Source organism: Thunnus thynnus, chromosome 18 (genome assembly GCF_963924715.1).
Source record: "Thunnus thynnus chromosome 18, fThuThy2.1, whole genome shotgun sequence".
Lineage (NCBI taxonomy): Eukaryota > Metazoa > Chordata > Actinopteri > Scombriformes > Scombridae > Thunnus > Thunnus thynnus.
Window position 1 is genome coordinate 20,876,498 of NC_089534.1, and position 116,842 is coordinate 20,993,339.

Sequence of the window (116,842 nt, forward strand, 5' to 3'; positions counted from 1 at the left end):
GGTAATAATTAAACTTTAGTAAATAAGAGAAAGGGAAGTACAGGCAACTGTGACAACACACTCAGCAGGACGTTATGGGGAATTTCCATTGACATTGATATTTTTCTTATGTTCCCAATTATTGTAAGCTCATAAGACATTTACAAACCCTCGTCATGTACATTTTCTCTACCAGAAATTGAATAAATTACAAGAATATGATGACTGATCAAAATTTCTTGCAAAAACTTTACAAGGTTGTGTTTTCCATTATCTATACAGCTAATTATAAAAAAAAATTGCTAAATTTAAAGCAGCATTAATTGATTTTTTTGGCACTTGCAGTGGTAGATCAAGCTGTAAATACCACATTGACTTATTATCACTGTGCAAAGTTGTTATGGCAAAGATGTTAGCAAACAGTTGCCTACATATTTACAGTAAACAAAGATCAACGTTAACATTTATTTCAAGTCGGGTTTCCGGCTATCTGATGAAATGTAAGTCAACTTTTAGCTCTGTTTTGGTCATCACCAACTTCTAAAGGAAATATCTAGCTACTAACTGCTCCACTATGTTCACCAGCTAATTGCTCACTGTGTAACATTATTCTAATGTACAATTGTTGGGCTAATAATAAAGTCTTCACCCACAACGCCACCATCAATAGCAGCTAGCTGGCTATTTGTGGTGTGCTTGTACATGGTTGATTTACCACATCTGATTAGCGTGCACAGCCAAGTGTCTAAGCTATGCAATGTGGTGAACTGTGAAAACTGCCTCCTGTTTCGGCTCAAACTCAACCAGCATCTTGATTTTCTGGGCAAACTCACTTGATGACACTTTTCAGAAGAAAACAGAATAACAGAATCTCCGGACGCAGCACATTGCTGTGAGATGAAATCTGTCGAGTGTGACCGTCTGTCATTATCTCTGACTAACTCACAGAGGAAAACATGAAGTGTCTCTATCACTTTCATAAGCCAGTGGCCCAGTTCCTGCTTAGAAATAACCGCTTCTGCCTCACTAGGGCCTCTCATACCACACAGTCCAACGCTTACCATAAAACTTTCCTACAATGACATGTTGTTTATGGCAATTCTGACGGATTAAATATAACCTATTACTGCATTTAGCTGCAGCACAGCAGAGCTTTTCTGTTTCCAGTGTCACACAACTACAGTATTACAATAAATCATGACTAAGACATGATGGTAACTGAGCAAATAATGGAGTATGAGTAAATTATTTAGCGGCCCTCATACATACGTGTCCCAAATATGCACTATTACTACTGCTTGTAATCATAACAGTTCACTGCCTACTTCTCCTGGTTAGAAATCCCTCAAACATCTTAACATAATGAAGAATTAACCGCCATTGCATGTGGAAAGCAAAAACATGAGTGTAATGGGATCAAGGCCTTTTCCACATCACGCATTTCATCCACATTTTGGTCATAATATCAACAATTAAATCACATGTCTAAGGTATTTGATCATATAGGATGGAATAGTTGGGACCCAAGGGAGATATTGGCCATCCTTGATATGAAAAAGGACTTCAAATGTAGATAAAAGTGAGGCTGAGCCATTGGATTCCCTCCGCAGAGAGGAAGGCTTGCATTTTGCAAGAATTTAACCAGGGGGATAAAAGAGCAAGACAGTCTGCCTGTTCCTCCCACCGAGGCAAAGCCTCAGACAGACACCAATGCAGGATGAGAGACTGAAGAGGAGCCTCATCCATCAAAGTACACAGGAGGACGGGAAGAGAGGAGAAGAGAAGAGATCAAGGTGCTGTGATCTTACGGCTAGACGGTGACTTGGAGGCATTCAGAAAACACTCACAGCCCAGCCCCCAACACGACATACTGCTCTAGCTTCAAACACACACACACGCACACTCACCAAAGATAGAAAACATGGCACCGACCCAGGGACTGCTATCTCAACAGGCTGCCTTATTTACTAACAGCTGCCTCTCACTCCCTGCTAAATGCTTAAATGTGTCATATAGAAAGCTGAAGAAGAGTGTGTGCATATGTTTATGTCTGAGGTGATGGAGATGGAACGTGCATAGGTTTAATTACACCTGCAAAATGGACCAAAGCTGTTGTATATGGTAGTGTAACTGCTATAAAGCTCACAGGATAATTAAACTACAACCAGCATGTTGACAGGCGATGTCAGCTGACCAAAACATAAGGTCAAAGTTTAACACTACACACTATTTTGCCACCTCACTAGTTTCATATCAGTTTATATTGCTGGTAAGCTTCCACCAATGCTAATTCTGGCATTATTTTCAGATGTCTACAATGATTTACTTCCTCCAGAGTCAAATTAAAGCTCATGAAATTGCAGTGAATATCCCTTCATATACTGGAAAGCCTTCTTTCCGTTTTCAGCTTGCACCCCGAGCCTTGACAAACACACTTAGGTGTTACCTTTGAGGATGATGGGGTCCTTGCCCTCCCTCCTCAGTGACTCCAGGACCACGTGCAGTGGCTGGGAGGATGTCAGCCGGTTGGGGTCCGTGGTGCTCTCATCATAAACCACAATCTCTTTGGAGAAGATGCCCTTAAAAGAGTCCTTGCCCTCGCGGCAGGAGATGAGGTCCAGCACAGTAATCTTGCCCTGCTGCAACCGCCGCCGGCTGATCTTGTCGGAGCAGTTGATGTGCACAGCCCCTCGGATGTGGCTCTTGTTGTACTCCATGAAGGGCCGGCAGTCAATGATGACCGGCACAGGCCCGATGGGGTGACCCATGGGGCAGCAGGCCATCCGCTTGGCCAGCTCATTGGGGTGGATGAGTCTCACGGTGGACAGGGCTTTAGGCGTGCCCGCAGTGAGACTGGAGGCGCTTAATGCTTCATGGTTGCTGACCATAGGTGTAGGGGGCCCAGCATAGCTGAGGTTGGGGCTGCTGGCGCTCACCTGGCTGTGGCTGAGGCTCTGGCTGTCCTTCTCATAGGTAGTCACAGAGCAGCAGCTGGCACTGCTGCATCCACACGACAACGAGCGCGTGGAGCCCTTGGATGAGGGCATATACGTTACAAGATTGGCCGTCGCCCGAATTTTCACCACGGTGGTGTTGATGACTGTCTTGTTGCTGCTGGTAGTGGCGATGGAGTCCAGGTAGCTGGTGTCCAGGCGCAGTTGGAGTTCCTGAGGTCGGATCGGCCTTGGCAGCGCCACCACAATTCTGTCGTCAAGAGGAGATGGAGGCATGGGGAGACCGAGGGCTGGACGCTTATGGAGAACTCAACAAGCCGCTCTGTGGGGACAGGGACAAGATAAGACATGAGGCGAGGAAGAAAATCTTTGCAGAAGTGAGTACAGTTCAATGAATTTTGCACCCACAGATTAAGATCAAGGCAGCAAATGAATGAGAGCACACAGGCTGGCCTCTTGTCTGTTTGATAAACATGCAAACTAGAAAACGGCTGCTGAAGCCAAATATTAGTAGTGTCAACACCTGCAGGGCAACACCCAAGTTGGTGGTAAAATGTAGGTGTGACACCGGCCACTAATAATAAAGAGTGAAATCATCACAGAGTCTCGTGAAACTGAATCACTGAGTGCAATTAATTTGAATCATCCTGCAGATACTGTACATGTGTGTGTGATATTGAATTTCCCATCCAAAATATTCACCCAAGTCTGGTGTCTGATCCAAAGCTTTTATAAGGAGAGAGTGACCAAAAAGAAAAAAAAAAAGAAAAGATAAAATACTGCATCAACGCTACGCCGCAGTTTGGTCTCTCCCCCAAATGGAAAGTCGGGATACAAAAAAAAAAATCAGCAGCTTAAGCATTTTGAAAGCATGTCATCCTGGCATATTATGTAAAGACTCCCGCCGAGTATTGCCTGTCCCTGCCATCCCCGTCCTTTAAGCACGGTGCAGAAATCATTCATGGCAAATCTTCATTGAAGAAACCGGCATGAGAACGTGCCGAGAATGTGATCAGGCTGTCAGGACGAGACGAACTGATCACAAGAGCTCAACACTGACGGAAAATTCAATTTCACACCACCGTCAGTTATAAAATTAAATAAAGAAATACGCGATGCTTGCATTTTTTTAAAGGGATGGATTATAACTTTGTCGCAACGGTGTGATATAATAAAGATACAAGCTGTAATAAAACACTTATAGCCGTAGAAATAATAATATAGGCTAGTAATAAGAAAACAACGCAAAATGGTTGCACCACTGTGATATTCCTCTTCATTAATTATAGAATCGCATGAAATGTCTATGACTGTGCATTTCAACCACAACTTGCGCCTTGGACACTCATCTCCCAAACTTGCCTTGTATTTCTGCTTACCGGTTGACTGTAGACGGATTTATTATCTCCGCTCGCTGACAGCGTCGCCTCCATTCAGTCCGTCCCGGTGTTGTGGATCGGCAACATTTTTTAGTACTTTTACCCAGCTCCCCAGAAATAATATTGAAGGAAGTCTGCCAGCCTACAGAAGTCGCGCTGCGGGATTGACGCGAGTCTGAGCCAATGCGCGGCTTCATTAATATTACATTTGATCCTTTTTGTACGGGGAGGTCCGGCCCTGTGATGGGAGGGGTTTGGCCGAGGCTGTCTGCCGGGGAGGAGAGGAGAGGAGAGGAGAGGCGAGGAGGAGGAAGAGGAGGAGGTGGAGGATTGTCGCTTGAACTGCCTTCAGCCCCGCGTATTGAGCAGGGATGATGTCACTGGCAGCCAATCAAAAGTCTCTCCAGGAGGCTCGAGGAAGAACACACGGTGCCTTCACGTGCTCGTAAACTTAATTGGAGTATTTAGTTACGTGGGAGCCAATTATACTTGATTTTGGCGAACCTCCCTACAAGAAAGGCCACAGAAAAAGGCAGGAAATGTGGAAATGAGATTTCAGAATTTCAACAGATTAGTAGAAAAAATGAAGCCATGCACTGACTCAAACTTTTACATAATGGGCAGACTGGCTGGTGATTGGGTAATGCTTCAGTTTTTGAATTTGTTTGATACCCATATTCAGTACTGCTTATGAAGGTAAACAATATGAATTCTTATGAAATTATTATTAGTTGGTACAGGTCAGTCTCTAACAATATAAATCACAAGACATAAGCTGAGCATCATAACAAATTTAAGACTTTTACGTTGAAGACGTTTTGACTAAAGCTCCGACAATTTGTCGATTAATTGGTTAGGTGCCAACTATTAAATTAATTTAATCATTAATGAATCATTTTTTCAGACAGACAGCTTCTCCTATGTGAGTATTTTCTGGTTTCTTTAGTCCTCTATGACAGTAATTTGAATTCTGGATTGTTGACTGTTGGTCAACAAAACACAACATTTGATTATGTCATTTTGGGGTTTGGGAAACAGTGATCAACATTTTTCACACTTTTCTGACATTTTAAAGACTAGATAACTTAATCAACTTAATTTAAACTTTATCAAGCAATAATGAAAAAATGTTGACATGTCACGGTAGGAAAATCACAAATGTAAATAGTAGAATTAATGATGGCTTAATTCCATTTAGCTGCTTAAGTTTCACGTTCCTGGTATTGGGCATGTTGGCCTGTTAATGTTATTAGTAACACCTGCGCTTTTTCTACTATGACAAATGAAAATCCTGCTATGAAAAAGGCATGAAAAGCATGCATAGCTTATCTCCATCGAGGATGCTGCAATAACCTGAAATTGTTTGTGTTTTTTATTGTGATATGCTTAGAAATGTTTCAGTGGCATCTTTATATAGATATTCATCACAGTCTGGACCAGTATCAAAAACTAATCCTTTGTTGCTTGACACATGAGCTAACCTTCCACCAAATTTAATTGAAATGTGTTTTTTGACACCCTGCTAACTAATAGAAAAAGAAACAAAAAAACAATTGGCACCAAATTTGTGAGCTCCTTGGAAGAGGTAATAAATAAATATCAGATGAAACAATAATACAAACATAATAAAAATGTCATTACTGTCTGAAGTTGGTCTACAAATCTGTGTTTCCTTGTGTTAAATGTTCTCTATTTTTAATGGCATTCGTTAGATGATAACTGCACCTTGATGAACAATCCAACCACTGCAAAAATTTCATATTCCTTCAGCTGCCTGATACTGCTTTTTGGGGGTTTTGTCTTGATTGATTGATTGAACTGTCTTCATTGACAAGATATATGACATATATATATATATAAATAAATAATATATGCACAGCCTCAACAGGAGGCATCATATCTTTGTATAGTATTTGTCAAAAGTATAAAACAAGAGCTTATTTCCATTGCGGTCCTTTCGATCAATCAATCACTCTTTAATTGGAAGGTCCTGACTCCAAACAGAGAGATGGCACCAACCATAAGCAGCAAATCTGGGCTTCAAACCAGCTTCAATACAGTGGGCGACATTACACCTCACTATGTCCATCTTTATATACAATCTATGGTCACAAGATTGTTTATTTTAGGATCACAAGTGAAAAAAGTTGTTTTCCCAGGTTACAGTTTCCACTTCAGTCACTTCAGGAGTGTACGTAGATCAATCCAGGCCACAGTGAGAGTACACATTATATGCTTCTATATTGAGAAAGTGTGATTTCTCAGTAATTTAAGTGTCATAAAAACGTTGTATTTTTCCTGCACTACATTCCTCTAAAATTTTTCCCGTGTTGTCATAATTATATATTTCCCACAGCCCTTGAAGGCAGTAGGACTCCAAATATTACCAAGACCTTTATGACAATACCATGAAACACACCTGATAATTCCAGTTTTTGTTATTATTACCAATGAATCTATTCTCAGTCCAAACTAGACTAAGTAAGGTGAAACTGTGCTCATGAATAAAATTACACAACTTAAAGGACTGGACATTTAAGGAAGCTGCGAGTGTGATTTAGTTTAATGTCATTTTATTCCATTTATGGTCTCTGAGTCACACATGTCTAACAGACCACAGAAGTTTGTGGCTTCATTTCCTCACTTACCGATACTGACCTTTCTATTAAAGGCTTTTGGAAATACATAAGAGCTGTTTAAAACAGTTCAATGACCAAATTCTAACTTGGAATAAGTTTCCATAACTATATAAGATATTAAAAAAACAAATAATCAAGATTAAGAGACTGTCTTGCTTGTGTAAGACAACAAAAGTGACCTGTATGTGATAGGGAGGCAACATTATTGGTGGTAATAAGTAGGTGTCTTTGGCAGGAGTGCGATTAAGCAAGTGCCAAGTTGGCTGACTGCACAGTCCCATATGACAGGACCCATGTTGCGGTGAAAGGGTCTCGCTGGCTTCAAACCCCAAATATAATCTGAGCTCTCTCTATTTGTCCTTATTGGCAACCTGAAACAATGCAGGGCATTTATTATTGCTTCTATAATTAGCGCTCTGTACAGTTATTTATAAATGGACACAGCTGATCACAGCCTATTCAGATTGGATTCCCAGCTTCTCCTCTTTCACTTTGTGATAAAGGGTAAGTGTACAAGCACCCCTTGCCTTACGCAGAGACGTAAATGTTTGGTGTTTTGTTTTTGTTTTTTTATTTGGGACCACAAAATGTGAATATTTTCAAAAAGAGCAAATGTTCCAGTCAGTTTATTTAATGATTACAGGTAACAGATAACAGGATAAGACGTTTCAATATTCTAAGATCACACCATTGTGATACATTATGTAATGGCCAAATGATTTAAAATGTCAGTCTATATTCATGTAAAATATAATAAAAATACAAAATTGATCCTTTTGAGGAACAGCAATAGCTCTCTGAGCTCTTTGGTGGTTTATATGTAAATAAAATTGACTTGACAAATAGCATTGTTGCTGTCACTGTGAAAACCATGTATCTCCAAATTTGGTGATTATCAATCTTTCAGATAAACTAAAGGATAAAATTTTCCTTGGGTTGAGAAAATCTAAATAATAATAATAAAAAGAAGCTGTTGGATTATCCATAAAAAAGCATTGATAACAAAGCTTGAAAACAAATCTTTCTTAGCTCAGGAAAAGTGGATGTTTTGGAGATACATGGTTTTCACAGGACAGTGATGACATGTAAGTTGTACAGATCTGCATAACACTGACATTGTGTTATATAACACTGTAACTGCTCAGAAACAGCAGTGAGCTGTGGGACATCACATTATAAATACCCAGTAAAACTCATTATTAGCTTCAGACATAGATAACTGTTATACAGTGGGAATGGTAGATTTGTACAGAAGCGCATTGCACTCACCAATGATAAAAAATCGGAAGCCTTATCTCATAATTATGATTTTGCAATCTCATAATTACGAGAAAAGATCTCAAAATTACAAGATACAGATGTCATAATTACGAAAAAAATCTCATAATAATGAAAAAAGATCTCAAAATTATGACTTACTGTCTCATAATTATGAGAAAAGATGTCATAATTTTGAGATCTTTTCTCATAATTATGAGATCCGTATCTTGTCTTCTGCCTTCTCCATATACTTCCACACTACTTTTTATAGAGATTTCTGATAATCATGTTGCTGTAATTGTGTAACCATTTCTAGTCTTTCGACTTGTTATACAGTCACTGCTTCTTGACATTGGTCCCATTGGCCTGCGGGATGTTTTTCTATAATGAAGTGTGCTGTTGAGATTACTATGTCCGATTCTGCTCATTGTGACTTGCTCTTCCCTGCTCCTACTACTGCTGTATTTCTCATCCATGAGCAATCAACCTCAGGATGTCTTCATTTTGACATTTTCATTGGTAAATGAGTGCTACAGAGTACTTGTTAATGAGAAGCAGACACTTGGAACAACTTTTAAGAGATCTACTTATTCAAACACTGGATGCAGCATGACCTCAGCAATTATGTACATTCAACCGGTTCTGCCTGTGTTACTTGTTTTATCAGGCCAAATGTTTGTCAAGCTGACAACATAATATTCTCCCTCACTAATGTCAAAATATGAGGCTGTTTTTCAGTACAGAGCAAAGGAGTGGCTGCATCACAGAAAACTTGAGGGGATACCAAGAACCAAGTTCACACAGTTGAAACTGTGAAACCGATTTTATCAGAGATTGAGTGTTTTGATCGGGACTTTGAAGTTATTGTGATGACATGTCAGCGATGGTGATCAGGAACAGTGAAGCAGAATTCAGATGCTAACAGTTTACCTGGAAGTCAGACTGGTTCCTAGAAGCATTCAGCGCTAATTCAATGTGAATGGAAGATTTCTGAACCAAAAAAGTCTTATTTAAACTCCATCTCCTAGAAATTACTAATTAGTTTTTCTAAATAACTTTATTTAGGACATGTAATTGCTGCCTCAATTCTGCTCACTGGCAGTGTTTTTTAAGAGAGGAGGAAGTGCTGTATTTCTGTGCAGCAAGCTAAGCATAGGGATCAGGTTGGGGTGGATGGTGGGCGTAAAAAGCACCTTTAACACCAGAAACCCAGGTTTACATACTGGGTTGAGTCCCACATGTGGTTAGGTTTAGGCAGCAAAAGCACTTTGGTTAAGGCTAGGGAAAGATTGTGGTTTCGGGTAAATGTTAATTAAGCAAAACTGCTAGCACTGCAACTAATGATTATTTTCATTATCAATTAATCTGTTGCTTATTTTCTCGATTAATCATTTATGGTCTATAAAATGTCAGAAAATTATGAAAAATGTTGATTGCTGTTTCCCAGAGTCCAAGATACAAACTAAAATGTGTTTTGTCCTGACCAACAGTCCACAATTGTCGCTTGAACTGCCTTCAGTGTATTATTATAGAGGACTAAAGAAACCAGAAAATGTTCACATGTAAGAAGCTGGAACCTGAGAATTTTAGCATCTTTTCTTTTTACTCAAAATGATTAATTGATTATCAAAATAGCTGGTGATTAATTTTCTGTTTGACTGATCAGCTAATTGTTGCAGGTCTGAAAATCATCGTGGCTCATGCCTCAAGTACTTTTGACTTTTTCAGTAATAAACCAAGAACACAATCTTTTAATTAATTCAGGCAGCATTACATTTATCTCAAAACCTGTTTTCTGTTGCAAAATAGGGGTATATTAACATAATTTCAATATGCTTTAAGACTTATGGCTAAATAAGAACTTATACAGTAGTTATTCTGTTGAACTATGAAATTGAGTAGCCAATTTCCCTTTAGGTCTTGTACAAGAAACTCTGTCAGTAATTTTTGGAGTTAAAAATTTACAGTATTTCCCTATTATTTTCTATTTCCTCTTTGTCCTGCTCAAGTTAACCATCTATGGTTTTACATCTACTCAAATATGGAGACATACCAAAATTACATTAATACCAGTAATTTCTCAATCCTGTTGACATTGGAAACTGCATGGGAGCAGGTGGTTGTTAAAACTATGCTGCTGATGTTACAAGCCCTTTGTCATTCTTTTTTAATGTTCATGAGGAAGAAAAACCTCTTTTTACTACCCTTTTCTCACTTTTGCAAGAATTGGATAGAGCTGACTATCTTCCCTCATAAATGTCAGCCCATGGAAAACATGACAGTGTGTGGCTTTGTGTATCTGTTTAGAGATCACACATGATATGAGATAATGTCAAACTTTGATGTTAAACACAGTCAAGTGGTTAGCCTTTTTTTTGTTGTTGTTGCTCTGCATGGAAAATGTGACTGATCATGGTGTGGTATTCGCTGGCCCAGAAGAGACCCAAACCACTTCCTGTCTTCAGCAAGGTGCAGGCTCAGTGTCACATTCAGAGCAACACAGGAAGATCTCAACCATATGTAACCATGGAAACCAGTTGTCATACATACATTCAGTTAGCTTAGACCCAGGAGACAGTAGGCTACTTGAATTACGAAGTAGCCCATTTACTAATTGCTGTTTCTAGTCTTAAAGGGAAATTTCGCCACGTTTTATGTAGATGTCCAGTCAGAGTTGATGGTAAATGTAGTCATTTGAAGTAATAAATTCATTAGTGCGTGCTATATTGACTGAGAAAGCTGAGTTTTCCTGCTGACGCCCAACCCCCAAACCCAATCTGGCTCGAACAAATACAGCTGAATATCTGAGTCAGCCAAAACACTGTAAAATGTATCCTCATCCATAATATCCTCAGCACTCATATTTTGGGCATTTTCGCTGTTTGAAACGTGGCTAGTTTGCAATACAAGAGAATAGAACAAGGACGTTTTGTTTTTAAGCAGCATCTAGAGCATGCCCCCTGGCTACCCAGACTTGAAATAGCCTGTGGTTCTTCTTTGCCCCCAACTACGTCACTGTACACGTCAAATGATGGCGCTGGTGCCAGAAGAACAACAGATTTTGCAGATGCACCCCAGAGACTCATCAGCAGCACATCGGCGACAACTGCAGGCTTTTTTTGCTCTATGTCTCTTATTTGGATAGCTAGAGATAAGGTTGGAAATCGGTGAAATGGTCAAAAGACTGCCCCCTCGCTACCAGTATTTCATCCAATCTGGCCATTAACTTAATTTCTCTTTGAATGCTGAGGATTTAAGAAAAGGAAAAATGTTGCTGTTGATGGTTTCTAAGAGGCAATGGCACAGATGGGCCTACTGCAGACATAACAGCTTGAAAAGCAACATGTCCAGCAAAGGCAAGGAGGGACACTGCCAGAGATTCAACAGCCTGTCGACCTATGCCCCTTTACTTTCTGCATATTTATCAGCTTCCAGTCCGTTAGTCTGTAACACAGTACAACACACAGCTTCAAACATCTCTACCCTCTTGAAACCTGATGGGCTGATTATCTCTCTTACTGTCATTTTAAAATCTATTTCATTAACTTCATTAGGCAATTTAATTGAATGAGCATGATCTTAACTGAGGAATGACAAAATACATTCTGCTTATCATTAACGTTTGGGATGTTACTGTCACCATACAAACTGTCTGAGCTTTGAGAGCCTAGTCTGTTGATGCATTATGGTGCCTCCCTCTGAAACACTGTCACATCGTGGCTGCTTTTGTTTATTTTTTTTTACTTTTTGGATGGAAAGTCAATTTCCTGTCTAAACTTTTGTACAAACTGACAGCATGTGACAGACATGAGTTTCAGACTTTTACATGAAATTTAGGTTTGAAACATCTAACCATAAAATACTAATATCTGAAGATCTGATAAGAACAGTGAATACACCCAACATGTAAATTGGCAAACACATCCACGATGGCATCTCTAGATAAAAGAGGTCGTTATTAGTCACCATGAAACCAACATATGAAATTAGGTTTTAAATGTTATGATGCTGAAGACGTGTCAGAAGTCCAAAAATGAAGTTATAACAACTTACAAATCTTTATTTTAAGCTCAAAATCGCTGATACGCAATTTTGAGCATAACATGAAGAGGACGCGTTCAGCTATTTTGGGTTACATAAAACACACTACAGGTGAAAGTCTGACAGCAAATTCATTTAACATTTATTTAACAAGGAAAGCTTTTTGTCAGGATTGTCGGGGCCAAGACCAGCACTTATAACACTGAATTACCAACAACCAGCGCAAACTTGACACAAAATACACAATAAAATCAAAATTAAACTTAAATTACAGAAACTTACATTTCAACTACTTACACTTTATCCTCATGTTACAATTTAAGTGCTTTCAGTGGTTACACGTCAACTGTCATTTTAGCTGCTTTCAATGCTGACACTTCAAACCCTTTGAACAACAACAAATAAACCCTCTGCACCTTTTCCACCTGCCGCCACTTCCACTGTTTACAGACACTTCACTCCAACTGCTTTCAGTGCTTACACTTCAGCTGACACTTTCAGCTCAGTTTATTACCTACACTTTCACTGACATCTCAACTCCTTGCAATGCTCCAACTTCCCTCAGTTCCTACACCTAATTAGACACTTCCACTGCATTTAGTGCTTACACTTAAACTGAAGCTTCAACTTCTTTCAGCACTGCCATTTTAACTTGTATAGTAGTCTTTTAGTATTTGTAGTTCGGCTGCCGTCACCACAGACGACAAAGATCCTGAGGCAGCCAATAAGAGCACCCCATGTGCCAAATGATGTCGGACATCAGTTTTTTATTCCTTAACGGTTTGACACCATGTTCAGGACTGTCAGGGGGAGATTAACAGAGACGGAAAAAACACAAATTACACCACAGCAGTATATAAAATCTTAGAGTGACTTAGAATGCCAGCATTTCTTTGTCCCAAAAAAAGAAAAAGATACTTCAACTTAAGACTATTTTTGGATGTTACAGTGTGGCTGCAGTATATTGTGTATTTGTCTGATCAAAGATTTATCCTTTCACATCTTTCAGTTTATACTCTTGAACAAACACTAATTTTTTCAGGGCTTTCACTTCAGCTGACACTTTCAGCTCAGTTTATTACCTACACTTTCACTGACATCTCAACTCCTTGCAACGCTCCAACTTCCCTCAGTTCCTACACCTAATTAGACACTTCCACTGCATTTAGTGCTTACACTTAAACTGAAGCTTCAACTTCTTTCAGCACTGCCATTTTAACTTGTATAGTAGTCTTTCAGTATTTGTAATTCAATGCCACTTCAACTACAACTTCAAATATTTCAATTGTTTCAACTGCAAATTTTCAGCAGCAAGCACACGTACATTTTTCCTTCTCTAGTTTTATTTGCATTTATTTAATCTTTTTTAACAGGAAAAGCCTGATTGAGATATAAACTGTCCTAGGCAAGACAGGCAGCATTAACATTGAGTTACAGACAAACCAAAACATACGCTACAAATCATAATTAATGAGAAATGACTGACGTTTCAACTGCCTTCACTGTTTATTCTTCACGTCACTGTTCAACTCCTTTCACTGATTATATTTCAGCTGTCATTTCAAACCTTTCAAGTCTTCACCTTCGAACAGCAACAACAAAAAAACGTCTTTACCTCGTCTGATCTCCACAGTGATTATATAATCAAGACTATTGTCTCTCATACAAATTATCTAAAAGTTCGCATCCTAAATGGCACTTTAAAACAACACATTTCGTAAGTCATCTTGTGATACCCACCTCCTCCAAAGAACATCTCAACTCTTAGGGGAGTTCCAACTGAAGGCTGAGAACTACTGACACTAGCTGATGATGTTGTCTGTGCAAGCAGGCCAGCGGCTGTGACAGATTACCAAGAGAGGTATGGTTTACACCTAACCATAACAGCTCCATCACTGAACTCATAACAACCTTGTGTTCTCTGAGTTGGGCTAGTCTGCTCAGTATTATTCATTCACAGTTGGCATGTCCCTGAGCCTGAGGAGGGGTGAATCATCCTCATGGTCACTTAGCAACTACCAAATATTGTTTAGTTTGCAATCAAAAAATTTAAACATTCGCTCTCACTTGCTCATGTATACGCTCACACTTATAGTGCATAAAGTCAGTGAAGAAGCGTCACTAATCTTGATATACTGTCGTGCTTGATATGTGCAGTGGCTGTGTGTGCACTTGCAATTTTGGTTTACCTCATGCTTTGATGAAATGTGAGATAATGATCTCTAGAATAGCAAATATTGTCATTCTGCCTGCAGTGGGAGCCCAATTTAATTCTGACCTTATCCCAGAATGGAAGCTTATCATACACATGGATGGATGTCCACGACTGAGGGTATTAGATGATGTCCCCTGATATTTATACCCATCGCCCACAGTGAGGGCCTGTTTATTACACATTTGCATCTTCGTAGAGGTTATAAACCAAACCTCACAGCCGTGACCTTCGAGTGGAGCAACTTATCAGAAATACCCACTGCCCGCAACCTCTGACACAAACACAGGGATAACATAATATAAATAACAATGACTCCCTCCGCATCCGTTGTTAATCACGTCTAAATAGCAACTGTTTCTAGGACAGGGGGTCACCTGCTGCATGGCTGTGTGGGAGTTTTAGCTCAGCATGGCTGTCCCAGAGGGGACTGAGGTTTAGCTTCTGCTGGCAGCTGTCTCTATGCAGTAGGAATGATGGCTTTACACTATCACTGCAATACTATTATTGTAAATTAATGAGGGGGTAACATATAGAATAGCGAATGCTGAAACACTAGTCCACCATTAATTGTTTCAGTGAAATGTTCTTTCTTTGCTGTATAAGAGTGAGTGTCTGTATTTAATGCTCTCTCCACAGTTGCTAATACTGCTCATACTAACTCCCCAATTTCCTAATATTATTTTACACAAGCTGTTACAGCTGTCAGAAATGTAAAACACTTCACTTCCTGTGTGACAGAGGAGGATTTTGCAAGAAGAAACTTACCAGACACCAGGTGTATGCAGATGTGCTGTGTTTCTCTGTGAATAGTAAATAGACACTTGAAGGCTTTGTACTGTCTGACCTTTTGTCCTAAGCACTGTTAATATATAGAAAAAGTATTTTGAGATTTTACAACCTTTTACAACTGCAAGGTGTGTCAATTTGAACTAGGCCAGAGCTGTATTTTCAGTCATAACAGGTTAAGAAAGTTTCCAAAAGCTTAAAGGGGACATATCATGCACATTTCCAGGTCTATATTTATATTCTGGAGCTCTACTGGAATATCTTTGCATGATTTACAGTTCAAAATCCTTATTTATCTTATACGGGCCCTTTACACAGCCCCTCAGTTCAGCCTTTGTCTGAAACAGGCCGTTTTAGCTCCTGTCTCTTTAAGGGCCCCCTCCCAATCAGCCCACCCTGTTCTGATTGGTTAGTTTCCAGAAGCTGCCCCTCAGCATGGAAACTTCTCAAATACATCCGTACATGATGAAGCCAGGATCAGAACAGCAACCAGCCATGGAACAACCTTAGCAACAAAAGCCACAGATTGGACGGCTGTTTGTGGACATGCACAAACAATCTGATGCCATTAAAATGCAAATGTAATAACAGTATAAAAATGACAGGAAATCATAAAAAGCTTGATATGTCCCCTTTAAAAGTCATACCAAGATGTGAATGTATGACAGACAATACATTTAGCATTGTATCCCAAAGCTCTGTTGTCTGGATGGGGAAGCAAACTATATATGTTTGATGATACATTCTCCTGCTGAATATGAAAATCTGCGTGTAGTAGAATTTCCCCTTTTATCAAACACTGACTAAAATAGTACATAATGATACCATCAGGCTGATATCAGTTACTATTGCTAAATGTGCTGGACCAGTATGACAAGTGTGAATAAGATTGTGTGAAGATGGAGTAAACCTGTGAATCTAAATGTCGTTGACAGTGATGGTTCAAAGTAGGTTTTCCTTACTTGGCTGAATTAAATTCTGGTGTTGAGTAAGTATGATGTTATGGAAAAAGGAAGTGATGAGCAAGACATGACGAAAGTGACAAACTAACGCAATGTAAGAGCAAAATACAACTTGAAAAGTGTAAGTGAGCACTTCAATCACCAACATCAAATCTTTTACGTCTCTTGTCCCTTTGGTTTGTTTTGGTATGAAGCAACACAGGTTGGTAAATTGTGAGTGTTATTTCCATTCAGTGTTTGGAGTAGAAAGTGTAGGTTTGCCTACATGGTAGCTTTAAACTGAAAACCATCAAATTTACATATCAACATCAGTTCACATGTCAGCATGTGAAAACAGTCATACTTTATATAGTGTACATAGTGGATCTGGAGGCTTTCCAAAGTATTAAATAGTAACCCTTGGGTTTGAAGACCACAAATTTTTAATGAAATGGAAAGTCTGTGTTTGAAAGATGTGGACATTTACCAGGCAGAGAGGATCAAAAAGATACATGGGCATTCATCAGATTGGAAAGAGCTATTGAAAAGATGAATTGAAACTCCAAAAGTTGCATTATGGGAAGTGTAGTGTCCATTTTTTTAAATTTATCCATTTTTTTTCCCTTAAAGGGGACGTATCAAATACATTTCCATGGTCTATATTTCTGTGTTGGGGCTCTGTTGGAATGTCTCTATTGGCATGATTTACAATTTTAAAAATTCCTTATTTATCTTATACTGGCCCTTTATGTAGCCATTTTGGAATTTTGGAACTTTGGCCATGTTTAACAAGGACATCAAACATTATAACAGTATATAAATGACGAAAGCATGATATGTCCCCTTTAACCCACAGGCAAATGTAGGATATCTTGGCCTCAGCTGAATTAATTTTGTTATTACTTTTTTAAATCTGTCTCTAGCAGTTTCCTCAACTTTATGAAGATGAATTGTTAAATTACCCCTTTAACTAATATATCTTTATTATGAAATTGGCCCAGCCTTTATTAAACATGAAAGTTCATTCTTGACCTTAAAAGATAGTAGTTTAGTAATAGTATAATCTTGACTCAAAGTCTACTTACTAGCTTGTCTGCGGGGCTTTCAAACACATCACTCGATCTTCATTAGCAAGTGGTGTTTGCTCTGTTGTCATTAACACAACGTTGTAAAATTACAGCCATGTTGTAGAATCACTATCATTTCACATTATTTTAAAACACAGACCTGACACTTGGTGGCATTAAAGGATTTACTTGTAATATTCCATTTTTAAAGTATTTCTACTAACACAGCCTTGTAAAAATGCATTCATGTTGTATTATCACTGGCATTTGTCCTAATTATAACAGAAAGCCTTGCATTTTTTTTTCATTATGAATTTAAAGCTCTCGAGAAAAGTTAGTGAGTAGAGTCAAGGTTATTTTGTCATTATCACGTTTACATAGTGTAGGACTGGGAACAAAAACTTAAACAGTTACTCATTCTCATGATAGAAAGGATCAACGGCAACGGTCTATGTTGTAAACTGTATGTGTTAATCATGACAACAGCACACATAAGAAAAATATTTAATAATTCTGAGTTACATGCTGCTGCTGATTTAATATTCTTCTTACTAGAAGAATAGTGATATTTACCATATTTTTGTTATTCTGCTATCTGCAGCCTACATCACTAACTACTAAAAAACAATCTTGTTCCCCATTAAAAAATCCTCCCGAGAGCACATCACATGACCCAACAATCTTTGTTCTCATATTTTCTCTCTTTATCCGAGTCTCCTTGGAAAACTAATGATGTCCTTTCATGCTCTGCTCCTCCTTTTCCACAGACTGACAAAGTGGAAGCCTACAATGCAGGAAAGCTGATGAGTATGCAAATTGACTGGAGACAGAGATAGAGAGACAAAAGGAGATAAATGAAAGCACAGGGGCAGTAGTGGAGAGTGATATGTGTCATTTGGTGATGTCATGCATCCAAGCGTCCAGGGTGACAGCGGCAGTGGTAACAGCCTGAGTCAGAGGATGACATCAACGCTACAAGCTGTCAGACAGGTTGTGAAAGGGCTTAGTCCCACGCTCCCATTGTCCTCCGGTTAATGCTGTCATTCAGCCTGCCACCGGCCTTACCACTTGTTAATCTGACCTAACACACAGTTAAACACAGGACAAAGACACACAAACAGCAAATTTAAAGGCCAGCAAAGAAGAAGGCCAGCAGCGAAATGTCAGCCTGTAGTACACCATCACAGCTTTTTGAATACAAAAGAAAAAGCACACAGTTTTGAGTGAGGTCAGGCAATGAAAATCTACTAGCAGACAGATTCAGTGGAGGTTACAAAGCTTGAATTGATTAGCTGACTGTTTGGCTTCTATATTATTTGCACTTTTTATCAAGTATATAAATATATAGACTCATCAAAGGACAAGGCTGACGATATTCTGTATTTTTCTAATTGTCAACAAATACCTTGACCAAAGAAAGAGCAAACCCAACAATGAATTGGTCTTACTAACAAGTATTGTCTCTCTAGTCAAAGCCTGGTGTAACTCATTCCTCTGTGTCATAGAGCTCCATTGTTGTATAAAAACACATCAGTGAGCCACACTGTTGCACTGTTTTACATGTCCCTTCATTACAATGAACAAGGGCACTGTAGTTTATTTTGAGTCAATCCCACATTCTCCACTCGGAGGAGGTAAATACTCCCCAGCACAACAAATGTGCATTTATCTGCGGCTGAAAATACTCCCCCACAAAGTCACTATTTACTTCTGTTTAAGAAATGTTTGCTAAAAAGTACAGCGCCCAACATTTTAAAGGGATTACTATTCCATTATAGAAAAAGTTCATCTGTATATTTGTGACTGTCTTTTAAAGATTTATGTCTTCAGAGGTAACCGACAGGCTTGGACTTGAGTGCCACAGACAAGTTTATAGGGTGGAGAAGTGGGAACATCCCAAGAAACAGACTACGGGTGTGTTCAGACAGAGCACAACTTTTTGCCTTGCGTCATTCGTGCATATTTGACCGCTGGACTGTTTGTGTTTATTCGCCCCAAACCGCCAAACAACTGACATCATGACCTGTTGTGTTGTTTTTCTTGGGAGGACAATCTCATGAAATCATATTTTTTTTTAATTTAAAAAAAACAAGTGTTTGTGTTCAAATATGAACACAAATATCGCAGTTTCAAAACAGCTGTCAGTGATGCCATGTTTTCTGAATTCAACCAAAACTGACCCAGAATCCCAAAGTGAGTTGATTGAAGCTGCAGGTTGTGTTTTAAGTTTCCTAAAAAAGAGAAATCTCTTGCTCTGGCCCTTCAGTTTTTATGTACCAGATCTTTTATCAAAGAAACATATATTTTCTAATATAGTTCACCTGGGAGAGTTTCCTGTCCATCTAGAAGTGCTCCTACTGTCAGTCACGTAACGTTGTCAATGCAGAAAATGAACAAGACTTTTACTTCCAGAACCAGGGATGCCTGAAAGAACTCCCAATTTGCAACTCAATTACTGATTGAACCTTTAATAATAAGAAGGAGGAGAAAACAAGTTTAGCAACTCGTTAACAGAAGAACAATGCTGGCAGATATAGTAAAACTGATTGTGGAGTTGTTTGTCTAAACTCTGAACTTCTTAAAGGAAGACATTTTGGTGAATATGCTTATTCACTTCCTTGCCAAGAGTTAGATGAGAAAATCAGTTTCATTTCCATTCTTATTAGCTTAGTTTCTCATAAAGACAGGTTAGCTTGGTTCTGTCTGAATTAACATGGTTGTTTGTTTAAACCACACAAAAACTGAAGTATAAAAATGTGGTTTTACAAAAAAGACATAAGGTGTTAGATAGTGAGCTTTAGAGGTGCTGGTCGACATTTTTTGTTACATTCAGACAGTGGTATCGATCATGGTATTAGCAAGAAAGCAAATGTGTGTTTATGAAAATGCTTATTGGTCCATGTACCTGGGGACCTAATCAGCTTTAATCCATGTAATTCTACAGTTTGCTCATAAAGGGTTAAAAGCTCTTTCACTAATGCATTTGATAACCTGTAACCCTTTAGGCATTAAATAACAGAATGACAAATTTTAACTGATGTCAAAGTTACATAATATAAAAAGTTCAACCACATTATTTCCACTAACAACCATCCAGACACACAGTGACTAAAGGCGGAAATGGAGAGACAGACAGACAGACAGACACACAGACGAGCTGAACTCTCCAGCTCCCACATTCATTCAAAATGCAGCAGCCTTTGTTGTATTTTCCAACCACACAGTCCCCCACCGTACAGACCCGGTACTCTGACAAACAAGGCTTCTTTGGGTCAGGTCGAGCTCTTTGCTCATTACTCACTGTGCTTACACAGAATTACAGATAAGTAGGGACAACATGAGTCAGTGGGCACGTATACTGCTTACGTGTGTCTGTGGCGTTTGTAGTTAACAGGCTGGTTTCAGGAAAACCATTTCAAAGAACTGTTCAACCTACCTGGTATTGCACCTGCAGAATTTCAGAGGATCTAACCACGTCTGAAACATCCCTCATTTGCACACTGCAGGTTTGATAAATGCGTGTGTGCGTGTGTGTGTGTGTTTGTGTTGGTGGATGATATCACCTTGATGATATCATAGAGCCAGATCTCTCAAGTACTATAAATATCCATTATGTTTTCTTTATATTTGGAAAAGGGGAAAAAGAAAAGGAAGTGAAAATCTAAGATTACATGTCTACTGAAAACTACAGTCATTATCCTCCTCAGTATAATCATAACACTCACAGTCAAGGGGGCATAAATTAAAAGATTACATCATGTGAATCCACACAAAAGACACCCACATGTTGTATAAAAGCAAATTTTATCCTCCAGATGTTCTTTTCACACATCCAGACGCTACAACACTTTTCAAATAAAAACTTGATGAGACTAAGATAAAGAACCAGAACTTCAAAACTACACTGGCAGAGGCTTTGCAGATGCATTACATCAAATGCAGTATGTTGCAGATAGCTAGAGTGCCCCCTGCAGGAAAGGGCTATAATAATTCAAGTAACTATGAAGGACTTTATTTATTTACAGTATATATATCACAAAATCTGAGTCACAAAGTGTCAAAAAGGCACAAAAAAATAATGAAATGTCAAAAGCATTATGAAAAAATGGGGCAACAAAGCATGAATAAAATGCATTTGAGAAAAAGTAGGTCTTGAGATGGGATTTAAAACATGCAACAGAATTTGCTGATGACCCCAAGAGGAAGACTATTCAATAATCTGAAAGTCAAGACAGCAGAAGGTCCCAAATGCTTCAGAATCACATCAGACATTATGAAATAAATAATCACATGAATAAATACAGACAAACTCTAACCATGAAATTGTGACACAAGCCAAAACATTTTTTAAGACCAGCTTGTTATTATGAAATAACTGGCTCACTGGCTGCTCAGCTACAGCTAATCACACAACTGGATCTTCCGTGTTTGTCTTGATTGACAGACTAAATCAATGTGATGAAAAATGTATGAAATAAAAATCATTGTGAAATAAAAATAGATGTTGGAAAAAACTCATTTTGAAATGAAAACTAGCAGCTCTGTGAGGCTGTACATGAGCTAAATGCTAACATCAACATGCTAACATGCTGTACATAATGACAAAGTTATGTGGATGTTTAGCAGGTAACTAATGTTTACTATGGTCATCATTTTATTTCAACACATTAGCTGACGAACATTAGCTAATTAGCACAAAACACAACCTGATGGTAGAGAAAAGGTTAAAGGATCACCAAGGTTAATCCTTATATACTGTTCAGATCAAATTTGAGATTTTTACATTTGAGAGCAATAAAAAACACCCTAAACAGTGTTCTTTTAGCCTGAAATGTCATGACTTCTCCTTAAGTGACCCAGAATAGAAATATTAGAACTTTCAACTTTGTTATTATTTTTGTGATATGCATTTTTGACACACATTTTTACACTGTACAGAGAGGATGCTCCAGATTAAATTTGACCCATATTTATACAAAAATCAACATTCAAACCAACATTCTGCACTTACAATAAAATGAATTGAAATCATGATGACTCTTTAGGTGACATAGGACCATAATGTAGTGTAAATGTAAATGTCTCTGCTCTCTGAAAAGCTTCATCAAGGATTAATCACCCATTGATTGATGACTGATGAGGTATTTATGAATAAAACATTGATTTGTAGTTCAGACATTTGGTATAGAGACTAATTATGAGAGGACACTGTGAAAGGTCGGAATATGAACAGTTTGTAAGGGTTAATTCAAGTCATCCTGAGGGAAGGGATGTATGTAACAAATTTCATGTCAATCCATCCAATAGGTTTTAAACTTTAGACCATAAATGTGAACCTCATGGTGGTGCCAGAGGAAAAGTCAGGGGATTACAAAAGTCAGTAGTATGCATCCTGCAGGCAACATGAATGTTTGTACAAAATTTGATGGCATTTCATCCCATTGTTGCTCAACTGCTCAATTGTTGAGATATTTCAGTCTGAACCAAAGCACCATCCCTAGATCTATGCAGCTAGTGTGGCTAAAATTATCAGCATTATATTATATAATTCTGAAAAGAAGCTCGATAAACAACCTATCATAATAATGAGATAATGAATCTGATTATCTCCAAATTTCACTGTTATTTATATATTTTGTCTGTATTTATTCATATCATCATGTATTTCACAATGTCAATTTCACTTATTTGCTCAATTTTGAACACTTTGGGCCTCCATATAGGTCACCATGAATCTTGAATTCAAGTAGGAATGCCACTTGCCTTTGTTAAAGTGTTCAGTCCTAGATGCAATATTTTATTCTGAGTCAAACCAGCAGAGATACTGCCAAGCAAACAGAAAAAAAAACAGCCTTCCAACGGTATCATCTGTAGATTGCGTCAGAGCTGTCTTGCTTGTCTTAATAATTGATGCTTGCCTGAAACTCTCTTGTGCTTCCTACTTCAAACTTCAAATCATTTAAGGGTTTTTTCTTTCCCATTTGTGCTCCAGTTGGCCGGCTTTCACAGAGCTTGAAGGTAAGTCACAACATTTAGATTGCCACTTATCACACTCGGGCACGCACGAAATTAAATCTCCATAGCCTCAGGTGAATGCTCTGTCGGTCAAGGCACTTTCCATTTCAGAGTCATTACATTGGCGTTCTGCACTGCTTGTCTTTTGCTTGGAGGGGGGAGGGAGGGGAACAGTGGTTGTCCATGCAGTTGCATGCATGAGCAACATTTCAGGAGTAAGTCCTCAGTAATTATCCTGTTGCAGTGATTGCCCAGTCCACAGTGAGTATATGAGAGCAGATGTAAATATATGGGATTGGTTGTTTATTCCAAGGCCCAGATTTTATTCCACGTTGCATAAGTAGAGCAATCTTAGAAGTCAAGAAGATCTTTTTTTTTTTTGTTCACCAGCCTGATCTTTTCTTACAGTCAGTGCACAGCAGAGAAAGCTCCTGGTCTTGCCACACACCAGAGCCGAGCCCCGTCTCCCCAGAAATCAGCTCACAGTCTTTATTCTCCTAATACATTATTGAAAGCTATTTTTGCAGCTGCACTCTGAGAACAAAGGTATTGCAGTTGTCACTTTCAACTTCACAGACAGAAACGGGGAGGATATTTTGGGAATCTTTTTTTTTTTTCTCTCCTGCTTTTTTCTCCTCCTCCCTGAAGTTCCACAAGACTCGACTTCCCTCAAGCGATTTTTGTCTTAGCATCTGCCAGTATCATGAGTGTGTCGAAAGCCTTTTGTTATCAGACTGTTCAAAAGGGCCATCATAGGTTTGGAATACACCCATTATACACTGTCCATTTTGCACCAAAGCAAATGTAATTATGATAAGACTTCTGTGGGATTCTCATTCATGAGTTTGATTTATATTTCCCTTTTATTCTCTGGTTTGATCCTCAGTCATGTTTTGAAGAGGATTCTCACTGCAGCTCTGGCAAAAGCCTCATGTTTTGCTGTTTTATCTCCTTGCTTGTAGCAAGCAGCACTGGCACTGAACACATCAGTATGTTAAGTCCAAATTGCATGGCTGAATTATCATGCTTTTTTCCCTCCACATCTCTCTTACTCCCCCCTACTCTCAAACCACAGCAGACTTCAAATGTCTTGCAGAGCTACTGAGATGTTACACTGTCACTGTGCAAGTCTGGATTTTAGGTTACAAATCCTCAGAGCCCTGCAGACCAACCAAGCGAGGCCCTGAGTCACCAACTGCAGTGTGTGTTTGTGTGTATGTGTGTGTGCAAGAAGAGGAGGGAGTGAAACTGTAAGAGAAGGGAAAACTCAATTAATGTCAGACTCACACTACAAAGAAACATCCAGGGCCTTTCTACGCCAGGAATAAAATTAAAACATCTCTTCCTGTGTGTTTTTTTTCCTCTTCTCGGCAGCAAATAGATTCAGCCTGCAACCTGCGTCAATAATTAATTACACAAACAGTTATTATGCCGGTCAGTTCACAGTGGGGTTAGACTGAAGACGTCAGTAAATTTCTCCGTGAGCTAGAGGGGTTTTAAAGGGCCTGTTAGAGTCGTCAGATGAGCCCACAGAGAAACTTTTTTTTTTCAGTTGATTGATTTTACAGTACAGTATGTCAAAACAACCTTGGGATGCATTCACAGATGAACATACATCATTGCTTCACGCACAATGAGCACTGATCAAGCTGGTTGAACCAGCGGAGCTGCTCAGTGGCCAGTAACACCAGTGGTTGTACTCAGCAGCTTGTAGATGTGTAACACTCCCTCCATCGGCCATCATTTACCAAGGCTGTTGCAGAAAACAGGGGTGTTCTTAGTCAGAAGGATAAGTTAAGTTAAAGTTACACCAAATATTTAATCACCAATACTCATTATTTCAAGAAAAGGGGTAATAAAATTGCATTGTCATATTTTCTTTGTCCTAAATGATGGTCATTTATATAATGTTTAATTTTTGAGGCCTATGCTGATAACAATATTTGAGAGTTAAAGAAATAGTTCAACAATCCTATTCATCTCTGTAACCACTGACTCTAAATTTCATCTCATGGTCTTCTCATGAATGCAAATAATCTTGCTTTTAATTTGACAAGCTGACATTATTAATTTCTAGTTGACATTGTGTGTAGCTTTGTATTTTGTATTATGTGTCTTGTGTGTTTTTTGCTTTGTACTGTTTGTTATTGTGCTGTTTGTTATTGCTATGTTTTAATTGTGACCTGCCTGAGGGACTGCAGATGAAAATTAGCTTTAAGTTAACTCTGGTACAGTACATGAAATGGTAACATTTATGTTTAACACTGTACATGGTCCCAATAAATACATAAATAAATACATTTTTGGAAATATACTCATTAGCTTTCTTTCCTAGAGTGAGATAACAAGATTGATATCAACCTCAAATCTGATGTCTGTGCATTAAAGCAATAGTTTGACATTTTGGAAAATTCCCTTATGGTACAACTTTCTGATAAGTCACCCTTTATAAAGATTTATAAGCATTAATTAATGGCTTTATTAATGGTTCATACATAATTTACCAATAAACCATTAATAAGAAAAATGCTCTTCTGGAGGAAAATCCTCCTCGGCATTAAACTTTGCCTTTTTAGCTCTTTATTTCAGATGAAATAAAGAGTTAGAGAAATAAAAAGTTAGAACACTAACTTTTAGAAAAGACCTGCAGTGCATCTGAACAATTAATGCTTATAAAACCTTTAAAAATGGTGACTAATCAGAAAGCGGCACCTTGCTTCCTTGTCTAAAGTTTGATAAAAGGTTCAATGCCACTCTCCTTTCTGAGTGGTATCTCATCTAACTCCTAGCAAGAAAGTAAATAACCACATTTCCCAAAATCTTGAACAGTCCCTCACAGTATGGAGCTGGAGTCAGGAAGGCTTAGCTTAGCTTAGCATAAAGACAAGAGATACAGGGAAGCAGCTGCCCTGCTGCACATGTTCAAAAATACGTCTACCAAAGCCTCTAAAGCTCACTAATTAACAAGTTATTTGTTTAATCCGTTCACAAACAGAAGTGAAAACAACACAATTTGTGGTTTTAGGGGGAATTACACGGTGGAAGACAAGTGTGTACACAAGACAGTACACACAAGATTAATATTATCATCTCACTCTTCAAAAATCTGCCAGCACATCTGCCAATCTTTGTTTTTTGTTTTTTAACATAAATACATAATATAAACAAATATTTGTGATATGGATCTCTTTAATTTGATGTACTGAGCAGGCAACACTGTTTCTGTCTGTACTGCATTTCTGTATTGCAATTTTTTCTTAGGCATCAGCCTATGTTGACACAGATATCATTATCTGTGAATAGCTGAAATTGGCTGATAATATCAGCTATGCTAATGATGTATCAGTCAGGCTCTAGTCTGAATATTTGCATTACTGGTGCACTGTACACTTTACTGTTGGGTTCATTAGGTTCATTTATAACCTACACACACTCACAGGACAAGTGCAATGCACAAATTCAAAGCTTTATTAGCCAATCCAGTCTGATTATTTTATCCATGAACTGATTCTTTGGCATGCCTATGTCATGACCAAGCACACATAGAAACTGCAGGGCTCAAACCTGCAAATGTAAGTAGAAGTCTTGTTGACAGTGAGGACAGCCTGCCCTAGCCTTCTGCTGCTGCCTCAGGAGGCAACAAGGAGCTGATAGCTGCACTCAGGACACTATTTGTTGTTTGTGACTCTCAGTGGTCCCCAATACAGTTGATGATAACATCTTCCTCAGGGTCGGGCAGTTCTTCAGGTTAATTGTCTGACTACTACTGTCAGGGAGAAAACAAAACCCAAACAAGCAAGGTCCTTGTTGACATAAATCAATTGAATTGTGGAGGTTTGGTGAGAACAAATGACAAGAATCGAATGATTTGAATTTTAACTGTCGTCACTCATCTGAAGGTGCAATCTAGTGAGGAACAGTAATCTAACACAAGAGGGTCTTCTGTGGAGCGACATTGAATTGAGTAAATGTACAAGAAGGCCTGAGACCAGAGAGTCTCCATGTCGAATCTCTGGGAATAAAACTAGATCTTAACTGTCAAGGTACCCTTGAGGAAGATACTCGACTGTGAGCATCTGTGTAGGTGATGAAAAAAAAAAGCGGTCACAGCCAGGACACAATCCAAAGCGGTGACCAGCTCCCGACTCGATCCTCTTCGCCGCTCCCAGAGTTTTGCATTTTCAAACGACATGTGTTCTGTATTCCCAGATCCCTTCTGCAGCTGCTCCTGTGGTCGGGCAAGTGCTTTGGGCTTTGGTTTATGTAATGACTGCAAAGCAACACACACATACAGTACGGCTGACTGACTTGCTGCATGGCCAACATTGTGGCAAGCCGAAACTGAATCATTACCAACACTTTCACTTATTAAATTGGCATGCAGCTGGATGCAAGATTTTATTTCATGGTTCGGTGCAAAGGGCTCAAGAGAGTAAGCACTGTGTTTGAAGGCCAGGATCCTGTCATGCCATTGGAAACATTCCTACAACAAAAAAATCTTTTTTTTTTTTTTAAAGAAATTACTACTACAAGCACATATACAGACTGACCACAAATCAGTTATGATCTCCTAATGAAGGCACCTTTTACATTCATTTTAAATTGATGGTTACTGCAATTTGTTTCCTCCCACAGAGTAACCACCTGTCAGTAATCCGTCACATTAAGTTAAACCTGAGCATATCCAATTGCTGAAAGGTCTGTGTTGACTTTCTGTTCTGTCATGACAATAATGTTGACAGATAGAAAATCCCCCAGGCTGTGTGTTATGTGTACACTCGCTAGTGACCTTAAAATCAGTCCATGCAGCAGTCAAAGGTCAGCTGAGGGCATAGTGAGACTCTGCTTTCGATAACAGTTTACAAAAAAAAACACAAAAAAAAAAACACAAAACCTGCATGAACACCGAGTCAGAGCCACATTCAGTTTCTGTCAAGATAAGGTGGTCATATATCCAGCAGCAATTCAATACAAAAACACAGAGCAAGAGCTCCACATAGTGGACAAAGACGCCAGTGCCTTGATAATAAAAAGGAACAAAGTTTTAAAAGCAAAACCTTGAGAACACATATCAGCGTGTCCTTGACCTTGAGTGAAGAATATTTTATCACAGAGAAGAACAATAAAATCTTATAAACATCGCTTTTCTTAAGACTCTGCTGAATTCATCAAGACAACTTCACCAGAGTTTTTGGCTGATTCCCGTCAGCCTCTCAGCTTTGTTCTAGACTGTTTGAAGTCACAGTTTTATGTTTTCTTAGTGTTCTTCTCTCATGTCCACTCTCCGTTGATTACCTCTCCAGCAGAGTATTTAAGCATTTGGTCTGGAAAAGGGAAATATAACAAAGTTACATAAAGACCTACAATATGTACAAATACCATTAAGAGCGCCACTGTTGTCAGACTAGCTAAAGGCCTAAAATGGTACCACAAAGGCCAACTAAATCCTGTATTTGCATGCTGCTATTAGGACAGGTATAGATCTCACTATTTTCAATTTACAAATCCATATTTTCACAAACCACTTGATTCCTGTTTTATTTGTGACTTAACTAAGATATTAAATTAATAGTTATTAAAAGTTCTTGGAAGATGAAGAGCCATGTGCCACTGATGGATCATTTGCTTAGGAATACAACTAATAAATCATCCAAAATCATGTCTTTAAAACAATTATTCCCAGCCAGTGTACCTTTGAAACTTTAGGAACGTTATTTTAAGAGCTCCTTAAACCGGAAACTATCAACTTCATAGGGGTCTTAAAGGTACCCTGTGGAGTTTCTGACCTCTGGTAGCACTATAGAGCAGTTTTTTATGAGTCCTCATTTTGTTGTGCACGCACACAAGGACGCACATGTATGATGTACAGCAGAGGCCCTCAAAGTGGGGTCTGGGGACCCCCAGGGGTCCTTGAGTGGGTTCCAGGGGGTCCCCAGCAAAAAGGGGAATAATTTATTTTCATTCCATCCATAAGTAACACAATGACAGAATGTATGACTATTTTGGTCATGGGTTTCATACACTTTCGGTGGTAAAAAATCTTATCAGATGGGGGTCTGTGGTCTAATTTATGTCAGTTTAGGAGTCCGTGACGTGAAAAAGTTTGAGAACCACTGATGTACAGGTGCCTGTAATGTGCGAGGAAACGCAGCAATGCGCCAGCAATGACAGTGAAGAAGAAGACTACAAGACTTTAAACATGGATGTAAACAACGCAGGATTTAAAATACTTAAAACTGAGCTTTGCAAAATGTTTTATGAAGAAGGAAACATGTTCAGAACATCTGTTAGACACATACTGTAATGCGTTTCAGTGAGTAACACTCAATGTAAACACAACTTAAGTTTACAACAAAACTCTACAGAGCACCTTTAAGAAGATATTAAGACTTAAAGAAGGGTAACTTTTGTTGTGCATTTACTTAATTAACAATTCTCTCAGCCTACAGCTGTGGCCACAGCATTCATCTACACCAAGTATGAAGTGAGAAATGTTTTGGCCAATGTCGTCTTTGAAAGTCTTTGCCTCTGTAATTACATGTAGTACACAGGATTGACAGAAGACGACAATATCACCAGATGTAATTTTATGTATAATTACCTGGACAAAGGATGCTTGTCAGTGATGCCTTCACCTCCATCAGCTGCGGGTTGTCCTGGGAGTCTTCTCTGACATGAAATCTTGTGAAGTGCAGTGCAGGCCACCAGTCTTTTCTTGCAGCCATCTTTCCAGAGACAACCTCCTTCCAGTCTTCTCTGTTTCAGTACACAAAATTACAGAATTGGCACCAGAAAAAAAACAGCTGTCAGCAAAAAGTTAACCACCCTGAAACCACCAGCTCAGGGGTGATACAATATAGAGACCATCTCCATCAAAACAATTTATACATACTGTAACTGTAATTTCTTAACAATGTCCTTTAAACGCTTCCACACATCCAAGTTGGTCCTCCAGCAAGCGTAGTCGAGCATATCCAGAACGACTCCCAAAGCCTTCTGGATGTCACTTTTTTTCTCTGTAAACAAAAAAAAACACATATTGATAAAAGATATTATGGAATGGAGAGAGAGACACAGACAAACTCTAAAAAAAACATTAATTATTAAAACAATAAGCTAATTGATGCCAGTTATTAAAAAGAGAGAATATATTTGTACAAAAAAGTTGTCCTCTGGTAAAAAATGTTGTTACAATATCAAATCTGCTATTACCTGACTGAAGCAGAAGAGAGCTGTACTCCAACATCATCTCATGACTTGGGACTAATGTATGGAGGATCTATAGCATTAGGAAGTAAGTTTAAAGATGCATTAGTCACTGTATATATTTTGTGTGCTTAACTGTTAATCTAATAATAAAATTTTAGTTCTAGCACTACACTTTACTTTTTAATATGCTTTTATACCTTCAATACTTTCATCAACTTCCTCTCTGAAGTATCATGCCTCTTTAAGTATTGGTACAGATAGACATGCGCGTTGGGGTTGGGGGGAAAAGTGTGGTCATATGCGTAGTCATTCAGGACTTTCAAAGCCTCCTCGTGATCCTCATAGAATTCCAGCATCTATCAAAAAAAAAACAAAGGCTGTAAGGACAAGTTTCATTTGAACCAGGCCTGCAACTGAGCAACAGTTGAAAGTGTACAGCACATCTATTCTGTTTATATATTTTTTAATGAAAGCAGGCAGTTTGGGATGAGTGTTTACCTCAACGTAACTCAGTATGAAGGGATCCCAGATGCCTGGATTTTTCAAAATCTCCTTTAAATTCACTGAAGCCTGTCTGAAGTAGTTGTTCATGTCCTGGTTGTTGCCAGAGTCTGAATAATCTGAAACAGGTGGCAAACATCACATAATTAAAACAGTAACATAACCTCATCAGCTCTTCAGCTCCTTTTTTTCATATGAGCATTTACTGGGTCTGACCTGTAGGTGTCAGTGTGACATCACACAAGAGCTTGCAGGACACCAGTGTAACTGATACAACTAAATAATGGATGCTTTTGGGGTGTCATGATGTGTGTTGCCTTACCAATGTTGGAGTGTGTATGCTTTTTGTCACACCAGATGATGTAATCCAGTAAACTTCTGTAGGCGTGGATCAGTTTAGTCCTCTGATACTGAGCTGCTGAGTCTTTGCCGTGCCTCCAACTTTCAGCGACAGACAGCTCCCGCTTTGCATCATGGATCTGGCCGTGGAGCAGCAGGTGAAATGAATGTTCCAGACAGATCTGGAGATGCAAAGGGAACAGGTGTGAACAATGCTTCGGCAGTGAAGCAAATCAACATGAAAATTGCGCTGTGAGCTCTGCTAGCTAACGTACCATGAGGTAATGTTTAACTCCTGAATGTTTCATTCTCTCATAGATGTTGTTGTAGTCTTCCATCTTTGAGTTGGGGTGGTGGTGGAGAATTTCAGTGGCGATTCTCCAAGTTATCTGGGATGAGAAATCCAAAGAGTGTTAATATCAAGGATGTGGAAATCAAAGTTGTGCAAGGTACTTAAAATGTTATGAAAATGTCTGCGATCTCTACAGATTTGTTTTGGCTGGATGACGATAAAATAATTAAGTTTTGGTTTTGGAAACAGGGGGTTTTGTGGCAAATTCTCTTTAACAACTTGAGAGAGGAGACACTGTTTTGTTCATGCTGGACTGTAGAATTATGTGAAATAATTGATGCTTTTTTGTGACTAGTACTGTTTCACTTTATATTTGGTGTATTATAAATCCATGTAGGCTGGACACGACACAAAAATACACAACAAAAGTAAACCTACCTCTTTATACTGCTGCTGTTTGCCTCTAGTTGTGTCTTCTAACATTTGGGGGTAACAAGCCATATATTCTGCTGCCTCTTGCCATCTGTGATGCAGCAGGGCTTCTCTGATCTGCTCCAGACAGATTCTCACACTCTGATGAAATCCAGTTTCCTTTGGCGTCTCTAAAATTGCAGGGTATGAAAAGGTATTATTTCATGACATGGACACATCTGTCATAAGCATTATTAACTATTATAGGACAACTCACCAACACAAACAGGATAAACCAAGGGGAGTTTTGACTTTTTTCCTTCTTTTGTAGAGTTGTCGTCTGAGGAATCATTGTCGTCATCATCCAACTCTTCAAGAGGAATTAGTTCTCTTTCCAGGTCATCCATGATCAGCACAGTAGTTGGACTTAACTAAGGTATTTTTCTTCCTGCAGGTGGAAGTCCTACACTGAGCATTACAAAGAGATAAAGTGATTAAAAGGAACATTGTGTCCAGCAGCTAACTGACTCACAAGACAACCAAGACTCAACAGAGTTAAAGCACTAATACACTTATGACATTTCTTTCTCACAGTAAAAATAATATTGCATTGGTAGACATTCTTAACATGCTCATATTAATCCCCTGAATAATGAAAGGTGTCGTTTGTGGTCTCAATTAACACTATGACCAGACTGGTTCCTCACGACAAGAAACAGAGTCAGAGTGGAGCTACCTGTCATATGATTTTAAGGTGGACTTGCAACACAGCTTGTCATTACCGATGGACACACACACTCACAAACCAGGGGTCGTGCTGTTAAAGGATAAGTTCACAATTTTTCAAGTGTGTCTTAAAACAACATTCAGGTGTCCATATGAACACTGAAAGAGGTTTTCCTCGCTGTAATCATTCCTCCTGTTCATACTGGTTATTAAAAGATCCCCTTCAAATGTGTTTTCAATGAAAGTGATGGAGGCCAAAATCCACAGTGTGTCCAAGTTCAAGTTTCTTTTATTACCACATGGATAGACCGCTGGAATTAATCTCAGTACAGATGGAATAGCTGTAACAACACATCAAATACAACACCAGTGCAAACATAAAGGACATAAGTCTGGTTTTACTTACTTCAATACATCTCCTATCTTTTACTATTTTATTTAAATATTATTACTTTATCTCTGTTTTATTTTTATCTGTGTTTTCCTTTTAATACCCTACCGTACATTTCTGGCATTCTTCACTTGAATACGCCTCTTTATTTTTTCTTTCTTCAATTTTATATTATTATTGTATTTGGCTATTCAGAGTTTTTAAGTTTTTATCCTACCTATGGTGTTTCCTCATTGCAAATTCATGAGATTTATGACAGTGTTTCCTCAGTTCCTGTTTTTATTGAGTTATTTATCTATAACATAGTCATTTATTGTTTGTGCTGGTGGGTGGGTGGGTGGGTGGGGGGTGGGGGGGTAAACTGTGTTAAATTTATTGTGTAAAGCACTTTGTGTTACATTGTATTTGTATGAAAAGTGCCATACAAATAAAGTCTGATTGATTGATTGATTGATTGATAAGTGCAAAAGAAGAAACATACAGTAATCTACACAGTTCCACATACCATACTATACAAATAGACCAACTTTTGTGTATTCATCAACTGTACGGCTTTGGGAAAGAAGCTCCAGTTGAGGCGTTCTTTCCTGCCTCCCATTGACCTGTACCTGAAACTGATGGTGAGCTGGGTGGAGAGGGTCATACGTGATCTTGATAGCTTGTAAGATGGTATGTTGTGTATATATGGAGTCCAGTGTGGGGAGTTTACAACTTATGATCTTTGATGCTCTGGTGATAATATTATCCATTTTCTTTATTGTGTGCTTAGATGTATTTCCGTACCAGACAGTAATCAACAGTGACAGGATGCTCTGGATTATGACTGTGTAAAATTCCTAACACTGTGCTTTTTGAGTTGTCTGTTGGGCTTTTTGCATTTGATGGTTAGTGTTGAGGTCCCATTTCAGGTTACTGCTGATGTGTGTGCCAAGAAACTTGAAGGAGTCAGTTATTGTAATTGGTTGATTGTCGATGAGGATAGGTGCTTTTATTGATCGTTTTGCTCTGAAGTACACACAGTCATATTGTGCAAAAAGGCATTTAGAAGTTTATCTGAAGCTTATAAGAGGCTTCAGCAGTCTGAGTTAGTTATATCAAGTGGATATCTGCCACATTTACAGTCTTTAGCGTCAATTCCTTCTTTGTGTGTCCTAAGACAGTGTTTCCCTGTTGAGCTGCGGTGGAAGTATAGTAACAAAAAGAGGGAAAAAGAGGCACTAAAAAGACTGTAACGTTGAAAGACATCTACTTGACTTTACTCATTTGGACGGCTGAAGCTTAATATTAGCTTCAGAAAAACTTTTAAATACATTTTTTCCACAGGGGGCTTGTGGATTTTGGCCCCCATCACTTATAATATCAGTGCATTATGAAAGTATCTTCTAATGGTCAGTATAAACAGGAGGAATGATTATAGCAAGAAAAACCTATTTCAATGTTCATTTGAGTAGCTGACTATTGAAAAACTTTAAATAGCCTTTAAAAGTAATGCGGAACAACGAAAACACTGAAAAGTGTAGGCTAACTCGAAGCTTTTTAGGTGGTTTTGATTAAACTTTACTAGCTACATACACAGTTATAGCTATTTATGTTGGATATTTGTAGTTAGAGGAGGCAAGCCCATTCCGTTATGAAGCAAACTCAGTTCCTACCTGCCAAAAGGAAACAATTTACCGCGAACTCCTCGGATGTTTTGATTCTTTTACAAACGCGCTGATGCTAAACTAACAGCTAGCCTACCTCGGTGAGCTAACGTCCAACGTGCTGTGACTATTCACACGTTGAATCCCTGCTCTAGCCCTATTTCTGAAAACTGAAGATAAACCTGTGCCTAGTACTGTCGGCAAATAACGTCCACATGTTGTAGTAAACTTTCCCCTGACGTGCTTTCAGTGTGCAGTTACAGTAGCTAAGGAAGTAGAGGGAAACGCTACAATGTTATTGGTTGCTGTAGCCGGAAAAGGCGGGACAAAGAGCTCTTCTTCGTGAGCTGTTATTTGTACCTTCTGTTTATGTTATTGTATTACAGAAATGTCACACATGTAAGTGATGCTTTCTAAAAATAAAGTGATAAAATACTCGGACTGTGTTACATCTCCTGCAGCAAAGGTCTTTTGGTCTTCTATCATGGGTGATTTACAGAGGGAAAACTGAATTCAAAATAGATACAGCAAGTTTCTTTCAGTATTTTACACCGAATTTACCTTGTAAAAGAAGTGTTGGAAGGATTAAGGCTAAATATAGACTATGTCTGTGTTTTTTGCAACTAAGATAGGGAAACAATATTTCATTTTTTCACTGTGCCCATTAAAATTTATTTTGGTTAGATATCCAAACTTTATAAATAGGAAAAAGGGTACTGATGCACAGATTGGTGCATTTGATGTGGTGTTATATGTTGTGTTCAGTGGGTTGGATAGAAATATCAACCTATAATTCAGCTGTTGATCATTCCTGGTAAATTCCACATCCATAAATCTAAATGGTCTGGCTCCAAACCTGCTTTCATCAGTTTATTGTTGAACTCAAGCAGTATAGCACCTTAATCGAAAATCGAAGATGTGAAGAACAACAAAGCTAAGAAGACTTCCAATATTTTAAAGGAAGTATTTTAAAGGGGGGGGGGGGGGGTCATAAATCAATCAAACTTTATAGCACTTTTCATACAGGTTAGTGCAATTCAGAGTGCTTCAGACAGAATAAATGTAGACAGTAAACAGTTAAAACAAAGCACTAAAGCACACAAGAAATAAAATTATGAAAATGTATTAAAATAAAATAGATTTAAAAACTATGCTAATAATAAAATAGAGTGAAATAAAAAGTAGATTAAAAAAATAGATAATATATATATAAAGTAAAGACAAATAAAATCAATAAGTGGGAAAAAATAAAATAAAATTTTACGACATGAATATAATAAAATAGGTAAACAAAATTTAGTAAATAATGTCTATAAATCAAAAGCTAGGCTAAAGAGGTTTTAAGTTTATGTTTAAAGATATCAACACTTCCAGCTGTTCTCAGATCTTCAGGCATTGTTCACTGATTGAAACAGAATTGTTGTGATATTGCTTCAAATTTTTTGGACTGACAGCAATTGATCAATTCTTCAGTATTAAATCACAGTTTTGTTATGTTTTTCTGTTTGCAACATGGTTGCACAATACTAAACTGTATACTTGTTTACAGAGGGCTCTAGAGAGGATTAAACACATTTCCATACACCAGTCAGACACATCTATGTGAATATTCAAATATTTATAAGGAGGACTGAGTTTTAAATCTCTTTAATCTTTCTGTGCATAATGTTTGATGCCCTAATGCATTATTCCAGAGGAGACTGCACATACAAGATGATGAGGCTTATTTCTTGTGCAGTTTCTCTCTTATCACTGCAGCTACTTCAGTCTGCAGTGGTAGAAGAGGTACTCAGATCCTTTACTGAAACCTTTCCTGCATGGAAAATCCTACTTACTTAAGTACCTAAGTATTAGCAGCAAAATGTAATTAAAGTATTGCTAGTTTATTCCAGTGGTTCCCAAGCTATGGGTCCAGCCCCTCCAAAGGGTCTGATACACAAATATGTTTTCAGTTTTTTTCTCTAATCTTTGATTTTTGGTGAAATATTGGCTCATTTGAACATTTTTTAAATGAAACCATGTGAGAAGTTCAGAGGGAAAAATCGCTATTTGATGGAGCTGTTAACAACTCACTGCTTTTTGTAAGACGTCAAACGCCAAAAAGGTTGGAAACCACTGGTTTCATCTTTAACAATGTTTTGTATTTTAAAAGCTTGTTATATTATCCATTGTGTCAAATCTTCATCTGAAAAGTAACTAAAGCTGTCAAATAAATGTAGTGGAGTAGAAAGTACAATATTTCTCTCTGAAATGTAGCGGAGAGGAAGTATAAAGTAGCATCAAATGGAAATACTCAAGTAAAGTACAAGTACCTCAAAATTGTACTTAAGAGTAACTGAGTAAATATTTACTTTCCACCTCTGCCTGTGTTTTTGTCACAGATGGTCACTTAAAGCAGCCATATCCCGTCTGTATCTGTGAAAAGCTATCTGAGCCTCCACCCAGCCGGATCTGATGTGCTGACGTGTCGGCTCCTTCAGCCCAGTGCTCATGCTCCAGCAGCAGGATCAAGCCAGGCAACAAAACTGCCAGCATGGCAGCAAAACACTTTTACCGAAATGGCTTTTTATTACTTTTATTTAATTTTATTTCAACTGCAGCCTTGGAAAAGCGGTTCTCCGACTTTAAAAGATGCGCCGATGAGGAGTGCAGCAGTAAGTTTGTAGGCTTGTTGTAAATACGAGCTCATCAGGACTGCAAGGATGCTTCTTCCCTACATCACATACAGCTAGCCATAAATTGCGCCTTATCTTTTGACCTGTCGCCAATCGATATTTGCAGCCCAGATAACCACTTGCAGTTGTTCTGATGGTGTTTAGGTTGTGCTGTAGGTTAATGTTAACACCGGTCATGAGCTTGGGGGAGAGGGGGGGGGTTATCCGTTCATACGCAGCCTGTGTTGGCCGGTTGCCTGGCAGCTCCGGGCCTCTCTGGGCGAGTAGTGGAAGCTAATGTTAGCAGCTAATTAGCCACCGGCCGGTCAGCTTGGGAAAAAAGCTCTGCCAATGTTAGTACCTGGACAAACAATAGGTAACATGAGCTAGCACAAGCACAAGCCTCGATAGCCCTATTGTTGAGCCACATTAGTATTGACTCTGGCTGTTTACTACTTTTTTCTTATAGCTGGCGTTACTCGATACACTTTAGCTAAACATTTCTCAAGATTACTAGCTTAGAAAACTATAAACTATAGAAAACTAATGCGACGAACTGATAATGAGAGTTTCAGGGCATGTCAATTCACGTTGTCTGCTCAGTTTGGATTACTAGATTTGAACAAACCTATGTCAAGTCTTAGGGAGCTGTTGTAGTTTATGTTATTGACAAAATATGTGACCAAAGCCAACCAAACAGGCTGGTGCAGGTGATAAGAAGTAATTACAACGACGACATAAAATCTAAAAAAAAAGACTAAGTCGCAGCAGTAACACAAGTCAGTGAGAAAAGTAAGACTGGAGACAGAAGTAGAATAGTTTCTTTGCTTTTAATTTTCTAGCTAATGGTGAAAAAAAAAAGTAAAATATTTTAACCAAGACTAAAACCATGAGTTTTTGGGTTTAGTCTTGGCATTTCATGCAAGACAATGCAGATACAGTTTTTCACTCTTGTCTTGTTTGCCATCTTTAGTTGCATCAGTTTTGTATGTTGAAATTGCATGTTTTGTAACCCTCGGAAATGATGAATATTTTTTTTGTCCGCAATGCTTAAAAAAATCTTATTAACAGCAAACAGAGAAGTTGCTGCTAGTTTGCCTTCTGCATTCTTGAAATGAGCATTACATGCAAACTAGCAAAATGAATACAGTTTACCTTCTTGTAACAATTCTTCACATTTGCTTTCACAGTGCTCTTATGTCGGGGAAAAGCAGTGACAGATTTCTCAGGACCGGACTGTCGGTTCTTGTCATTCAAGAAATCAGAAACTGTCTATGTATACTACAAATTGTCAGGCAGAAGGACTGACATGTGGGCCGGAAGTGTAAGTATCCTTGGGTTAATATTTAATCTGTACTGGATCTAGGGTGCCCTGTGTAGGTATAATCATCTATATGTTTTCTTCGTTTATTTGTCAATAGGTTGGAAGTCAATTTGGCTATTTCCCAAAGGACCTTCTTGCAATCAACCATGTTTATACCGACAAAGAACATGAAGTTCCAGCAGAGGTATGAAAATTAGTTGCTGATCACCTGTGATACAGTATTTCTTTATCCCCCGGTGTCTATGTACCAGTTGAGACATGTATATTTTTGTGAATTTTTTTTCTTTTTGTGTCTTCTTTTCAGGAAACAGATTTTGTCTGTTTTGACACTGGATACGATAGGTTTGACAATTATGACGTAGATTCACTGTTGGGTGCCATGGCAGAGGAGAATGACAGTGAAAATAATGGAACATCTGACCAAATCGAAGAAGCAGAAGGCACTCAAAATGAAACAAAGCCATCAGAAGAAGAAGAGGCAACTGACAGTGAAAAACTGATTGAGCCTTATGATGACTCTGAGGATCTTGACGCGGTCCCAGGCGATCAAAGTGCCTCTTTGCCTCAACCTGATTTGGAAGATGAATCGCCTTCTACAAAAGAAGTAGAGCCTGATGCAGCATCTACACTTGATGGTACTGAGAGAGCTACAGAAGACAAAGAGAAAACCAAAGATACACCCACAAAACAGGAGGTGGAATCTCTGCCCAAAGATGATTTCATTTCAGAAAACGAACCAGTGTCGATTTCTGAAGGTGTGCAAATCCCTGAGTTAAAAACGACCTTCGGAACAACTTTTGATGCTGTCACCACTGATGCGGAAACCACCACGAAAATCACCCCGTATGAGGAAGAGGAAGAAAGTGAAAAATTGGAAGATCATCCTGAAGATGACACTGATCCTAAAACAGAAACTCCATTGCTGCCTTTCTTTGAACAAGCAGGCGACACCCCAGAATCCGATTCCCTTGAAAATCAGGAAATTCCTCCCATGACACAAGACAATGAACCAAAAACTGAGGAGGAGAAGAACATGTGGACAACACTCGGAGATGCAGTTTTTTCAGTCGTGACTGGGGGGGAGAGGACAGCAGAAAGTTTGAGTTCAGAGGAAGACGAGGATGACGAGGATGAGGAGGAAGCTGCTTCAAAAACCCCTCTGAGTTTTGAGGAAGCAAAGAAAGATATAGAACCACTAACACCAGAGTCACCAAAAGAGCCAGAAAAAATAGATCCAGATTTTGAAGATTCTCCTAATTCAATGTCCGTGCATACAGATAGTAAAGAAACACTCAGCGATTCTGAGAAACTGTTGTTTGAGCATGATGATGATCATGATGAAGTGGCAGTCAAACACAAGGAACCTCAGGATGAAACATTGAAACCTACTGATGAGCTGATACACAATCAAACAGAAGCGAGTACAGTTTTAATTGATCCAGTATCACAGGATGACCCTCATACTCAAAAATCAGATATTAAAACAACAGATGAACCCATTGAGGATAAATATGAAGAGGAGGAAGAAGTGACCGAAGAGGTCAGTGATGAAAATGAAAATATACAGGACAGTAACATTACAATGGGGTATAGAGAGGATTTAGACGAGACATCAGACGAAAACAAAACAGCAACTGATCAAGATTTAGCCAGTACGGAAACTGAAACACGTCAGGATCTGTCTATTGAGGAGAGGCACTTAAAGGATTCAGATCTTAGAGATGACGACGAGAAGAAAGCAGATGACAAACTACTCGATCAATATCGTGACCGTTCCATTACAGATTTAGAAAGTAATAACAGTCAACCAGAATTATCTGTCAAACCACAGATTGATGAGGAAGTACTTACAGAGGAGAAGGAAGATGAGAAATACACCGAGCTAGATGAGGACAGGTATGAAGAAAAAGAAGAATTACTTGAAGATGAAAATGCGCTTTCTTTTTCACAATCGGATGACACTAAGAAACCCTCACCAGAAACAACTCAGCCCACCATGTCGACACCAGAGCCGGAATACAGCGATAGCATAATGAGACTGATTCTGCTGCGAGACCACTTCACAGAGGAGAAAATGGAGCGCTTCCAGAAGATCCTGGGTCTCAAGAATCTCTTCAAAGTGGAGGCCATGTTCACCGAGCTGGACGCAGAGTTGCGGGCTACTCGTCTCTCACAACCAGGCACTACGCAAGACATCGAAAATGCACTTGAGAGTATCCTGGAAGCCTCAGAGAATGCTATCCTGGACGAGATTGAGAAGATGCTGGATAACCAGGGCGCAAAACACAATGATGAGAACCAAATGAACACAAGTAGTTTGGACGAGGAAACTGAGATATTGGACGACTTCCAGGAGCTGGCATTCAACCTTCGACAGAAGTATTCAACAGCAAGTGATAGCACGCCTATGGCAGTAGAGAAAGTACCAGATAAAGACCAAGGTAGGTTTGTTTTTTATATTCCAAATTTGCATTGGGGGGCGCTATCTCATAAAAAAGTGGGTTGGAAAATGATTGATTCTGATGTTTTTTGTAGAGATAGAGACTGATTCATTGCAAATATTTTTTTAACCACTGATATGGGTCTTTCACAGACAGGTACTGTATATTGCATCAGCTTATGATTGACTGATAAAATGAGTGCAGAATTTGATACTGGGGCAAGGCAGATATGCAGCAGACCAGTATCTTGTTACCAGACATATCCAGATTGTGTCTTCATCCGATTGAAAGTGGTTGCAGTTCACAGCTGGCAGCAGAACACGTCTCCAGTGATCAGATGTGATGTTTAACTCTCTCTGCCAACAATGAATTGCAGCCACTGCTAAAATGTCCACATTAATACTAGGCTGTGCTGCTGGAAAATAGATATAAATATACATAAATATTGTCCTAGTAGGTTGGCGTAATCAATGCAGCTGTACTCAACTGTGTTTACATTTTTTTCAGGCTTTGTGTATGCTGCAAAATTGAATAAGTGGAGTCTCAGTTTGGTAGTTAGTATATTGCTTTAGCTGTTTGATCCTGCTGTATCCATAGTATACTTTAGCTGATATCTCACATGCAATTAGTACAAAATGTGAACAGGGCCTAATTTACACATTGAATGGCCACTCTTTTTCTTCAAAGTCTGTAATATCCAAATAGAAAATCTTTATTTGCAGATATCTTTAGGGATGCATGGATCCAATACGCCAGTTCCATATTGGGGCGATACTGACCGTTAATGTTGTTATAAAATGCTGTGTTTCTGCTATTATTTACATCAATTATAAGTGAGTTGGGCAGCCAATACCTGAACTTAAAGAAAGCTTGGGTATTAGATCAGGAATCCGTATCAGCAGGATACCCTGAGTATTGAAATCAATATCAGGAGTGATAACGTTGGATTGGTGCATCCGTAGATGTCATGTAGTGTGACGCCTAATTACAGATTACACATTTAAAGTAGTTTGGCTCCAATTGATGATTGTACAGGCCTTAACACTGCTGACCTCCTACTTAGCAAATAGCGCTCTCTTGACAGAGTGATAGACCACACCTGCCGTCACTAGATCAGTTATGCTTGAATGTAAACCAGTACACACCTCATAAAGGGAATTCTCCTACAAGGAATAAATTCCTCTCTACCTAGAAATATTTAAATATATACCTGAGAAATCACTCCCAAGAGTAAAGTCTTATTGCTTTTGTGTTTTTCAATCATTTCATTGTAGATGAACATGAATTGAATGTCAATGAAGACATGTCCCACACAGTCAAAGAGGAAAAATCTATCGTCCCTGAGGCAGAAAGTGATGACAACCTCACAGTAACAGATCTTGAGGAAAAGCCAGCTGAGGTTGAAGAGGAGCAGATCCGTTTGGATGAAGTGCACACTGGATCGGATGTCAGTGTGGAGGAGGATGGTGGACACTTCAATAAAAACAAAGACAATCAGCCAAGCTTCAGTGCCTCAGACGAAATGCAAAAGGTTCCTCAAGCCACTCTGGAAAATCCTTTAGACATGGGCCTTGGTGTTGCAGTGGAGCGCTCACCCTCAGGTTGGTAATCTAGCAGCATGAATGATCAATCAAGTTTTCTATGTCCAAGTGATCATTTGTGTCTGTAAAATGTCATTTCCTTAGCATTTTAACAATGTTCTTTAACCTAGAAGCAAGAGCTTCTCTATTAGCTTCCATTGTGCAAGTCTTTATCATTAGACAATTGTGTTTTTGCCAAGCCTTCCCCTTAAATTTGACATATTTATACAGAAATCCTCATGATTTGTGGCATGAAGGGAATATAAAAACCTGTTTTGAGGATACTGTATTTGTATTATGAAAAAATATAGCATATTTTGATTTAAAAGTTAATTCTTGGGGTTCAGCAGATTAGTCAGTTACAAGTAAGGATGCTCGAGGTTTTTCTTGTGTTGAAATTAAAAAGTAGTCTTGGTTGGTTGGTTTATAGTTTGGGGTTTTTCATATCCACAGATTAATTCAGCTGTTTCTGATGCATGAACAAACTGGATTGCAGTGCAAACCTCGGTGTAATAGGCTAAATTTTGTTCCTCCAGAATCTTTGGACTCCATGGAACCAGGTTCTGAATTTCATGAAGAAGAAGAAGTGGGATTATTCTCAACTGGAATGGTTTACATGGGCTGCATCATTTCAATGATCAAGACTAAGGTTACAGAGTGGACCATTGTGGTAAGTCTAAGAATTCTAAGATACTGTATACACTAGTTTAATCAGTGACACATTTCAATCCATAAAATCAAAAATATAAAAAATGATGATACATTTTTCGAACATTGACTCTCCTGATATAAGACTTTAACCATCAGCATATCAGTGGTTCTTAACCACCAGGCTGTGGACAGCTACTGGGCCACAGAACATATGTTGCCAGGCCATGAGGAGACAATATGATTCAGCAAAAAAAAGCAGAATGATTGTATATCTTCTTCAAGCTATGTCTGCACTAATTACTTTATGGTTGAATCTGTCTCTGCTGCATCTTCCCCCATCACTCCCTTTCATTCCCACAACAATTGATTATTGATTTTGAAGTAAAGTAGATCGACATTTTTCCACGTCATAAGTCTGTCATCACCTACTCAATCTGCGTGTGCTGTGTTTCTATTGTTGTTGGAACTAACTGAGGAGAGAACAAACAAAAATAGTCTAGGGTTAGGGTTTGGGATAGGCTGTCCACAATGAATGGAAGTCAGTGCACTGTCCTAACAAAGATAGCTGCGCAAAATTGTGTGTGTGTGTGAGAGAGAGAGAGAGAATATTACCAATAGAAAAAGTTTGGGAAATTCTGGTGTATACTGACAACCTACAAGCCTCACTGCACCGGCCTCAGATATGCTTCTGGTAACAGCACACGTCACACAGGCCTGTCCTATTGCTCATATTACAGCAATTTGAACACATGAACCCTCCTGCACTCACACGTCGTCAGCACGCAGATACAGGTCGTGTATTGGGTACTCAATAACAGGGAAACCTCGAATTACCGATTTCACCTGAACATCTCACGGCCCTCCCCCAGTGTTGTTGGCTGTCGAGCTGTAGGCTGAAGTTCAACACAGCCGGTGCTGAGCTGGCTGTTAGCACGACAACTGGGCTTTATTTTGGCATGGAAAAGCAGATAGTCAAGTCGTATGATAACATTACGTTTAATACGGCCAAAATCTTTATTTTTTGTACTAACAGTTGGTATCCATAGTGAACCTCCAGCTCTGTTTTCTGACAGTGAACCGGATTTGACGACTCATCCGTAACGTTAAATCACCGTTAGCTAACCTAAACTGTCGCCGCCAAGTCCAATTTACAGCCTTTCTCGACTGTCTAACGTTGTCAGTGTTTGTATCGAAGTGTTTTTATTTTTCAGATGCGTAGGCTTTTAAAGCTAACTGCTAGCATATCGGCGCGGTTTACTTTGAAGACAGCTAACGTAGCAAGCTAACATCTGTCAAACTAGCACACTGTGGCTAGTTCCGCTCTTGTTTTTAATCCAGTGTTAAAACACAGGCATGGAGGGGGATACAATAACCCGACCTGTAACCGAACCGGAGCATGTATACATGTTTTTTCTAAAGGAGCTCCAACATGTAAGTGAAAACTTGACTCAGTGTGACCCTTGTGTCAAGTGTTTATTATGCTATCATGGCCTGCTGACGTGTTAATGAGCATATTAAGCATATGGCTGATGCTTATTGACCTCAGCTCCTCCTGAATTTTACCCATCAAACTTGTGTTTGGCACCACATGCAAATAATCTTGGCTCATTGTTGTGACTTGTTTTTGCTGTGGACAATACAGATTGGATTTCTTAAACATGGCATGTTGCAGTTCTGCGTTTGTGCAGTGCTGTAAATTAAAAGTAGTACTTTAATTAAAAGTAGTACTTTTAATTTACAGCCGGCTGGAGAAGAAGAAGAGAACATAATGCAGTATTAGCGTTAAGCCTTTCAGGCGATGTGATTTTATTGTTAATTTGAATGTAATCCCTACTTTTCATTAGAGCTGTAGAGTGTTCGTTTGTTCTGTCTGGATTGCCACATGTTCAGTTCAAAGGTTTCTTTGCAGTTGCATGATATGCAGAGCTCCATTTGGTGTGACCACACTTGCATAAAAACCTGGTGCATTTACCTTACTGATACAATGTGCGACTACCTCTGCCTTTTTGCAGCAACCAACCATTGTTTAATCATTAATTGAACAGTGAAATAAAGTCTGCCTGGCTTGTAAATCTTGCTTGTCCGTTTCCTGTAGCAGCATTTTAATACTGCCATTGGTGCACTATGTAGGAAGTCCTTATTGGTATCAAAATGCATGGTTAGTACAGGTTGGAAGAGGTGTGTTGGGCAGTGCAACTTTTCTTCGTGTTTTTTAGTGATAAACTGAGGTTTCAACACCTGTAGTAAAGACTCTGCTTTGTACTTAAGTATTTGATTGTATCACTGTATGCTAATGCTCTGATATCTTGATGACTTTTCTACTGATCACTTATCACTGAAACTTATTTTGTGCTCATCAGATTTTGGTTAATGAATACACAGGGTGTAAATATTGCAAGTTTTTTTAGGCTTGATCTACTGTGGGTTTGCTGCAGTCTCACTATATTTTAAAAATCTGTACTTGCCTTCTCTCTCTGGTCTTTTCATAGTATTATTCACATTCAAATCATGGTACCAAGGGTATTTTTCCTCCTGTCATAGGATTCCTATTTTCAAGAAACATATTTAACCAGCCAGCTTCTTCTATTCCTCCTGATCATATCCCTAAACAGTATTTTTGTGTTCATGTGTCTTCAGATGATTTCACTACTGCCAGAAGAGTGGAGGCCAGGGGAAACCTTGTTTGGCTGTCCTTGGCAAGCTGTTGTCATCACTGCTTTGGTTGGAGTAATGACCTTCACCCTCTTCTTCTGGAGGACTGTGTTAGCAGTAAGTCTGATGATATTGCTGCTCTCATCTCAGATCAAATGATGTGCCAGAACTCACCAACATTGGAGGAAATGTTTATTTGCTTGATTTGATAATATAAAGAAAACATCACATGAATTGTATTTGTACTAGCTTAGATTGTATAGATTAGGTTGTATTAGTTTTTGATCCTGAAGACTCGCACTGCTACCCATGGACTGAGATAAACATACTTAATTACAATCTTTTCCTCATATGCATCACTGTCAGACAAAATATTTATGAATGATTCCTGACATGATAAAGCTGCATTACTGTATGAACATGGTGATCGTGCTATGTCAATTAACCTGTGTTGATTAGACATGAAACTGATGTTTCCTTATTGCCTCTCTAAACTTTTCAGGTAAAGAAGAGAGAATACCTTGGTAAGTTTTCACTTATTTTGTCATATTACACATGCAAACTCATGATGTGTAAAACCTCACTAATTTTTTGTTGTATTTTTCTATCAAGTGGATGAAAAAAAGCTCATAGAGCAAATCCAAGCACTCAAAAAAGAGAAGAATGATGCTCTCACCAAAATGTCTGAACTTGAGAAACAGGTAAGAATTAATGATCTTCCATAAACATCAGTGAGATACTGAATTAAAAGTCTGTTTTTATTTCTGCAACTTTCTCAATTGTTTTTCTTTTCTTTTAAGACTGAAAAACTGAAGGAAAATCAAAAACAGTCAGCACAAACAGTGAGTTCTACAAAGAAAAAGATACAAAACCTCGAGGTAAGATCTAGGATTTTTTAATATTTATTTATGTATTTTTACATGATGTGAATGTTTTATTTGAAAATGGCTGAAGTTAGACTTTTCATGCCTACTCAAATCTAAATGACTATAGGTTTTGTGTGTTAGTACAGTAAGTAAAATTAATTCCTATTTGTTTTGCAGAGTAAAGTTTTGGAAGCAGAAACGAGGAATGAACAGATGGCTGAAGAAAAGAACACATACGCAAAACTGCTCAAAGAAGAGAGGGAAAACGCTCAACAAAATGAAACTCGGGTAATTTTTTAAAGTGTTTTTTCCTTCATGTAATTCCTTCAACTGTCTTCTCAGACTCATGATGACGCGTAACGGTTTCTTTAACAGATTGAGAAATTGGAGAAGTCAAACGAGAAGCTGCAGCTTAGCAGGAAAAAGATTCAGGAAACACTCTCTAAGGTACAAACACTTGCACAATCTTTTGAACGTTGCAAGACTCTGCGGGCTTCATTAAATGAAGCTTTTGGGTTCAGTGTATCTAATAAACTGTATGTATTTGTTGTAGACTACTGTTCTCCTGGATGAGGCCAAGATTCGTGAAGATGCACGAAATGTTCAGCACAAATGTCTTGAGAAAGACTACGCAACACTGAAAGAAGAAAATAAAACAGTAAGACAATATGTAGACTTGTTGGATATTTTGTCACTGAAGTTTGTTAAGACGTGTGATTTCTTTGAATAATTTTGTATTTCCTAACATTTAATCAGAAACAGAGTGTTTTTCTGAGGCATTCCTCTGACCTTGCCTATTTTTACAGCTTAAGTCTACTATTAAGACCTGGGAAGACAAACACAAGGAGCTCAGTGAACAGATTAAAGTCTATCAAAAGTCTCAGAAAGAGCTGGAAGACTCTGTGGTGCTTAAAGATCACAACGTGGAGGTCAGTCTTTTCTTATATTTGTGTCATGATTTTTGTTATTTATCAGCAGGTGTTTAAAAAAAAAAAAGCCTGGCATCAAATGATTGACTGACCACATACGATAATGTCTTCTGGCAGGTGCTGTCGGAACTGCTGGCAGACTTAGACGCTTGTGATTTACAGAAAGGTGACACCAAAGTTAACGGTGAAGTAGCACCTGGTAAGTCCAACTCTGTCTCTAATTTAGTCAAAACAGTAATAGAGTTTTTGTGTGGATGGGTTGAGCAGATGAATTATTGTGAATAAATTCTGATTTTATTAGACAATTCATTGTATTTGTCATTTTTATTGGGTTTTTTTAAAGCTGTATTTAACAAACTAAAATACAAAAACTCAAACATCTGACATTGAAAATACATTTTCAAAAACAAAAATACAATAAGGGGAAACTGCTGATATATAAATGACAGAAAAACAATAAAAAATAAGGTGCTGCTGCAGAGACTTCATGTAATGCTTGGCAGTGGTTTTTCCGTGTGATTCAAACATTCTTGGTCTTGTTTTACAGATAATTGATTTAAATGTATCTTTGTAATAAGATCATTCAAACAAAAAACCTTTTTGATTTGGAAATTTTGGATTTATATATGAGAAATTTGTCTAGTATAACTGAATTAATCATATCTTTTGGAAAGGAGAAGTCAAAATCAAAACAAGCAACAATATCTATTTTTCTTAGCTGTATAATGTAACCTCAAGTTATCCCTCAGACATGCAGCGGTGCCAGAAACTGCAGTCAGTATAAAGTTGTGTCAAGCCTTTATTTTACAATACAAAGTGTTCAATGGTCTTTTACAGATAAGAAGACCGCCATAAAGAACAGGATCAAACAGATGATGGATGTTTCCCGGGTAAGATGGCAAGATAATGAGTAAAGCTCACTATGATAATGCCTGGGAGACAAATTTGTGCCTCTAGCAGTGTATAGTTCTCAAAAGTTTTGTCATTTTACGTTTTTCCTCCCAGGTCCAGACCACTCTCACCGTAGTTGAAGAAGAGCGAGATCGCTTCATGACAAAACTGCTGAATGAAGAAAAGAGTAGAAAGGCACTAGAAGGTACGTTGGTCATGAACAAATAAGATTTGTTGCAAAATCGTATAATTCATGTGTCATAGAATTATATTGAATATCATGATTTGCTACAGAACAACACCAGGAGCTGGAACATGCAATTGCAACCATGAAAAGCGAGAAGAGCCATCTCGAAAACCAGTTCAAGATCCTCCAGCAGAAAAATGAAATCATGTTTGAAATGTACCAACAAAAGGAAAATGCTCTGCAGCAGTAAGTGAAGCCTCCAGCAGTTATTCATCACTTTCTGTTTTTAGCTGTTGTTGGTCACTAAAGGAAATGTTGCTACAGTCTCCCAGCATGTCTGACAGTATCGGAAGTATTTTCTATAGTTATAAGCTTTACTGGCTGTTATTTCACCGTAATGACGCTGTGAGGAATAAGCTGTACTGTTAAAGCATAATCCAGGCGAATATTAAATGGAAAAGATGTGTATGAACTCTGTGCTGCTGTTATTGATAGGAGCGTGTTTCTGTGGTTTCACAGGAGATTAACGAAGGAGGAGCTGGAGCGTCGGAGCAAAGAGAGCATGTTGTCGGAGGTGGGAGGAAAAGCCGTTGAGGCCGAGGAGCAGGTGAAAGTCTTGAGGCAACGCATTAATGAAATGGAGGAGCAAATGAAGAAGACTGAGGAAGTCTATAAGGAACAGGTAGACTCTTGTTCAGCTTGATATTTTTTTAATGAGCAAACAGAGAAATCTTAACTGATCCCTGACTGAATTTCTTCTTTCTCTTAGATTAAAGAACAGGAAAACAAAACTCACTCAAACTGGGTATGTTGCACTAAGTGTCAGCATTTATTCATAAATGTATGCAGCTGGTATTATAAGCCGAGACATTAAGATATTAATGCTACATTTTTGTCTCCAGGTGAACGCTCGTAATGCAGAGCGAGCTCTCAATCAAGAGAAGCTTGAAACAATAAAGCTCCGTGAAAAGTAAGTGATGTCAGAATTACTAAAAATAGTTGAAGTGTTTTGGGGTTTTGTTGTAACAAATCAGCTGAAAATGAGATTTAACTAAAAATGTAACTTCCTAAGGCCAGAGTGAAAACGATTAGCTGAATTATCACCAGAAAGCTAATTGGGAACCATTGATTTAGCGAGTATACCAAACATTCACTGTTAACAACCCCTCAAATGTGAGGATTTGCTGTTTTCTCTGTTGTATATTGTTTGTAAACTGAATTACTTTTGGTTTTTGACTGTTGGAGCTCTTTAATAATCTCACCTTGTGTTGTAGAAAGTTGTTCAGGGCATGTTTCACTATTTTCTAACATGTCAGAATGACAAATTGAGAAAATTCTCAGCAGATTAATCACAGAAAATCGTTCTTTGCATCTGTCCATGAGTTGTTGGTTTTTCTCCCCCCCTTCACAGACTGGCTGTTCTAACCTCCCAACTGAATGAGCGCCGCGCTCCTCTCTTCAGACCGAACTCTGGACAACCTGCGGGTCCTCGCCAAGGTCAGTAGACCACACACCTTCTCTGCTGTTTATTTGGACAGTTCTCGTCGCACTTTGAGCAGACAAGGCTGTTTTCCAATAAAATCCTGCACTTCTTTTTTTTTCTTTCATTTTGTTTTTGTTAAATGACATTGAGCAGATAAATGTTGTCTCGTGTTGAGGTTTCTCTTTTTGATGTGTACTTGACTTTCTCAGAGGAGAGCCTGGACTGAGGACCTCTCTATTGCACAGATTGTCGTGTTTCTTTTCTTTTCTTTTTTTTTAAATGACTGGTGTGATCATAACAGGTGATTCATATGGGCCCTCTCCTGTGAGTGGGGGAGCCCCATCCCCTCCATTAATGATAGAGGGTCCCAGGCGCCCACCCTCTGCCCCAGTGGGGCGAAGAATTGACCCGTATGGTGAGTCACTGGATTACTTCACCTACTTTGGGTCTCACCTCGTCATCCCTCCTTTACAACCCCGTGTTGCTCCTCCCGCTCTCCTGACTTTTATTCTTTTCAGCTGTTTCATCTTGAGTTCTTCCTTTTATTTCTTCCTTCCTGCATTTCCTCGGTACCTCTGCCTTCAACTCTCTTTTTTTCCTGCTCTTGTTTTGTTGCGTTTAGTTGAATCATTTAGAAATGTTCTTTTCTGAAAGGATTTCTTTGTGTTGCTGTGGAAACGTGCTTCACCATTTGTGACTTTAAAGGTCCTGAAAACATGTTTTCTCAGTTGGCTTCTTACTATGAGAGACAGTCCTACATCTAAAAAGTTCTGATGAAGCAGATGAGCTGAATGTTAAAGTGGAAACTCTTAATTAATAATATTGAAGGATGTTTTTTCCAAACTTTCTTTGATTTTTGGCTGTGAAATTGTGAATGTTAACAGAATTTAATTTGAAACCAAGTTTTCAGGGCCTTTAAAGTAATCCAGAATTCTACCTTCATTTGACTGCTGTCCTCCTGGATTAGCAGTCACCTGTCTTTGCCCTTGTAATACTCGGGTTGCTCTTCCTTTGTTTCTTCCACCTGTTATCTTCTCAGGAAAAGTGCTACAGGGAGTGATTTTATCATTCATTTATTAATTCAGCGTCTTGTTTTCTTCTCCCTTCAGGTCCGCGCCCTCCATCAGACCCACATGGTCGTTACCCTGACAACAAACACATCCCTGGGATGGGTAAGATGCTACGTTCTATTGTCTCAGGGTTCTAATGTTCTTATTAAATAACTTTTGTTTCTAAAGTTGTGCTGTTTTTCCTCCTTTTTTTTTTTTTTTAGACATGATGGGCCCCCGTAGCTCATCACCAGCCAACTTGGATGGATCTGTAAGTCTTTTTCTCGTCAGATTCTAATACTCAGTCATTTTTATACAATATTTTCCACATTTCCTTTGTGTATGTCCTTACTCTAAAACAGACACAAGCAGTAGATCCACAGATTAAAGCAGAGACTCAGGCTGAGGCCTCCACAGAGAGTCAAGAGCCAGTGAGTACAGTGGCTGTCCAGTCGAGGTGTGAAGGTGTACGCAAGCACTCCACCCCCCCTAAAACAAAGCTGGATTTGGGAAGAGATTTAATGATTTTTGCTTTACTGGGCTGACTAAAGGTTTTGGGCTGAGTGTGTGGTTTCACTTGTTCTCACAGCACTGAGGGAAGCAGTGACTCTTTTCATCAAGACTGAACTGCCGCAGTGCAAATGTGTCTTGGAAAATGTTTGGGTCTTTTAAAAGTTGCAAAATATGTGTATCAGATGTCACAGATTTGTGTAAGCAGTTTGATTTTTTTCATCCAGAGAATCATGGTGTGTGGTTACTGGTCATGTGATTGAGCCCCGGCTAAATGCACTTTTTGCTAGGAGTAACTTGTGTGGTTTGTGGATCTCTTCACTGCATGCCTAAAATAATACATCTCGGGTCACTTACAGCACAAACTAAAATCCTAATGACTGCATTTGAGCAAACAGTACTTTCTCATTATCTGCTGTAATCTGTCTTTTTCAGGCTCCTGGATCCTTCCTAGTATCTCCTATCAGGGACTCACCTGGCCCCGGACCCCATGATCCACTCCTCCCTCCCGGACCCCACAGCCGCCTCCCACCAGGCGGACCTTATAGACCTCCACGACCCGGCCTGTACCATCTGCCACCTGGACCACCACATGGTCCAAATTTACCACCTCCTCTTCACGGGCCTCCACTACCCACTAACGGACACCCAGGTATGCCGCTGCCTGAGTTCGGACCTCGCCCCGCCAACGGACATGCATTCCACCCCAGGCCAGGCCCTGGCCATGTCATTGATCCTCGGGGTCCACCGCCGCCACACTTCCGTCCCCCTCCGCCTCATCACTTTGGGCCGATGCCGCCTGGTATGTTCCACCTTTTTGCTTTGTTTCTAGCACATCAGCAGTTTGGTATGTGACTTGTGAGTGCTGGGAGGTTACATACCAAACTAAAAAATCAGAATCTGTTTTATCAGCCAAGTATGCATACAAAAATGTGTCTTGTTCATTAATTTTTGCCAGCACTATCACAGAATATAAAGGATGTTTTTGAGCCTCTCGTCTCTAATATATTTCCCTTTTCAAACGTCCTCTTTCCCGCAGGTGTTCGTGGGCCTATGGGACCACGTCCACCCATCCCTCCTGACATGCGCTTCCCAGGACCGCGTGACCATGCCAGCCCACCAATGGACCTGCCTCCAGGTGTCCCACCCCATCCTGGGCATGGTGTTGCTTATGGTCAGGCTCCACCTGAAGCCCTCCAGAACTCAGCAGGAGCTCACACCGGCCCTGGTCAGGACCTGCCCCTGAAGCAGGAAGCCTCTCAGGACTCAGCGAGGCCAGCGATGGTCAAGCCTTAAAAATGCCACCAGCTACGGCAGAGGACTTGAACACCCCCGTACCCATCACATTAACCCAGATCCAGTCCAAACATACATCACGATTATTTTCATATTTCAGTTATAAAATAAAAACTGCAATGATGTTTATTAAAAAAAAACAAAAAAAAACATGGTCCTTAAATTTAAAGCATCATCAATAATTATGTGTCTGAAATCATTATGGTCAAGAGTTGAGAGGGTTGCCACTTTTTAAACAGCTTATTGTGCAATAACAATTCATTATATGCCAGAGGTTTTTCATTTGTGTTGATCTTTTAAAAAAATATATAGCAATGATTTTTAAGGAGCGAAATGTTTTTAATGTCATTTCCTGTGGAAATTATTTTAAACAAGGAGAAAAGGAGGGAGGTTTAGCTTCTAGCATTTCAGAAATACCATAATTTTCTCAAAGCTGTTGCTTTAGAACCGACTGTAAAGCAAATGTGTAATTTGATGGCCAGATGTATAACTTATTTTACTATGTTGGTAGAACTTTTAATAATAAAGAATGTAAAAGCTGTCGGTGTTATGCTATAAACCGGTTACAGTTCACTTACAGAGGATCTATTTTACACACGTCTGTCTATATAGTTTTCAACATGTGGCTTTAGAAAAAATAAGGCATACATCTGAGCTGTTGCTGAGTCAGAAGCTGTAATTTTAGGATGGCGAAATGAAAACATTCTTACTAACATCTAGTGGTATTTAGACATTCAGATACCTTTGGTTTTACTTGGCTTGCTTTTGAGACATCTGAGATCTCTGCCTCCACCCAAATATAGTGAGGTGAAATTCTATTTGTGGTGCGTACTGCTTGAAAAATGCATAAAAAAAATGCTGAATCAGTGCCCCTGTCACTGGATAATCCAGAGACCTTACTGTGAGCAGTTTTTCTTGGAATTACATTTTATAATGGAAAAAACAATCCAGTGAAGTGCTGCAACTAAGCTTTTTATTAATGATTAATTAACTGTATAATTTGTAAAATGTCACAAAGCAGTGACAAGTGGCCATCAAAGGTTCCCGGAGCGTAAGGTGACGTCTTCAAATTGCTCGTTTCACCCAACCAACAGTACAAAACTCAGAAGATATTCAGTTTATAATTATATAAAACTAAGAAAAGCAGCAAATTGTCACATTTGAGACGTTCTTGCTTGATGAATGACTTGAACAGTTAATCAGTTATGGATTAATAATGCCAGCAGCTCTGTGAGGTCTGGTGCTTTGAGCTAAATGCTAATGAATTAAATTCTTAACTAAAACACAAAGTGCAGCAGAGTCGGATGGGAATGTCATTTGTTCTGCAGGTATTTTAGTCTTAAAGTATTCGACAAATTTAATATTTGACCTGATGGTGGTGCTAGAAGAGTCAGAATCACCAAAATTATTACAATTCATCCTGAGAGAGCATGGATGTACAAATTTCATGGAAATCCATCCGAGGATAAGATGATGTACTTAATATTTTCAGTTATCCAATGAAAATAATGTTAAAAATACTGGGCAGATGACATAATGTTACCAGTGATGTAGGAGAAGGGAGGCCATTGTTTCCTTTGTTTTTGGAGAACATGAAAAACCTAATCTCTTTTTAAAGACTCTTCCTAAGTCTTTGATGGAGCAATATAACAAATATAACAAGTTAGTTAAAGAAGGCTTGGTATTGGCAGAAACCACACATGCTGTCTGTTCAGTGTATGATGCATCAGATGAAGTCATCCACCAAATAGCCTCATTTGTAGTTTATTAGAAATTAAAAGCATTGTAAATGTTTGATACAATTCCCCTCAATCTGTCAACAAAACTAAAACACTCAACAGTTCTCAGTCCGACCACATCATAGCGCTTCATACATACACACAGTTACTGTATATTCATCAGTTAGTGTATCTTACAGTTAATTTACAGTCCTGAATATTGTGACATTACAAAAATAAAATCTAAAATCAAATATTATAATGTAGATGTTTTAGTGAAGAAGAACATCTGCAGAGTCAGACTGGAAACATAATATATAAAGTTACATGCAACCTCATTTTCATAAAGCCCTTTATAACAGGGTGACATGACATTTCAAAATGAGAGTAGTGGGCTTTTCTGAGTAACATCCGAAGAGAAAAACAATCCTTGGTCAGTCAGTCCAAGAGCACAATCCAAAATAAAATGCATCCTCTAGACACAATCCCATGTAAGTACTGGTCAAATATAAATGTAGATAGAAAAATTATTATTTTTGATCTGCAAATTAAGACGAGATTAAAAACCACTTCCTGGCAGGTGATAAAAATCTGCATAAATCAACAGGAACACTGCATTTCTGAAAAAAAACTGGTGTTAAACATCTGGGCCATGACCAAAGGCTCACACTGAATACAGAATACACATCCACAGCATGCAAACCAAGCTGCATCCAATTTACTGCCTATGCATTTATAAAACTTTATTTACTTCATTCAGTACACGGTGAAGCATTAACACTGACATGTGGGGACTGTCAGGATTATGGGGACCTTTCACTGAGACGTGGTCATGAGCTCATTAATTCTAGTCTGAGTATGAAGATCTGCCATTTAAATCAAATATTGCGAGAAATTAGCAAAGACCAACACAACTTGTAAAAATTATTACTCTAAAAATGTCCACTGAGGCATCTGGTCAAAGACACTAACTGTATATATAACACATAATTGCACCATGTTACATTATGAATGCCACTGCTGAATCCAACACTAAACCATTACGGAGTCTGGAGTGTGTCACCGGAATAATTAAGACTTTTTTTTTGGACCTGCTCTTAAAAACATTGCTCCATACAATCAGACTACTTCTTCTAATTGCTAAAAAGATAATCACAGTCTCCTGGCTGAGGCTGCCCTCCATGGTAACACAATAGAGGGAGAAAGTTAAGGATATTTACTAGATAGAAAACATGACTGCAAGATTACAATTAAAAACAGATGTATTCCTGACTAAATGGTCCCCAGTTATCTCATATTTTTTCAACTGATGTGATCTAAGAGATAATGAAACAGTTCCTGTGGATTTCTTTTCCCATTTAAAAGTGAACATGTTTTTTTTATATATATAATTTATTTGTTTCTCCATGCTCATGGACGAATGTCAGTATTGACCCCCCCCCGTTTTTTGTTTTTTTTTGGAGAATGGAAACCATATATGGACATTGAGAAGATGCTGAAATCCATGGACTGCCCCCTAAGACATTTATGCCTGTTTTGTGTCTCTGAACAGGTGACTGTACTGTACGATTGCACTTGATAAAAGGAAATAAAAGGAAGTTTAAAAAAAAAAAAAGGAAAACATTGCTCCATAGCACCACTAGTGGTCAACAACACTGCATGGAACCTTTAAGTTAAAGCAATAAAAAGGAAACTAAATGTTAGGAAAACAGATTGTAAGATGGAACATGACAGGCAGACAGATTAGTAAACGGAATAACAAAAAGTAACATTCATAAGCCTTTTTAAAATAAAATTTGTGATTCGATTTCACAATAAACAGTTAATTATTTAAGCAAGTATAAGGAAAATTAATAAACTGGCAAATGTAATTATCTTATTACTTTTATTAACTTTATGTTTTATAATGCATAGTTTAAATGCTAATTTAATTCAGTTTATAATAGCTTTTATATTCAAACTCATCCATTTATTAATTGATTATAACTGAACACTGTAAAAGTCTATAATTATAGCACACTCCAGACTCGCTGGACGATGATAGAATTTAGGAATGCACTTTTAGTGACTTGTTGAGGCGGACTGTGTGCCATGACTTCATCAACAAGTCTACATTTTTTGGCAGTCCACTGACAGAAGTTCAGAAGTCCATTGACCAAAGTCCAACAGCACAAACATGGTGAGTCAAGATTTCCCCAAATCAGTGAATTAAGGAAGACTGACAATGAGGTGGTTTCATCGTACCCCTAGTGTCATATGAAAACCCTGTATCTCCAAATAGTTGAAACACTGTTATTTTAGGGGTTTTGAGTTTTTGAATGAAGGGTTTCCTGCAACAAAAGGGAATGTGCTTAAAATGAAACCTGAAGAAAAAAACTAATGTGGCAGTCTGAGCAGATGTGACTAATGTTTGGCTCAGTTCACTTAACTTTCTTACTCATGGAAAAAAACATCTACGACCTTGATTTAGTATTGCTCGATGTAATGAGGTGAAACACCACATTTTGCTGGATGTGGCTGTACGACAGAGATAAAAAGAGGTGGATTATGGTTCAAGGCGGGGCGTGCTCCAACTTAGCTGTCCTTGTGCAATGTCTGATGAAGATGGAGATAAAGTGGTTTCTTTGTGAGAAGCTGCAGTTTCTTCCTCTTGAAGTCGGTGGGCTTCTTGTACCTGAAATTCAAGAAGGTACATTATGTGTTTTGTGATCCCAGGCACAAAGGAATCCCACAAAATATATGTATCAGTCAACTCACAGTTCAATTACGATGGGTCCGGGTTTGATCTCATCCATTTCCATGAAGGCAAAACATTTTGTGCTGGTAAACCTCTTTTTGGGTTTGTAGTGCTTGAATTCAAAGAAGATAGCTGCTCCTGGAAGATTTTGGGAATAGGTTTAACAATATGAATATCATAGGAGAATATAGGAGGGTTATAAGACTCAATAATTACTTCACCAAGTATTGAATTTCTTTGACACTCAATTTCCAGCCTGTTCTGTATTTTGAATAACACTTCCTGCATGTTATTGTACTGTTATATTTATAATAACTCCATATTGTCAGTCTGGATCAAGGCAGGATTGAATTGTTAGGAGGCCCTGGGGTAAAAACTTCCTGTTGGGGTCCCTTATCAATCCTGTACCTCCCATCTTTTACCCTATATGCATCGTGCATGTATCATGTCATGTCAATATTTATGTGTATAGCACATTTAAAACAACCACAGTTGACCAAAGTGCTGAACAGGCTTAAAACAAATACAATACCAAAATATACAAATTTAAAAATAAATAACAAATAAGAATAAAAGAGAACAATAAACATAATAATAAAAGAACTGCAGCACAATAGCAGATGAAGTCAAGGTGTCAAACTCAACTTGAACTGAATGGCAAAGAGAGGAGGTGGGTCTTCAGCAGTGACTTAAAAGTTTCGAGGGTCTGAACAGTTCTTATATGAATAGGTAAGCTGTTCCAGAGATTTGGGGCAGCCATCACAAAGGCTCAGTCGCCTCTATTTTTCAGCCTGGATGCTGGAACATGCAAGAGCATCTAGTTGGTCAACCTCAGTGCTCTAACTGGAGTATGACGGTGCAAGAGTTCAGCTAGATAAGGTGGCGCCAGCCCATTTAAAACCTTAAAAATTAGCAATAAAATCTTAAAATCAATCTTGAAGAGGCCAATACTGGTGTTAGGTGATCACGTTTTCTTTTTCCAGTTATAAGACAAGCGGCTGCATTTTGTACTAACTGCAGACGATGAAGAGAAATCTGTTTTACACCCACATACAAAGAATTACAATAGTCTAACCGAGAGGTAATAAAAGCATAAATACCTCTCTTGAAATCTTTGGGAGAAAGATATTCCTTTACCTTGGCTAAATGTCTTAACTGAAAAAAAGCTAGTTTTGACAACTGAACTAATCTGTTTATAAAATTTGAAGTTGAAAAATCACACCAAAATTCTTAACAAAAGATCGATTGCAAGAAGCTTAAGGGCCAAGAGTACCATCAGAGTCATCCAATAGGTCAGGGTGTCCAAACATAACGATCTCAGTCTTATTTTCATTAACATCGAATCCGTCCAAGTTTTGATATCTTTTAAGCAGTTCAGCAAAGGCTGCATTGAATCTTTGCTTTTTGTTTTTATAGGCAGATACAGACGGGTGACAAATTAAAGGAAAAACCGGTGCAGGCCTGAATGCTTGACCCCTACATTAAGGGGATCCGGGGGCTCTGTTATGCTTTGAGGGGCATTTTGCTGGCATGGTTTGGGTCCACTTGTCCCCTTAGAGGGCAGGGTCACCGCAAATCAATACAAAGTTGTTCTGAGTGATCATTTTTATCCTATGATGAAACATTTCTATCCTGATGGGAGTGGTCTCTTCCAGGATGACAATGCCCCAATTCACAGGGCGTGAGGGATCACTGAATGGTTTGATGAGTATGAAAATATAAGAATCATATGCTATGGCCTTCACAGTCACCAGATCTCAACCCAGTTGAACACCTATGGGAGATTCTGGACCGATGTGTTGGAAAGCGCTCTCCACCACCATCATCAAAACACCAAATGGGGGAATATCTTTTAGAAGAATGGTGTTCATCCCTCCAGAAGAGTTCCAGAGACTTGTGCAATCAATACCAAGAGTGAGGAATGGAACTTTGTATTGATTTGCAGTGACCCTTCCCAAGTGCACCCTAACCATGCCAGCAAAATGCCCCCCACAGCATAACACAGCCACCGGATCCCCTCACTGTAGGGTCAAGCATTCAGACCTGTACCAGTTTTTCCTTTAATTTGTCACCTGTCTGTAGATTTGGATATCATCAGCAAAACAATGAAAAAGAATATTATGTTTCTTAAAAATGGACCCCAAGGGCAGCATATACACTGAAAAAAGGATGGGATCCAAAATGGAGCCTTGAGGGACCCCACAAGTAAGTGGGGCTGCAGTCAAAGAATATTCGTCTAGGAGAACCAAGAAACTCCTATCTGTCAGGTATGACTGAAACCATTTGAAGGAAGTACCTTTGATGCCTACGCACCGTTCGAAGACGTGATAAAAGGATCCTATGAGCCATAGTGTCAAATGCAGCAGTCAGGTCTAAAAGCACCAGAATAGCAGAGTTCCCTGAATCAACAGCTAAAAGTAGATTATTAACAACTCTTAAAAGATCTGTTTCAGTACTATGGCATCATTTAAAACCAGACAGAAACTTTTCATAAATGCCAAGGTTATCTAAAAATGTTTGCAGTTGAATAAAAACTAAAATTGGCCTGAAGTTGGAGAGAACAAAAGGGTCCAGATTTTTCTTTTTGATAAGAGGCCACACTACAATATGTTTAAATGCAGCTGGAACACCCCCTGAAATAATAGAGGTATTTATCAAAACAAGAATACTTGACACAACAGTAATAAAAACTTATTTTAGACAAGAAGTAATACCGTCTAGGGGCCATTTGTAAGCTGCAGATGATGAACTACCTCTGACAATAATGAGAATGACACAAGCTAAACTGATCGAAGACAGCTGGGCACATAGAAAGAACAGAAGGGTCTAGAGCAAAGGAGGTGGGTGAAGACCTAAGAGCAGAAATCTTGTTGATAAAAAATTTAAGAAAGTTTTGACAGAGTTGTAGGCGTTGGCACAATACGAGCTGTATCACAAGGATTTATAAGAGAGTTGAAAGCTGTCATCTCCCAGTTCCCATTTAGTGCACACAGCGGACTAAACTTGGCAGCTGTACTGTATGGCCCCAGGTTTTCTGTGTGTTATTTTGCAGGAATTTGATTTAACACTAACATAAACTTAATTCAGGAATATGCACCAGGTGAGCACAATAGAAACTAAAAACAAAAAAATCAAGGTTTTAAGACTAGATTTTGACACACAGGACCAACAGGAATTTAATCAAAAGTCTTCTTTGTGCACACCATATTTAAATGCACTTGTATGTGCATGACACGATAAATAATATAACTAACTAAAAAGACAGGATCACATTATTAGGTAAGAATGCAAGATCCATCTTAGTTTATATTATACTTTGCTGGTACAAATTCTCTAAAAAATTAGCAATTAATCAAATTACCAAAACCATATTTGACAGGCAGTGAACCTGTGGCCTGTTTTACCAAATTTGCAACATGCAAGCTGCAACTTATAACATGAAATCCCAACTTTGCCTTAATTTTTAACACATTTAACTAAACAAAAAGGAACACCATACTTGTGACCCATGAATGGGCATACATGAGGACTGTATCTGTAATTTGAGAGTGACAATCATTTTTGAAATAGGACAGTTGCATTCATGAAATGGGCCCCAAGAACCCTGGACTGGGTTTCTTTTCTTTCTTTATTATTATTTTTTTAGGAATATGTTTTGGGATTTTGCCTTTATTTGAGAGTCAGTGTAGTGAGAAAGTTAACAAGGGAAGAGAGAGGGAAAGGGAAAGGTCCCCCAGCCGGGAATCAAACCATGGACAATGTGGTTATATGGTATGCGCCTTAACCATTAGGCCAACAGGACAGCTGTTTATAAATCCATCACATTTGTCTGTTAATTCCTTCCTAAATTCTTGGTAACTACTAGCTAGTTTCAAACTAGTGATTTATTAAATCAGGTTGCACCATTAAACTTAAGAAATGTCTTAGCTTAGCTAGTAACCACTTTAGTAATGTGTAAACATCTGTAGCATTGTCCAATAAAAAAGCAAAAAATTATGTATACAGGAAGTCACTGTAGCATCACAAGCTGTAATATATCTTCCAGAAATTACAGTTTTAGGTCAAAATATAAAATAAATTATTTATATATGCTTATCTGAAATACTGTATATGTGTTTTAGAATTATTAGTATTCATGCAGTTTAGAGTGAGAGGGAAATATCTGATTATGCTAAGCTAACTGTTGTCATTTGGTCAATTAGTCACGATATTGGCTTTAAGTTTTGTAATTACAGATTTAGAATCCTTTTCTGTGAAATTTAAAGTGTCCGGTCAGACATGTAGACCATATTCCTTAACAGGTCAGATATTAGCAAGCTAATGTTAGCTTTGTTAGGTGGTTCATTCAGCTAGGTTACCGAACAGTTATGGTGCAGACACACCAAATCTGTTAACGGATGTCAAGTTGATGGATCCCATTTATTTTGTATGGAGAACAGCAGATCCGCCCGCATGCTGCATGATGGATACGGCATGACAAGTTGACGGACCAACCGCCATGTCTGAATTTGCATAATCAAAGCAGACCAAAAACCAAACACCACCCAACTCGCAGTACATCACCCACCACGTCATGCACCGGTTCAGTGGTCTGGTGCATCCAGATCCGTCATCACCGGAGTCTGTGTGTCTGCACCATTACACCTGCAGTTAGCGGGTGTAAATATTTAGTAACAACTAATCTCTAGCTAGGCAAGAACAATTTTGTGTACAACCAGTTTTACTGTAGTGATGCATAATCTTCACTTACAAAACACTTATGTTATAACTATAGGCTAAGTTTGAACTTAAGAACAGCTGGTACAACCGGCTCCAGGACACTTGCCCGCTTTGCACAGTTGGTAATCCAGCCTTTTTCTGGATAAAGTCTCAGGCGTTACCTTTGGGTAATTTCTCCACATGCCTTTGGATCTCTACGTCAATACTGAAGTGAATGTAGGTGTCTTCCTTCCTGGTGGCCACTGGGGTGTCCTGGACTGGATTGACATCTACACCATTCAAATCTGCAGGAACAGAAACAGAGGAGAGAGAGAATCTCATTAGAAGGCATTTATACAGCTGTAACAAACCCTATAAGAGGCAGACTGTAAGATTTCCTGCACATCTTCAGAGAAACATGGGCAATCCAAAGCTCTTAAACAGCATTTCTTTAAAAGATATTGAGAGAATATGAGGAACCACAGCAGATAAAAGGGTGTGTCTGTAATCTGAAACCAGCAGCAGTGGAGATCTTCACCAACTCACTAAACTCATTTCACTTTAGTCCAGGCACCAGACATTTCAGATGTGCAGGATAGGATGGAGATCAATACCTTTGACGCTAATGGTCATGTAAGGGTCGATGCATTGCCCGGCATCCTTCAACCCAATTTTTTCAATCTTTATTGTAAGCAGTGTCATCCCAGGCTCTGAAGGTAACCGTGGCAACAAGGTACCTGTAGAGGATAAAGGTCACTGAAATTAGCAGTTGTCTATCACGACAAAATGTAGTGACATCACCAACAGACATTTTCAGTAGCATGCCTTTTATCACCAGATGACAGGTTTTAGTGTTTAATTACCATTTAAATATTAAAAATAGTAACCATGCAAGCTTCTGTTTCACTAGCGCTCAGTTCTTAATATATTTTTTCCCACTGAGAGTTTTTATCATTAGTTTTCTGAAAAGTTCAAACATGATATTGATATTTTCTCACAACATATTAAAGCTGCATTAACTCATTAGGCCACCGGACAATGTTATGTCGAATGTGCTAGCAAACAAGTTACACATCCAGCCAATGACAGACCAACATTAGCAATCACTTAGAGTTGTGTTTTTCCAATATTCACTCTCTGTTTTGGTCTCTTCCAACGCCTGAGGGAAATATCTGGCTCTTTAGCTGCTAAATGCTCCACTATGTTCGCCAGCTAATCGCTAACTTTGTTTGTCTGCTGTTTGGTGCTGAGCGGGTAGCATTCAGTGGGTTTGTCAGAGCTTTTCTCAGAAAACAGAAAAACTGTAAATACCAAAAAAATGAGCTTAAAGACGCTAAAAGACTCTGTAAAGATAAGGGGGACTGCAGACTCAGGTGATAATACTCATCACTACAAACAACGCCTTTCATATTACACATAACCATTTGATCCATTGTTAATATAAAAATATTTAGCAGAGCAACTTTGAGCTAATTGGTATCTATCTATATCCATATATGTAAATAATCTTTTTGGTAATTATTGAATGCTGCGTTCCATTTTTATGCAGATGATACAGTTATCTATTGCTCATACTTCAGTAGTACAAACCCTTGAATTCAAACAGTCTGCCTTTGATGTTGTTCAGTCCCATTTGACTCAACTAAAGTTGATGTGAAATGGAGACAATCCAAATTTGTGCTATTTTCAAATGACAAAGAGTTATCATCTAATCTTCCTAAGATCTCAACTGCTCAAGAGGTTGAAATAGTCATAACATATAGCCTAAGTATTTAGGTATTATTATTGATCAGAACTTGTCATTCAAATCAGACATTGAAAACCTTATTTCTAAGCTGAAACTTCAATTAAGTTTCTTTTTTAGGAATAAATCCTGTTTCTCCCTCCAGGCAAGGAAACACTTGATTTCAGCAACTTTTTTAACTTTACTGGATTACAGCTATCGGCTCTTTATAAATGCACCTGACCAGTGCTTAAAGAAGTTGGATACTGTATACAACTGTGCTTAACGTTTTATTACTGGCTGTGGCAATCTTGTACACCACTGAACTCTGTATGCTGCTGCTAAGTGGCTATCTCTGTATGTCCGCAGACTTTAGCATTTGTTGGCTTTTATATATAAATCTCTCCCTGGGCTGGTTCCTCCTTATCTGTGTACATACATGTGTTAAAACCAAAATCAATATGGCCTGTGCTCTCATGATATTCTACAGATGTGGGTCCCCAGAGTTAGAACAGAATTAGGAAAAAAAGCTTTTAAATACGCTACCCCTTCTCCCTGGATTAATGTACAGAATGACCTGAAACTGTCAGCTGATTACTGAGGAGGAATTTAAGTCCATTTTAAAGCATTGAGTAAATAGTACTCTTGGTAAATGTGATTGCTCCTAAATTTTCACTGAAATTGTTTTACAAAATTGTACCTGTTTATGCATCATAACTGGATTTTTGTCCTTGACCTTGTGGTACATATTAACTGGATATTGTGTTCACTCATTTGTTATGTGTGACAGTTGTATTTGTCTGTTTGTGTTTATTGTTGTAACAATGTTTATGCTGCTCTTACTTAGACACTTTATGTTGGCTTTTCCTTTAATTTATCACCTGTCTGTATATCTACTACTGCTCAAAAAATTGAGCATCTCATCATTTTAACCAAGATAAAACAATAATTATTTTTGACAGAATTCAATAACTACAACTCCCACGCATCTAAGGCATTGGCACGGCCTCAAAACCTCACTGGAGATGTAGTTGTTGAATGCTAAAAGAGTCATAGTATTATCTGCTTTCCAGCAGAGTAGAATATACCAATTAGACTTAGGATATTGACTCCACTATCATGTTTCTGCTTTTCAGAAAGACAGATAATGAAAGAAATTCTCTATGAGAAGATATATTTTGTCTGAATAGAGGCTGGCTTGAAAAGAAGGTGGCTCCCTGTTGACAGAAGAGTAAATCAAAAGGTCTTCATGACTAAAATCTACAATCACAAAACAAATAAGCTTCTGATTCTAAAATGAAATCTAAAACTTTTGTTTTTTCCTGTTATACAAGTCCTGTATTTCCACTGAAAAACTATGATAAAATAAAACATATTTGTCATGCACTGCACTAGAAGACAAATTTAGACAGTGTTTGTTGATAACACCATACCTTGCGAAGCTGCAAATGAAGCAGGCAGGTAGGAATGAGCGATGAAGCCATGCACAGCACCGACAGGAAGAACAAAAAGACACACAGTCAAACAGCCCTCCAAAACTGGACAACATGACGTAGCACCAGGCAAACATCCCAAACAGCGTTTGATAAACTGTTATCGGCGAGAGTACAGTACCAGGAGCTCGTGGGGGAAAAGCTTCTGTAGATCCTGCTCCTGCTGCAGCATCCTCCTCCTCCTCCAGCTCGAGGTTCTCCTCTTCACCCGGAGCAAGGATTTTCCTGACAAAAGAGGGACAGTAAATTGAAGCACTTCAACCTTTTTACTTTGTGACCCTTTCAAACAAACCAATGTCATTTGCACTCCATCATCACAGGTTGCAACCAACCATAGTGATTTTTTCTAGTTTTATATTACTAATTTTGAGAGGCCCCAAGATGTAGAATAATCCAGCAAAGAAAAGACTAGACAGAGGTGAATGAAGAAACATGATTTGGTGTAGCAGAAACAATTTTTTCATCTTTCCTATTCTGTTAATATCATCGTGTGACCTTTTAAGTGCCCCTCCAATCAAAAATGTGTTTTACTTATTGTTCCTTCTCTTGGATGTTTGAGCTTCACTGTGCAGAATGACGTATGTGCAGAGTTTGACACTAGAAAGCTGTTTTCACATTCATCTGCTGAAGGGGGAAAGTTTCTCTGAGCTCACCTTAAATCTGAGTTTAAGGTGTGTACCTTTAAGATGATTTTAAGACATCACAACTAGTTTGGAGCCAATCATGGTCCAGTATTCAATCTACACAAGTGTGATGTGGAAACTTGAAGCCTCCAGTGAAGTAGGAGACATCTTGTATCCAGAAGTTAAAATTTTGAAATAAAAAATAAAAAAATAAATAAAAAAATTGCGTATTCATAGATTACGGATTTTTTAATAAGAGAGAAAATAGTAATTGTAAGGTTTCTATAAGGTAATTGTAGCTTTTTTGGGGGGAAATACTATCAGACATGTTATTATTCCAAGCAGAGCATTTTTAATCATATACTATTATTTAATTATTATAAAAATGACTGGAGGGGATCATTAAGATTTATTTTGCAACTGTTTGCGGTGCTCTTGAGAGTGCTAAGAGGGTATGAACGGAGCAAACAGAGCATGGAAAGTAATCCAAGGAATTACAACAACATACTTTGTAGCTTGTAGTGGATGCACAAAATGTGTACAACTAAATGTTCATCTATCAATGCACAAATGGTGGAATATATACATAATGCATGCAGACACACGCATTATAGAAAATTACAGGACAAAACTGTGTCCAGATGTGCAAAAGGACAGTAATTATTCAGCTTCTCACAGTATCTTAAAACATGGAGCAGCCTGCTGCTACAAACATTTTCAGCCAAACATTTTTTCAAACCCACAGAAATTTCAAATTTCCAAAGTTTCCAATCATATCAAATATGTCAGGCTGAAATTTAGGAAAATGATGCACAAGAATCTATAGTACAATATTTCCTTTTGATGAATACTAAATATTTGACACATATGAACATCATCTAGCTTCAATGAGGAGCTGGAACAGACTGATACAAAATATATATGATACTGTCAGTCAATGTAAAATGACATGATTTTAAACAACCTTAAAGATAGCTATTTAAGGAAACTATGATTTAGGGGTTAACACACATTAGTAGCATACATGCAGTAAATTAAAGGCATCATGTACACAATATTTAGTGTATACCAGGTTCAGTTTTAACTCTAAGAGGAAGATATGCTGTTAAATACAAGCTCAACACAGTAATAACATCAGATATTGAGTGATGCATATTTACCTTAAGGGCACCGGCTGGACATCATAGGGAAACTCTTTGTTGTAGGTCAGTATATTTTTAATAACTAGAAAAGAGAAATAGATGTGAATGTAGGAGATCAGGATACCCGGTGATGACAGGAGTATTGACAAGCAGACACTCCCTTCCCAATTGGTAAACTTACTGGTTTCCAGTTTCTTCAGGTCTTCTAACTTGAACTCCTCCTTTGACTGCGTGCACTAAAGATCAGAAAAATTACACATTTAACACACATGTACATCTGAATTTATAAGAAAATAGACAACTGCTGTGACAAAGACAGAAACAGGCAAGACGATAAAAACTACCTGAAAGTGACCTTTAGTGACGTTATGAACCACCAGTTGCTACAGTATGTTTAACATAACAGTTTCTGTATTGTTTCTGTATAATTAGAGGCTTTAATGAACAAAGGGAGAGTTTATGCAACATATTAATTACAAATTATGTTTTTTAGAAGCAGATACATTCATGTATAATGTGACTTATTCTAGGAATAATGATAATAATAATAATAATCATAATAATAACAATAACAACAACATTTAAATGAAGGAATTTTAAATAAAGTTAAATAAAGGAGTTTTTTCTCCACAAGAATTATATTCCTGGCAGTGTGGAGAAGGCTGGAAGAAGCCTTTACTACATATTACAGGGAGATCAAACTTACAGTTTACAGCACTAAATGTACATGATAAAATATAAGTTACTGAAATAACAAAATCTTAACAAAAAATGTCTGGTGTAGTAAAAAAAAGAAACATTTTTTACACTTTTTTTTTTAATAATAAGAAAATTTCATGCATTTTTTTCTTTTGGTGACTAGTCAAACATTTAATTGGAGGTTGAAGTTACTCTGGTGGAGTTTGGACTATACAGTCTATATTATGGACTCAGAACATCAGTATTTCTAAAAAAAAAAAAAAAAAAAAAAAAACCCAAAAACAACAAAAAAAGAAAAGCATGCTTGTCAAGTTCAAACTACAAACCTGCAAACTGGCACTCCTCATCTCCAGGCATGTTGCAATCTTCCCTAAAGTTTTCTAAAAACAAACAAACAAAATACTTTTCAGTTTATGAAAAGTAAAGACTTTTCTGCCCAGAGATTAAATACAGATTTAAAATTACCTTCTGTTCCTCTGTGAAGTCTGATGAATTCGTTGACTGGACTTCTTTTTGCAGTTGTCGTGCCAGACTAAATCAACCAAGAACAACACAGTTAGAAGCTCATGATGCATGACTTTACCAATGAAACCTGTAATGTAAGGTGTCTGTATTAAGTATCTCTGCGCCCCCTTGTGGTCAAAGAAAAAAGACGTAAGCTACACATTTTGCATTATTAGTGCAATTTGAAACAAAACATTAATTAGTTAACAAAGCAGATCACATTTTGGATTTTTTTTTTCTAGAGAGTCTCGTGTTAAGAAGGAAGCAGTGTTCACTAAACAGATGAAACCCACCCATAACAATGAGAGGGTGTGGCTGACTATTTCTCAATACTCTGAGGAATATTGGCCCGTTTCTGCACTGCATGACACATAACGTAGCACTCTGCAAGCAGCTCTGGATGATCTTCCATTAAAGGACTCTCCCTCAACTCAAACTGGTGGTGAATGAAGCTGGGATGCAACACACTGCACACACACACACATACACATACACACATACACACATACATACACATACAGCGACTCTGGTCTCTCTGCAACAACTGCCACATCACGTCATGGATGGGTTAGGGTTTATTTACTGCTCTGAGGGCAAACTGACAGCTCAGAAGCTAACTTCTTGTAAAGCATCGTGCATGCACCCACTGTCTCCTCCTCCGTGGGTTATCTCCCTGCAGATTTAAGGAGCGATGGATGGATGAAAAAGGAGAGGAAAAAGAAGCATGCCGCCCGCCGCGCTGTGCTCAGGTTAAACCAGCTGTGTGGAGAGCCAGGATACACATGTTGAACGCAACTTACATTTGGTACTCATCTATAGCCTCCACTAATTGTCCCCACGAGTCAAAGTCTGTGCCTTTTCTGAAACTGGCGTGCCATTTCTGAACAGTCTTGTTGACATCAGACATGTTGGCAGGGCGGATACTCGCGGCGGCGCTCTCAGGGCAGCATAGCCGAGGAGGAGACTCATCTACGGGGCTTGAGCAGCAGCAGCGTCGTCAGCCAGGTTATGTGCTGTCCAGAGGCGCACAGATAGACCGGTGACACCCCGACCAAGCCCTTTCTGCCTGCTCACCCTAATATCGCATCCGCAACAGAGAGGAAGTCCCGCCTGGAGCTCGGGGTGCGCGCGTTTCGATACGCGGGGTCGCCCGACTGAGCGGCAACAGGATGTCTGTTCAGTAAATGTGTTGATGGCAATTAAAACAGCAATGTGGAAAACATGTTAAACTGGTATTTTATCTAAAGGCTCAGTTAGCTTTATTCACCATATAGTTTGCAGCTGTAATCACATATATAACATTAGTTTGGTTTATAGGCTTGTTTGGATTATAATTTGGCCTTTTGTGTCAATTGATAGTCAATTGATAAACAATTAGTCTATCGATAGAAAAGAACAGAAATTAAGCAATTTTTTAAGCAAAAATGCCAAATGTTTGACGGTTCCAGCCTCTCATTTGCGAGAATTGCTGCTTTTTGACTTTATGTGTTAGTAAATTGAATATTTTGGGGTTTTGGACTTTTGGCCGGACGAAAAAGTCCAATTGAAGACTTTATTTTGAGGTTTTAGGAAATTGTGATTAGCTTTTTTCGCAGGTTTTTTTTTTATTTAGACCAAAGAATTAATCAACTAATGAAGAAAGAATAATTGTCAGATTAATTGATAATGAAAATAATTGGGTGCAGTCTAAATTATTTTGCTCAGTGTTTGCAGATATGTAAACAATCCTTTAACAGCTAAACATTCAGGGAACACTGTGAAATTTAACTGTAAATGTATTATTTTAGTTAACACTGATAGGAGTGTAGGACATTTTGTCCTAATTTACTCCCAATAATGAATTGATTGATTTGCCAAATTGATTCAATTTGTGCAATAAAAAAATGACATAAAATAGTTTTTGTCCAATTTTTTTCCAAATTTAGAATCTACATTTGTTTTGTTTTTTTCAAATAAGTATCACATGTATTCACTTTTCAGTTACATTTTTTTTTTATCTATTGTGTTTTTATGTAAACTGAAATAATCCGCTGTATTGGAAATTTGCATTTTACACTTTGTTCCTCAATCATTGATTTTATTGAAAATGAATAACCCATATTTAAATGTGTGTCACTCAGTTTTGGGATGAATAGCAGGTTCCACTGTTGTGTTTTGAATAGATGTCATTGGTATATATTTCCATTTGAAAAGAACAGAATAAACTAAGAGGTTTCCTTTATGACAAGTAACACAGAACTGTATATTTTTGAGTCTTATTCAGATCACGTGCTTAATGCGGTAAGTTTTCTGGACAGTGGGTTCCTTATTTTAAAAGCTCAGGCCCAATGATACAGTGTAGTATCATAAAATGGTAAATTTAATGAATGTTATTGAATGACGACACGTGTAACTTTGTGTACTTAGAAAACAAACCAAACGTGTTCCGGTTTCGTGCTGTCAGTCTCGCGCTTGACGCTGCTGTAGCTGTACGTTAGCTATGGGACGGAGGCTCTGCAACAACACAGCAGTGGTGTTTTAGGTCGTGTTAGCCACTGACAGAATGAGATAAGATGGATAATGTAACTACGGATTCGCCTGCGGCTGAAGAGGACGAATGTGGCGACTCGGAGGTTTTATGTTTGATGAGAGTCGGAAGAAATTCAGACTGGCTCCGCCTGCTCGAAAACACAGAGGTGCAGTTTGCTAATGTTAGCTAGCTTAGCAGACTTAAATCTGCCTTCTTTTAACCCCCAAAACTTTTTCACGGCATATTGAGCTTTCCCACTTAAGATACGGTCTCCTGTAAGGTTTATATTTTCAATTTTTCATCGAAAGTATCCGCCTGTTTTAAACGGCTGAAGAAAACGCCTTGTTGTTAACATTTTACGAGCTAACAGGTGGTATTTCTGTGTGTCATATTGTTGTTTTTGACTGTTCAGATCACCGTCGGACGTGGTGTGGATGTAACCTACCAGCTGTTTTCTCCAACTTGTCCCTTGATGATCTCCAGACTGCACTGTACTTTTAGGCAAAGGGAAGATGGCCAATGGACAGTGACAGACAAGAAGGTAGCCAGGGATCTGATTTGATCCATTATGAATATTTACACTAGTTTTGCCAATTTGCTGTGCTGTATAAACTCATTCAAAAGTCCTCTATTAAGCAAATCATTAAAAATAGACCAAAAAAAGTAAAGACATACCTACACAAGCATGCCCTGTGCACCCACATACATACTTGCATACACAAATATTTATGTTTCTAATTTTATATACTATATACTCATTTTGTTTAGAGGTCAGGTCCACAATTTTTGAAGTCTGTCTTAAATCGACAGTTAGGCGCCCATATGAACATTGAAACTGGTTTAGCTCAACGTAATAATTCCTCCTGTTCATACTGACTGTTAGAAGATCTCCTCCAACAATGTAAGTGATGGGGGACAAAATTCACAGTCCTTGTTTTAAGAGAGAATGTATTTAAAGGTTCCTGTAACTTCAACGTAATACAAAGTCCTTCTTGTCTTATCTTTTATTTTCTTGTCAGTGTCATTATGAAATTTCCAATATCGGTTACATTTACTCAGTTGTGGCAGCCTGCCCGATGAATTTTAGTGCCACAACATTCCCCGGCCTCATTTTATAAAAAGGATTCTAATGATTTCCACACGGTGTGGTATACAGATTTTAAACTTGTGAAAATGAAGGCACATGGTATTAGATTGATACCTGGAGTTGAAGTATACAGTGCATCCTTACATGAAACCCACCAACTTACACAGCTTGATTCTAGTGTGGATCATTTCTGTAGCTCCACAGTCCTCTATAATTAGTGGGTCACCTAATATATATAGTCAAGAGTGAATCCAAAATACATTTATGGCCACCATTTAAGTGTGAATTAAATGACATTTCCTAAGCAATAGTATGCATAAATGTTCCTTCACATCTTTGACATTTCAATCATTTTAGTCGGGGTTGGATAAAAACAATTTAGCATCTTAAACTGAGTCAAACACATTTTTAAATCTAGAGACATGTTCTTGATATTCTTGATATTGTTATTCTTGGTGTATAAGTACTATATTTAACTGGAACTGATGAAGACAGTGTTGTTTTCTTCCTCAGAGTCTCAACGGTGTGTGGGTGAATGGAAACCGCATACCTGCTGAAGAAGCCCACCGGCTGCGGCTTGGAGACTCCATACAGCTCGGAGTACCTGTGATTGAAACCAAAGTAGAGTTCGACTACTTGCTGGTAAAACGGCCACTCAGAGACATTAAACATTGCCTAGCAAAGGGACACAGAGAAGGTGCCAGAGCATCACAAATACCCAAAAAGCCCAAGAGGAAGTTGACCGTGGAAGAAGTTGAGCCGTCTACCTCAAAGCCCAAACTGTACCGCTGCTCATCTGCAGACAAGTCTTTTGCACAGCCCTGCCCTCTGTCTCCAGTGAAGCACCACCAGCGGCTCAGTCACACCCAGGAGGAAACTGGTCCCAGTAGACAAATCCAAGAAGTAGACCGATCCTCTGATGGCTCCAGCATTCTCTGTGACCTGGACAACTTACAGATGTATGTGTGATATCATTATATCTGAGTCACAGAGCTAAGTATCAGTTTTTCTGAATGACTTAAAGGCTACAATTAACAGTTGTCTTTAATCTTATATATTAACCTGCCAAATACTTTACTGTATTTGATGAATCTTTTAGTCTATAAACTGTCAGAAAATAGTTTTAAAAATGCTCCTTACAAGTTTCCAGAGCCCAAACAGCTGCTCTTAAGCCCAAATATTTTCAGTTTGCTGTCATGTAAGACAACAAAGCAGGAAATCTCTAGACAGTTTTCCTTGACAAATGACTTGTGACTAGTGACTCATTTATTATATAATATTTCCAGAATCCTGAAACACTCCTCTGTCTGTCCTCAAAAATGATTTTATCTGTGAGCTACACAATGAAAAAGATTTTTAACCCATTTTCAAAGTTGCGACTCTATTTCTCCATTTCAAAAAAAGATGGAAGCCGCAGGTAAATTATCTTCTCACTTTATTTGTACGATGCAAGCAAAACATAAACATAAGAAAATAAATCAATAATAATGGAAAATAATCTTTAATTTTTTAATATTGTTTTGCAGTTGTACAAATTTTTTTGTTGTTGTTATGAATAGAAACTTAAATTTCTCTGGTGGCCTTTCATTTATTTATCTCTGCAGGTACAGCCAGAACATTCTGATGCTGAGGGAGCAGGTGGACGACACCCAGAGGCAGGTAGCCTCTCTGGGGGGGGAGCCCCGACGGGCTGACCCGCTCAGAGAGGAGCAGGTCAAGGAGCTGCAGGGGCAGCTGGAGACGCTCAGAGCCAAGATGCACAGGATGGAGACGTTAGAGAAATCCTTCAATGAAACTAAGAGGCAGCTAGAGGTGAGAGGCTTTTCAGTAGCTCCTTTCACACAAAGGAATATGAATAACCAGCATTTGCTTCTGATGTGCAGATTTGAATAATGCTTTTCTGTTGTTCAGTCATTGTGGTCATTGACTTTTCGAAAGTTTGCTGTAAGGTATTTATTATGTCAATCATCATTATCAATTTAAACCTAAGTTATATGAAGCTATTTTGCAAATTTGTACAAAAAATATCTTTGTATACACAATAAATTACATAAAAGAGAAAAGCCAAAACAAAAAATATATTGTCATGATCGCATCTTTAAAAGAGTGGCACATAAAACTGAAACTTATCTGCATTTCTAGAAAACACTCGCAATGAGTGAAAGAAATGTTTTTGGTGATTTAATTGAACCAACCCTCTAACAGTTACATGCTCTTCACTTATCTATAAGACATTTAGTCTTGTGTGTATCATTATGAAACATTTAAAGTTCTACGTTTCTTACTCAAAATACGCAGAAATTGTAGATGTTTCTGGAAGTCAGACTTCCTTCACAGAAAGGTTGTGTGACATTCACAGATAAGGCTGCATGAGTGAATGATATCAGTAATTGTCGTTTCCCCCCCCTTGTAACAGAAGCTTAAAATTTCTCTATCGTTTGTTTTGTGGGTCAAGAGTTTTTCCAGAGGTTATAAAAAGTGTTGTATTACATTATAACAAGGCATGGAAGTATACATGATCCATAAGAGCACAATTTTAACAAAACACAAAACATTTTCCAACCTTTTTTGTACTCAAAGGCACAGAAAACGCAGCACCAAGAGGAGCTTTTGAAAAAGCAGTTGGAGGAGGCTTTGCAAGAGGTACGTAGCATAAAATTGGAGTTTTTATGTATTGTTAAAGAAACACTAATACAAGCAACAAGACACAGCATTTATAATGTAAAAATGTGAGATATAAACATGGTAAAATTGAGTGTTTTAGAGTGCTTATGTATGCATAAAATGGACTTAGATTTGTGAATCTGTTTCCTTAGCAAAAGAAAGTAATCGGCGAACTTGCCCTTTCTCGACAAGGCTTTGAAGAGATTCTCTTGGCCAAAAACAAGGAGCTGGAAGTGACAAAGGTCTGGCGCTTTATCCACAGTCATTTAAGCTTTATCTTTTGCATAGTTTTGCTTGGAATCAGCAGAACTTTATTCTTTTTTTTTTTTCGTAGGAGGAGAAAGAGAAGGCGAGAGCCCAAAAAGAGGAAGTCGTAACCCAAGTGACTGAAGTTCTGGAGAACGAGCTTCAGTGCATCATCTGCTCGGAGCTCTTCATTGAGGTAGGATTCAGAGCCATTTGGTGTCAGGAAATGACGTCTTCCCTTGTCTCATTTTAGGCATTTTATTCCCACACATAAATCTTTCTCTGATTGCACAGCATTTACGTAGGAATAAAACAGGCACCCAAAACTGTCTTTGACTCCCTGAGTTACTTCAAGAGATGCACACAAAAAGCGAACGCCTTTCAAAAATAAAACAAACCTTGTAATCTGTATCGATATGTTCTACAGGCAGTCATCCTGAACTGCGCTCACAGCTTCTGCAGTCACTGCATCAAGCAGTGGCGCAAAAAGAAAGACGAGTGTCCCATCTGCCGACAGGCCATCCAGTCTCAGACCCGCTGTCTGGCGCTGGACAACTGCATTGACCGCATGGTGGAGAACTTGAGCCTGGATATGAAGGCGAGGCGGCAGACGCTCATCTCTGAGAGGAAAGGTGAGAGGTGCGTTATCAACAGCGTCATTAGTATCCTGAAGTTAAGACAGTCAGAGGAGTGGAGTTGTAACAAGTTGAACAGAAGCTCGATGATAGACAGTACATACACAACGTTCGGGTGGTGGGTGGTGTAAAGCTTTCAGTGGAGACTGGAAATGAACCTTGATACTCTGTTATCTCCTACATTCCTTTGCTAAGTCCCATATTTGGTTGGCGTTAATCTGACACTATTGTTTATTTGTCTCCTCAGATAGAGAGCCAAAGCACATGCTACAGTATTATGAACTGAAACCTTGGTCATTTTAATATAATTAATTACATTATGGGCATACAAAAAGTGACATCTCCTATGAAAATTTACCAGCACGGCAGTGTAGGTACCCATGTCATCGTATCGGTTCGTTCCATATCGACAACATTCACCAACACTCTCATCTAAAGTGATTTTTCCAAGTTTTTAGCTGAAATCTCTCCTGTCTGAAAACCTCTACACGTTCAGTTATTAAAGACATGTTTGAACTAACCGCAACTCCCTGACTCCCCCAAGAACTCACCTCTTTTGTCGAGCCGTGACGTTTAACCTGAGATGGTCAATGTTTCATGGGAAATGGTGTTTGTTAAAGGCTTCAAAAAACAGCCTTTATACCGTATTAAGACATATGGAGTAAAGCAGGAGTTGTGCTGTGTTTCGAAGCTGGATTTTTAGTTAGTAGAAACATCAAAGTCATTTTAATGCATTTTTCTTATTTCTAAGTCAGAATCCATAAGTTGAAGTTTCACTTTGGTTTTCTATAGTTATGTTGTGACAAAATTCTCATATTAACATACTACATCTTGGTGGACAGTTCTTGTGAAAGAGATATAACAAGTCATATGGGACCTAAATGTGTGTCAGCCAGAAGTCTTAAATACTCAACAACATTATGCTTTTTGAGAATTTGTTGTACTAAAGCACTTGGAAAAGATGCAGCATACTCGGTTAGTATCACACTCGTGTACAAGTTACCACATGGATGACCCATATAGCATTAATATCTGACTGACAGCCGTGTGCGATGGTGTGCAATACCACATTCATCAGATCAAATGACAGGGCAGCCTTGACGTGTCTGGGTGAGCTCAGTGACTAATGCTCCTCTCGCTCTCAGCAGCAGCAACTGCAAGGTGCTCGACCCCCCGTGGGTGCAGTGAAACTGCTCAGAGGCTCTCGAGCAGTTTTAAAAAAAAAAGTGGTTTTCTGGGTGTTTAAAGCCGATTTACTGTCAGTGCTTTCAGTCTTGGCCTTCTAGGCGATTTTGAATAAGGAGGCGTGCAGGTGGGTTGACCAAAGTTTTCAACACAAGATGGCAGCACAAAGAGGCTGTTTTTATTTCTCTTTCTGTTGCATGATATTAAGAAATGCTGGAATTAAAGCATCAAGTAAAATTTGATTCAATATCAAGAGCAAAAATAAACATATGGGATTGAATCACTTCTAACTATGAATGTTAGGTATATGTTCTGCACTTAGGGAATATATTCAGGCTTACTGATCAGAATACAGATACAAACTGTTAAATTGTAAGTTTGTCAACTTTATTTCTGTAGCACCTTTCAAAACCACAATACACATCAAAATACAGTAACATAAAATATAACAGAGAAAGAGAATTACAACAAAATCAAAGGTCAGTCATTACAGGAAGGTTTTTCTAGGTTTTTTTTTAATGTGGCACTGATTCAGCCTGATATATCTTCTCCGTCTGTGCCAAAGAGCTCCATTGTTGTCCAAAAATGATTTAAAAAAACATAAATGAGCCTCACTGTTGCACTGAGTGACATGTTCTTTCATTTGGGTTAAGATTATTTTTAGCCAATCACACTTAAATCATCCTGCTGCCATAAATACTCACTAGAGCACCAAATGTGTGTTCATCCACAGCTGAAAGTAGCTCCCAATAAATACAGTTTACTTCTATTTAATGAAATGTTTTGCTGAGAACTATGGTGCTCAGCTGTGTTAGGAGATTATTTAGCCTTTTTTAAAAGTGCAACTAAAAATGTTAAGTGAAAAAATGTCATGGTTTTTTTTTTTTTTTTAAGATTTGCATCGTCAGTAGGAACAAACAGGCTGAAAGTCAAAAAGTATTGAGAGATGGATTGTCGGGTTTGGTCTTTTCAAGGACTCATCCTTAAAAGTCATGTGAAGGACTTGAAAGTGGCTCAGTGGGATGATGCGTTTTGTGTTTGTTCGCCAGCAGCTGACTCCGCAGAGGTGATGGTGATCCACGACGACGACAGCAGCGGGAGCAGCGACAGTGACGGCAGCATGGTGTCCATAGATAGCAGCCTGAGCTACAGCAGCCTCAGCTCTGTGGTGTCCGTGGACACAGACAGTAGCATCCATGTGGACTCCAGTTCTTCCTACAGTGGTTACTCTGATGACAGTGTTGATGAGTCTGAAGATTAGCCCTTTTTCTACTTTGGGCTGTAATGTGAATTGGACTTTTTCAGTGTTGATGTTTGCATTTCCCTGGAAAGTTTCCAGGACCTTTATGATAAGTACGTAAAGTTTGGTCTCATCATGAGTCCAGGAACCAGAGTCAGCTAAGGTTTATGTTTTTTTTTTTTCTTTTTGTAAAACTATCAGTTGTCTAATTGTCTTTATTTTCAACAAAAGGAATAAAGTTTCTTCCTATGCATTATCACAGTCACTTCCTGCCTCTATGTTTTGAAGCACTTGATGACTTTATACAATCAGTGATGCGTTGTTGTTCAGGTACTTATGAACTAGTAAATCTTATCTAGGTCAAATAGAAAGTGTCTTTTGAGAATGCCTTGGCTTCACAAGTTGTGATATGTAAATGAATGACCTTTTATTGGAGAGAGAAAGTAGTGTTTTTGCTTTTAGTCCATGAACTCTCTTTGCAGTAAGCCATTTTCCAACCTGTCAGTCAGCTACAGGCTTCATTTCTATGTGTAAAAAAAAAACAATTTAGGGGTGTCTGTCTGTCTTTTGTATTCTGTCAATGAAAGGCAAAGCCGCCCCCCCACACACACATGAGAAAAAAAATCTAAAATAAAAAAAAAAGTTTTAAATATCAGCTTAGACTTGAAACTTGCTTGCGATCAATTTTGTCAAATAGATTGTCACACTGTGATGGAGGCACACTTTAAAAATAAATCTGCACTTGCAACTTCATCACTACACATCAGTCATGTAGCTTTGACAAAAATTAAAGCAGACATGTTTGTGGTAGATTGCCAAATGTAGCTGTGCAAGTTTTCATTATGTTGTGAGAAGAATAGAAACCAATGGTTGGTTTAACAAAGCAATTAAATATAATAAAGATCTTTCTCAGGAATCTGTTTTAGTTTGTTTTTTGATCCAGCACTACACTAGGGCTTTAAAAAAAAAACTCAAATCAGAAATCAAAAACAAAATGATTTAAAGTAAATTAACTAAAATTCTTTAATCCATAATAAATGTGCTTCCAGAGGTGCACTTGCTTTAATCTCTTAAGGAAGCCATGTCATGTGGTGGAAAATTTGTTTTAAAATTAAAGCTGCAAGCAGTGTTGAACGGGCCCACTATTTTGGCTGCTGCTGGGGCTGCTTTGCTGCAATTTTGTGGGGAGTGCTATTCAACCAGTTTGCATCGCTCATGGAATATTGTCATGTAGACGTGTTCAGGCCGGGACTCTTATCAAACAGGTAAAGTTTGGTGCAGACTGGAGCATGTACAATAAAGTTATAGCAACTTCCTCTGTCATGGCGAAACATCAAATCTCAACGGTGTGAGGATGAGAATTTTCTGCAGGGTGAGACATGTCTGTCTTGTTCACACCCGTGGCATCAAAATTATGCAAGTTTTGGGCCCATTCACTGTTTGTGTGTAAAAGAAATTAATTTCATAATTTCCATCAAGTTTATTTTTAGAAAAGACTTTTAACCCACATGACCTGGTCAAAGTTTGATTGACATGTATACTGTCAGGTGTGTAGAGACAATAAGTAACAGCAGCTGGACACAGAAAAATACTCATATATTTGAATGGAGAGTGTGAGCGAGCCGCTAGGTGCTTGGGCCCTAATAAAGGAAAAACTGCAATACAAAGCTACAAATTTTAGTTTTGATTTTATTTTTCTGCAGCATTTTATCACCAAACTGTCACTCTCACTCAATGAGCTCCATTCAACACCCACACCCATCCCAACCCCTCCTATTCTCTCTCTCTCCCTCTCAGGAGAGGAGAATGTCACTCTTTTTGTGAAATATCCTCATAAATCCCATGACTTTGGCCAAATCCTACATTAAAAATCACATTTTTTGTAGGAAATTTCATCATGAGTCCATTGATACAGGTTTCAAAGTGGTCAGACTTATAGTCTAGACATCAGAACCATTTGTTTGACACAAAGTCCATGCCTAGAGATTGCCTCCCCATTGGTTTACATTGTAAGGTGTGATGTTTGAAGCTGATACCATTAACACCCTAGGAGGAGATAGCGTTTCTTGGGGGTCCAAAATTGGCACAAAGTAAAGACTACAGTGTAAAGAAACTGTACTGAATTTCTTGATTCCAACTGAATCACCAAAGATGTTAAATTTTTATGTTCTTTTTAGCGTCACAGTGTGAATCTGTACCCTGAAGAGAAGTTGCACACTGGCCAAACACACACTAGTTTCTGCAGATCTATAATTTGTTCCATCCAACAGGCAGTATAGACTTGTAGTTGTAGGTGAGTGTAGCCAATACATCACTGCACTGCAGCTCAAGGCCTCTGAGGCTCAGTGGTGTTGGAGATGGAGCATATTAACTTTATTTTACTTAATTTTAACTTCCATTTTTCATTCTTGCACATACTTTTTTTCACAACCACATGAAAACCAGCCTGAACTGCTCCATAGATTGACCATACACCAGGTGAAAATACCTTCCTCCACCACCCGGCCAATCTTTACAGCCCTGCTTTCCATTCATCAACATGCCCACCTGAGAGTTAAAGAGTTGTCTGCCTGGCACACACAGGTTGTTGCTGTCGGCCAGTGAGCAGCTCCAGATAAGCTATAGTGCTTTGCTGAAAGGCTCCTGGGCTGAGGAGCATCAATCATTTCAGCTCTTACTGTTCCTGACTTACATAAACAAGCACCTGAATGTTTTCTTCAGATAGTGTGAGGAATAAATAATACATAGTAAGCAAAAGCTAAACAACGTGCACAGTTGTTTAGCCTATATTTCATTTTTATGTGAGGCTACTTTCTGAGGCCTTTTAAATGTGCCAATAATCATTGTCCAAGACAAAGACGATTTATTGTCATTTGTGTCACTATTCGGACAAGCTATATATTACACACAAATAGCATCCTGTATCTTTTTGAAAAGTAAAGGTCATGAGATCACCAATAATCTAAACAATATTATAACTCTAAACCAATGTCAACAATCACTGCTGGTGTGAGAGTGGGTGTAGCATTCAAAAATAGAGTTTCATCTTGGAAAGATGACCTTTTTTTTTTTTGATAAATCCTTAAACACAAGCTGCGTTGCCAAGCAACTAATGCAACATCTCCTTGGGCTCTGAAAGCAAATGGAAGTGTGATGTGATGGCACCGACCCCAGTGGTGAGGCAGGAGATAATGCACACAGTCTACTGTACATACTGTAGACTATGTTGGACCACTGCTGCTGCTGCTGCTGCTGCTGCTGTGTTTGTGTAAAATCTCCTTACTCAGTCTTCTGTAGGGGGCTCCACCACATTGTACCATGAATAATCACCTCATAGACTCACTCTTATCCACATGAAACAGCCTCCATTCAGTAATATGGATGAACCAACACACTGCTGCGCTGTCAGTTCATTTGTTGGCAATTTAGTAAGCATTGTTCTGAAAGCTTGGTGGCATACATGGTTATTTAAACCTTTAATTAAAGCAGGTAATGCTTTCTTTTACAGTCTGTAATTCCCTGTGAAGTGTCCTGGATGTAATTTAGAGAGCTACGGAGAAAATAGAGCCAAGTTTTGAGACAGTGAGAGTTTAGTTAGTAAAAAAAAGTAGTAAATACCCAATGATCTACCCCAAAAGACTCTAGATGGAAAAACAGACTGTATTTCCTTATAATTTCTTACATAAATGTATCTCATTCTTTTATTACATTTCTCCTGTGAGACAAAAGCAGTTCATGTTTTCATATTATTCAGTACTAAATCGTGTTTGACAGCTGAGTCATGCCGAAACAATGGACATGCCAGCTTGATCACTTCACCTGTGCAGTTCTTGTTTGGTGCAGATGCAGGAATACCCAACACTGTGATTCATGCTTCTACCCAGAGAGAGTGCACTGGAACAGCAGCTTCCAGAGTGAGCTCGCCTCCTGTGCTGTGGATGGCTGATGTCACGCCAGTCCATTAAAGCAGGAGTAGCGAGGGAAGCGTGTGTCTGTCGGGCCGCATTACATGAGGACGACAGTGATGGACTGCCTCCGGGCTACAGTTGGAGCCTCATTCCTTCCGTTCCAAACCTCCATGCGACTCTTGGAGCAACCTCATGATGTCAGTAACAGCCACCTCTCTCTCTCTCTCTCTCAGTTCGCTTCAATGGGCTTTATTAGCATGAAGGTTTCGAGAACAATGTTGCCAAAGCATCAAAATGCAATTTTTCCAAATATTTGGGCAGTACAAAATAACAATAATTCACTGTCCTTCAGGTTGTGGCATGTTGATACATATTGGGCAGTACGATATGTCCTGTCTCCTTCTTCTTCATTGAATGTTTTACATTGTAGGAGGAAGTACATCTCTTTCTCACTCTCACCTGTTGAACAGTGACCACATATTCTATTTTCTGTTGGTTGCCATGATTTTTTTGTGTCGTCCTTTTTCGATTGTGGTCACTGAGCCTGTAGTTGTTTAGATCTGTCTCTGCTTTCTATCTCTGACAGTACAGAGATATTCTGCTAATTCATCATCTCTTTTAATGGCCAGATAACAGTCTAATCAACTTTGGCTTTTAGTTTCTTGTTTCCAGTGTTTCAAATAGGTTTCTTTACATTGTGTTATAATTTGGTTTACTCTGATTGATGTTTGGAAAGCAGCGTTGGTGTGAGACTGGTCAGAGTGTGTCTGAGAGGGGGCAGTTAGTCTCAGCACCAGCTGACATTGAGGACTCTTTTCTTGGCTCAGCTCTTAGGCTTGGAGGGCTTTGGGATGGAGAGTGTCTAGGGGGCTGGATTTAAGGCCATTAAAAAATTTGAGTTTTCTCTTTTGAATGTTAAATGTATCTGCAGAATTCTTTTTTCCATTCATTCCTCCAGCTTCTCAAATGTGCAGATTTAATGTTTTTCTTTGTCATATATGAGAAAAAAACTATATATTGTTGTGTTTTGGACTGTCGGTCAGACAATTTAAGCAATTTGAATGCATCATCTTGGGCTCTTCAGGGTTTTAATGAGCATTTTTCCCAATTTTATGACGTTTTAGACAAAATAATTAATTGAATTACCAGTTATTTCTTTAATTTATCAGTAATAAATACATTTTTAGTTGCAGCTCCAGCAAAATATTACATCATTACAGTCTAAAGATAATCTTCCAACTGCTTCCTCCCACATCTGATGATGTCTTGTTAGAAAGCTTTTGCAGAGCAGCAAGATTCTCTGCTGTAGAATGGATGACCATATTTTTCATAATGTAAGTGATTTTTTTATATACTCTATAGACTGATGTCTGGTATAATTTGACTTGTGTGCTTTTTAACCAACACACAGATGTCAGATTCAAACGCCATATCCTCCAGGTCAGATAATCATCTCTTATCAACTCAATCTAAAATATTCCATTTTGTGCTCCTTGTCTGCAAACTGTGTCTGTCTGAGAGCCGTCATAGAGACAAATAACAGTCCGCTCAGAGCTGTGTGGAGCCAAACAACACGCAAGGCTGATTCATGGAAAAGAGCTGTACAAACTGTAGCACGCACACGTTCTCCATACAACCTACACAACCTGTACAATAGCTCTCCTGCTGCAGGTGACGCCCAAATTCTGGACTCCATTCATCATTTCAATTCTGGAGATTTTAAAACACAGCATGGCACAAATGATGTAGCTGGCCAAGGCCTAAGATTCATTATTTACACTACATGCATGGTAAATTAACAAAATGTTGAGGCTATAAGTGATGTTTTATTTAGATTATTTTAATTCATGTAATTTTATTTATCTGCCATCACAAAGGAAACTGAATTTTTATTTATCTCAGTGTTTCTTTACAGCAGATGTGTTTGGTGGATGGGAATAGCCATGTTTAATGTACTTTTCACCTCTACTTGTGTTATTTAGTAACAGTCAGGATTCCCTTAAGCTGGTATTTACTTAGATTTGTACCATCCTATACTGTAGCTGTGCACTTGATTTGTGTTGTTGTGTGTAACATGGGTGGATTCACTCCAACATGCTCTTATCCAAAAGGCCCACGATCCATATCTGTGGTCCATCTGCCAGCTTTGTAGAATCCAAATGTTCTTCACAGCATGATCAAGCTGCAAGCAGCTCCAACACACAGCCTCCTGCAACACTGATGTCACACAGACCTAAAAACACAATCACTAGGCACACTTAAAGTTATCATTTTATGTCCAACTGTCCAATTATTATTTATTTTATTTGAATACTTAATATACAGTCTAATGCTCATTTTGTGTTTTCCCTCTGGTTCCTCTCTGTCGTCCTTGCATTAACTAATTAATAGAAAAACGATTTAAGGTAATTCATAATTATTGATAAAGAAAAAACATATTTTTTACTCCTGTCTTTGCAGTCCCTGAGGGGCAGTTAAGTAAAACGTTTAAGTTCAAGTAAATCAATATACTGTACTGTCATTTAGCCCTCTAAAATAAAATTAAGATAAAAGATAAAAAAATGTATATATATATATATATATATATATGTATATAAAATTTTATCTTTTATCTTAATTTTATATATATACATATATATATATATATATGTATATATGTGTGTGTGTGTGTGTGTGTGTGTGTGTGTGTATGTGTGTGTGTGTGTATCTATATATATATAGATACACACACACACACACATATTCTTGGAGCCATTTCCGCAAAGCCTGTATGTGAAAATGGCTCCATATTTCAAAAACACGCGTGGCGCTGCATGATAGATGTTGCATTCAAGTAATGTCGGAAATTCTGCATTCCTACCAGTAACATTTATCAAAAGATGCCGCTGACATGGAAACTCGCGATTTTTAAACACGACTTCTAAATCTGTAATTTAAAAAACATAGCAGAAAACACTGTGCATATTAAAAGTATAGTTTGGTTGCAGCATGTTTATCCTCGAAATACGTTGGTGCTGCTGTGAGACAACCGTCAGGACATAAAAGATCTAATTTCCCCTGCCACTTAAAGTAACTTCAGAGCGTTCTGTTGCCAGGGAGACAGCTGAAGAACACACCAGCGCACATCGACTTAGCTATAGCTAACGGTATAAAACAAATATTTAAAGTAATTTGGTTTGCTACGTCGAAAATAATAACGTTATACAAGTACAGTAGGATAGCTGCAGTTTAGCTAACATTAGGAGGTCAGCTTGCTGTAACTTCAGAGCAGAAAATGTATGGCAGCATGTTAACGTTAGCACATGACCATGGTTAACTGGTTTTCAGTAATTTAGTAGTTTTCGTAGTCTTTCATGTCATTAAACAAACTATTACCATGTAAACATACCTGAAAATAAGCAAATATCTACTGAAATGTGACACTTTGTGTAATGTTAATTATTTTTTAAGATTTAGCTAAAGTTGCAGCTGTTAAATTGCCATATTTCTGAATTTAGGAGTTGTGAGACACTCCTAACATTAATTTAACTGTCCTGAAATGTTTCAATTTTTAACGTTAGCTAATGCCCATGCTTTACCTGGTTGTCAGTAACTGTTTTTAGTCGCTCAGGTCATTAAACAAACTATTATCACATAAACACACCTGAAAATAAACAAAAATCTAGCAACAAATACTGAAATCTGACACTTAATGTGTGATTTTAATGTTTCTTCTTTCTTCTAAATCTGCAGAAGTAGTTTACAAAACCCCTTGCAACAATGTCCAAGTCCCCTTATCCTCCAGGAACCCAGCCCAGCCCACCTGAAGACTGCAGGAAAATGAGGAGGATCATCGCTGAGGATTCAGACTGGTTCCTTGCTATAGTGCCTTTTTTATCAAACCTCTGCCTGCAAAGCATTGTGAGGAACTTTGAAGGTATGCTTTTGTTTTTAGTAGCCCCATTATACACACTTTTACACACTCAGTTATAAGACAACTAGGATTTAACAACAAAACATAAACCTCTTACAGAAAAGCCCATATTTGAGGAACTTACACCCAGCCAGAAAGACTTTGTGCAGGAGCGACTGTCTCCTTCTCTTCCCCTGCGTGTCACAGCCAACCTGATCAGTGACGGCGTGTACTGGAAGCGGTGCTGCAAGCAGCGGTGGGACCCTTGTGACGTCTCTCATTACGGCCACAGCTGGAAACGAATGTTCTTTGAGAAGCACCTAGAGAACATTATTGAGCTTTTTATTCCAGATGTAACAGATCCAAAGACAGTTGTAGCGATGGTGCCTCTGTGTAAGAACTATGTGAAGAGGCTGGACATCTCCCAACTCCTGCCACCTATCAAGGAGCCCCAGAAAGAAGAGGACGAATATGGCTCAGAGTTGGCAAGCAATAATGATTATGATGGACCTTCTATGGACCATTTTGACTTTAGCATCCTGCTCGACAAGCTGACCAGCCTGGAGGAGCTCCATGTGGTGTACAGGGTCAAACAGTGTGGTATGAACTTTGAATGGAAGATGTTTGAGATGACTGACCGAGACTGTGAGTCCTTTGCCAAGGCCCTCAAGTCCTGTAAGACCTTGAAGGTAAACATTGAATCCTCCTCAACAGTTTGTGGCATGCTGCCCTTTATGATGCCACTTACAAAGCAGCATTTACAGAAATGTCACTGATGTTATGAAACAGGAAAATTGTTGTTGGCACAACCAAAGCCTTAAATACATGCTCTATTCACATCAAAGAAAAGACAGCAGAGCCTCTGGCTGCAACCTAAATAAGTCACTATTTGACGCAACAGTTTTGTCACATGAATTTATTACTGCATGAGAACATGGCATGTATCAGCTACTGGTTTCCGTGCATGATATGATATGAAACTGCACAGGAGATTATTGGAGTTGTTTTTATCTCTCTTTTATACAACTAATGATAAATTAATCTGTTGACATCTTACATGTGCTTATAATAGTTCCATTGTTTCTTTTTCTTGGAAAAACTAACCTAAGAATCTTGCTAATCCTCATAATATGCTGTTTCTACAGCTACTGAGACTCTATGAAAGCCGCATTGAGGATAAAAAGTGCCGGCTGCTGGTGAAACACCTCTTGGGCCACCCCTCCCTGAGGGAGCTCGACTTTTCTCACAACCTGATCGGAGACAGAGGAGCCAGAGCCATCAGCAAGCTGCTCTCCACGAGTAAACTGGAGATCCTAAATATGTGTAACAACGATATCAGAGGCCCCGGAGCCAAAGCTATAGCTCACGCCTTGTCCAAGAACTCCACCCTTTTGTCCCTCAACCTGCGTCTCAACCGTTTGAGAGACGAGGGCGGTCAGGCTATTGGCAAGGCCTTGCTGAACAACAACACCCTACTCCACCTGCACCTGGGAGGCAATGAGGTGACCGAGCCTACTGCTATTGCTCTGTCTAAAGTGCTGGTTCAGAACGACACCCTGAAGAGCATCAATCTCTCCTGTAACAGGCTGGGCGTGGTGAGTAAGGTGTTATTGAATGTGTTGAGTATGATAAAAGAAGGTGTCTCTTCACTGCTGCAGTGCTTGTTACACAGCAGAAAACAAACTGCTGGATAGATGAAAAACAGAAAGACAGCATTGCTATTCTTAGATCCTCACTGCTAGTGGGGCAATAAATACAAAGTTTAACCTGAGGGTGGTGTCAGAGGAGAGACCATATTTTTACCTGTATCAAAACTCAGCTTGTCAGGTTCATTTTGGCTCAGATTTCATTAGTGTGAGCTATACTTTGTTTAATCTCAGTTGCACTTGGGCTTAGATGGGCAGAATGTTAAAATGCATTTACCACATCATACATTTACTGTGTCTATAAGCCACGCAGCTGATGTAAATTCAGCCATCAATTTTATAAATGTCCTGTCATGATCTGAAGAGTTTGACAAGAAAATTTAGAAAGTCTGGAGGAGTCAGAGATCACCAAAATACTTAGAATTCATCCTCTGAAGACAGATGTATGTCTGTAACAAATATCATGCATTTAATTAGAGCTGAAAATGATTAGTAATGGGCATTTTGTTGATGATTTGTTAATTGATTAGATGGACATAAAATTACTATTACATATCGTGTAAATCATTTTCAACCAAAAAATCATTGGGTCCAATCTCTAAAATGTGAATATTTTCTGGTTTTCTGAGTCTTTAATAACAGTAAACTGAATATTTGGGGTTTCGGGGAATAAAAGAAGCTATTTAAATATGTCAACTATTGCGATGGACGTTTTTTACTACTTTCTGACATTTTATTGATCAAACTATTAATCAAGAGAAGAATCTGCAGATTTAGCAACATTGAAAATAATTCTTAGTGACAGTGCTACACCCAGAAGTTGTCGAGATATATTTCACTCTGAACCCAATTGTTGGACCAAACTGGCTAACACAATCATTCCTAGAGCCCCTAGAGTCCCTGGCATGGATAAAAATAGTCCAAACTGGGGAGAAAAAGGGAAATTTGGAGCCAATTCATTTCAAGTTATTATTGAAAACAAAGTTTTCAAAGTAAGAATGTAAGCAGTTATTAATAGTTTGTATTACATTCAATCAGCACTTTAGAATTGTTTCGAAACATGAACTTTCTTCACTGCCAAAGCATCCTGGTGTCTGTATAGACATAGTACAGAGAAGCAAACAGACAGAATAGCTTTGAAGTACAAGGATTTTCAATAATTCATAAATATATGTGGAAAACATGCAATAATGGAAAGCTGAGTAACTGTTGTTTACCCTTGAGAGGTAGATGTGAATTTCCCCTTCTCATGTGCTCTTCTCTGACTGGAATACACTGCAGAGGATCAAAAATCACCCACATAGCAGAAATGCGACGTGCAGTACCATCAATATCTTTGACCTTGGTCTACTCCTCACAAAAATAGAAATGCCTGTTTCAGACATAACAATAAAACACTGGTGACACACAATAAGCAGCAGAAATGTGGGCTTTTTTGGACAGAAAAAGATGAAGAGGGGGGTGATTTTTATACGGTTATTAAGACTGTCCTACGACCTTTTAGGAACAGCAACCTGTGATGTGTTTAACATGAACATGCATCGGTGCCAAATGTGTTTATCTGTTCTTTCTGCATGTGTGTGCGTGTGCAGGATGGAGGTAAAGCTCTGGAGGATGCGATGTCTCACAACACAAGCGTAACAGAATGTGATATCCGTCTGACAGAGGTAGATGAGCAGAGTGTTTCCTTCATCAACCAGGTGGTTTGGACCAACCAGAGTTTAGAACACAAGAAAAAAGCTAAAGAGAACAAAACAAAGTAGATTCCAGCATCTCCTCTTTGTAATACAAACCCATGTTTATTAGCCATTGATCCTTGCCTACTTGTATTAATTTAGCCATGGGTGACAAACACAGTATGTCATCTCTGCATCTCAAACTGAAGTAGTAGTAGTGGTAACAAAATTTGTTCTAAAACACAAAATATATACAGTAAAATGTGTGTTTCCATCCAGTGCATCACACACCATGATTTTTTATGGAAATTAAATAATTTCTGACAGATATTTTAGTGAGCATTTCAGTTTATTGAGCATATTCCCCATTTTGATACACAGATTTGGTAATCAGTCCTTATGTAACATCAAGGCAACGTTGTGGTGGTGTTGGAATACACAAAGACTTGCATTTTTTTCATCTATATCTACTGGTTAATTGTGTAACACCTTTGCTAGGCAGCAAAAAAACATCTTTAGTGTAATTAATGTTGTTTCCCCAGTTCGACATTTTGCAAAAATCATTAGTCATTCTCTAGAATCATATGAAGAGAAGCAAAGCTATTCTGTAGGTTCACGGTGGACAAATACATACAGCAATCTACACATGATAGAATACTGACACTTTAGATCAGTCATCACTATCAATAATCGCTCAACTTGCCCTTAAAAAGATGTATATTGTATGTGTTTATGTTTGTGTATGTGTGGGTGAACCCTATCTGATATCAGTCAAATCATCAACAGTTTTAGTTCAATAAAGGTGTATCAAGTATAATTTAAAAATATAAAATGGGTTTAAAGGGAGACAAAAATCATTCAGAATAGTAAATGAAAAGCAGCACAAAGATGCTGTTGGCTGCGTTGCCTGAATCATTTTGACAGACTGTATTTCTGTTCGCGACTTAACTCACTCATTTTACATCTGCACATCAAAAAATGTCCCTGCTCCAGTTACCTTTAAGTGTGTGTGACACATAAATCTAAACACAAGATCCACATTGACAATCATTCTACACTCTCATCTCTATTTTATTTACAGTACAAATCCTTTCTGCCTTACAGTCCTGAAAATCCACAACTTTATTTTAAATATAAAAAGACGAGCCCCAGAGCATTCTTGAGTGAAAGAGTACATATTATAACAACCTAATCTACTTAATACACATGATAAAGGGTTCAGTGCTTTGCATGACAAAAGCCTTTATGTTAACAGTCGTCTATGGAGGAAAAAGATCTAGTCATGAACCTTTCAGTCATATTTATAAACGCTTTGAATACACCAAATTAGAGCTAGACCCATAATTCAGCCAGCATACATTGGTAGCTTATTGCAGATGTTGATGTATATGGTGGCTGATAAGTAACAAGAAATTGCAGCACAGAAATGCCAAAGTAGGTTTGAAACTAGACAAACATCGATATTGGTATTAGCCTCAAAAACCCTATATCCAAAACAGATTTTTTGTCACTGTTGTTACGTAAACATTGCACTGGTAAACACATTTTTCTATTCTTACACTTGTATGAATATCACAGTGAAGCCATCTGAGAGGCTTGTTGGCTTATCATGAATGAAATTATGTGATGACTTCAGCATGTAACTAAGTGACTAAAATCCAAAATTTCTTCATCTGGCACCTCCTCCTCTTGTAAAAAGACATTTCAGCACATTTGAATACACATTCTTCTTGTAGTTTCCCGTTAGTTCTTATCCCCACAGGACAGTACAAGGACACGTAAGCCCACTGCACGCTGGGATATGATCCAGCCCTTCATGACTCTGAATCATAACACAGACTAAAGAAATTGAATTAATGGGGGAATTTCAATCCCTGCGTCTCATTTGGTTTCCCGCTATTTGAAAAAATGCAGTTCCATCTCGCTAAAATGTTTTGGGTTTTTTTGAAATGCGTAGTGTACCACCATTAAACCACAAACATTCTTCGAGAGATCTCAGTACTTAAAGGTACCCTGTGGAGTTTCTGTTTGTATATAGTGTTACTCACCACAACCCACTGTGTGTATCCTTGAGGTCTGACAAACATGTTGAATGCATTTCCTCCCTCTTCAAACACTTGTAAAATTTTGAAAAGGCTGCATTGTTTACATCCATGTTTACTTGCTAGCGGTCTTCTTCTACCCTGCCTTTGTTGGCACATTATCACCATAATCGTGTCAGTGGAATAGTGTGAAGACGTGTATTGCGCCACATAGATGCTCATGTGCGTGGCTGACAACAATCAAAATGGGGGCCCACTCAAAAAAACACTGCTCCATAGCGCTACTAGTGGTCAAAAACTCCACAGGTTACCTTTAGGTGTTATGAACACCAGAACCTGGAACAAGTTGAACCAGCTGTGTGTAAGTAAAAACTTGGCCTAGTTATATTGCAAGTGTTTAATAAGTGGAGTTTTATGCATTATTAAATTGAAACGGGTTGTACCACACAAAATAGTCCTACTTACATGCACAAAGGATTGTCAGTTAACTTAACTATATTGCTTGGTAGGTGCTACAGATGTTTCCACAAACAAAATGTCCACATTACTAAGGTCTTTGCAAGCTAAACATTCCTTAAGATTTAATTGTGCAACCCAATTTAGTCAATCACTAGTAATAGATTCACAAGTAACTAGTGCAACAACATGGAGAGGAACTTGAGGATCAGATATCAAACATTTCTCAGTCATATCTGACCTGCTTCTGTATCTTTCCCTCCATTATCTGGAATGGGGACATTAATAGAGTTATGACCGTTTGGTTCAACATCCTGTGGTTGCAAACCCCTCATTTGAAAATGATCCGGTTATTATGCAGCTGATCCTTTAAAAGGCAAAATGAGATGCCTGCATAACTGCATCCTAAAATGTAGCATGAGTTAGAGTGAAAGGACAGAGGACCAGGAAGGAGGATGTTTTTACAAGCAAGAGTCCTTGCCCTGAATACTATCCTGAGTTTAAGGGGCTTGCATAGATGACCTGTGAGCTGTGAAAACAGGTTCAAACAGTTCCCAGGATGTTTTGTTATTTGTTGAATGAAATGTGAGGTTTGATAGCATCTGTATTTTTTTTATCATGTCTCACTTACTTCTACTATTTCCAACGTATTCTTCAGTATTGCTATATAGATAGTCCACAACTCCAGACTTGACTAAACACATGGAATGTAATGAGTATGGCTAATTGGTCACATCACTGTGAAAACAAGTCATAACAGAAAATAACACGAAAAATGTCTGACCGCAGGCAAGATTCTGATATTAACGGGAATTTCAATGCTTTTAATGGCAGAAAATGATCCGCCACAGTCTGATCTGCCAGTTTATTTTTCACTGCAGGTCTCGTGAGATGAAGGCTGGTTTGTAAATTAATAACGTCATCTTCTTGAATGAGCTCTGTGCTTATTTTCATCTCTTAAGATAGCTCCAAGACTATTCATAAATGCTGAGGGAATGTCAGAAATAAAGCACACTTTGAGTGATGAGTTGTGCTGTGGGATTATACAGTTAAAACCAGCTGAATTGGTACATTTTGGAAGCTATCTCCTACATAATATCTCTTTCAAAAGTTCTAGCATGCCTGATTTTCATCATTGTTTCCGTTAAACATTTTTTGTTGTGCACTGCTGGGCTGTTTAACAAAATTCACCATGACTAAGATAGTGCATGCACTCAGTTGAGAAGAAGTTTTTTTTTTTTTTTCTTTTAGTTCCTTAAAGTAATCCTGTTATATTATTAAATCTGACACTATCAGTAGTGAATCCAGGCCTCTGCCTATTTTCAGCGTCTTTGATGGCCAGGCTGTCTCTCTGATATGCATCAGCAGCGGCAGCCGGCTACACAAGAGCTGTGTTACATTATGAAGAAAAGTCATCCAAAAAACATGATTCTTAAAACCTTTCTGTGGTTTAAACAACAAAAGACCTGACAATGACATCACCATCAGGTAATACAACATCTCCCTCCTATGATGGATTGTATACCACGTGCCATTTTGAGTGTAAATTCCACTTTTTTTGATGGGAAGAGATGAGATGACTTAAGAAATGGTAGCTTATGCTTGTCAGTAACAGTTGATTGCTAGGCACTTAAATAAAGAGGTAGGCTGAATAAAAATATTGCCAAATATGAACTTAAATGGATCTTTGAGATTTTAAACTACTTGAGTTGACACTGATCTGTTAATATAATGGGACTTTTTATTATGTGGCTGTGAATTATACAAAATGTACAGTTTGTAATTAAGAAACCGTTTGAAGAGGTGTTGGTGATTCAGTTTGATGTTCTCGTGTCCTTTAGCCCTCCTGTGCTAAATTATTCATCGACTGTGTTGCTATATTTAGAAAGCCAGGAAGTATAATGTCATTGCAACCAAGCCAAATTCAGCGAACTTGATATTTCAACATCTGCATCAGACGTTTATTTTTATACGAAGGAATAGTATTCCCTTTTTTAATGGTGTTCCATGAGCATGATTTAAATAACCCAGCATCAAAACGTTTCACATGCAGATGTTTATATTTTAGATTTGAAGTTCATGTCACTTCATGAGAGCTGTAAGACAGGTCTTTAACAGTTTAGTCTTGTTAATTATGCTTTGACAAGGAGACTTATATTTTATATTTTCCCTCATGATTCACCCAACTCTCATGACTCACATGATGTGTAAGTCTGTGGGGTTTTTTTCAGTATTTCATTTTTCATTCAGACATCCATTAATTCTCATATCTCTTCCTTTGTTGGGATTTTCATAGTCTGCCACTGAGTCAAAACCTATTTTAGACTTCAAATATGAGAAAGTGTTACTCATGTCCTTGCAGATTGACAGTGACTAAGATCTATAAATATGGCATTTACAGTAGGATGTGATTCCCCCTGGTATTACTTGGTTATTCGACTCTTGTCTTTACTATACAGTCGATGCTGTAGGACAGTACGTGACACTTTGGCAGGATGGTCCTTTGAAGCCACAATGTATTTTAAACAACAGTCTTATCAAGAGCATCAGGTCTGTTATTCCCTGACTTACAGAGTGTAAAGACTTTCCCAGACATACTGTGTGTCTCTCTTATAGGTTACTGAGTTGTAAAAGGGACAAGCAAAATTCCATGTTAGCCCAACCCTTTTGTAAAGAGGTTTCTCAGCCAATTACTGTGTCATTATATTGTATTGTCTGCCAGCAATGGGTCATAGAGACGTCTCCACGCAGGAGCCGTTTCTGTGCAGGGAGCGATGGTCGTGGTTGAGGCAGCCTTCGTTGCGATGTACAATGAGCACTGGGAAGTACAGCGCGTCCTGATAGGCTGGAGGGTTCTCCTCGCTGGTCTGCTGGCCTGACAGACAGCGCGTGCTCTCTGTGGGGCAGGAGGGCTCATTCAGGCTCCCGCTGCTCCTCCACAAGCAGCTCCGCCTGGAGCCGTACAGCCGACCTAGTGAGAAGCGACTGGCGCTGAAGGGGATGCGGGGGCTCCCCGTGTTGCAGATGCTGAGGGAGCTGCGGGAGAAGATGGAGGAGCTGCTGATGGCACGGTGGCAGCGTTCACAGTTCTGCCTGTAACTACCGTAGCCACCACATACGGAGTAACTATTACAGCTCCCTGAGAGCTGGGCCAGGTCCATGAGAACTGCCTCTGAATAGCTGGGAACCAGCTGTTGGTTGGAGCGGATGTGCCACTCCAGCTCTGTGCTATCGATTGTGTTGACTCGTGGGATGTGTCGGCAATACGGCCGCTCCTCAGATGGCGTTACGGGCACATAGTCGAAGCCAAACAGCTTCTCCACATGGTAGTGGACACAGGCAGTGCGGTACTCTGTCAGCACCCGCAGAGGCCAGGAGAGGGTTAAAGCAGCTGCTGCCCAGAAAGTGGAGTTGGATGCGTACCAGGGAAGGTGATTAGGGTCAGAAAAGGCAATCATATATTCCTTAAAGTCTACATTCTTCAGGTGCATCCCCTCACGGGCCTCCATGTAGTCATCCTGGCCTTCATTCTCTGTAAAGAACCTGGCCCGCTGGGTCAGGTAGGAGTTTTCAGACTCCACATTAGCAAAGCTAAAGCACTTAGTGAACCTCACCCTGGTGATAGGGAAGCCTTCCAGGCCCAGAAGGTGCTTTGAGATGTCCTTAACCCCACAGTTCCCATAGTCAAACTCCGCCTCAGCAACATGGGTGTTGACTCTCTCATGGTAGACCTGCGTGGTGGTGTAGGCATCTCCATTACGATAGCGTGTCACTTGCCGCGTCCTCCTGACATAGTGGTAGCTGATGGCCTTCCACCAGATGCAGGGAGTAGCCTGCCGCATCCGCTGATTGCACTCCGCCACTGTCTCCAGATCTACCTTGTACTGCAGCTCGTTCCTGGTGTAGCAGTGCCAACACTCCACCAGGTAGACCACGTAGAGCATGACCAGGAAGGCCAGAGGGATGTAGATGTAGCCATTGGAGCAGGGACTGTCGTGGTACATCATAGACTTTCCCTTGTAAGCGCTGTCGAAGGAGAGGTGTGTGACCTTGGTCACCTGGCACCAGGCCATGACTCCGACACAGCCGTACATCAGCAGGGACAGCAGCAGGCATTTCCAGTGGGTTTCCTGACATAAGGCTTTAATCAGGGACTGTTTCTGGGGCCGCTGCTACACAGAGGATGAGAAAACGACAATAAGTCAATGGAATGATACAGCAGATTTATATTTATTAAACACTGCAGTTGTTGAAAATCATATATGTATTACCTTCTAGAAGTAATTAGATTTTCTATGACTTTGATTAACACAATGATTTCTCTGTGTAAAATGTAACCTTAAGGCAGTTAGGAACATAAAGGTTTACATATTTTCAATATAAAACTTTTTATTAATACTTTGTACCTATTTTAATTGATGAACATAACTATGACCTAAATATCTGTTAGGTATAAAGTTAGAAACAGTTAAAAAAGCAGTGGTTCATACATATAAAATATTTAGGGAAATATTCTGCGTTGTAAGTGCTTTTACATAGTTTATGCATGAGCTGTGAGCCAATTGCACATGTCTTGGTCAGTACTTGTTATAATCAAAAAACTCACCCACTCTTATAATCAAGTTCAAGAAAAACATCAGACTTAGCGCAAAAGTACAATGTTAAGTTTATATATGATATATATATATAACCTCATCTGGGAGTGTACGATGCCATCATCTACCCGCTGCAGCGAACTCACTCACATCTGGATGGAACCAGTTGCACTGTGAGAATCACATTCTTTGATTTCTCCAGTGCATTCAACACCATCCACCTACTGCTAGTGAGGGAGAAGCTGCAAGTAATGATGGTAGACACGTCCACCATCTCCTGGATTACCGACTACCTGACAGGCAGACCACATTTGTCTCCACAGTGGACTGTGCTGTCTCCCTTTCTTTTCACCTTGTATACCTCAGACTTTCAGTACAAGTCTGGGTCATACCACTTGCAGAAGTTCTCTGATCACTCTGCAGTGGTTGGGTGGGAGGAAAACAACTTCAAAAGGAAGAGGACGACTACACAACCCCTGAGTATTCTGGTAGAGGATTTTGGCATGTGGAGGACTACAAGTACCTGGGCGTCTACATCAACAACAGACTGAACTGGAAGACCAACATCAAGGCTGTATATAAGAAGGGGATGCGCAGACTCTATTCGCTGAGGAAGTTGAGATCCTTCAACATGTGCAGCAAGATGTTGGAAATCTTCTACCAGTCTGTTGTGGCCAGTGCACTGAACTTCAATGTAGTCTGCTGGTGGAGCCGGCTACACCCACAGACTTAATAAACTGACTAAGAAGGCCAGCTCCAGATTTGGCTGAAAACCAGACACCTTTGAAGTTGTGGTGGAGAGGAGGACACTGAATAAACTGTTATCCATTATGGATAATCCTGACCACCCTCTTCACCACCTACTAGACAGACAGCAGGACACTTTCTCTAACAGTCTGGTTCAGCTTCACTGTCATAAGGACCGATACAGGAAATCTTTCCTGCCCAAAGCAATAACTGACAACACCTCAAGTCTGTCTGACAGAGAACTCTCAGCTTTATAGTTTCTGTCTCAACCAAACTCCACTCTGTTTTGCTTTTTCAATAACTTTGCTTATGGTGAATTTGCACATCTTTATACTCCTACTCTACCTCACTATCTCATACATTATCAAATGTATGTTATCCCATGTTTATATTTTATATTTTATTATATTTATAGTGTATGGTAAGGTTTTCTTCTTATATTCTTGTATCGAGTCAGAGGACAGTTAATGAATAATAAATCTGCAACAATCTGATTATTCTAGTGAGATTATTCCACTGTGATCTCAACGAAATATATCACACTAATTAAAGGCTGAGAGGCATTTGGGTTAGAAATTAGCCTGCACTGTGAAAACAATGTCCTCACCTCCTCTCGGGGGCTGTCCGGCTCCTCTTCGGGGACAGTGGTGGTGCTGCTCTCACTGGCCGTTGCAGCTATTTTATTTTATTTTGTTGTTTGTTGTGTTCATTTTTCTATAGATATATATTTCTCTCTTCTGGTGTTGACATGTATATTTACTGTGTATTTACAATGTCTGAATAACCTGCTGCTGTAACACAAGAATTTCCCAATTTGGGATCAATAAAGTACATCTATCTATCTATCTATCTATCTATCTATCTATCTATCTATCTATCTATCTGTCTATCTATCTATCTATCTGTATATGTTGTTGTCAGTAAGGCACACTGTGAGCTTCTATTTGACTAGTGTGTGGGTGTGCACATGGCCACATATCTGTCTTTATATAAATATGAGGTTCATCTTTACATATATATTTTTTCTAGAACAGAAAAAGAGTAAAATAACAGATATAATATGATGTTACACCCTACATTAATGCCAAGCCAGCTAGAAAAAGCAGTCCTTTGACTCTGGCAGCATAAAGCTGGTGCCGTCCTTCATCACCTCAGGGCACAGCAAGCCCCAGTGCGTGCATCAAGAGCTAGTCACGCCTTTTGGGAATGCTGCCACACAAACCTGGCAGCGATTCAAAAGCCCCAGGAAGGATGGATTATAGCAAAATTCATTCAAAAAATTTGCATAACAGAAATCACACCAGGGCAGGGCCTACTGTGTTTTGAACTGTAGCAGCACAGATTCAGCTGAAGTTTATCCTCTCCATCCATAGGTCAGCCCCTGCATACAAGTGACCACAACAACCAGCATCACTGCATTGATGTATTGAATTCAACATGTCAGCTCTGTGCTCTTTGAGTCACAGACAAGCATAAATAATAGATCTTCTTTCTCCATTATTATTGTCCCCACCTTGGTCACGTGGTCCCCAAATCCCTTACCAACCAACCCCAAGGCTACACCCCACGGGGCAAAAGGGATTAACATTGAAATTCCCTATTGAGATGAGCACTACTGCAGAAGGAGTATTTACTCACTAGTATCCTGTACACGCTTGACAACTATAATCAATACAACATGACATACTTTGTGGCTCATGTTACACTTTGCAACCTCTGTTTAAGCAGAAACAATAATGATGAGCAGTCGTGGAGCAGAAAAAAATACGTCTGCATAATAATTGTCTGGAATAGTCTTTAAGTCGAATGTATTACAAAATGTTTATGTATTTGTGTTGGAGTATTTCATTAGGAAGAAACAAAAATAATATTTTAGCTTGTGTATTTGTAAATTATAGCTCACAAAGCACAATTACAAGCAACTTTCACCCTCGATTTTAAGTATCGTTTCTGTTTTTATTGTAATAGGGAAGTATGTCATACCAGTAACAGTGAGATTGAAGCAACATGTAACTACATTAACGGAAACTTTAAACCAAAATTTTTGACATCATTTTATCACAACAAATGGCATTTCAATTAAAAAGTCCCTGCCTGAGATCATAACGGTTCATGAGGCTTATATGGACAGAAGAAAAGGAAGGAAGTGACTCATCACATGAACACAGTGGTGTTGACGTTTTTGATACATAGACAAGGGCTTTTTTCTGGCCTGGCTAAATGGAGAGAGGGACCTCTACTTATTAAGAATACAGAGGGAGAGAATATCTTATGCATTTGTCATGCAGTGACGCCCAATGCAGATGAGCGAGGAGAACACAAAAACAAAGGAAAGCACCAGTATTTTGGATTCAGAAGTAAATATCAAGAAAATTATTCAAGCAGCTGCACTGACCTTATTGGAGAAAAATAATAATGTTTAAAGTGTGAGTTTAATATGGTCTGTGTGGATATAAAGCTACCTGGACCAACATAGATGTTTATTTATCACAATTATGGTATCAGATAAAAGAAAAAGCCCTCTGAGATTTAGTCAGCTGGAGGCTCAGATATTATTTTTGACATTTGGTTGCAATTGTGTGGGCTTGTTTTTTCATATTGGGGAAGGTGTTGACCAAACAAAGAAGAGTTATTTGTTCTGAAATGTCTCGTCCACCAGAATACAAATACAAAATGGGCTATAGGCTAAATATGTAGAGAATAAGAAATCACGGTCTTAAATTTATGTTATCTGGTGATATACATCCGGAGTGTGCATTAGTTACCTAATTTCTTTTTGTGGTTTACAATCTTGTGCATGAACCACTATGAGTCAGCTGTAGATCAGATAATGACACTTACATTGACAGAATATGGCCTTTAACATCAAATGTCTAAAATAAAAAAAGCACTACATTTTGAAGGAAAGCTGTTGTTTAGAAAAGGATTAAAATCCACAGAACAGCCTGTTCGGAAACGCAATCAATATTTTAGAAAACAAATGTTCCAGACAGAACCTTCAAGACTTCATAAAGCCACTGTGGTGCCTTTAACTAAGTGCCTCTCACACTCATGGACACTTTCTCTTGACATAATAAGACCAGCTAGGTTATATAAAAACCCTCTTGTGTAATGGATATGTAACTTGTCCAACATGCTGTTTTATGGGGGTTGGAAGTTTTAACTGGGGTAAGGAGGAAATCTAGATTGATGATACTGTATCAAAACCAGTCAGAAGACAGTTAATGAATAATAATCCTAATTTCTATATGTAGGAAAAATGTGCTGTATGTTTTTTTGAAAATATGGCTATATGTGTCAATACAGTCTGAGGATCAAGACAGCAACATACAGTGTTACACTAATTGTCTGGAGGTACTAGATCCTGTTCCTGAGGACTTTACATGTGAGTAAATTACTGTATGGAAACATGTGAGCAAAACAGCCTCAAATCCTCTCATTGTAACAGTGACGGTACTCTTGTTTTGCTGAGGATCCGTTTCCCAGGATCCACAAGAGGTCCCTGAATCCCATTTTGTAAACCACTTGTCTGGAGGGAGACATACAGGAGTACATCTGCGCACGTTCACACTCCGGAGTGCGCGCTTGGACGCACAGGTTCATGTATTAGTATTGCATATAAATCCATTAATACAGTTGTAATAACCAAAGAAATCCCGTTTATTTTCTGGGTGTTATTCCGTACCAATCAAACCCAAATCTGTAACAATCTGATTATTCTAGTGAGATTATTCCACTGTGATCTCAACGAAATATATCACACTAATTAAAGGCTGAGAGGCATTTGGGTTAGAAATTAGCCTGCACAGTGAAAACAATGTCCTCACCTCCTCTCGGGGGCTGTCCGGCTCCTCTTCGGGGACAGTGGTGGTGCTGCTCTCACTGGCCGTTGCAGCCGATGCTGGGGACATGATGACAACGGTGCAAAAACCGGTGCATGGATCTCCTGATGGGATGGGGGTTTTCCAAGTCAGGGTGAAACATAAACACTCCGAGAACCCTTGTGGGCATCATCCAAAGGAAACCAATGCAGCCGAATGGAAATAGTCAAAAGATGCATGATCCCAGCATCTTCCAGGTGGGCTTTCGTCGCTGGGTACAGCCTGCGGGAATCCGGTCATTGTGCCTCGGAAAAAACGCGCAAGAAATAGACTGAGACTCCTCCCGCGATGCAATGACTAGATGCTGATGATTGCTGCTGCTGCTGCTGCTGCAAGAGATGCAATGTTAGGAAATGGCAAAGGCGACAGTCAGCTCTGTCTGCAGGCAGTGCCCATGGCAGCAAGTGGAGCTGTGAACAGGACAAAGGAGGCAGGCAGCGGCACGTGTGAGCAGCCACCCAGACACCACGATGTAAATAACACACACGCATACACACACACACACGCACACACACACACACACACACATCCCTGTTCAAGTATCAGAACAACACACAGAGAGGCGGTGCTGCACAGAAGAACCCACCCCCTGCATCCTATTAGCTGCATGATCTTGCCTGTGTGGCCCAATCATGATTATACCCATTTTCAAAGGTGTTAAAAGTAGAAATATACAGTAGTGTCTTATGGTAAAGATGGCGGGTTAGTGCAGAAATTTAACATCATAACCTTACAGGAAAATAAGCCAATATAGATTAAAACTCCACAGTAAATTCACTATTAAGCACCACAGACACACTATACAGGTAGGAGTAGGCCTGCAACAATGTTGTTAAGCTTGTGATGTTTAACATGTTCAGAATTGTTGGATAAACTTTATGTGACCAGATGATACTCAATAGACAAGATCCAGAATAAACTTTATTATGTTTTAAGGCCATTATTTGTGTATTGTCGCTATGGAAATTGCATTGAGACAAAGAATTAACACATTTTATATTGTAATGACTCAATAATTTACAATGAGAATACAGAGAAAATGTTTGAGCCTGACTCTTTCTTTCATGTTTGGTTGAAGTACTGAAGGTTGAAAGTGGAAGTATATGTTTTTCTTTTAGTAATATTTATGTTATTGGTGATGGGAATTCAAGGGTGCACTGATCTTAATGTAAAATAACCATAACAATGAAATTCATACAAAGCCTACCACCATGTTGTTTACATTCTGTATTTGGAGCATTTTGTGTGCTTCATTCTTTCCACTTGAACTCTGATTATTTGCTGTATTCGTTTTATTTTACATTTTTCATGTTTCCATTTTGTCACAGACATAATTCTTCATGCCATTATCCTCTTCAAAATTGTAAACTGTCAACTGACTTGCAGTAAGATATCTTTAAGATTTGTTACTGCAAGTCAAGTTTGCATGGTCTTCTGGAGATACGCTATCAGCGGAAACCAACTTCTACTTATCTTTTCATGCATCACAAATGAAGTTTATAAAAAGATCCTGATGGTATTGATAGTAAACATAAAGTAGAATGTTCCTGTTTGAGCAACACAAGACATATTTATGGAAACACTTAAATTTGGTCAATGAACCGTTACCTGCACAGTGCACCACAGACAGCCTACACAAGAGACCTAAACTCCTGATATAAAACAGGTACAAGAAGCTGCAATTTGGGATTAGTTGAAATATAGATTCAGTGTTTATCTGAGTTGACTTGATGTGACTCACCCACCTGTGACCAGATGGTCAAACAGAAACAAATAGCACTGTTCCAAGTGTCTTTATGAGAATGCAAAGGAAATTCTGTCCTAATGTAATTTTATAGATTAACATACAACAAAGAATATAAGAAATATAAGAATGTATAGTGTGTTTCATTCCTTCTTTAACTACTTTTTAAACAGTATATTTTATAAAGGAATCCTTTACCTCACAATGCACACAAGCCCTTGTTTATCATAGCCCACAGTATGGACGTTGGACTGGACTGCTGGCATGAAATGGAATAAGTAAACATAACAGTAGATGACATGAAAACAGATGGCGGCTCTTGGCAGCGGTAAAAGCTTCTCTATGACCGTCAATATTGTTTTATATACTGTATTTATGATGAATCTGGCCTTCCTCCCAAAGAAGAACGCAGTAGCTGTGTAAGTGAGCCCTCTAAAGGCCAAACCACAACAAGCATTTTCAGGATGGAAAAGGAAACAAGAAATGATAGCTGGGTTATTCTTGAACCTTTGAGAGGTCAAAAATGACTACTTTAAACTCTGCTGATATGTGTTATCTTGTAGTCGATGGCAAAAGACAGACACCACTGGAAACATAGGAACATTTGTCCCTTACTGACTGACATAAGTTAAGTTATTGTTTGATTGTTATAAAGCTGCCACACAACTATGCAAAACCTTTAAGCACATTGTGGAGTTATGAAATGCTGTATGTCAAAGTTCAGATTTACACTGCAGTCAATCACAGACATGAGCTAATAGCATACTGGACTAGATTTACGTCAGCCAGGTTCAAGTTCTGCAGCTTCTCAGAAAAGCCCTCAAATCCCTTGAATAATAATAACGAGTGAAAAGCCTGTTACTGTGAAGAAAATTACTGGTCATGAGTTTAACAATAAAACCCACATGTGCTGGAAGTGTGTCATACAATGAAGGGAAGGGAAGTTTAAGGGAGAAGCAGATTGTTGTTGGTATTTAGGGGAACTAATTTACCAGAACTGTAGACCTGAGAGTTTGACTTGAATCAGACTTAAGAAACAAAAGTAAAGACTTGTGTTTGTAATGTAATTGTGTCATTCTAACAGACAGCATCCAGAAACTTTAGGTTTCATTATGACTGGTTCGAGATTTCTGCACTTAAGATAAAAACATTGTAAGATTTTTACTATGATGCATTACACAACTCACAGCAAACCAATTATTGCCTGGATTGTAGGGCTGCGACAATTAGTTGCTGACTATTAAATTAATCGCTAACTATTCTGATAATCAATTAATTGTTTGGAGTAATTTTTTAAGATAAAAATGTCCTCATTCTCTGATTCCAGCTTCTCAAATGTGAATATTTTCTGATTTCTTTAGTCCTCTATGACAGTTAACTGAGTATCTTTGGTTGTTGTTGGTTGGGACATTTGAAGACATCATCTTGGACTTTGGGAAACAGTGATCAACATTTTTCACCATTTTATGACATTTTATAGACCAAATAACTAATCAATTAATCGAGAAAATAATCGACAGATTAATTGATAATAAAAATTATTGTTGGGTGCAGCCCTACAGAATTGTGTTGCAGAATTTGACTGAGCAACAAGATTTTATTATGAGAAGGAAAAGGGTTAAACTGTCATGTCATTATTAGATTATTTATGTAAGAAAGGATACACAATAGTTTTGATGTAAAGCTGTGGTTTCCAACTGGGAGGTCAGGACCTCTACAAAGGCTCACAAACAAATCTGTGGAATGATGGTCAAACTCTTCAACTGAAGGCTGACAAAGTGTTAACTTATGAGCAAACAGATGATACTGTAGCACCATGAAAACCGGGAACACACCTTGAACATAAGAGCTGTGAAAGGAAACAAAAAAAAGTATTACCATCTTTTCACACTGCTAATAGGCTTATTGCATTATAGCCTTACATTATTCAACAAAACTAAAATATTTTATTATTAATCTCTGACTGAAAATAAATCACAATTTATATTCCAATCATTAAATATCACCTTTTTAACCCGTTAGCTTAGTGTTCTCTAATAGAGTTCTATAGGTAAGCATATTTAAAATAAAATATTTAGTCATTTTTATGTCACATGTGCAGCTTTAACCTTATGTAGCACAGTTACTGCAAAACACAGAAATAATTCTGCATTTCTTTATACTAGCAAGCAAACTCTACCGAGATGACAACTGCCCCTTTAAGACTGACAGAACTGCCTTGCATTGTGCTAATATAGCAGTCTTGCTAGCCTAAACACACTAGCATAAAACTTTGCAAAACTGTAGAAAATCACCAAAATATGACTAAACATTAAACACCACATGAAACAAAATAATAACAAACCATGTGCCCTTATCAGCCAAGTGCTAAACAAACAAAATAGCAGGCATTTTCTGACATTTGGCAGACACACTTAAATGTATACTATGCAGGATTTGTTGGTTGGTGTTTGTAAACACACAACATTCAAAGTTGGCCCTTCCCTGGCTGAGCGAGTGAGCAAGAGAGCAGTGGTAGTTGAGTGAGCTAGAGAGTGAATGAAGAGAGCGAGTGGTCCTGGCGAGAACAAAGCCGTGAATCAGACAAATAAAACATTATTTTCTGATTGTTTCACGGTGGTTATGTTCTGAAGCACAAATGAACACACCCACACCTCCACACAACCCTGCGGGAAGGTGAAGCATTGCCAGATTTTGTGTGTGAATGCAGCCTCATCCTGTCTGATGTGGCCTCTCCGCTCTGCGTGTGTGCAGCTCAGCCCCGCTCTCGGTCAAGCAGACCCACAGACCTGCAGTTCTTTATACATCCATGACACAGAGACAGAGAGCAGAGCAGAGCAGAGGAGAGAGACAGTGATTTAACCTGGTCACTACGCTACCAGTCCCGACCTCACACCTTGTGTGCTGTTATTGGCTGGGGGCTACACACCCACTGCCCAAAGGTGGATGCCCAGAAGCGTCCTGAACACAGCAAAATAATTTTAAAAAAATAAGAAAATAGAGGCAGAGGACGAGTCTTTTATCTGCAGATAAATACTCAGCCACACACTTCTAGTGAGTCATATGTGATGATTGAGGGATTACTTTTTTATTGGTCTATACATTGTTTTTTTCCACCTTTAACGATATACTATAAAAGAGTATCAATATAAGTTCTTTGATATTATACAGAGTGCTTCTCTTACCGGCAAGACTCCTTCAAAATAAAAGCCCTAACCTTAAAATCTAAAACAACAGGACAAATAATAACATAACTTTAAGGAAATACTTATAAGATGAATGAAAAACAACAAATTCTTGGAAGATGCTGGGCCATACTAAAGGTCATTTACACTTAGGAAACAACAAAAAAATATGCTGCACATATTTGTACACATTTTCTTGTGGTATGATGAATAATTTTGCTTCTTCAGGCCTCTAACAATTATTTAAATAAAACAATTAGAAGCGTTTTGTGTGTAAAATCACACTTTGGTGCTTACAGTTGATTGAAAAAGCCTATAAGCTGTGATGAGACAATCCAAACACTCCTTTTTTATTTTGAAGCATCACTTCCTGTTTAACCAGCGTTTTCTGTGTGTGTGTGCGCGCGCGCGCGCACGTGCGTTTTTGTTACCTTTTGGGGACCTTTTCTGGTATAAACACCGACCTTGTCGGGACCAATAGTCCTCATGGGGACCAAAGCCCAGTCCTAATGAGGCAAAACGTCATTTCTGAGGTCCTGGTTAGGGGTTAGGGTTAAGGTGTGAATTGAGGTTAGGTTTAAGTTAGGGTTTGGGTTAGGCTGTCTACAATGAATGGATGTCAAGTCCTAACAATGATAGCTGTGCAAACTGTGTGTGTGTGTGTGTGTGTGTGTGTGTGTGTGTGTGTGTGTGTGTGTGTGTGTGTACCAGGTCTTCCTCATGTTGTGGGGACTCACCTCCCTTATGGGGACAAACAGTAAGTCCCCTTAACGAAAATCATTAATTTCAGGGTGAAGACTTGGTGTAAAGTTAAGGTTAGTTTGGGGTTATGTTAAGGTTAGGGTTAGGCAAGTAGTGGTTATGGTTGAGGTTAGGATAAGTCTCTAAGAAATGAATGTAAGTCAATGTTAGGTCCTCTGAAGTGATGGAAACAGGACTGTGTGTGTGCGCGCGTGTGCGTGTGTGTATGTGTGCGTGTTCTCGCGCACCGGGGATTCCCCGGCGTGACAAAAACAGCTTCGCCTTTCATATCTCAGCTCTTCCCCTCATCGCCTTTCATTGCTCATATGCTCTCTGCCTGGAGCTCACGCCGTTACCGGATATTTAGTCGACGGGCAACCGTTTCGCCTCATTTCGCTTCTTTTTAACCCATTTCACAAAGCCTGGAATGACCGCACCATATTTTGGAAAGTTTAAAAAATCTATAGTATTTAAAAACTGAAGGCCTGCCTGTTGCTTTTGGGGGTAATGTATTCTCGGTTAGTGGCATGAAACGCAGAGGCGACTCCTCTGGTTTTTACAAAGGAGCGGTGGTTTCCTCAGGTGTCAGCAGCAGGCTGTCCTCCCTCCGGGCACATCACCGAACACCGAGTGGCGACAACACCCGCAAGTAGCCTTTAAATCCTCGGGGAAGGAGGAGGGGAAACCCAGCCACCATGGCGAGCGACGACTGTACGAAAGATGACTTGCAGGAGGAAAACCGCACAGACTCGGCCATTGACTCGTACCGCTCCATATTGAAGTCGGAGGAGCCGCGGGAGACGAGCCCCGACTTAAGCGAGCCGACGGACAAGTTTTCCACCACGGAGGAGCGCCTGGATTCAGCCTACGGCTCATCGTCCCTCACCGTGGATAGCCTGTCAGAGATAGTGGAGAGCTTCACGCTTTCCAGCGCCGAAGAGGAGCAAGCAGAGAACTCTGAGCTCTCTGAACAGGATGAGAACTTTCTCACAACTATAACTGAAGATGGAGACACGTAGGTTTTGGTTTGTTTTCTCAGTTTTTCAGCTTATTTAAAAGCAAATCATTTCTCATCTTGCCAGTGTCTTTGCTGAAGGGCCCACAGTTGCACACTGGTGGGGGAATTTTAACGCGGTGTCTTGCACTAACCTCCTAGTTTTGACTACTGACTCTTGCATTAACTTGTTAGTTTTGACTACCGACTCTTGCATTAACCTCTTAGCCTATTGTTTGCTCAAATTTAGCAGCTAAATCTACCATGAAGTAGTCTGTAGTATCCCAGAATTAGCAAAGCTGAGGTGAAAGACATTTGCTTTTCAGTTTATCACAAAAAAACTTTTATTAACTCCTATAAATTCATTTAAAAATCCACCCTCTTCTCTCTGAGCACACTCATATTAAATTACCACTGTCTGTCAGCACCCAGGTGATGTTTTCTTTAACACCAGCAGCCCTGGTGGTCATAGGGCTGCAACTACTTTAATCATCAATTCATCTGCTGATTATTTTCTCGATTAATTGTTTGGTCTATAGAATGCCAGTAATCTTGAAACATGGGCATCACAAGCTTCCAAAGACCAAGATGACATCTTCATATGTCTTGTTTTGCACAACCAACAGCCCAAAACCCAACGATATTCAGTTTACAGTCATGTAAAACCGAGGAAAAACAGCAAATCCTCACATCAATCATTAGCCGATTAATCGATTATCCAATAAACCACAGCGCCAGTCTGTTTTACACCCACAAACTGTTGTTCATTGAGTGTGAATTGTCACAGTTTCTCCCGTGATACTGGTTTTAAAGGGGATTTCAAAGTGGTGTGATACTTCAGATTCTTTTTTTTTTAATGAACTTTGTCCATGTCATGAATGTGGATGGACTCCTGTGAGGCGTCTCTCAGTCAGAAAACAGAAGTGAAACAGATAGGCCTGGACTTCCCCATGAAACACAGACAAAGCACATGCTGTGAGGCAGCAGTGTGGCTTGCTTTTGATCCAAGAAACTTGTTGATCAGGATAGGACAGTGTGTATGCGTGTTTTTATTGGATTCTCTTTTATTGGTGCTTTCTCTCTTCTTCTTTTTTTTTTTTTACTTCACCCGACCAGTGGAAGGGTTTGCAACCTCTAAAAATGTCAGTTGGTTACCTTTTTACTGCTACTCACCTCTCAGTTTGAGTCAATGAAACTGCAGCTTTTTGCACACAATCCAAACACCTCAGCCTCCACACACAGTTTCTAACAGCCTTATCAGCCAATGTAGACCTTCTTCACTCATTGAGCGTTGCTATGTCATCAGTCTGTTTTGACGTTCAAGCAGACTTACCAATGACTGCTGCAGCCAGTGATTGATGTAGTCACAGCATTGCAGAAGTGTTGTTGTGTCTCTGACCTCTTTTCATTTCCGCTTGCTGATTGTTAGGGCCACATGGTTTCATTCTCAAACCCTAACTATAGATACCTGGGAGGGGAAAAAACACCTGAAACACACCACACTGCACTGCTTAGATTGAGAGACGATCATGCAAACATTAATTTTCCCCTGTGGGTTTTTTTTTTTTTTTAAGTTCTTATTCATTCACGTCTTAGTCAAACCAGGAAGTCCCTTTCACACTAAGATGTTTGATCACAGGGTTGAGTGCCTGGTAACGCAAATGCATTAGTCTGCAGACATTTAAATCAGTCAGTGATTGCATTACTGGTGCCACTAAAATTGATTTGGCTTTATATTATGATACTTTATTGTATCAAATACCAATGTTGGGATCATTTGTTGACTGATTCTGTGTTTCTGTGTTCTTATTTCCTTCAGTTTTTTCCACTTCATGGGTGTTTTAGATTAGATTACTACATCAGAGCTGTAACAATTAGTCGATTAATCGATGAGTGGATCACCAGAAAATTTTCATTTTGAGTCATTTTTAAGCAAAAATGCAATTCTCTGATTCCAGCTTCTCACATGTGAATATTTTTGGTTTATTTCTTCTTCTATGATTTTAAACTAAATATCTTTGGGTTGAGGACTGTTTGGTCAGGACAAAAGAAGACATTTAAGGACATAACATTGGGTTTTGGGAAACAGTAATCAACATTTTCAGACATCTTATAGATCACATGATTGATCTAGAAAATAATCAGCACATTAATCAATAATGAAAATAATCGATTAAAAATAGCCTACATGTTTTTGTTGTGTGTTGGTAGAAACTTTTACTTTGTTGCACCCTGGTTTAGTTAAAGTTATAGATCAATCTACTGATTGTTTTCTTGATTTAATCAATCAATCAATGTCTATAAAATATCAGAAAATAGTGGAAACAACAGCTGAATAATTGGGGCAGCAACTAACACTTATTTTCATTATTGATTATTCTGCAGATTATTTCCTTGACTGATTGTCCAAATTCATCGCTTTGTCTATAAATTGCCAGAAAATAGTAAAAAATGCCCGTTATAAGCTCCCACAGTCTGAGGTGATGTCTTCAGATGTCTTATTTTATTTAACCAACAGTCCAAAACCCAAAGATACATCAAATTCTCAAATTTGAGAAGATGAAAACAAATTTTTGCTTCAAAAAATGACTAAAACGATCAATGAAGTATCGCAATAGTTGCTAATTCATTTTCTGTCAATCAACTTATCGCTTAATCCACTAGCCATTGCAGCTTTAAATCTAATGCTTGGCATTAGTTGATACTCTGGAGATCAATTAATCAAGTTAAATAGTTAATTGTTTGAGTTTTTGCTTATATTTTGTAATCCATTGCATAAGTACAGTTTACAACTAGTTCCTTTTTCTTCTGTAAAAAAATATTTTCTCATGACAGAGATGTTTCCCAACCACTTAGACAGAATTGGTGATGTATTATTGCTGATTTTCTTATAATATCTTGCATATTATAGAATTATCTTTATTGTGGTGCTTTTGATTTAAAGGGCAGCAAATCGTGATTGTGTCCCATCACCACCCAGTGATTCCCAGCATGACATAACTTTTTGGATCCTAATGAAATATTTTGAAGGAAGGACATTAGTTGACACCATGTAGATAAAAATGAGTTTTCCTTTAATATTCAAACAGAGAGTGAAACTATCCATTTTGTTCATTATTATTGTTCACTGGTTTGTTTGTTTGTTTGTTTTTTAATGAAGGTATTCTGAATGTGAAAAGTTGCAAAGAAAACATTCACATCATGCATTTAATGAACCTTCATTTATCATGCAAGATGATATAAATAGTTTTTATTAATTGGTCAGTTAAAAAGTAACATTGTACATTGCATTACATACATTGTAGTACATTGCTCATCAATCAGATGTTACACTATTATGAATTTACTGATCTTTAGGTCAAATGAATGATCGTGTTCTACTGAGGGTGCATGCAGGTTTAAATCTTAATCATCATGCAAGACTATATGCAAGTTTTTATCTACAGATAATTCTCAAAAAACACGATTTGTCATTGACGTTTTCAGAACCGAGAAGAGTGAAAAGTCTAAACAGTGAGATTTTGTGGGAACGTTTGATCCCACACTGTCTGTCTCTGAATAAGACTGGCGCCTATTTTGGCTACATGACATTTAGTCTCGCACGTATTTGCTCTAAAATAAAATACAGTGTGTACCATTGATGATTTTCAACTACGAATAATGCAAGAGAGCAAAGTAAGTGCAGTGATAAAAAAAAAACAAAAAAACAACCTCATTCATGCCATTGTGTGAATGAAAATGAGTTAGCTTTTGTTATACTGCATGACATTGGAGAATTGATTTGAACCTGTTCAAATCCTTTTTACAAATGAGGCCCTCGGTGTGTTGTTTTAGGTTAGTCTAAATTAAGCACTAATGCTTGGTTCCATTTCCTGCTTTTTTGCACACATTTGTTTGCTACAACTTCCCACTCAGAGTTTGAGGTTAAGTGTGTTTTTGTTTTGGCATTTGCTTTTAAGTGTTTGAATTAAAGCCTACAAGTTTGAAGCCTCTGATAGCTGCTTTTAACACTCTTTAGATTAACAGCTTGTCTTGCCTTATTTTCTAGAAATTCTTGCATTGCTCAATACCCCTACCACTCAGTCTTGCCATTCAGCCCACTAAGTGTTATATTTCTAGGTTGTTTCTTGAGATGAATACAGAGGAAAATTATGAGGCAACATTTTCTGCCTCATGTTGAATTGCAGTTTTTTTTCCCTACTACCCAAAAGTGTCGCTTTTGATTGCTCAATATAAGATAAAGTAGGCCCTACAAGTTTTTGCAAGCACAACGGACTAAATGTTTATTTCTTTTTGCCACTTCTGTAGAATCCTGCACCTAGCAATCATCCATGAAGAAGAATTAATCACTCAACAGTTGATACAGCTATTCCCAAAAGAAGTCCTGGACATCCAAAACAATTTATACCAGGTAAGAAGTGCAGTTCCATCATAACTCTTTCAGCTACACAAGCATACTGCAGCTTCTACAGGAACTTTTCAATCCTAGATGGCTTCCGCATTGTCAGTATCTTGATTGTGGAAACAGTGGGATTATTTATATCTGTGTACTTCCAGAGAACTGTTGTTCCTCTTTATTTGCAGTCCGTCCTCTGTCAGGGACGTCACTGTGGGTGGTTCCAGTGTTAGCTCATAAGGGACTTTGAATGGAAACTCCCCTCCTCTACCTCCTGTAGAAATAGAACCACAGGGAGATGTGGAGTGTATCCTTGTGTGGATGTGGGTGGGGGAATTGTTCCAGTCCTACAAGATGTCAGACCAGGGTCTTACAAGGGTAGAAACCAAAGTGAAGGTAGAGCAAACTGACAGAACTGTTAAAGGAAACATCAGAAGTTACTCAGCACTTCACGCAGTGACTCAGTTAGCCCTCCAAATACACACAAATGTTGCAGGTGGTCCTAATGTACGTATTTCCTCATAATAGTCATTCTAAGACCTCTCAGTCTGTGACGTTAACAAGAAGAATTCTCATTTACACCTTCAGGCTTTTAAAAGAAAATCCACCTCAGACATTTGAGCACTGATTGAAAAATTTGCATTTTCACGCCATTTTTGCAGTTCTTTTGTTGTGTTGCACAGATACTGCAGAAGTCTTAAACACTGCATATTAATTATATTCAAAAAAATGTATCCCATAATATAAAAGAGGCAGACATATCAAATTCTACACCCACGGTACCCTCAACAGACCAGAATGCAGTTAAACCACAAGACATGTTTGTTTTGGAAAAGAAGTGTAATTCTTACTTTTGTTGGCTGCAAAAGTGTCTCTTCATTCATACATTGAACCAACAGCTGAATGCAACAAGTCGAGGCCTGTTGTCTGCAGATTGTTGAAAGGCATTCTGGGAAATGCAGGAAATCACATACTAAAGTAGAAGGGGCTGGTTGAAGGACGCTGGCTAAACAAAACACACTTAATTAGGGCCCTAACTAACAATTATTTTCGATTACTGATGATCAAATAATGTATTGATTCTTGTTTTGATTAATCTTTTTGACTGTAAAATGTAGAAGAGTATAATGTCTGGCAAAGAGCTTTAAAATCATTCTGGCATGCATATCACATCCTTCTTTATGCCAAAATGTAGTACATTTTTTGCTTATTCCCCAGAGCCCCTTACACCTGGCCACCTATCTGGACCTGACAGATGTAGTGAAGAGCCTGGTGGAGAAAGGGGCCAGTCTGAAGCTGCAGGACCAGGATGGTAACACAGCACTCCATGTGGCCTGCCAGCATGGACAGACGAAGTGTGCTACCGAGATGACCCGAGAGGTTTCCCCCAGCAAGCTGGCGCCAATCGTGGAAACAAAGAACTGGAGAGGTGGGACAAAAAGACTAACAGCCGCAGGGCTTCATCAGCCAGAAATTCATTGTTTTTATTTTTTTAGGAGCATTTTTGTGTGTCTGCAGTAGTTGTGTGATTATTTGTTCGTGGGCTGAAACTGAACATCCAAGATTATGCAACTCAGATTTTTCAGTATGTCCAAATGTACAGGAACATGGCCTTTTGGTGCTTTTAAGCTAAGACTTGTCTGTAATGTAGTGCACTCTATAAAGTAATTCATTAACTAGGTTTCTACTGGTCAACCAATGTAGCATTTAAGGAAATATAAATTGAATCAGTGTAATTTCATTTCAGTTTCAACAGTTTGATCCCACAGCTTTGTACAGAATTAGCAGAAGCCCTTGCAAGGCCGGTACATACGTGGCTGATTTGAGTTGATCTGTGTAAGCCTGGTGTTTGTCATTTGGAAAAACACTTGACTCTTACAATGCATCTCTCATTCGCTTTTGACATCAAAAATGAGCCCTATGTTCCACATTAAAAACAAGATGTGTACTTGCAGGTCTCGCCTGTCTTCACTTGGCTGCACTGAACAGGCAACATCAGATGATGAAGCTCTTGATGAAAAAGGGAGCAGACCTGAATATCCAGGTTAGTCTGCCAAATGACTCCTTACTTTACTGAATCGTATGGATTGTTTTTTGATAACAAGGCTCCAACCAAAGGATCACTATGCAGTGAATCTTTCAACTCACTCAGTAGGAAGTTTTTACAGTTTTGCTTTTGTATATAAACAAGTTTGATTAGTGTCAGAATCATGTTGCCCTGCAGTATGGCATGTGATCCACTAATGCACCAGTATTTATAATCACACTTATCCCTTTCACATGCAATTTACTGCGCCTGGCCTAATGTTGTTTTCCTGTCTATAAATCTGCTGCACCTGTGCAACACTGATAGTGATATGAGCTGAGCTCAGAGCTTCCTGCAGGATTCATGGAGACATAATTAGATTTGAGATATGATTAGGCTGGGCTGGACAGACACTCTTAACTTTCTAATGATGGAAGGGAACATGGCAGTCAGTCATGAAACTACCCCAGACATTCTTCTCAGTTTAAATCACCGGCTGAACATATCACTCTGACTCACATTATTATGATTATTATTTCCATGCTTCTACTACTAATATTTATGAGGCTAATAGTACATTTTCCATGCAAAATTAGAAAATAATAAGCACAAATTAACCTACTACCTATTACACTAATGACCTACTTCATGTTATTGTCCCAGGAGTTGATGGTATTCTTTTTCCTTTTTCTTTCCCCCCTCCCCTTCACAGGAGGGAACCAGTGGCAAAACAGCTCTTCATCTTGCTGTCGAGCTGCACGACGTCACGTCAGTGAAGTTGCTGCTCAACAGGGGAGCCAACGTGGATGCTGCCATGTTTAACGGTTGCACACCCTTGCATCTGGCAGTGGGGAGGCAGGATGCCACCATTGCCAACCTCCTTTTTCAATCCGGTGCTGACATAATGCTGCGAAACATGGAGGACGAGACGGCGCTGGATCTGGCAGATGGCAATTATGATGTAAGTTATTGTGACTGACAGTTACAGGCACATCAGGAGTATTATGGCAATAATCTGTTGTTATTGTTAACATATCCTATGAGGAGAACAACTTCCACTGTGCTATAGACCTCCAATGTTGTCCAAAAACTATTAAAAACACATCAGTGAGCCACTTTGTTGTACTGGGTGACATAATCCGTCATTACCTTGAAAATGGGCACTGTAGTTTATTTTCAAATCTCTCCTTCCATCACCATCCTGCTGCTGTAAATACTCTCTAGGGCACCAAATGTATATTAATTTGCCGCTGAAAATATTTTCCAATAAATGCACTATTTACTCCTGCTTGAGTAACATTTGCTAAAAACTGCCGTGTCCAGCAGTTATAGGAAATTACTTTTTAAAAGAAAAGATATATTTGTGACTCATTTTTCAAGATTTACATCTTCAGTAGAAACAAACGGGCTTTGGATTTGTAGACAATAGAAAAACATAGATTATGTTTACACTCTTCATCAAAGTATTGAGGGCTACAGTGACAAGAGTTGTTTATTTTTAAATCAAGTGTACTTCCATAACTTCAGCTGCAATACTTCATAAATACTGCATGTTAAATATTTCACTTCTCCTTTCATTGCGCAAGAACTGCAACTCAGAGGAAGGGGAGGTATCCTGACTAAAATATGACCTTCTGTGTCCTTATTTTTCAGATTTTGGCTCTATTTCCATTTGACGACATCCAAATCTCCGGGAGGTCGGTGGTTGGCATGAACTTTTGAACTGGATGGTGCAGCTGAATCGCAGGCTGAACAACCACCTTGAAATCGTCTGGAGGCTTACTGCAGCTAGAACCTTCGTTAGAAAGCTGTATTTGAGCTGAATTTTCAGTAATTAGTGCATCTAATTATAGTACGTTCTGATTTAATCTGTATTTATATATTATATAGACAAATATGCGCAATCTTTCTTCCCTCTGGCAAAGAGTGATTCTGCTTATCGACTCTTACTTGAACACAATACAAAATTCACTGTTTCCAAGTTGTTGGCTCAAATATTCTGCCTTTTCCTGCATGCATTTGAAGGGTTATTATTTCACAAAAAAAAGCCACCTCACTGTGAGTGCCAAACTTTCAATCAACATTTACAATGTCCTTAAAACTCTTAAAAATCTACCTCTTTGTCACATCAGCCCAGTTTTAATGGCAAGAAATTCAACATTCAAATTGCTTCGTTTTACAGTTTAATCAGTGCTTTCATGGCTTTTGGATTGTAACGGAATTGCAATTTTTGTCTTGTGTTTATATCTCAAAAAAAAAAAAAAGGCGGCTTTTCATTGCAACCACAGTGAGGCTTTTTGAGGAGCGCATTTAAAATGAATGTACAATTTACTAAATGGAAAATGTAATCCTAAATCTTTCTTTCAAAGAGACTTGCAATCCTAAAAAAAAAGATAAACTGATCACATCCCTGCTTTTTGTTAAGTGAACTACAAGCCCACATAAAAATGTAATATATAACACAAAACATAGCTTAATCTCTTTGATTGTTAGGTTTGCTGCTTCGTGTTTTCTCTATTTAAATGTTTTGCCTTGATCTGCAGACTGTTACTGTTGATGTTGGTGTGGATTTTCACTGGCTTGTCTGGTTAATATAAGCAATTCTGAGCTCGTCTATTTTGTAATAAAATGAAAAAAAAAAAACCTCACTGCATGTTGTCCTTTGTGGGTACAAGGAATTCTGTGACAATTTTGACTGGTGTTTACTGG

The 116,842-nt window shown here is 38.7% G+C and overlaps 8 protein-coding genes across 23 annotated transcripts in view; 4 read left to right on the forward strand and 4 right to left on the reverse strand.

Moving 5' to 3' along the window:
* The window catches only part of dusp10 (dual specificity phosphatase 10), an 11,289-nt gene extending 6,694 nt beyond the window's left edge, over positions 1-4,595 (reverse strand). The window contains exons 1-2 of one of the 3 annotated variants that reach the window (XM_067571532.1): positions 4,296-4,595; positions 2,426-3,255 (exon numbers count right to left, since the gene is read on the reverse strand). In XM_067571532.1, coding sequence (XP_067427633.1) covers positions 2,426-3,209 — 784 coding nt within the window. In that variant the 5' untranslated portion in view covers positions 3,210-3,255; positions 4,296-4,595. Of the gene's footprint in view, positions 1-2,425; positions 3,256-3,341; positions 3,408-4,295 lie in introns of those variants that run through there. The other 2 variants (XM_067571531.1, XM_067571534.1) reach the window with 2 other exon arrangements.
* Positions 4,596-26,726: 22,131 nt separating this feature from the next.
* taf1a (TATA box binding protein (TBP)-associated factor, RNA polymerase I, A) lies at positions 26,727-35,091 on the reverse strand. 2 transcript variants are annotated; one of them, XM_067572445.1, is made up of 11 exons: positions 34,798-35,091; positions 32,306-32,491; positions 32,056-32,219; positions 31,601-31,714; positions 31,309-31,507; positions 30,984-31,105; positions 30,683-30,841; positions 30,489-30,555; positions 30,169-30,292; positions 29,878-30,032; positions 26,727-28,600 (listed from the first exon to the last, which is right to left on the reverse strand). In XM_067572445.1, the coding sequence occupies exons 2-11, from the start codon at positions 32,433-32,435 to the stop codon at positions 28,548-28,550; spliced, it is 1,287 nt and encodes a 428-aa protein (XP_067428546.1). In that variant the 5' UTR covers positions 32,436-32,491; positions 34,798-35,091; the 3' UTR covers positions 26,727-28,547. The 2 variants fall into 2 exon arrangements, with proteins under 2 accessions (XP_067428546.1, XP_067428544.1); XM_067572443.1 differs by having other exon boundaries at positions 32,306-32,496; positions 34,798-35,090.
* A 2,134-nt stretch (positions 35,092-37,225) lies between these two features.
* On the forward strand, positions 37,226-53,842 carry mia3 (MIA SH3 domain ER export factor 3). 5 transcript variants are annotated; one of them, XM_067572907.1, is made up of 28 exons: positions 37,227-37,442; positions 38,633-38,766; positions 38,864-38,950; positions 39,071-41,207; positions 42,482-42,808; positions 43,324-43,457; positions 46,076-46,207; positions 46,593-46,614; positions 46,703-46,791; positions 46,891-46,968; positions 47,134-47,244; positions 47,332-47,403; positions 47,510-47,614; positions 47,763-47,885; positions 48,003-48,084; positions 48,723-48,775; positions 48,891-48,981; positions 49,071-49,209; positions 49,483-49,645; positions 49,733-49,768; positions 49,866-49,933; positions 50,375-50,460; positions 50,748-50,861; positions 51,556-51,618; positions 51,720-51,766; positions 51,858-51,926; positions 52,441-52,807; positions 53,045-53,842. In XM_067572907.1, exons 1-28 carry the CDS (start codon positions 37,322-37,324, stop codon positions 53,299-53,301), a joined length of 5,307 nt encoding a protein of 1,768 aa, XP_067429008.1. In that variant the 5' UTR covers positions 37,227-37,321; the 3' UTR covers positions 53,302-53,842. The 5 variants fall into 5 exon arrangements, with proteins under 5 accessions (XP_067429012.1, XP_067429008.1, XP_067429009.1 ...); XM_067572910.1 differs by lacking the exon at positions 37,227-37,442 and adding an exon at positions 37,732-37,818; XM_067572912.1 differs by lacking the exon at positions 37,227-37,442 and adding an exon at positions 37,944-38,234.
* Positions 53,843-55,049: 1,207 nt separating this feature from the next.
* On the reverse strand, positions 55,050-69,785 carry aida (axin interactor, dorsalization associated). 3 transcript variants are annotated; one of them, XM_067572913.1, is made up of 11 exons: positions 69,439-69,785; positions 68,600-68,666; positions 68,461-68,514; positions 67,617-67,671; positions 67,454-67,517; positions 65,792-65,895; positions 65,611-65,619; positions 63,069-63,191; positions 62,637-62,759; positions 57,777-57,894; positions 55,050-57,693 (listed from the first exon to the last, which is right to left on the reverse strand). In XM_067572913.1, exons 1-11 carry the CDS (start codon positions 69,543-69,545, stop codon positions 57,594-57,596), a joined length of 924 nt encoding a protein of 307 aa, XP_067429014.1. In that variant the 5' UTR covers positions 69,546-69,785; the 3' UTR covers positions 55,050-57,593. The 3 variants fall into 3 exon arrangements, with proteins under 3 accessions (XP_067429014.1, XP_067429015.1, XP_067429016.1); XM_067572914.1 differs by lacking the exon at positions 65,611-65,619 and having other exon boundaries at positions 69,439-69,782; XM_067572915.1 differs by lacking the exons at positions 65,611-65,619; positions 69,439-69,785 and adding an exon at positions 68,932-69,374.
* A 1,058-nt stretch (positions 69,786-70,843) lies between these two features.
* On the forward strand, positions 70,844-78,460 carry rnf8 (ring finger protein 8, E3 ubiquitin protein ligase). 5 transcript variants are annotated; one of them, XM_067572241.1, is made up of 9 exons: positions 70,844-70,918; positions 71,560-71,688; positions 72,748-73,193; positions 73,839-74,046; positions 74,815-74,877; positions 75,051-75,140; positions 75,233-75,340; positions 75,572-75,776; positions 78,014-78,460. In XM_067572241.1, the coding sequence occupies exons 1-9, from the start codon at positions 70,859-70,861 to the stop codon at positions 78,223-78,225; spliced, it is 1,521 nt and encodes a 506-aa protein (XP_067428342.1). In that variant the 5' UTR covers positions 70,844-70,858; the 3' UTR covers positions 78,226-78,460. The 5 variants fall into 5 exon arrangements, with proteins under 5 accessions (XP_067428342.1, XP_067428340.1, XP_067428341.1 ...); XM_067572239.1 differs by lacking the exon at positions 70,844-70,918 and adding an exon at positions 70,961-71,313; XM_067572240.1 differs by lacking the exon at positions 70,844-70,918 and adding an exon at positions 70,962-71,313 and having other exon boundaries at positions 78,017-78,460.
* Positions 78,461-85,156: 6,696 nt separating this feature from the next.
* On the forward strand, positions 85,157-89,463 carry tcte1 (t-complex-associated-testis-expressed 1). 3 transcript variants are annotated; one of them, XM_067572643.1, is made up of 5 exons: positions 85,157-85,258; positions 85,845-86,028; positions 86,125-86,693; positions 87,150-87,599; positions 89,243-89,463. In XM_067572643.1, exons 2-5 carry the CDS (start codon positions 85,872-85,874, stop codon positions 89,411-89,413), a joined length of 1,347 nt encoding a protein of 448 aa, XP_067428744.1. In that variant the 5' UTR covers positions 85,157-85,258; positions 85,845-85,871; the 3' UTR covers positions 89,414-89,463. The 3 variants fall into 3 exon arrangements, with proteins under 3 accessions (XP_067428744.1, XP_067428746.1, XP_067428745.1); XM_067572645.1 differs by having other exon boundaries at positions 85,235-85,278; XM_067572644.1 differs by lacking the exon at positions 85,157-85,258 and adding an exon at positions 85,294-85,388.
* Positions 89,464-93,545: 4,082 nt separating this feature from the next.
* tmem151ba (transmembrane protein 151Ba) lies at positions 93,546-102,126 on the reverse strand. The gene is made up of 2 exons (XM_067572646.1): positions 100,994-102,126; positions 93,546-95,996 (listed from the first exon to the last, which is right to left on the reverse strand). The coding sequence occupies exons 1-2, from the start codon at positions 101,075-101,077 to the stop codon at positions 94,554-94,556; spliced, it is 1,527 nt and encodes a 508-aa protein (XP_067428747.1). The 5' UTR covers positions 101,078-102,126; the 3' UTR covers positions 93,546-94,553.
* Positions 102,127-106,999: 4,873 nt separating this feature from the next.
* On the forward strand, positions 107,000-116,581 carry nfkbie (nuclear factor of kappa light polypeptide gene enhancer in B-cells inhibitor, epsilon). Its single transcript, XM_067572137.1, has 6 exons — positions 107,000-107,732; positions 112,020-112,122; positions 113,326-113,536; positions 114,063-114,151; positions 114,846-115,094; positions 115,787-116,581. The coding sequence occupies exons 1-6, from the start codon at positions 107,413-107,415 to the stop codon at positions 115,853-115,855; spliced, it is 1,041 nt and encodes a 346-aa protein (XP_067428238.1). The 5' UTR covers positions 107,000-107,412; the 3' UTR covers positions 115,856-116,581.
* The last annotated feature ends 261 nt before the right edge of the window (positions 116,582-116,842 follow it).

Coding starts and splice junctions, on each gene's coding strand:
- taf1a (XM_067572445.1), bottom strand. CDS start 32,435: ATGGATGACCTGGAAAGAGAACTAATTCCTCTTGAAGAGTTGGATGAT. Junction 31,508..31,600: donor GAGTTAAACATTACCTCATG/GTACGTTAGCTA, acceptor TTGCATCTCCAG/ATCTGTCTGGAACATTCATT. Junction 30,033..30,168: donor GTTAAGAAATTACAGTTACA/GTATGTATAAAT, acceptor GTACTGAAACAG/AGAAGACTGGAAGGAGGTTG.
- mia3 (XM_067572907.1), top strand. CDS start 37,322: ATGGCAGCAAAACACTTTTACCGAAATGGCTTTTTATTACTTTTATTT. Junction 46,615..46,702: donor AAAGAAGAGAGAATACCTTG/GTAAGTTTTCAC, acceptor TTTTCTATCAAG/TGGATGAAAAAAAGCTCATA. Junction 47,615..47,762: donor TGAAAGAAGAAAATAAAACA/GTAAGACAATAT, acceptor CTATTTTTACAG/CTTAAGTCTACTATTAAGAC.
- aida (XM_067572913.1), bottom strand. CDS start 69,545: ATGTCTGATGTCAACAAGACTGTTCAGAAATGGCACGCCAGTTTCAGA. Junction 62,760..63,068: donor CATGACCATTAGCGTCAAAG/GTATTGATCTCC, acceptor CTGTTCCTGCAG/ATTTGAATGGTGTAGATGTC. Junction 57,895..62,636: donor TGTGGAGAAATTACCCAAAG/GTAACGCCTGAG, acceptor AAAATCTTCCAG/GAGCAGCTATCTTCTTTGAA.
- rnf8 (XM_067572239.1), top strand. CDS start 71,191: ATGGATAATGTAACTACGGATTCGCCTGCGGCTGAAGAGGACGAATGT. Junction 71,689..72,747: donor GGACAGTGACAGACAAGAAG/GTAGCCAGGGAT, acceptor TTTCTTCCTCAG/AGTCTCAACGGTGTGTGGGT. Junction 75,341..75,571: donor GCTCGGAGCTCTTCATTGAG/GTAGGATTCAGA, acceptor TATGTTCTACAG/GCAGTCATCCTGAACTGCGC.
- tcte1 (XM_067572643.1), top strand. CDS start 85,872: ATGTCCAAGTCCCCTTATCCTCCAGGAACCCAGCCCAGCCCACCTGAA. Junction 86,029..86,124: donor CATTGTGAGGAACTTTGAAG/GTATGCTTTTGT, acceptor AACCTCTTACAG/AAAAGCCCATATTTGAGGAA. Junction 87,600..89,242: donor CCTGTAACAGGCTGGGCGTG/GTGAGTAAGGTG, acceptor GTGCGTGTGCAG/GATGGAGGTAAAGCTCTGGA.
- tmem151ba (XM_067572646.1), bottom strand. CDS start 101,077: ATGTCCCCAGCATCGGCTGCAACGGCCAGTGAGAGCAGCACCACCACT. Junction 95,997..100,993: donor CGGACAGCCCCCGAGAGGAG/GTGAGGACATTG, acceptor TCCTCTGTGTAG/CAGCGGCCCCAGAAACAGTC.
- nfkbie (XM_067572137.1), top strand. CDS start 107,413: ATGGCGAGCGACGACTGTACGAAAGATGACTTGCAGGAGGAAAACCGC. Junction 107,733..112,019: donor ATAACTGAAGATGGAGACAC/GTAGGTTTTGGT, acceptor CCACTTCTGTAG/AATCCTGCACCTAGCAATCA. Junction 112,123..113,325: donor TCCAAAACAATTTATACCAG/GTAAGAAGTGCA, acceptor CTTATTCCCCAG/AGCCCCTTACACCTGGCCAC.